Below are 142,492 nucleotides of genomic sequence, written 5' to 3'. Positions count from 1 at the left end.
TTACAGTCCTGTCTCTGAGAGCAAGCGGGACGGTTCGATTCCGTCTGTTACATCCGCAAAACTGGGACGCCTTCGGATGGTAGCCCCTCCAGAGAGTGCTTGCCCTTGCCTCGGTGGCCGGGAAGGCCATGTCCCCTTGAAACCGGGTAGGAGCTCTGCTAGAGCGAGGCTGCATTGCTCAAGGCCTCACTCATCGCGGGCCTTCGGGGCTGATGAGGGAGTCTGGACTCCACGGGGCGCTCTCTGGGCCCCTTTGAACTACAGTCGCCGTCTTGCCTGACTGCCAAAGCGCTCTGTCGTGACTTCCCCGGGGTTTCTTCTCAGGTGTCTGGGTTTCCACCTCGCGCGGCCCCACTTTTTATATCCTGAATTGAAAGAGAGGATTGTGCAAGACTAGCACAAGACACCAAGCAAAATCAGAGAAGGGGCTACAGGGGTAAATGTGACAACCAGGGAGGGACCATCTGTCATTGCATCTGTCTTGTGTAAACAATATCTCTTTGAAAGGCAGAGTGACAGTGACAGAGATGTGGAGAGAGAGAGAGAAAGGGAGAGGGAGAGATAGAGAGAGGGAGAGAGAGAGGGAGAGAGAGAGAGGGAGGGAGAGAGAGGGAGAGAGAGAGGGAGAGAGAGAGAGGGAGGGAGAGAGAGGGAGAGAGAGAGGGAGAGAGAGAGAGGGAGGGAGAGGGAGGGAGGAGAGGGAGGGAGAGAGAAAGAGGGAGAGAGAGAGAGAGAGGGAGAGAGAGAGAGAGGGAGGGAGAGAGAGAGGGAGAGAGACAGAGATTACATCCACTGGTTCACTCCCTAATGGCCACTACGGCCTGTGCTGAGTGAGGCTGAAACAAGGAAGTTGGAATTTCCATCCGGTCCATCCGCGTGTGTCTGGCAGGAGCTCAAGCACCTGGGCCACCTTCCACCACCTTCCCAGGCACGTTAGCAGGGGCTGCATCACAAGTGGAGTGGCTGGGACTTGAACCTGTGCTCATATGGGGGGGGGGGCATCGCAGGCTGCAGCCTAAACCACTGTGCCACAATGCTGGCTCCTTGAGTGACCGTATTGATGTGCTAGGGATATTAGTTGAATAAACTAGTCCTTCCTTGATACTCTAAAATGGTTTAGAGGGAAACCCACCGTCCTGATCCAGTGCTTGGGGAGCCTGTGTGATTGGGCCAGGCTCAGGCCTGTAGAAGCCTGCGTGACAGAGCCTGGACTCACTCCTGCACGGCCTGTGTGCCTCAGCCTGTGGTCTTTCCTCCGAGCCCCTGCCTGACCGAGCCTGGAGTCACCGCCCAGGACGCCGCAGGGCCGAGCCTGGACTCACTCCTGCAGTCCTACTCGACTGAGACTGATCTCATCACTACAGGACCCCGCATCACCGAGGACACCCTTCCAGGACCCGACCTGGCTCAGCCTGGTCTCTCACAGCGCCCTCCATAACTGAGCCTCACTCCACCCCTAAAGCCATAAAGAGACCCAGGTACAGGAAGGAGTCTACTGTGTTTCTTACAAATCCTATCAAACCTGTTAAAAATGCTTGCAACAAAGGGATATGGATAAATCGCTTACTGACAGACCGAAAACCAGATTCTAAATCAAGGCATCTTTTTGAAAGGAAGCCCACTCCAAGCTCAGTTCTCTCAACATTTTTTTTCTGTCTGACTTTTAAGAGGGGAAACTGTTTCCAGTTTAATTTGTGGGTGACCTCAATTTACAGGGGTTTGTGCCACCAGTGAACAGCTACACAAGGTCCCATAAATCCTAAGGCCTGGAAGAACGGGGAAGATGTTTGTATCAAATGCTGGAAACAGCTGGAGCTAAAACAGTTTTGTGCGTCCAGAACGGGCGCCAAGGGGCAGCAGAGGCCGGGATGCGAGGGGTGGCAGTGTCGCAGCCTCTCGGGCTCGGCGACCAGGGTGCCTCTGGCTTCACCCGGAGCTCCAGGACTGGCTGTTGTGTGGCAGCGATGGCCAACGGCCCAGCATAGCCACAGCACTTGGGGGAAATTTCTCAGGATTCGAAGCCGAATGTTTACCGAAGTTAAAACTTAACAAACATTCGCAAAACCTCATGAGATCAAACTGGAAGGTACCTGCCCTTTCCCGATGCAAACCCTGGCCCGCGGTGCTGGGCCGCACGGCACCTCCGTGAGGGCACAGGCAGGCCGCGGCGCGTCGCGATGACTCACAGCCGACCTGATGGTGTTTGTTCCTGCGCCTTGCAGGGAGGGCCAGTGTCCAGCTGCCTGCTCTCCAGTTCCCGGAGGTCGATTTTGGAGTGCAGGGGGAGTTGAGGGACGTTAACAGGCGGGCCAAGCGTGCGTTCTCCTGTGTGCTCTGGGCGCATTTTGATAGCTTGCCTCTCGTTCTTCGACTTCTTCGTTGCCCCACCATGAGCACTTGTGGTGTTTGTGTGAGTTCTGCATGTGTTTACACCTCACCTTTTCTGAAAGCCAGTGCACGGGGCAGTCGTGTCTCTGTATTTTTGCACAAGTGCAATCAAAAACAGTGGCTGCAGGCTGTTCCGGGTCCTAGTGGGAGGTCCCCGTATTGAAACGAATCAGGAATTTATTGTAAGCATAGCAGGAAGAGGATGAGATTTTCCGTCAGGAGTCTCGGAGTCCTGGCTCCGGCGCTTGGAAGGTGGTGATTTAATCACCGGAGTTGGTGTCTCCACCTTGGCTTCGGCCATGCTGCCGCCTCACTGCCGGGGCTTCAGCACCAAGAGCAGCGTGAGTCCGGCTTTTGTGAGCTTTGCTCACTGCAGAGTCCTTGGTGACTATGATCAGGCGTCTTTGGTCATTGATCAGAAGTTTATCGGTTGAATTTAATTCAGGCAATGACGTTCAACATTCCACAGCGGGTCTTAGCTTTTGCTTCTAAATTGCTCAGAACTGAATTGAACGGCCGTTATGGCCATTGTCAGTGTGTCAGCGTCTGGGAGCTAAATCAGTATGAACTCTGGCACGTGTGGCCTCTGTGCTTTCTCTGGTTTCTTATCTGGCGCAGCATGCATAGTGTCTGATTACTTTAAATGTGGCCAGAATATACACTTAAGGGGTAAATCAGTTTCATCCTCAAGCGGATATGGTACAACAGTAACCACTAGCAGGCAGCCACTTGGAAAATTCTGGAAATGGATGAATTAACAACTCCATTTTGACTTTAAAATACAGGATTACCAGATAGGCTTTGTCCACAATTAGAGACAACAAAGCTAAGGAGGGAAATTTCAGGTTTCTGAGGACAGGCTGTGGTGCCACAGCAGGGGAGCCACAGGCACCCTGCGTGGCGCTCTCACCGTGGCCTGTGCCTCTGCCTCCACGGGGTCTCCCTTGTGTGCCACACAGCAGGGGAGCAGGGCTCCTGCCGTCCCCTCCAGCATTAAACTCCGAAGTGTGAGATGCAGTGAGCAGCCTTCCTCTGAGACTCAGATCAGCAGGCCAGAGTGGGCTGCAGTCCGTGTGGTTGGCTCATCCTTACCTGCCATGCTGGGCCCCCAGAGGAGAAGACGCAGCAGCGAGGGGAAACCCAGAATTCCTGGAGATGGGTTATTTTGGAGAATCCTTCTTTCCATCCCCCAGCGTCAGGGTCAGGGAGTCAAGACCCCTGGAGAGGAACGTCTACCTGGGCTCTTCCACACCTGGCTGGCTCCCACCGTGGCCCCTGGGGAGAGGGGGTCCTCACGTGTGGTTCCAGCCCGAGCGCCAGGACCGCCCCAGGGCGGCAGAAGCCGCTTGCCTCCGGCAACGCAGTCTCCAAGGCCACATCCTGTCCCTCCTACTGTCCCCCGTAGGTGAATCATCACACACAACCCAGGGTCCCAGGGAGGGACGCGGACTCCACTCCCGATGCGAGAAGTATGGGGTGGCGAAGTGGCCAGAACTGGCGTTTACGGAGACGTCCTCCATGTCAGGCAAGATGCTGTTCTCGGAGAGAGAGTGGGAGGAGGAGAGGGAGGGGGGAGAGGGAGGAGGGAGGGGGAGGGAAGGGAGGAGGGGCAGGGGGCGGAAGAGGAGGCAAGTTCTCCGTCTTCAAAGAGCTCCCAGCTTATCAGGGACAAAGGCAGATACTGCTCAAACATGCGTTAGCAATTAATACTTGGATTTTGCAAGAGGGAGAGCAGAGAAGCGGATGGAACAGTGTAGACTGGAAACGCTGCAGACCGCTCCGGACTTTGATCCGCGGTGACGGTGTTACGGCAGGTCACTGTGCGGAGGACGCTTATGTAACAGACGGAGCGAAGAAAATACATCTCTACACGGAAGTAATTACACAGCTTCGTACCTCCCACTGCAGAAAAATGAAGCCCAGATGAATCAAGAAGTTCAATGTCAGAGGCAAAGCTTTAAAACTGGCGGAAACAACATCGATGAAAACCATTCTGACCCTGGGGTTAGGAAGGATTTCTTAAGCAAGAGACTTTTAAAAACACTAATCACCAAAGACGTGATTGATGAAGTCCATTGCAGCGAGATTGAAAACATCTGGTTATCGCGATCGATCTGAGATACAGCAAACAGAGAGGATAATGCGTTTGAGAAGCCAACAGTGAAAAGGACACATCCATTATACATGCAGCTGAACGCAGCCCATTCCTACCTACTTGCCTCGCAAAACAAGCAAATAAATCAAGAAAAGACAAACCACTCACTAGAAAATAGTAAAAGAAACAAAAACCATTGCAGGGACAAGGAAAACACGAGTAAGCAATACGAACCCCAGGAGCTGCTGCCCTCGGTGGTGGCCTGGGCGTGTGAGGCTGACCGCTGCGAGGCAGCGTTTCGTCCTGACTCGGTTGGCAACAATTAGCCGGGCCAGCGGGGAGCGGGGGACTTGCTGGGAGGGAACAACCAGGCGCGGCGACTCTGGAAAGTCACGTGGGAGACACATCCCATCCCTGCCGGCCATCCTGACCCTCACACACTCGGCCTCCTGCAGTGAGCGGGTCCCAGAAAGGAGCCCGGACAGGCGGCATCTCCCCTATGAAAGCCGCAGAAGGGAGCCTGGGAGTCAGGTGGGAAACTCCCACCCTTGACCCTTCTCTGCATGTGAAAGTCCTCTTCAGGGGCCGGCGCTGTGGCGTAGCAGGTAAAGCCGCCGCCTGCATCCCCACATCCCATAAGGGTGCTGGTTCGAGTCTCGGCTGCTCTATTTCCAATCCAGCTCTCTGCTGTGGCCTGGGAAAGCAGTAGAAGATGGCCCAAGTCCTTGGGCCCTGCACCCACGTGGGAGACCTGGAAGAAGCTCCTGGCTCCAGATTGGCACAGCTCCAGCCATTGCGGCCATCTGGGGAGTGAACCAGCAGATGGAAGACCTCTCTCTCCCTCTGCCTCTCCTCTTCTCTCTGTGTAAATCTGACTTTCAAATAAAATAAATCTTAAAAAAAAAAAACAAAGTCCTCCTCTCTGCTGCTTTTCTTCTCTTTGGTGACAACGTTCTCTCGTTCTCTCTGGCTTCAGTTCCCGTCTCGCCCCAGCCTAGGACAGGCCCTAAGCGTCCCGGGGTTTGCGTGATGACAGGCAGGGCGCTGAGCCTCCGTCCTGGCCGTCTGGAGAACTTGTGTCTGCAGGTGGAGGTCGAGGGTCTGGGCGGGGGCCGCAGAGGCTTCCCTTAACCCCCAGGAAATGAGCTCACGTAGCGAAAGCCCAGAATCCAGACGTGGCCGCCGGAGAGCCCCGGATGTAGAGCCTCTTTCTGGTGCCCTCCCCGTGGCTCCTCAGCATTACTGGGCCTGCACGGGAGCTCCCTCCACAGCTAAAGACCCATTTATTCTGTTTGGTAAGACCCTGAAGCCTGACTCTGATCTCTTTTGAGCTTCGTCCATGCCCTGGACAGCGTCGTCGTCTGTCACAATCCGGTGTTTGGCTGACTTCCCTCTGTCCCAAATGCGAAAGGAGCCCCACATCTGAGCTCTGTCAGTAACACTGAGTGAGGAAGGCGGGGGCCCTCTGGGCAGGGGTCACTGGAGACAGGAATGGTGTGGGGCCTGAGGAAGGACGCCTACGCTCGGATGAGCTGCCAGCCACACCAGGGCCTGAACACGTGTTCACTGGCACCTGTTCCACACCAGGGAGCAGCAGGGCCCCCGTGGACGTCCCTGGTGGACTGGTCCCGGCATGGGGATCGTCCTCATGTGCCACAGTCAGAGGACGATCAGAGGTGCCCACGTCTTCATCACCCTGTAACACTCTTCCTTGTGAAGTAGACAGGCAGCAGGCACACTAACTCACCCGTGTGTGCACACTCATCCAGGCTACTCAAATACGGCTCCCAGCAGTGGCCAAGCACAGCACCTGAGAGGGGGTGTGAAGGTCACCAGGATCAATCCATCCATAAGCCATGATTAGACACCAGGATCAATCCATCCATAAGCCATGATTAGACACCAAGATCAATCCATCCATAAGCCATGATTAGACACCAAGATCAATCCATCCATAAGCCATGATTAGACACCAAGATCAGTCCATCCATAAGCCATGATTAGACACCAAGATCAATCCATCCATAAGCCATGATTAGACACCAGGATCAATCCATCCATAAGCCATGATTAGACACCAGGATCAATCCATCCATAAGCAATGATTAAACACCAAGATCAATCCATCCATAAGCAATGACTAGACACCAAGATCAATCCATCCATAAGCAATGATTAAACACCAAGATCAATCCATCCATAAGCAATGACTAGACACCAAGATAAATCAGTCCATGGTGGTGGCTAGGTGCCTAGATCAGTCGATCCATAAATAGTAACTGGACACCAAGATCAATCCATCCGTAAGCAATGATTAGACACCAAGATCGATCCATCCATAAGCCATGACTAGACACCAAGATAAATCAGTCCATGGTGGTGGCTAGGTGCCTAGATCAATTGATCCATAAATAGTAACTGGGCACCAAGATCCGTCTATCCACAAGACAATGACTGGGTTCCAGGATCAACCCAAGCATATGCCTACTGGAGTCCTACTTCCAGTAATCTGTGAGAGACCTGGCTTGTGTTAGTTGCATTTCTTTGCCTTCCTGCTTCGCAAAGGTAGGGGAGGGAATAAAAACAACCTTCTAGTCGGTCCCTAGTGGTCCCTGTCCCCGGATGGCCCAGCTTCTGCCATGGGCACAGGCTTGCTCCACTCCGGTGAGTTAGAGGTGTGCTACAATAAATTTTCCTACCTAAACTTGTTGGGCTCCAGGGTTTTAAGATCTTTTCCCACTTTATGAGTCTTAGTTCTTTTAAAAATATTTTAACATATTTACTATTTATTTGCAAGGCAGAGTGACAGAGAGAGAGAGGGACAGAGAAGAGAGATATTCCATCCTTTGGTTCACTCCCCAAACGCGTCCAATAGCTGAGGCGGGGCCAGACTGAAGACAAGAGCCAGGAACTCCATCCAGGCCTCCTACAAGGGTGGCAGAATCCAAGTACGTAGGCATCACCACTGCCTCCAAGGCACCTTAGCAGGAAGCCGGGTCCAAAACAGAAGTAACCAGGACTTGAACCAGGCACCCGACAGGGCATTGGGATGTCGCGAGTAGGGGCTTAACCTGCTGGCCCACAGCTCCAGCCCCGAGTTGGTCCTTAAAGGCGAGTTCGGGCAGGAATTCCCCTTCAGAGGCCATGCTATTCCCTCCTGTTCCAGAATTAACTTTCTAATTTTTCCTGAAAGTTTCCGTGGTTGATCCGTGAAGGACTCATGAACAAGTCTTGGCATATAATGCGGTTAACGTGTGCTTAAAGGAAACACAGGGGCCGAGCGTTTTCCCTGGAGGCTGCAGACCTTGGGGAAGTGCCAGGTTGCACCGAGCACCCATGGATGACCTCATCGCCCCTCGTTTCTGCCTGGGGAAGCATGAGCTGCGGCTGTGGGCGGGAGCCAGGCTGGAGAGATGCGGCTCTGTTCCCTGCTCCAGAGCAGAGCATAGGCAGTAAATGACGTGCAGCCTGTGACGTGCAGGGACTCAGCCTCCAGCGCTCCTTCTGCCCCGGAGGCCACCTGCACAGGCGAGCAAGGCCTGACGGGAGTGCAGCTGGGAAGAGCCAAGGTCAGCAGGCAGTTGGCGCCACCACTTCGGAGGACGGGCAGCCGAGGAGTAGCAGCCCACGGGAGGCAGGAGTGGCCATCGCCTTCGGTGGCATAAAGGGAACGCATCCGAGAGGATGCTGAGTGTGCGTGTGGCTCTGATGAGCACAGAGTCAGCGAGGGTGAGCACCTGCACACTCCAGAAACACACAAATGTGCCCTGTGTGCGCTTGCATTTTGGCTGAGCAGTGATGGCCCAGGGTCCATGCAGGGGGGTGGTTTTACTGCAGGGCATGCACGTCTCTGAGACCTGGGGCCCCGCTCCGTCCAGATGGAAGTAATGACCTTGTGGCTTGCTTCTCCATGTCGACAGAATCGGCCAAGGTGTGACATCTGAAGACATTGGAAACATGAAAGTCATTTGTGCCAATCCGAGTGTGCGGAACACAGCACATAAGACTCGGGATTGTGACATGCTGCTGCCATTGAAGGGAAAAGTGAGGCATTTTGTGTTTCTGACGTAGCAAGGCCCTGTCACCCACGGCTTCCTCCGTTCTCAGGCAGGTACTGAAGTTCCTGTCTTGACAGAGGGAGGAGGGAAAGCTGACCAACACAGGCGTCAGGTGCCCGCGCATCACTGGCCCAACTACAGGCGCCTCGGGTCCGCTTGGACACCTCTGCGTGAACGGCTGACCCAAGCCGAGGCCAGGCGACCTGTGGCTGCCAGCGGAAGGAGCAGGAGAGCACGCAGACAGGGCGACTCCTCTGCACCGCAGGCTTCCTGCTAGGGGCTGCGGCCCCATGATGGGCCTGGGGCAGCTCCTGGGAGCCCTTCTCTCCAAACAGCTGCAGCTCACTCTGCACTCCTGTGGTCTTCCCACATCCATCATCTCCCTCTGCAAAAGGACAGCTCCCGTCTGATGTGCTGACGGCCGGCCCGCAGGGAAGGGGTGAGTGCCTGCTCTCAGCAGCTCTGGGGCGGGAGGTGGCTAGGCTGACAGGGGGCAGATTCTGGGTTCAGGGCTGGGTCCATCCAGCTCTGCGCACACGGTGTTACCCTCACGGCCCCTCCTCTGGTCTCCCCAGGCCTGCTCCCTCTAGTCACCACTGGCAAGGAGCGTGGTGTTTCCACCAAACCCATCAGTTGTAATAGAAGAGTCATCTGTTTGGATGAATGTGTTGTGCTGCTGCTCTGTGGGGGGAGTGCGGGTGTGTGATCTCCGTCTCTCTCCTGCACACACACCTGAGCACCTGCTTCAGAGAGAAGAGCCCTTAGTGTACACGGAGCATTTCACCGAATCCTCGAGCCTGCACCCCCACTTCGCCAAGAACACGTCCCTGCACACCCACGCCGGTCAGTGTGGACACACAGCTCCCTTGGGTCGGGAGGGAGGACGCAGGTGGTTCAGCTGTGGTGTCTCTACAGAGACTACACCATCGTGGGCCAGATGGCTTAACATGACTTTTTAAAACTTGGCCAGGGTGTGGAGAGATGGGAAAAGGATCACACGCACACCTAAAAGCTTCTCCTGGTTCCTGCTGAGCCCTTGGGCGCGGGTTGCGGGGGTTGTACAGGTGTACCCTGCATTATCTTCTGCGGTGTGCACCCACATCCCTCACAACAGCCAAGTTAAGGAGTCAGTCGAAGGTTCATCACAGATGCGTGGACAGAGAAAACGTGGTGCTTACACAACAGCCTGAAAAAGGAGGGGGCTCCTGTCCTTTGTGACAAGGGAAGGGACTGGAGAACATTGTGCTGAGTGAACCAAGCTGGGCAGAGACAAACGCCTCACGGTGCCCCTTATGTTTGGACTCTGTGACCCTGTAGCCGGCTTCTTCCGGTACAGAACGTTGCTTTGTGACCTCGCCACACATACAATTACAAATCATCACTTCACCGTGAAATCAGACAGGGAGAAAGGAGGGTGGGGCCGAATACTGGGCTGTTTCAATGCCCTGAGGCCCCTGAAGGGAGGGGCCGCCTGGCTTGGGGAGGGGCCTGGGCTGCCCTGCAGGGGAGAGTCCCTGAGGCGAGCAGGTGGGGCAGGTGTGGGGCGGGTATGCGGCAGGTGTGGAGCTGGTGGACAGGGCAGAGGCAGGAGGGGGCAGGAGGACAAGGCAGAGAGGGGGCAGCTCCCTCCCTCTGCCATCGGTGGCTTTGGGGTTGCGCACTGTGAGAAGTCGGCAGCACACTTCCCGGGCACACCCAACGTCAGGGGCTCGGGCCCCGGCCCGTGTTCGTGCATCTCAGCCTGGGGCGACGAGCCACACACGCGTTGCAGGGTTTGCAGCATTTGTGTTAAGAATGAGTAGAAGCTCATTTCTCTTCTTCCGGAGACACATCTCTGAAAGCAAGTGTGGCCGCGGTAGGATGGGTGTGCTGGCGTCTCTCTGGCATGGTGACGTGCCACGGGCGGCCACCTCTTTTATCTGTCCGCTGTGGCAGGAAGCGCGGGGAGAATTATAGAGCAGCAGGCTCAGGACCTGACAGACTCCTCTTGCTTGGTGAAGCTCGGCAGATACTTACAAAGCGGCCCTCCATGCTGGGCTGCAGCTGGCTGTGGGCGACAAAGGAGAAGGAGAAGAGGGACCCCAGAGAGCCCACAGCCGCGGTCCAGCGGGGCAGGTGTGGGGCAGGTGTGGGGCAGGGGTGGTGGGGCCAAGTCAGAGGTCTCAGGATGACCTCATGGGCAGGGCAGCTGATGCATCACACCTGCGGTCTAGCCTAGTGCCACGGCCACGAGGGTGGAATTCCACCTGGATCCAAGCTGTCCCAGGGAGGAATTCCATACCCGCCACTGAGAGCTCAGAGCTGGGGCCCTGTGGAGACGTGGGTTGTTCTGGAAAGTTCCTTCCTCCATTGCGATATGACACGCACAGTCCTGCTCAGAACTCACGTTTTCCTAGGAAGGGCTCAGGCCGGACGGCAACCTCAGCCTGTCCTCCCCACCACCACCACCCCGCCCCGGTCTCAGTTCAAAGGACAACGGAACGGGCAGAGGACGGATTTGTTTCCCCAGAGCACAGCTGACACGACCGCACGTGTCCACTAAAGCACCTACAGCAGTAACCGCCCCCGAGGACGGCAGCACTCGCAGCCTCTGGTGCAGCACCACACGTTGTCGTAGAGACGGACGGTGGACGCCTCCGTGAACGAGGAGGTTCAGCGAGGGCTCTCTGACTTCATACCCCCCGGGCTTCAGACCACCGAGTCATCCCAGTGCCACGGCAATGCCTCACTGGTGGTCGTGGACGACACAGCCTGCGTCAAACCAGATGGCTCCGTGCTGGTCAGTATGCAGCGTCGTTCCTGCTCAGACACAGCGCTAGGATGCGTGGACGACTTGGAATTTCTCTCAAGGGAGACAGACATTGGCCAGTGGTGGCTTGGGGTGACGGAGTCCTTAGTCTGAAGGCCAGCTTCCAGCTCCAACAGGCCTTGTCATCTGTGTCATTCTAAGGGTGACACTCAAAGGACATGGTGCTGTTTTAATTATTGTTTAAAATTTAAGTAAAAGATTGAAAGGCGTAGACAGGTAGATGGATGATAGGGAGTTCCCATCTGCTGGTTCGCTCCCCAAATGTTCACTACAGCCAGGCTGGCTGGAGCAGGCAGACGCCAGGAGTTGATCATCCCATCAGATCTCGCACGTGGTCGGAAGGCGCTGCTGAGCCATCTGCTTTAGCCGTCGCTGCTGCTCCCAGGGCCCACACGGCGGAAATCTGGAGTCAGAGCCGGAGCTGGGAATTGAACCCAGGTTCTCCAGAGGGGACGTGGGTGCTTTACACGTGAGGCTAACGGCCCCTCCAGGCTGAGGTGTTCCGATAGAGACGTTTGTGTGCCCTGTAGCCCTGGCTGTGCCATTTCCTCTTTCTTCTTCCCTTGCAATGGGAAAGGCGACTCTGTTGACCTTTGGTTGCCTTTTCTGAAAGCCGCGCCGACTCGGAGCCTTGCAGCCACGCTCGGCTCGTCCCGGCACTTTCTGCTCCAGGCCAGCTTGCACCTCACAACGTTCCCCACTGATCTTGATTTTGTAACCTAGTTTTGTGTACGGTAAAGCAGGTATTTCTCAAAGCCTTCAGAGAGGTTTGTAACGAGAGCGGGCATCCGGGGGTGCCGTGTGGTCGTCGCCCGTGACCACGGCAAGGCTGGAGCTCCTGCCGCGTCTTCACAGTCCACTCCTGGGACAACGCGGCCTGCAAAAGGCACAGCTTCACCCCTGGGGAACACCGATCCAAAGCCAGGAGCCAGGAGCTTCCTCTGGGTCTCCCACGCGGGTGCAGGGGCCCAAGGACTTGGGCCATCTTCTACTGCTTTCCCAGGCCACAGCAGAGAGCTGGACCGGAAGTGGAGCAGCCAGGACTCGAACCAGTGCCCATATGGGATGCCGGCACTGCAGGTGGCGGCTTTACTTGCTTTACTACAGTGACGGCCCCCAGTTATATTTTTTGGAGAAGATTTGGGGTCCTGATCATCATTTCTCACCATCTTTCTGTAAATTTCTATTCATATACTGCAGAAATCAAGATGCTATAAATATTTTGATTGAAATTCAGTTGTTTGGGGGAATATTTATTATAAAAAATTGTAAAATCTCACCAAAGGACATGTATATGCCACCGTCTAACTGGTCAGAACCAGGGATGTAATTGTGCTCCTGGTTAAACTGAAGTTTGGTCTGACTTTGTGCCATCCCTTGTGTAACTTTCAACCTGTGAAGGTATTTACACGACAAGAACTCGGGCTTGACTGCTTTTAGCTGTGCAGATGCAGAGTCCGTGTGCACCTGCCTGTCGTCATCATCAGCATCACCTCTATCAGCTTCACCCATCAGTCTCTATCAGCCTAGTTTCTCTGTTTTGTTGGTCATCTATCTGTCATCCTCTACATATGTGTCTACCATTATGTATGTATGTATGTACATATGTATGCATGTATGTACCTACAAGTTACGTGTGTGTACACATCTATGCATGTACATATCCATGCATGCACGTATGTATCTACCAGTTCTGTGCATGTATACATGTATGCACATATGTGTGCATGTATGTACCTACAAGTTATGTGTGTATGCACACATCTATGCATGTACCTATCTATGCATGTACGTATGTATCTACCAGTTCTGTGTATGTATATATCCATGTACACATGTATACATGTATGTATGCAATACACATGTATGTGTGTACACATCTATCTACCAGTTCTGCATGTATGTATGCATGTACGTACACATGTATGCATGTACGTATGTGTCTACCAGTTCTGTATGTACCTACCTGTCTGTCTGTCACTGGACCCTGCCAGTGATGCTTTGCTGCCGCCCCATTGCGTGTCCCTGGATACACGTGGCAGAAGCCATAAAGGCGCTGGCTGGACACAGCTCTCGGGGGTTCTCGGGCAGCTCCCCACACTGCATCTCCGCCCCTGGCATCCTTCTCTTCCCTCGGTTCCGCCAGCCGTCGGTGCACGCGTGGCTCTCGCGGGACGCGTGCTGCTGTGGGGCAGCCCTGGTGGGACAGGTTGCCAGGCAACTCCAGACCACCACATTCTTTGGCAGGTGTCTGTGTGTGGCCACCTGCTCTGCACTTCTCTCTCTCCACGCTGCTGTCTCTCATCAGTGTTCATTTCTGCCACCTGGGTCGGGGGACAGCTGATGGCAAACCAAATCCCCTAGTCCACCCAAGGGCGGAGCTGTTTCTCACAGGGGCATCCAAGCCCTAGAATTCTCTGGAAGCATCCTAACGTGGCTTTGATGTGGGGGGGGGGGGCTGGTGAAAATATGCTGTACTGTGCACGTGGAGTGAGGACAGGGCGGTCACTGCTTTCTGGAGGCTGACGGCTTCCTGCCGTCTGGGGAGTGAAGCAGCAGGTGGAAGCCCTCTTTCTCTGTCTCTCCTTCTCTCTTTTTGTAACTCTACCTTTCAAATAAAGAAATCTCAAAAACAATAAGTTGACTTCAGTACAAAAAACTTGAAATTGTGCAGTTTTTCATAATACACGTTTTCCATGAAATATTTGAGACTGCTCACATGCCTGGATTTCAAGGTTTTTTGGCACCGAAATCAACTTCATCCCGTTTTCTGGCACTCTGACTCTCAGTCATCTACAGTTGCCTTTTTTTATTTGTCCACACTGTTTATCGGTCTTGCCTTGGACTCAGTCCTCAGGACTCAGTTGCTGATTTAGAAGGTGTATCGCTTTAATCCTGCAAATACTGGGAGAGCACTCCAGGCCTGTAAAAATTTCCCGATCAGCCGCCCACACCGACCCTATGTGCTGACGAGCACTTAGCTTCAGCTCTCTCTGCGCTGGTGCTGGAGTTGTGTGGTCACAGCAGGGAACTTTTGTTTTGACTTCATATTCATGTGAAAAAAATCACTGCTAATAATACCAGGAGCCCGGGGCCAGGGTGTCGGGCTGGTGTCGCAACGGCCACCCTGTCTCTCCAGCTCGCTTATCTCTGAGCCCGCGGCTGCACTGGCTCCACGCTTGTCCGTGTTCTCAGGAAGTGCTTTCTGGAACAACGAATACCTCTGCGCCCCATGATCAAAAAATTCCTGCATTCCATGCCATGTTTAATTCTGGCTGCACTCGGGGAGAAAAACAAAAGGAGCCTTTGTTGGTCAGGCCCGTAAACTGGAAGCTGAGTTGGGAATTAAGAGAAGAGCCACTGGGCAGCTCCTTTTTCTCTTAGGAATACTGATCGCCAGCTCTCCCTTCAGTGGAATCTCTAAGAATACAATGATCATCATTTCAAGGAAGGATAACTTTGCGTCCTTACATCCTTCCTGGGAACTCTTAAAATTTCTACCTATTTGAAAGGCAGAGAGAGACAGAGAGGGAGACAGAGAGAGAGAGAAAGAAACAGAGACAGAGAGGGGGAGAGAGGGAGACAGAGAGACAGAGACAGAGAGGGGGAGAGAGGGAGGGAGGGAGACAGAGAGAGAGAGAGACAGAGACAGAGAGGGGGAGAGAGGGAGACAGAGAGAGAGAGAGACAGAGACAGAGAGGGGGAGAGAGGGAGACAGAGAGAGAGAGAGAGAAAGAAACAGAGACAGAGAAGGGGAGAGAGGGAGACAGAGACAGAGAGAGGGAGGGAGGGAGAGAGAGAAAGAAACAGAGACAGAGACAGAGAGGGGGAGAGAGGGAGACAGAGACAGAGACAGAGAGGGGGAGAGAGGGAGGGAGGAAGGGAAGATCTCCCACTCACTGGCTCACTCCCCAGAAGCCTGCCACAGCCCAGACAGGAGCCAGGAGCTTTATCCTGGCGCCTTCATGGTGGCAGGGACCCAGGTGTTCGTGGCATCACCTGCTGCCTTCCAGGGTGTGCGTTGGCAGGAGGCTGCATCAGAAGTGGAGTTGGATTCTACGACAGGGCCTCCAATCTGGGCTGTGGGCGCCCTGAGCAGCGTCCCCACCACTGCTCCCTGATGTGCTTGGTCTCCTGTGTTGGTCCTGAAAGGGGAGCTCTTGGCCTCATTTTCCAAGGTAGGAATGGAGCCTCGGGGCCAGCGGGTGACTCCCGGCCAGTGGAGGAGAGGAGCGAGGCAGCCCCAGAGTCCACTGTGCACGAGCCCAGGGTGCCCAGGGTCCACTGTGCACGAGCCCAGGGTGGCTCTGATTGTCCTGCAGCCGAGAGATCATTTTTCTGCGATGACACGAAATGGATGCAAAATAAACAAAGATGCAAAACCCCTCCACCCCTGGGTCCAGCGGCAGTCATGTTTTGCCCGTGAATATTGAGCAATGCTACATGACTTCACCCCGCACTGGAGATAAACCACGGCTTCTTACAACAAAACCGGTCACGGCTCGCAGCAGAGCCTGTCGTCAGCGCCTGGCATCCGCTGCCTCTCGACGTGCTCACCGGCATGACTGATGGCGTGCTTCTCCCTAAGGAGGCTGGGCAGGAGGAGAAGTTAATGACAGGAGGTTTTCCTCCTGCCCCGAGCTCAGCGTGCACAGACAGAGCCCTGCCTGCATTCCCGCAGCGTGCGATGGTGATAAGACGCCTCCCTTCTGCCAGCGCCCAGCAACGCCGCTAATTAAAGCCACATTGCGTGTTATCAGAAAAGATGGATTTTTCTAGGAAGAATTACCCTTTGGCATTTATGATGAGCATGAAGAAGAGATAATATGATTACAGACAGAACTTTATCTCAATTTAGGACGGCAAATATTTAGGATTAGGGGAAACATTTGGGACTGTTGTCTTCGTTTTGTTTAGGCTGGCCCTGGCTGGGAAACATTTGCTCCGCTTCCTGGGTATCCGTGATTTAACAGGCTGTGGTCCAAAGTTTAAAGAACGCATCTCAGTACTTCACCCTTTGGTGCTTAAAACAAAACAATATAAAATAAACAATAAATGGATTAATCGCAAGTTTACAAAGCTATCAAATACAGAATAAAAAAAAAGTCCACAGAGTCGTACTGGCTTCCTGGAGACCACTGAAGTTTTCAGGGAGACCGGCAGGCGTCTGAGCTGCGCGGCGTGGAGTGTCAGAGGGCAGCCCTCCGGCGCCAGTGCAGACTGTAACGGGGAGAGCCACCCACGAGGACCCCCGCCAAGCCCCAGCCAGCGACGGCGTTCTCGACACCTCATCACGTCCTGTGGCTCCCCCTGAAGGCTCACCCTAGACGTCACTACTGCACAAAGCCAGCGATGGCACCAGGGGTGCCCCAGCACCGGGACGTCCTCCTGTACCCCAAGTGTACCTTGGACTTCCCCCGTTACCTGTGCCAGCGGCCACCCACGTTTTCCCTTTTCCACACCAAGTGTCTCCCGGGAACTCTGTACTCAGGGCTTAATTTTCCAAATCACCACACTTGGGATCAGGCGTGAAAGCCAGGGGCATGTACAGATAAGCACCTTATCCTTGGTGGTCTGCTACGGACGCTCATGACGAAGCCGCCCAAGCTCAGAGCAGACGCGTAGGCGGCACTCTTCTGGGTGTGCCCATTTCTGAGATGGCAAAGCGCACCACTGAGGCCTCTCTCCTGTGCACTGGGGCTTTGGCTCCTTCCCCTCTGCGTGGGTCTGGTCGAGCTGAGAGGCCCACGCACGGATGTGAGCACTGCCTTGTTTGTTTCTGTTCTTCCTTCCGGCCACTTAAAAAGGTTAAAACATCTGACTTTAGAATCCTTTGCGTTATCTCCGTGGTCCGTTACTCTGCCTTCCACGTGCTGGTGTGGACGCTGGGAGATGAATGTCCCCCAGCCCTGTACTTTCTGGTCATAGCAGAAAGACGAGCACTCCCGGGAGGTTCCACTGAAGAGCGTGTGCCGCTTGTTCTCTCGTGTGTAGAAGCTGAAAAGTAGTCCATTCGAACTTCAGACGGTGCTTACCAGAGCCTGGGAGGAGAGCATGGAGGGAGGTTAGGTGGTGGCTACCCAACCGGAGCGACGCCGAAGCCCAGTGCAGTGACCGTCGTCCACACTTGTGTATTGTTTTTTCCTGCTATATAGAGACTATAAAGAGACTGGAAGAGAGGAAGGAATTGGTGGCCCCCAAAGGGAAAGAAAAGGCAGGAAATGGGGCGCAGAGTTGCCTGGTTTGATCACTGTTGCACGTGCGCTGACCACTGCTTCGTACCCTGTAACAATGCGCCAGCATTGCACATTAGTTATCATTCTGAAAATGCAATGCCACTGACACAGACCACTTTTTTTAGGTTTGCCCAGCACTGGGTCCTTATATTTTAACCCTCCGTGTCTGTTGACCAAACACCTGCAGATTGCTCGCAGATCACTCGGATGTGGGAATGCAGAGGTGCCTACAACTGCCAGGACTGGACCAGGCTGAAGACAGGAGCCAGGAACGTCAGCTGGGTGTCCCCTGTGAGAGACAGGGACTTAAATACTTTGGCCATTGTCTTCTCTCCCAGGTGCATTAGCAGGAAGCCGGGTCAGATGTGGAGATGGGACTCCACCCCACACACCTGGATGCAGAATATGGGTATGTCAACTGGCACCTTAACCCACTGTGCCACAACCCCTAACCTTATTATTTTTAAATTTTTATATTGCTTGTATTTAGTTTAAAGGTCAAAAAACAGCAAGACAGAGAGACAGAGAACGAGACAGAAACAAACAGACATATAGATAAGGAGCTCCTATCTGCTGGTTCACTCCCCAGACGCCTGCAATGGCTGGGGCTGAGCCAGGCTAAAACCAGGAGCCAGGAGCTTGATCTGGGTCTCCCGAGTGGGTGGCGAGGACCCTACAGCTTGAACCACCCGCTGCCTGCAAGGGTGCCCACGGGCAGGAAGGCAGCATCGGGTGGAGGCAGGACTGGAACCCAGGCACTGCAGGGTAGGCTGCCAGCGTCTCAGGTGGCACCCCCGCCACTGCGCCAGCTGCTGCCCCACGTGCCCTGCTCTGGGCTGCTTGAGCCACCTCTGGGATGGCTCTTTTCTTCTTTCTGGTCTTCCTTCCTGGTCTCTAAGAATTGTTGCTTTCCACTGACCCTGCACAATTCTCGGTCATGAACGCTTTTCCTTTCACCTCACTGCACACTTGTTAGCTTTAACATCCAAGGAGACGGGGCTGGCCCTGTGGCGGAGCGGAGAAAGCCACCGCCCGTGATGCCAGCGTCCCACACGGACACCAGTTCGAGTCCCGGCTGCTTCATTTCTGAGCCAGCTCCCTGCTGATGTGCCTGAGAGAGCAGCAGAGGAGGTCCAAGTGCTCGCGCCCCTGCTGCCCACATGGGAGACCTGGGAGAAGCTCCTGGCTCTTGGCTTCAGCCTGGCCAGCCCTGGCCATTGCGGCCATCTTGGGAGAGAACCAGCGGATGGAGAGCTCTCTCTCTAACTCTGACTTTCAAATAAACAAATAGGTACGTCTTCAGAAGAGACAGTGATCCAGTTGATGGATGATTTTCCCCTTTACACCTCCCCTTTGTGTCCCAGTCTCTGAATCTCACGTCCGTCTGCGCTCTCTGTCTTCTGGCCCCGTGAGTATGTCCGCCTGCCTTCCAGGCACTGATTCCAGGCTTCTCTTGTCCGCCATCGCGCACATCCTTCACCACCGCATGGGGCGTTCAGCTTCAACCACTGCTCTGTCCACCTCAGCGGTTGTGTGTGGTCCTATCCTGGTCTCCCTGGCAATGGTGCAGCCCCCTCTGGCTTCTCAGCGCATTGCTCGTCAGACACCTGGATAATGATTTTACTTCTCGGGCGCCATGATTCTACCACCTGAAGATCCCGGCTCCTGCTGGCGTATTTTCTGACGCTGGCTCGTGCTCCCCTGGGCTGCATTTGCTGGGACGCCACACAGTGCGGTAGGAGGAAGAAACCTTCCACGGAACCAGAATGAAGTACAGGCTGACCCTGCAGGACCCTGGGGTGTCCCTGCCCACTGTGTGCCGTGTTGGGTCCACGCCTAAGGCAGGCATTTTCTGGACCAGGAAGCTAACGCCTGTTTGGATCCCAACCAGGAAGCCCGTGATTCAGAGTCCTGACGGAAAGGTGGTGTTTACCCTGAAAGCGCAGAGTAAGACAGATGGACACGTCAGCTTTGCTCAGAGAGGCCTGGTGCAAGCAGGACACATGCCTCTGCCCTGCCCTTTGACCCCCGAGTCTCCTCCAGGGGCAGCAGTTTCCCAGTCCTCTCCCTGTTCTCCTGCATCGCAACAGCAAGGCTCTGCTTCCGCACTCGGGGTCAGTCCTTTCAGGAATGACTGACCTGGTCCAGAATGGCTCCTGCGGCACACACGGCTTTTGTTCCAACCTGGTTCTCAACCCCTCACATCCAGAGAGGAGGTTTACCCTGCTGTGCCCCCGTGCCCACTCCTCAGCTAGGAGTAGTTTGCAATCTGACATCTTCTCAGAAGAAAACTTTAACTGAGGGAAAGGAGCAGTGTCCGCCCTGGCCGTAGCTCCCAGGCACCTGCTCTGCGCCAGCAATGCGTGCAGAGCGGCCGTCCACAGCAGCACCTCAAGTCTGCCCGTGCCCTTCCTGCTGTGGCTTCCAGGTCAGAGCTCCGGCTTTGTGGGTCTTTTCTGCTCTTGTTAGTGGCTGTGCCCCAAGGACAATGGCTGAGCTCGTGAGTGGATGCAGTGCTGTGGACAGAGGTTAGGCAGACGCCTGCACTGCTGGCATCCCACGTGAGTGCCGTGTGAGTCCCGGCTGCTCCACTTCTGATCCAGCTCTCTGCTAATGTGCCAGGGAAAGCAGTGGAGGATGGCCCGAGTGCTTGGGTCCCCGGCACCCACATGGGAGACCCCGGCGAAGCTTCTGGATCCTGGCTCCAGCCTGACCCAGCCCTGGCCATTGCAGTGATTTGGGGAGCGAACCAACAGATGGGAGATTCTTTTTCTCCCTCCCTCTCTCTCTCCCCACTATCTCTGTAATTCTGCCTTTCAAATAATAATAAAATAAATCTTTAAAGTACATTTAATATTGAGAACTGTAACTCCCTTGGTTCTCAAATAATCATTTTATTTTTCACATTGTGTCTTAAATTCCATTATTTGGAATTACTTATATATTTCATAATAAAACTTCATATTTTTGAATTTAGTATTTTGACTTTTTGGATACTAATTTAAAAATAGACTTGAGCGATTGTCTGTTATTACGCCAGTTCCACCCTGTTCTGGTTGATCTAGCTTCATATTACACCTTGAAATCAGGCAACGTGACACCTGTCGACTTTGATTCTATTTTTTCCTTTGGATTAGTTACGCAATGTTTGACTGGGTCACTGGTCACTTATTCATGAATGTGTCATGTTTTTCACATGATCTATGGCTTCTTAGGGCTAAATATCTTCTATTTCTAAACCTTAGACACGTGCACTCTCATTAACTCTAAATACCTGGTGTGAGGTCAGCCTGCGCTGAGTGCCAAGGGCGGTGGGGGTTGGGTGCCATGTTCTGCCACCGGATTGCCCATTGACAGTCAGCAATGATCCCAGCGGCCAGTCACAGCCCGAGAGGCAGAGGGGACACGTGGTTAAGTGCAGTGTGGGATCGCAGATGGGGCCTTGGGATAGAAAAGGGGCAGTTGGTAAAAACCAGAATAAACGACGGACTTTAGTTAATAATAATGAAATAAAATCAGTGTTGCTTTACTGCTTGTGCCACACGCTGCGTACGTGTGAGCTGTGAACGCTAGAGAAAACCAGACTGCGGCAGCTCAAGAGCCTCCTCTACTGTCTTTGAAGTGTGTCTTAGAGTCGGAAGCTGTTCTCAGAGATGAAGTCCATGAAAAGGCGGTGCTGCTGGGGGTCGGTGTAGCTTGCAACACCGGCATCCTTTATCCAGGTGCAGGTTTGCGTCTCATCTGCTCTGCCTCCAACCCAGCTTCCTGCTAATGTGCGTCCCGGGAAGGTCCTGGCTTCTGGCTGTGGGCTGCCATAGCCTGGGCTTTTGTGGCCATTTAGGGGGTGGATTAGCAAATGGAAGCGCTCTCTCTCTCTCTCTCTCTCTCTCTGTTGCAAAAAACTTCACCCTTTTTTTTAAGATTTATTTATTAACTTGAATGTCAGAGTTACACAGAGAGAGAAGGAGAGGCAGAGAGAGAGAGAGAGAGAGAGAGGTCTTCCATCCGCTGGTTCACTCCCCAGATGGCTGCAACAGCCCAAGCTATGCAGATCTGAAGCCAGAAACCAGAAGATTCTTCCTGGTCTCCCACATGGGTGCAGGGGCCCAAGCACCTGGGCCATCCTCCACTGCCTTCCCAGGCCATAGCAGAGAGCCGGATTGGAAGTGGAGCAGCCGGGACTCGAACAAGCACCCATATGGGATGCCAGCACTGCAGATGGCGGCTTTACCCGCTATGCCACAGCGCCGGCCCCCAAAAACTACATCCTGTAAGGGGGGCAGGGTTAAAGGAAGTGAACAGCGTGGTTGAGTGCGGGGCAGCCTCGGTGCCTAGGATTTTTTGAGCTAAGGCAGCGGGTGAGGTGGAGGCGCTGGTGAAGAGGAGACCGTGGCAGGCAGAACAGCGGACACCAGGCAGTCCTCGGAGCCACTGGAGGCAGCAGCACATTTTCTCATAATGTCCATCTGGAAAGACTTCTGAGTTAAAGAATCACAACTCCCTCTGTCACAGATGGGTAGTCCACGGGCTTCCGGGTGCGTCTAGATTTAACCGGGGGAGGCATCGCCACGCTGGTTTCCATTGTGCCGCACGGCTCTGCATTCCCGCCGGCTGTGAGTAGGGCTCCAGTGCCTCCATACGTCAATCAACATTGGTTGGTTTCCTTTTTGTAAAAACAAAAAATGCTGTGGTCATCCTAGTGGGTGTGGAAAGGTGTTTCACTGTGATTTGATCGAGTTTCCCTGATGACCAGCGATGCCGGCTTCCCCTGTGCCTCGTGCACACTGTTCCTATTTTTTTGGTAAATGTCAATTCAGACATGCTCCCCACTTGTATTTGGGTTTTTTTTTTTGTTTGTTTGTTTGTTTTTTGTTTTTTATTTTATTTTTTTTTTTTTGACAGGCAGAGTGGACAGTGAGAGAGAGAGAGACAGAGAGAGAAAGGTCTTCCTTTGCCGTTGGTTCACCCTCCAATGGCCGCCGCTGCAGCCGGCGCACCGCGCTGATCCTGGCAGGAGCCAGGAGCCAGGTGCTTTTCCTGGTCTCCCATGGGGTGCAGGGCCCAAGCACCTGGGCCATCCTCCACTGCACTCCCTGGCCATAGCAGAGAGCTGGCCTGGAAGAGGGGCAACCGGGACAGAATCCGGCGCCCCAACCGGGACTAGAACCCGGTGTGCCGGCGCCGCAAGGTGGAGGATTAGCCTATTGAGCCACGGCGCCGGCTATATTTGGGTTGTTTTAAAAACAAGATTGAGTTGTTAGAAAAATCCTTTATATATTCTGGGTCCTAGATTCTTATCAGTTGTATGTTTTATAATTAAATTGTCCCACTCAGTGGATAGCCTTTTCCCTTGATTAATGGTGATATTTGAAGCAAAAAAGTTTTCAATTTTGATGAAGTTAATTTCCTTGAAAGATTTATTCATTCATTTGAAAGGGAGAGCCAAACACACACAGAGAGAGAGAGAGAGAGAGAGAGAGAATGGCTGCAACAGCTGGAGCTGGGCCAATCTGAAGCCAGGAGCCAGGAGCCTCCTCTGGATCTTCCACATGGGTGCAGGGACTCAAATACTTGTGTCATCTTCCACTGCTTTCCCAGGTGCATTAGCAGGAAGCTGGATTGGAAGTGGAGCAGCCAGGACTCGAACTGGCGTCCATATGGGATGCCAGCACCGAAAGTGGTGGCTTCACCCGCTACGCCACAGCATAGGCCCCAGTCCAATTTATTTATTTATGTTTTGTTAATGCACTTCATGTTATGTCTAAGAAGCTGTTGATTAATCTACAGTCACTGAGACTTATATCCCTTTTCTTCCCAAAGTCTAGCGTGGACAGTTAAGGGTTTGACTGTTTTCTGAGTTGATGCTTGTATACGGTGTGAGTTAGGACACAAACTGATTCTTCACAGTCAGTGTCCAGCACGATTTACTGTCAAGGTTACCCTTTCCCTTGGCACCCGAGTTGGGCTCTCTATCCCATGCCACTGACCTATTTGTCATCCTGGAGCCAGGACGACCCTGCCCTGGGTATTTTAGCTTTGTAGATGGTTTGAAGTCGAGGGGGCACAGTGCTCAGTTCTGCTCTGCTTGTCAACGCTCACATCCAGGGTGCCTTGTATTTCAGGATGACCTTTGCAATCCGCGCTTCCATCTCTGCCAATATCGCATTTCAGATCTCGGTATGGATTATTTTAAGTCTGTAGACCAATTTGGGGAAACTGAGACCTCTTTTTTAATTTGAAAGGCAGATGATGACGGTGATGATGATGATATATACAGATACAGACAGAAGCAAAGACACAGAGAGGGAAACACAGAGAGAGACAGAGAACTCCTCTCCTCAAAAGGCTGCTAGAGCTGGGATGGGGCGAGGCTGATGGCAGGAGCCAGGAGCCCACTCCAGGCCTCACAGGGGAGGCAGAAATCTAATTACTGATCTGTCACCACTGCCTCCCAGGGTCTGCCTGATCAGGCAGCTGGGATCAGGCGCTGGATCCAGGTAGCAAACCAGACGATCTGAGGTGGGACAGCGACATCCTAACCAACACGTTAACCTCCAGGTCAAGTACCCGCCATAGAATCGAGGTCTTAGTAGTAGTAGTCTCCGAGCCCACGGGCAGACTGACCGCACTAAGTCTTCTTGGTTTATTTCAACAATGCTTTGTTTGGACTTTTCAGTGACTAAGTCTTGTATTTCTTTGGTTAAACTGTTCTATAAATATTTGATTCTTTTTATGTTATTTAAAATAATTTTTCTCTTAATTTTACTTGTAGATTGTTCATTGCTAATACTTGGAAAGAATTTATTTTGTTTGTTCTTATATCCTACAACTTTGTTTGATTTGCTTATTAACTTTATTACTCTGTGTGTGGATTTTTAAGGGCTTTCTGTAGAAAAGCTTGTGTCACTTGCAGACAGTGCTATTTTTCCTTTGACTAACCTGGGTTATCTGGATTCCTTCTGTTTCCTTTTCCTCCTAAATGCCCCTGCTAAACTCCAGTGCACTGTGGGATAGAACACGAAGGTGGCGGCTGGAAGGTTAGACGCTTACCTGAACCTGCGGGGCTGGAGGTTCTGGGCTTCGCACAGATGCCCCTGTTAGGCTGAGGAAGTTCCTGCCTATCCCAGGCCGAGTGTTTCATTTTATTTTTTTAATCACGAAAGGCTGTCGAATACTAAAGTATCCTTTCTACATCTCCCGAGATGATCACGTGGGGCATTTTTTACACTTTATTTTGTCAAGACCGTGCATTGCATTGGTAGATTTTTGGGTATTGGACCAACCTTGCATTCTTGGAATAAATCCCACTTGTTGCGGTGTTAATCCTTTTCATAAGTTGCTGGATTTGGTCTGCACATTATCAGGAAAAGACGGGACGGGGATTTGGGTGGGGAAATAATCTGGAAGGGTAAAGGAGGAAGGAACCAGAGCAGGTGAGGGGCTCCTCTTGCCCTTCTCCTCTTCCTCCTCCTCTCCTTCCTCCTCCGCCCTCCTCCCCCTCCTCCTCCCCCCCTCCTCCCACTCCTCCTCCCACTCCTCCTCTTTCTTCTCCTCCTCCCTCTCCTCCTCTCCCTCCCCTTCCTCTTCCTCCTCCTCCCCCTCTTCTTTGAAGAGTTAGAGATACAGAGGGACACACAAGCACACACACACACACACATACAGAGATCTTCTATTTGCTGGTTCACTCCCCAGATGGTCTCAACAGCCAGTGCTGGGCCAAGATGAAGTAAGGATACAGGAGCTTCCCCCAGGTCTCCCATGACAGTGGCAGGAGTCTAAATGTTTGGGGCATCTTGAGCTGCTTTTCCCAGGCCATCAGCAGAGAGTTGGATCAGAAGTGAGGCAGCCGGGACTCGAACTGGTGCCCCTGTGGGATGCTGGCCACAGGCAGCAGCTTTACCTGCGACTCCTTGATGCCGGCCCAAAGAGGCACTTAGTGTCCTGATGCTGCCAACACCTGGGAAGTCAGGGACAGGAGGAGCTTCTGACTGGGGTGCAGCTCTGAGAAAGCCCTGGCCTGGCTCAGGGGAAGTTCTGCAAGCACACAGTGCCTGTCGAGGGGGCGGGCGGCAGGCCGCAGCGGCCAGTGAGTGCCTGCGCCTGTGTGCAGCCGGCTCCAGCCGGGCGCTGACCCTGCACATGGACGGCTCTCTGTACCAGCACACAGGTTCCTTGGAAGACCCGAGTGCTGCGAATCCACAGCTCCCAGGGATGGAGGAGGCGGGGAGGTGAGCAGCCGTGGTGACCCCGAGACTCCCCACGAGGGCGCCTGCAGGCAGCGGGGCCCATCCTCGGGTGTGTTCGGGGACCCTCCACTGGCTAAGCACGGAGGCCTTGGGGCTGGTCTGCGGCTCCAGCCCAGTTTCCAGCTTTCTCTCGAGTCTGGCCAAGGCAGGATCTCCTTGCTCATCAAGAACCTCTTTATGAGTCTCCCGCTTTGGGTGCTGGCGGGTGTGACTGTTGCCCTTATTATCTTGTAAAGAAGCTAATCCCCCAGCCGCAGTGAGGTTGCTTCGGGCTCACTTTCTGGCACGTTGAAGGGCTTGCAGAGTCCCTGTGCCACCTTGCACAGACTCCGCGTTCCTGCCTGTCACAGGGAAAGGCTTGGGGGAAAACGCAGTAGCAGCACTGGCCACACCCCTGCCCTGGCCACACCCCTGCCCTGGGCAACCTGCATGAGTCACAGGGTAAAGGCCCGGCCGGCAGCCAGGCGCTTGGGTGCCCTGAGCTCTAGGACTCTGCCTAGAGTGGGGCCACTAAGTTGGGCTCTACCCCAACACCTCAATACCCCGTCCAAGCCGTTCGTGGGAAACACAGAGGGAGCTGAACAGAAGCTGCGTCCAGGGCCCAGCGGGCATGCGTTTCCCGGCACGAGGGCCCTCAGCCAGCCCCCCTGTGCCGTGCGCCTGCGCTGCTCCTCCCCACTCCACCGCGGCTTGTCTGTAGTCTCCCACGTATGATCATGCACCATGGAAGGGGGTCTGGGGCCTCTCGAACACACACTAGCAAGGACTCAGCTCAGACGTGGAGACGTGGTTCCCCACTACCACTGGTGTTGGAGCTCCTTCTGTCCGTCGCCTCAAAGCCGGAGAGACTAAGACCGCACCGGCTCCTCAAGTACGCTGGGCCCTGCTACTCAGTCTCACTTCTTTTCTGTCTCAGAAAAGCTCAAAAGTATTCATCGCCTCATTCACTGGAACACTGCAGATGTTGGCTGGAAGCACCCTTAGCGGCCAGGCTCCCAGCCTGATGCCGGGCAGACCACAGTGACAGGACAGAAGCAAACGTAGCCACAGGAGCCTCCCAAGTGCCCCAACCGCCCCACCCCGCTCCTGTCAGTGTGACGTCATGCGTATTCATCTGTGATGATTGGCTTTAGATGAACCTAAATGAGAATGGTGGCCCCAGAACCTCTGTCTCGCCACCCCTCGGACATGGGGCCACCCAGAGCAGGGGCAGATCTGGGTGTCTACGGTGTCGTCTCCGGAATGAGATGGGCAGAGAGCAACCTCCCGGCTCCCTGCTGCCAGCTCAGCTCCCTGCTCACGCGCCTAGGAGGCGGCTGAGGATTGGCCGAAGGCTGACCAGGATGGAGCTGTGGGCCCATGGCTCAGCCTGGTCTAGGCCTGGCTACTCTGGGCATTTGGGTGTTAAGTTTTTCATAATATCCAGTAATTTAAAATTCCTGTAACTCTACAGCAAACACAAGAAGTCTAGATTGAGTCTTTTTTTTTTTTTTTTTTTGGACAGGCAGAGTTAGTGAGAGAGAGAGAGAGAGAGAGAAAGGTCTTCCTTTTCCGTTGGTTCACCCCCCAATGCCTGCTTCGGCCAGTGCACTGCGCCAATCCGAAGCCAGGAGCCAGGTGCTTCTCCTGGTCTCCCACGGGGTGCAGGGCCCAAGCACCTGGGCCATCCTCCACTGCACTCCCTGGCCACAGCAGAGAGCTGGACTGGAAGAGGGGCAACCGGGACAGAATCCAGCGCCCCAACCGGGACTAGAACCCAGGGTGTCAGCGCCACAGGCAGGGGATTAGCCAAGTGAGCTGCGGCGCCAGCTAGACTGAGTCTTTTATGCCCCTTCTCCCATAGGAAAGGGGGTGCATTCAAGTCTGAACCCCAAGATTCACTCATGGAGGTTTATCGAACCCTGACTCCTGGCAGGAGGACCCAGAGTGCAAGTGTGTAGCTCAGCTTTCATTTTTCTTACACAGTAAATAGAGCATAAAGGAGGCGGAGTCCGGAACATGCAAATCCAACCAGAACAAAGCAAAACAGACCTTCTGGAGAGTCCCTAGGGCATCCCAAAGCGGCACAGGGAGAAAGTGGACGAGAAACCAGAAGGGCCATGAGGACTGGGGTCCCCGGCAGGCTGGGGAGGCAGGAGTGCACCCAGGGAGTGGGCAGTGGCCTCCCCTGTGCCGAGTGTGGCCTCCACAGGGGCAGCCCTGGAAGAGGACGCAGGTGCACCTGCAGCTGCCTTCATCACACGGGGAGACGTCACTGCCCTGAGAGGCTCTGCTGCAGCCCCTGGCACGCCGTGCAGACCCTGCACAAGGGCCCCCGGGCTGTCCTGCCCAGCCCCGTGGTCAGCCAGCTCTCCAGTGCCCTGAGCCTGAGCCCAGCACCAGAGAAGAGCATCCCAGGGAGCCAGGGCCTGCTGAAGACTTGGCCCACTACCGCCCTCCACCTGTGTCCCCCACGGCCACCAGGTCGGCTGCCACAGACAGCAGCTGTGAATTCGATCTTCCCAGACTGCCAGACACAAGGGCCGTGGTGGCTCCGGGCCAGGGTGAATTCTCCACTTAGTTATAACCAAGCAAGAGAGAAAAAATCATTAAGTGAGTGAGAAGGCAGGTTAGAAGGGAATATTGTTCTTGGCTGTGCCTCAGGTCTTGTTCCTGTGCCCACTGGAACTGGGAACTGGGGACTAGGGGAGCCCTGGCGGCAGCGCGAGGCACTCCTGTCCCGGAGCAGCTGCCAGGGAGGCGCCGCCTCTTCCCGGCTCGCAGCCCGGGGAGAGCTGTCTTCCGTGATCGGGGGATGGTGACCGTGTTAGAACCGTGTTGTGTGGTCTCAAACCTGGGAGGGAGAGGATTCGATGGGGGAACCCTCCTCAGCGACAAGGAGGCGGTGACCAGCTCCCCCAGGAGGGTGGCAGGGCGGCCCCGTGTATGCTCTGTCCCCTCGTTCTCGGGGACTAAGCTTGACAGTTTGACAGAGCTCCCTGCCTGCCGTTTCGACCACAGTCCTCGCTCCGCTGTGTAGTGCAGGTTTGTCTGAAGTCTCAAGTTATTTTGCGTGTTTGCTTCTTGATTTGCTTCTCCAAGCTTTTTTTTTTTTCTTTTTCTGCTTAATTAAAACAAGTCCCCGTTGGTGTCTCATGGTCCCTGGGGTGACACAGACTTGCTTGAGGGGGGATGGCACACAGCAAGGTAAGCTAATAAGTTCAAATAGAAGAGCTCTCAGGTGGACCAGAGGAGGGGGAGGGGGAGGGGAGGGGGAGGACTGGACGCCAGGCAGGTGGAGGAAGGCAGGTGGTTGTTGCACAGCACGGGGCAGGGAGCCGGCAGCTGCTGCTTCATCCCTGGGCTCCTCAAGGGGCCCGGTGAGGGGCGGAAGCTCTTACACACTGACGGGTTGAGGGGCGCACGTGTGGCCCACGTGCGAGCTCCTGGCGGCCTGCTTGGTCCACAGTGCTGGTGGCCTCCTGCGATTCGTCAGCGAGCCTGCGATGCCTGGGAATTTTAGTGATGGCAGAGTGGGCGCCACTTTGGGTCAGGTGGAGCTGACTCAGGGATTGGGGTTCCTGGAAAAACCCTCAAGACAAGACAGGGCGCCAGAAGGCCATTTGTGCAGGAGATCAACGGCCTGAGGAGTCTTGTGATGAGGGACCCGCAGGGCTGGCTGTTCCGCTCACTTGGTCCAGGCGGGAGAAGGGAGAGGCTGGGAGACCGTGGGAGACCAGCGCCTGCAGCGAAGGCAGAGTGCAGGGGTGTGGCTTCCATTTCACGGGCCACTGCTGATCCACTCAACCTTCGGCCCCTCTCCCAAGAAGCTGGGGTGGGGCTGAGGGTCCCCAGCCTCCGGTCCTGGCTTGCTCCCCCAAAGTTAGGCAGGTGCCAGTAGCCGTGTCGTCTCGTTGGCACCCAGAAGGGAGTGGAGAGGGCAGTCACAGCTCCCAGGGTGACGCAGCTCAAACAGCAACAAGACTTTGGTCAGAAATCTACAAGGGTGTGGAGCAGCGGAGGAGACGTGGAAGGCCGAGGGGTCCAGCAACGACCCGCATGGGGCTCAGCCACCGTGTTGCGTGGCACAGGGTGTAGGACACGTGCTCTGCCCTGGGCTGAGGTAGGACCTCGTCTTCCTGGGCCGTTGGTCTGCGGAAGCCCGTGTCAATGCAGTAGAATGAGCGACAAGAGGTGGGACTTCCCTCCGCAGGACACAGGTTAGAGCCCTGAGTGAAGACGTTTTTGCCAAGGGGGGCAACTGTCCGGTGACAGCTGCCGCGGTCTTGAGAGATGCAGTCCCCTGCCCTCGTGACCGGTGCCCAGGGCAGTGGGTGGAGGCCACACGATGACCAGTGCCCGGGAGAGGAAACCCAGTGCCCAGGCTGCCGGGGGCTGCGTCGACCCACAGACGCGGCGCGCGGGGCGCTGGCAGTGAAGGCTCACTGCCGCGTGGGCTTGTTGTGAATCCGTGAGACGACCTCCACTCCAGCCTGAAGCACACACATCACACAACAGGGCCTCGGAGAGCTGGTGGGAGACGGAGTTGAACAGCAGGCTCATCATGGCGCAGAGCGTCTTCAAACCCACGCGCAGGATTTTCACAACATGCATTTTTCAGGAGTGTTTTGAAGGCCTCTCCTATGTACAATTTCCAAACGCTTTACATACTAACTTTATCATTGGCTTTGTTTTGCACACGCTTTTTTGAAATGTCCTTATAGGGTATGTTTTCCATTAAGGTTTTAGACGTTTGAAATTTAGCGTATCAGTGGCATTTGTTTCAGTCAATTTCATACAGTGAATATTTTAATGAGCTGGTAACTTTTTATGCATCTGTAATATTCTGTTCTTTTAATTTACAAATTTTTAAAACTGATGTAACTAAACCAGGTTTTCTGCTCCCATGCATAGCACTGGCGTGAATGAGCACCACATGAGGGGCTTCGCTTTTATGGAATTTACAGCTGAAGTAACCACAGGAGAGGGCTTTGCTATAAAGCGTTAGCCGGAGCGGAGCGGGAGGGCTGGCGTGCGGGGCTGCTGCGGACGGACGGAGGTGAGCCCGCGCGGAGGCTCCCGGGGCTTGGGAGGGACTGTGCCATCACAGGGGGGGACTGTGCCGTCACGGGGGGTCTGTGCCGTCACGGGGGGGTCTGTGCCGTCACAGGGGGGTCTGTGCCGTCACGGGGGGGTCTGTGCCCTCACAGGGGGGTCTGTGCTGTCACAGGGGGTCTGTGCTGTCACAGGGGGGTCTGTGCCATCACAGGGGGTCTGTGCCATCACAGGGGGGTCTGTGCCATCACAGGGGGGACTGTGCCATCACAGGGGGGTCTGTGCCATCACAGGGGGTCTGTGCCATCACAGGGGGGTCTGTGCTGTCATGGGGGGTCTGTGCTGTCACAGGGGGGTCTGTGCCGTCACAGGGGGGACTGTGCCGTCACAGGGGGGACTGTGCCATCACAGGGGGGTCTGTGCCGTCACAGGGGGGACTGTGCCGTCACAGGGGGGTCTGTGCTGTCACAGGGGGACTGTGCTGTCACAGGGGGGTCTGTGCTGTCACAGGGGGGTCTGTGCCGTCACAGGGGGGTCTGTGCTGTCACAGGGGGTCTGTGCTACAGGGGGGTCTGTGCCGTCACAGGGGGATCTGTGCCGTCACAGGGCCGCCAGTTCCATGACAACTTCAGTGACATGGCGCTTCTTGATTTAGTGGCTACATGAACTTCCTGAGCCTCGTTTCTCTCTGCGTTTGCTCCCGTCCTGTCATACCTGGATGTGTCTGAAGCGTTGCATACTTCAGAGCCTTCTCTGTCGACGAGTTGGTGACAGCAGAGCAGCCGTCAGCTAGACTCCTTCTCGGTGTCTGACCTTAGGTGTGTGCCTGACCGAGGACGGGCTGATTCGTGTTGTTAAAGCGCTGGACAATATGCGTACCAAACGGCAGTTAGTGCGGAGATTCCCCCAGAAATAACAGCTACAGCGTGGATGTCTTTAAATAAATTACGTGACCAACTTCCAAGGGAGCCATCAAGGAGACACTGATATTAAAGCGTCATGGGATTTAGGGAAAGTTCCTGCACGTCTGAGCGCGAGGCTGCCAGGAGCCGGCAGCAGTGAAGCCCTGCAGACACTCGACCGAGCACCCGAGGGTTGAACCCACAGGCAGAACAATTACAGGGGCAGCCAGAGACTAAGGAGTGTAAAGGAAGTGATACAGAAACATTAAGATGATTCCAAGGCTTGAATTTCAACTACGTAAGCTCCGTCCCACTGCCAGTGGAAGATCAGCAGAGTGGCGGAGGGACCTCCCAGAGCGGCGGCTGTCAGCAGTCGCCACGTTTTACCGTGACCTGAGTCCCTCCGAGTTTGACCTCAGGCCTGTGGGTGTCTGAAACCCTGCTCCCTCAGCAGGAGCCGCCACTCCTCCCACTTCCCGAGGCGCCGGCAGACGCCTGGTGTGCAGACAGCGCCCTGCGCCGGGGCCCCATTCCGGAGCAGGACGAGCATCCCGGCGCCTCTTCCATAAGGGCCCGGGGCCCACTCAGGAGGGCTCCACCCCGGGGCTATCCGCCTCCCCAGAGCCCCCCTCACAACACATCTAGCGGACTGGGTGGTAACCCAGGTGTTTGGAGGAACACAGACATTCCCTGTGTAGCAGGCCCCATGCATTTCACGATATCCGTTAGTGAACAGTAGTCGACAAAGAGAAGAGTGGGAAGGGGGCAGAGGGAGGAGGAAGAGGGAGGGGAGGGAGATGTCGCACCATTGGTCCCACAAAGCAGGAGGAAGCGTCACCCGGGACTTCTGTCATAGAATGTTCCATGAGCAGTCCTCAGAAAGTCCCGGGACACGGGTATTACGGAAAAACTGGCATAGATTTCAGAGCTCTTCCTTCGGCACAAAATCAATTATCTTTTAATTCCATTTTCCGTTAACTTTCTGAACTAACTTCCTAGTGCGATGCCGTAAAACAACGCGGAACCCCAGGCTTCATCCCGCCCCCCGTTTCTTCCCTGGCGGGGCCTGAGGCCGCACTCACGCGCACGGCCAGGATCACCCGGCCAGTCCCACTCTGAGAACGTGTCTCCCGTGGCACCAGCAGCTTCGCTGCCCAGTTGCTCCACCACAAGGCAACACTACCCAGCTTCTATATTCCTATGCACAGAGACAAACACCAGCGCTTTCTAGGTAACACCTACATATTTGTGTAAATTTTGTTTAAAATTCCTGCTTTATGTTGGGGAGGTGGGGAGGAGTATGAATCTCTGGAAATTGCTCTCTTGGGCCAAATTGTTAGTTGAGTGTCTTTATCAATCTATGAGGATTCTTGTTAAAAACGGCAGAAAATGTCTTCGTGAGCACTTCTGGAGCAGCAGAGTAAGAATATCCAGCCGGCGCCGCGGCTCACTAGGCTAATCCTCCGCCTTGCAGCGCTGGCACACCGGGTTCTAGTCCCGGTCGGGGCGCCGGATTCTGTCCCGGTTGCCCCTCTTCCAGGCCAGCTCTCTGCTGTGGCCGGGGAGGGCAGTGGAGGATGGCCAAGTGCTTGGGCCCTGCACCCCATGGGAGACCAGGAGGAAGCACCTGGCTCCTGGCTTTGGATCGGCGCCGGCCGTAGCGGCCATTTGGGGGGTGAACCAACAGAAGGAAGACCTTTCTCTCTGTCTCTCTCTCTCTCTGTCTAACTCTGCCTATCAAATAAAACAAGAGTATGCAAAAACTCATCCATCCTTTAAATAACAGGAACAGTGGTAAAAATCTTGTCACATTCAGGAGCAGACATTCAGCGTCCCCGTGAGCACTGTCGTGTCCCAGATTGGACCCCAGCCCCGCTCCTGGCTGCAGCTTCCTGCTGATGCAGACCCCAGGGACCGCTGACGGCTCCAGCAGCTGGGTTCCCGCCACCTGCGCGGTGGGTCTGGGGTGCCTTCCTGGCCTCTGTGTTCATCCCGGGGTCGACACCAGACACGATGGGCATGTGGGCAGTGAGCAAGCAGGTGGGCGCCCCATCTACCTGCCTGTCTTCCTGTCAAATAAGTAGTGTGCAGGTGGGGACAATGCAGACGTTCACCCCTGTGAGAATTCAGCAATGCTTGTCATCACCCAGAGTGTGTGCACAGGACAGTGACCTCTCAGCAAGAACCCAGGCCCTCCTGGGTTGTAACTGCTCCGGCCCCGGGCCCTGCCAGGACAGCTCCCGAGAGCACTGGAGGCCCCCCTCCCCCCCCCCCGCAGGGAAACAAGCAGCTGGGCTGCAGCCCCCTGCCCGTCTCGAGAGAACTGCCCGCTTCTGAGCTTCTGGATCCTCCTGAGCCTCAGCCGGAGGACCAGTCGGTGTTTGAGCCGGCTCAGTCCGCTCTGGGAACGGCCTCTAGCAGTACAGGCAGGGCCTTGTTCAGCGCTGCGCCGGCCTCAGGAGGCACTGACAGGGCAGCAGGAACCTGGGGAGACAGGAGCACCGGGGGCTCGGCACAGCCTGAACGCTGTCCCGGGGTGGGGGGAGAGCACGGTGTACATGCTGGCGTGTGTTCCAGTGTGTGTGCAGGTGTGTGTGCAGGCGTGTGTGCAGGCGTGTGCCAGTGTGTGTGCAGGCGTGTGTGCAAGTGTGTACAGGTGTGTGTACAGGCATCTGTTCAGGTGTGTGTACGGGCATGTGTGCCGGTGTGTGTGTGCGGGTGTGTGTGTGCAGGCATGTGTGCCGGTGTGTGTGCAGGCGTGTGTGGGGGCATGTGTGCAGGTGTGTGTGTAGGCGTGTGTGCAGGTGTGTACAGGCATGTGTGCAGGTGTGTGTGCAGGCGTGTGTGCAGGTGTGTGTGCAGGCATCTGTGCAGGTGTGTGTGCGGGCATGTGTGCCGGTGTGTGTGCAGGTGTGTGTGTGCAGGCATGTGTGCAGGTGTGTGTGTGCAGGCGTGTGTGCAGGTATGTGTGCGGGCATCTGCGCAGGTGTGTGTGTGGGCATGTGTGCTGGTGTGTGTGCAGGTGTGTGTGTGCAGGTGTGTGTGCAGGCACCTGTGCAGGTGTGTGTGCAGGCGTGTGTGCATGTGTATACATGGGGTGTGTGCAAGCGTGTGTGCAGGTGTGTGCAGGCATGTGTGCAGGTGTGTGTGCAGGTGTCTGTGCAGGTGTGTACAGGTGTGTGTACAGGTGTGTGTGCAGGTGTGCAGGTGTGTGTGGGCATGTGTGCCGGTGTGTGTGCAGGTGTGTGCAGGTGTGTATAGGCGTGTGTGCAGGCGTGTGTGCATGTATATACATGGGGTGTGTGCAGGTGTGTGTGCGGGTAGCGTGTTTGCACACTGAGGAAGGCACCGCAGCCTGCACAGTCTTGGCTCGGGCAGAGTTCCAGGCTCTGGGCATCCAGGCGGGGCCGTGGAGGGCTGCCCGCCGGGTGGCAGGGGACCTGTGGCACTGCCTTCCCACACACAGGCTCCTGGGCCTTCCTGGTTCACAGGGAGCCTCTCTGATGGAGCTCACTGAGCAGACTGCTGGAGCCACCGTGACAAGGACACCAGCCCCACAGAGCGAGCTCAGGAACCCCACAGGACAAGGCACACACCCCATCACAACTCCTGAAACGTCCAGTTTGCAAAAATACATGCACAACACAAAGAAGCAGGGGACTGGGGCGAAGACCCAGGAGAAAACGCTCTCACACACGGGGCTTCCTGACCAAAGACGGTCTGGGTCACCTCCTGTAGACCGCTTGAAAGGGCGGCAGGAAGCCGCGGACCGGCAGCCCAGGGGAAGCGTGAGGACAGCACCGTGCCAGGCAGAGGTTCGGGAGAAAACCAAACACAGATCCTGGGTTTGGAAAGGACCGTGCGTGAAGAGGGCCATCCACCTGAGGCGCTCAGAGGCTCATGGGAGCTGGCAGAAAAGAAAATATCTCACTTGAAAATGAGTGAGACCATCTAATCCGGAACAGAAAGAAAGAAAGAATCAAAATGAGCAGCAGTGGGAAGGGCTGGTGCCGAGCACGGGGCCCCTCGTTGGGTGACAGAGTGCTGTGGAGTGAGATGGGGGTGAGGCAGCTTCTTGTTGGTGTGACAATGTTGTGGAGTTGACGGGAGAGAGACGGCTCCTTGTTGGGTGACAGAGTGCTGTGGAGTGAGATGGGGGCATGGTTGCACGGTCCTGTGGCTGTGTCCAAGATCCCAAGTCTACTTCTTTGGAAGGTGAGTTTCAATCTACGTGAATTATATGAAGGATCTTTAAAAATGTCATGGTGAAATGCATGTTATGAAAAAAATCCCACCTTGATCTCAGAATATTTCTGCACTAAAACAAACTTATTTTCCAAATCCGTTTTTCATCAATGTTTTGAAGCACTCTCATACTTAGTAAAATGATTTCTTGGAAAATGATTTTGTAGAAATTGACCAGGAAGAAGAATTTTGTGTATCCACATGCCACAGGCTCAGCACACAGCTGGGGAGGCGGCAGGTCCACGGAGAGCTGTGGTCCTTGTGGCAGTGACCACATCCTGGGTGACATCTCTGCTTCCCTAGGCCCTTCCTGTTGCCACTCACGCACTCATCTCCCAAAGGGTTGGTAGGCTGAGCCTGGATCACTGGCCAGCCGCAGCCCCGGGGTGTTTTTTTTTTTTTTTTTATCACCGATGTGGCAAACCCAGTCTTCCTTCCCTCAGGAAACATGAACAACGCCAGCGCACAGCCTTCCAGAACCAAACAGTGGACAGGGACAGGCACAGTAGCGTCAGCTACTCCACGTCACTGCCCTTCTGGGTGGTAACCCCAGCTCCAGGCTCCCTGCTCTCCAGTGGCCATGGTTGGACTGAGTGATTGCAAAGAGCAGACAGAAGACAGGGTCCTGCATGACCCCAAAACTGCAGCTCGGGAAACCGAGTCCCTGGTTTAAAGTTCCTGAACTGAAGCAGTCTGGGTTATAGTGTCAGAAAGAAGTGCAGGATACCACCTCCCTCACTCATGTACACACGTTCACACCTCTCTCTCTCACAGTACACACAGTCACACCTCTCTCACGGTACACACAGTCACACCTCTCTCTCTCACGGTACACAGTCACACCTCTCTCTCTCACAGTATACACAGTCACACCTCTCTCAGTACACACAGTCACACCTCTCTCTCACAGTACACACAGTCACACCTCTCTCTTTCACAGTACACATAGTCACACCTCTCTCTCTCATGGTACACAGTCACACCTCTCTCTCTCACGGTACACAGTAACACCTCTCTCAGTACACACAGTCACACCTCTCTCTCTCACAGTACACAGTCACACCTCTCTCTCTCATGGTACACAGTCACACCTCTCTCTCTCACAGTACACACAGTCACACCTCTCTCTCTCACAGTACACACAGTCACTCCTCTCTCTCTCACAGTACACACAGTCACACCTCTCTCTCTCACAGTACACACAGTCACTCCTCTCTCTCTCACAGTACACACAGTCACACCTCTCTCTCTCAGGACACAGTCACACCTCTCTCTCTCAGGACACAGTCACACCTCTCTCTCTCAGGACACAGTCACACCTCTCTCTCTCATAGTACACACAGTCACACCTCTTTCTCTCAGTACACACAGTCACACCTCTCTCTCCCTCAGTACACGCTGTCACACCTCTCTCTCACAGTACACACAGTCACACCTCTCTCTCTCACTGTACACAGTCACACCTCTCTCTCTCATGGTACACAGTCACACCTCTCTCTCTCACAGTATACACAGTCACACCTCTCTCACAGTACACACATTCACACCTCTCTCTCACAGTACACACAGTCACACCTCTCTCTCTCATGGTACACAGTCATACCCCTCTCTCTCACAGTACATACAGTCACACCTCTCTCTCAGAGTACACACAGTCACACCTCTCTCTCTCACAGTACACACAGTTACACCTCTCTCACAGTACACACAGTCACACCTCTCTCTCTCACTGTACACAGTCACACCTCTCTCTCACAGTACACACAGTCACACCTCTCTCTCAGAGTACACACAGTCACACCTCTCTCTCACAGTACACACAGTCACACCTCTCTCAGTACACACAGTCACACCTCTCACGGTACACACAGTCACACCTCTCTCACAGTATACACAGTCACACCTCTCTCTCCCTCAGTACACGCTGTCACACCTCTCTCTCTCTCAGCACACACAGTCACACCTCTCTCACGGTACACACAGTCACACCTCTCTCACACAGCACACACATCCACACCTCTCTCACAGTCACACAGTCACTGTGGAGCTGAATTTCCTGGAAATAGAGTTTGACGCCCTCTCCAGTCCCTGTCATGTAAGGTGACTGAGTCGGCTTACACACTTAACAAGGAGGCAGAGCAGGCCGCCTACCACCGCCTAAGGCTGAGCTTTGGATATTAATGTGGGTGTTGAATGTGCCCTAAAGGACCATGTATTAGAGGCTTGGTCCTCAGAGCAGTGTACTGAGAGATAATGAAACCTTTAGGCAGTGGCTCTAGAGAGAGGCCCTCAGGCTGGCGTGGGTGGAAGAAGCCATCCTCCTAAGAAGCTTGCTATACAGGCGTGGGCGGGGCCTGGCCGCTGCCCCTGGTGCCTGCACTGCCTGTTCTCCACCACTGCCATCCCCGGGCCTCACCAGATGCCAGCCTAATGGAGACTCCACTTCATGGACTTGAACCTCCAACACTTGAGCTAATCAGAGCGTTGCTCTTTAGAAGTTTGTGACCCCAGGTGTTTCAGTGTAGTGTCAAAAAGCTGACTAGTACAGATATTGTGGTCCTTTTGTTCCTTTAGCCACATAGTTCTTTCCTTTTATTAAAAATAATTAGTTTATTTGAAAGGCAGAATGACACAGAGTGAGAAAGAGAGATCTTCTATCTGCGGCTTCACTCCCCAAATGGCCCCGCTGTTTGGGACTGGGCCAGGCTGATGCCAGGAGCTAAGAACTCCATCTGGGTCTCTCACGTGAGTGACAGAGGCCCAAGCCTTGAGCCCACTTCCTCTGCTTTCTCAGGTGCATTATCAGGGAGCTGACTCAGAAGCCAAGCAGCCAGGACTCCAGTCTGTGCCCCAGTATGGGGTGCTGGTGTCACAGGTGAGGCCTGAGTTGCTGCCCCACAGCACCTGCCCCAGGACGTCCCAGTCCTCACGTGCATGTCTACCTGGCCCGGAGCTGATTCTAGGAGCTAGAGTTCACATTTAACCTAGTGGACGGCCACCGGGAATGTCCCTGACCAACCTGCTGCTACCGCTGCCCACGGGTGCTTCCGCGTTTTACTGCCGAGGGGGCAGGGCCTGCATAATTCGTTTTCTTTTTTTTTTTTTCTAATATAAAGAGAACAGATTTATTGTATCTCACTGCCACATATCATAGAAAACATATATTTGTCTTTTTGAGGCTGGCTTATTTCGTTAAGTGTGATGGTTTCCAGTTACATCTGTTTTGTTGCAAAAGACAAGATTTCATTCTTTTTTATGGCTGAGTAGTATTCTATCATGCACACACCACATTCTCTTTATCCAGTCATCAGTTGATGGGCATCTGGGTTGATTCTACATCTTAAGTATTTTGAATTGTGCTCCAGTAAACAAGGGGTACAGATCACTCTGTCATGTGCTGATTTCATTTCATTTGGGTAAATTCCCCCGGATGGGATGGTGGGTCATGTGGTCGGTCTATCTTCAGATTTCCGAGGTGTCTCCATGCTGTCCTCCACGGTGTCTGCACCAGCTTATATTCCCACCCACAGTGGCTTAGGGTACCTGCTCCCCACACCCTCGCCAGCATTTGTTGTTTTTGATTGAACAATCCATCGCAACCAACAGCACAAGACCCGTGGCAGGAAAATCCCTCCCAAACCCTTCTTGAGAGGCGAATCCAGAGCTTTAAGCGCAGAGAGAGCAGGGGAATCATTTTGATGCACCAACAGCGCATGCGTGGTTTCAAGTCAGAAATTGAATTTTCAAGTTTGTCCTGGGTAAAGGACCTCTGGGGCTTGCTGTTTCCCATCAGAAGCTCGCCAATGAGGCCGGACGGTTAGTTCTAGATTTATCCTACTGTCTACAACATACAGGAGTATGTTGTATGAAATAAAGGTAGGGTGGCGTCCTTGATCCGACTAAGACAACGAGGCCGTCTCTTCCCAGGCTCCGCGGCACCAGTTCTGCACGGCGTCAAACCCTCTGCCTGCGGCAGGAGCCTTGATTGGCGCCAGCCAGCACAATCTGTGTTTGAATAGATTTCCTGGCTCACATGATAAACTTTGTGGATTTCTGCATACACAGTTTGGGGAAAGCAAGCACTAATTAAATGACTTGACCCAAAAATTCAGGCAGGCTCCCATGGAAATGGTCCTTCCTCGCCAAAAAGCCGCCGACCGTGCTGCGGCCTCTCAGCCCGACAGCATCTCACCTGGGGTGGACACAGGCCACCCTGGAGAGCTCGTACCCCACGGACGCCTTCCAGCCCATTGCCGACTCTGGGGTTTGTTGGCAAACGCCGTGCCCTACAGTCATCATAGATCCTCGGGGGCAGAGTGAAACACACACGCTTGCTTTACCAACAACTGTGTTTATGTTCGTGTTCTCCTCCTCGTGTCACATAGAGGAAAACCAAGTTCCAGAGCTGTTTAACGTTTTGCAGACACAACTCATGAAAGTCTATAGGCACGGGAGTACAGAGGTATAGGTCTGAATGTGTAGAAAGGAATTTTTTTCAGAGATTTACTTAGTTATTTGAAAGACAGAATGAGAGAGAGAGAGAGAGAGAAAGAGAGAGAGAGAGAAAGAGAGGATCTTCCATGCACTGGTTCATTCCCCAAGTGGCTCCAACAGCCAGGTCTGGATGAGAGCAAAGCCAGGAGTCAGGAACTCCATCCTGGTCTCCCACATGGGTGGCAAGGACCCGAGTACTTGGGCCGTCATCTACTGGCTTCCCAGGTGCATTTAACATAAGCAGGATCAGAAGTGGAGCAGCCGTGGGGCCAGCGCTATGGCCTGGTAGGTTAAGCCTCTGCTTGTGGCACCAGCATCCTATATGGGCGCTGGTTCGAGTCCCGGCCGCTCTTCTTCCAGCTCTCTCTTTATTGCCCGGGAAAGCAGCGGGAGATGGCCCAAGTGCTTGGGCCCCTGGACCCACGTTGGAGAAATTCTTGGCTCCTGGCTTCAGATTGGCTCAGCTGTGGCCATTGTGGCCATCTGGGGAGTGAGCCTTTCTCTCTGTCTATCCCTCTTCTGTCTGTAACTCTGCCTCCCAAATAAATAAATGCAATCTTAAAGAAGAAGTGGAGCAGCCGGGACTCTGATATGGGATGCCGGTGTCATAGTGGCAGATTAACCTGTTGCACCGTGATGCCCGTCCTTACACGGTGTCCTAGGGGGGATTTTCATTTTTGTTATTGTGTCTCTGAACACAGGAGGGGCACACAGGCCACCAGGAACCCAAGGGTGTGTTAATGTCACCACATCTTGCTAGGGTTTAAGTAGCATCAGGAATGATCTGTTGTTGTAACTAATGCATACAAAATGTAACAAAATTAACACCGATTTGAGATACAATGTTGTTAGTGAGACTAAGCATTTCCAAATAGTTTAAGGTTGTTTGCTGACTTGATATCTTCTTCCAGGTTGTCTAAAGACACATTCAAACTTTGCACATTTCAGTTTCAACTGTGTAACCCCGAGTATTCTATCTGTTGTGTTTGATATAAACACTTCTATATAATTGTTCTGTTACGCATTTCAGTCCATTTAAAAATTAGTTTATTTAATTTCATTTTATTGGAAAAGCACAGAGATACATACAGAGGCAGACAGGGAGAGAGATCTTACATCCACTGGTTCACTCTTCAAATGCCTGCACAGCCAGGGCTGGGCCAGGCCGAAGTCAGAAGCCGGGAACTCCAGCAAGCCTCCCACGTGGGTGTCCGGGACGCAGCTGCTGCAGCCACCACCTGCTGCTGCGCAGGGCACACGCTCGCAGGAAGCTACACTGGAAGCAGAGGAGCTGAGCGCTGAACGAGGCTCCAGCGTGGGCTGTGTGTGTCCCAGGCAGCGAGTCCAGCTGCTGTGCCGAGCGCCCAGCCCTTGTCTGTTTTTACACTGAATAGTTAAGCAGTAAATGCTCAAAGGTGAATTGTAAAAGTGGAATTTTTACTTTATTATTTAAACTTTACTTGAGAGAGACGTAGGGAGGGAGGGAGAGAGAGGGAAATTGTATCTGCTGGTTCTCTCCCAGGAGCCTGCAGAAGCCAGGCCTGGGCCTCCCTGAGCCCTGGCTCCATCCCCACGACCTCCTAGGATCTGAGTACCCAGGAGCTGGAGTCAGGAGTCAGAGCGGGAATTGGATCCACATAATCTGAGGTTGTATCCTTAACATTTCAAAGCATAACTTTTTACAAGTACGAGTTAAAAAATCCTGTATGTGGCCGGCGCTGCGGCTCACTAGGCTAAACCTCTGCCTGCGGCGCCAGCACACCGGGTTCTAATCCTGGTCGGGGCACCGGGGTTTGTCCTGGTTGCCCCTCTTCCAGGCCAGCTCTCTGCTGTGGCCCAGGAGTGCAGTGGAGGATGGCCCAAGTGCTTGGGCCCTGCACCTGCATGGGAGACCAGGAGAAGCACCTGGCTCCTGGCTTCAGATCAACATGGTGCGCCGGCCGCGGCAGCCATTGGAGGGTGAACCAACAGCAAAAAGGAAGACCTTTCTCTCTGTCTCCCTCTCTCACTATCCACTCTGCCTGTCAAAACAAAAACAAACAAACAAACAAAAAAAAACCTGTATGTTACTGGAAAGATCACCTTATTTTTCAAAAGGTTTATTTATTTATTTGAAAGTCAGAGTTACACAGAGAGAGGAGACACAGAGTGAGAGAGGTCTTCCATCCGATGGTTCACTCCCCAATTGGCTGCAACAGCCAGAGCTGCGCCAATCTGAAGCCAGGAGCCAGGAGCTTCTTCCTGGTCTCCCATGTGGGTGCAGGGGCCCAAGGACTTGGGACATCTACCACTGCTTTCCCAGGCCATAGCAGAGAGCTGGATTAGAAGTGGAGCAGCCGGGTCTCGAACCGGTGCCTATATGGGATGCTGGCACTTCAGGCTGGGCATTAACCCACTGCACCACAGCACCGGCCCCAAGAGCACCTTATTAATTCTATGCAAATTCAGGGAGCTGAACAGACTCTGCGACCCCTCCATGCCGGCAGCCAGAGGTGGTGCTGAGGTGGCCTCGCCTGGAGCAGGAACGCTCTGTGTTGCCGACCTGTCCGAGGACGTCCCAGGAGCCGGCGTCCAGCGTGCCTCACAACTTTGTCACCTTCAGCCAGAGAACATACTGCTCCCTTGAGTGTACAGTGCATGGTACAAATGTGCTTTGTTTTGGCTAAAAGAAATATTTCAATGCATGTATTATGCACAAGTGACAGGAATTTTAAAAGTTTGACAGTGGGTTAAGCTGTTACAAAGAGCATAATTGTGGAGGAAAACTATCAAGCTATTACCAAATGAATTATGTTCATACAGAAAAGGAACTTTATTTTTCACTTTTTGAAAAATATTTTATTTATTTATTTACTTGAAAGGCACAGTTACAGAGAGAGAGACGGCGACAGAGAGGAGAGGGAGTGAGCTTCCATCTGCTGGTTCACTCCCCAGATGACCACATGGCCAGGGTTGGGCCAGGGCGAAGCAAGGAGCCAGGAGCCAGGAGCTTCTTCCAGGTCTGCCACGTGGGTTCAGGGGCCCAAACACTTTGGCCGTCCTCTGCTGCTTTCCCGGGTGCATTGGCAGGGAGCTGGATGGGAAGAGGAGCAGCCAGCACACAAACCAGTGCCCACGTTACAGGCGACAGCTTTACCGGCTGTACCACAGGCCTGCCCCACTGTCGTCCTCTTCAGTGTATTTGTAAGTTTTAAATTGATGAATGACGTCTATATTTATGATACACAACATAATGTTTTGAAATAAGATACGCTGTGGAACAGCTAGATTGAAATAATTGGCATCACATAGCCACACACACTTAGCGCTTTGTGGTGAGAACCATTTAACATCTACTCTTAGTGGTGTTCAGGAATACAGTGTGTTATTAGCTCCAGTCCCTCCCTGAACGGCAGAGCTCCTGATCCAACCGAAATCCGGTGCCTGGGACAGCACCTGCCCCAGACCCCTGGCGTGGGAGCACCATTTACTCTCCACTTCCCGGAGTCTCACCTTTTAAATATTTATTCATTCATTTGGTTATTTTCATTTTATTAGAAAGACAGAGAGAGAGACAGAGGGAGGTCTTACAGCCACCGATTCACTCCCCCAAGTTCCCGCAACAGCCAAGCCAGGGCCAGGTCGAAGTAGGGAGCCCAGAACTCTGGGTCTCCCAGGTGAGTCCCAGGCACTGGCGTAGGTGAGCCGTGGCCTGCTGCCTCCCGGGGGTGCGTGGGCAGGAAGCTGGGCTGGAAGTGGAGGAGCTACCACACAAACCAGGACTCTACCACGGTGTGCTGGCATCCCAAGTGGATGCTTAACCACTGCCCTGAGTTCCACTCTTCCACCTCCCACAGGTGGAGACTTAACGCTCCATCTGTCTGTCCAAGCCTGGCGTATTTCACACCACATAATATGCTCTGGGTTCCTTCTTGCCGTAGTCTGTTGCGTCCCACTGTGTGCATACACCACACCCATGCATTGGTCAGAAAGGAGCTTTTTCCATGGTGGTCTTAAAACAAGCCTCCTATCTACCGTGTTTTCAAAAGTTTCACAGACAATTTGCAAAACTGTGTCGTGGCATACTGGGTAAAGCGGCCATTTGCGGTGCCAGCATCCCATGTGGGTGCTGGCTCGTGTCCTGCTGCTCCACTTCTAGTCTAGCTCCCTTTTAATGTGCCTGGGAAAGCAGTGGAAGACGGCCCAAGTGCTTGGGTGTCTGCACCCTCCTGGGAGACCTGGAGGAAGCTCCTGGCTCCAGGCTTCCGCCTGCCCCAGCCCTGTTGCAGCATTTGAGTAGTGAATCAGTGGATGCAAGACCTCTCTCTCCCCTGTCAGTAACTCTGCCTTTCAAGGAAATAAATAAAATCCTTGTAGAGACAACTGAATACCGATCTTTAGGCAAGGCTGGCCTCCTTTGGGTTAGCAGTTCTCCCCACCACAGTGACGCTGCAGGGGTGCCCAGGATGACCCGGGACCCGAGGCCGTCTGTGCGGTGGTGTTGGGTGGTGAGGGTCGAGAAGGATGCTTGGTATAGCCACAGATGAAGTAGTAATCCATCTCTCCAGTGAGATTTCTGGAAAACATTTAATGAGGGGTTCCAGCTGTACCCTGGCCACAGCCTCACTGGTCTCCACAATAGGTTGGTTTTTTAGTCATTTAAGAGCCGTCTGCTCTTGACTTCCACGGCTTCAGCCCTGGGGCACTATTAGCATCTAAGGATGACTTAAGTGTCAGTCACAGGTCCTCCTCCCTTGCCCCACCCCTCTGTCCTGGGCCCTGTGGCCCCCCGGGGCTGAGCTTGTGCAAACGAGCTGCAGTCTGTCTCCTGCTCCCTGAGGCTCTGGATGGAGCCCCGGCCGGGCTGCTTCCTGTGCCCTTGGCTCCCATGGGCTTCCTGCCCCCCCCCGGGGGTGGCTCAGCGGCACAGCCCCCTCGGGAGGTCAGCTTCCTGTTCATCAGATCCCCCCCACAGCTTTCCCCAAGAGCCCTGCAATCCCAGTGACCTCATCGGGCCGCCTGGGTTATGCCGACTCGACATTTTGCAGGATGAGTGGGGGAACCCAGAAATAAGGAGACACTCGTTCCAGCCGAGGGAACGTCAACCCGCGACCCGGAGGGGGCTCCCCGGGTGCACGTGGGGGACCCACGCTTGCTGCTTGCGCCAGCAGTGGAGAGGACCAGCCCCGTGAGGGCTCCCTGCTTCCTGCCTCGTGAGTCACCACAGACTCAGTGGCTCGGAACGTCGGCACCTGGGTGTTTCTCCGAGCCGCGGGCTGGAGTCTGACGTGCGTCCCACCAAGTTCATCGGGGTCACAGGGCTGCACTGCCTTCCAGAGAGCTGCAGGGAGGATCTGTACGCTTGCCATCGCCAGCTTCTGGGGCCCAGCCCCGAGCCTCCCTGTGTGGTCCTCCCTCCACCTGGGAGGCCAGCAGCGGCCCCTCCTGGGCCCTCCGTCTGAAGGCACGGCTGCTCGGAGCACAGCTGGCAAAGTTTCCCGCTCCTGCTGGCTCCTTGGAGGGGATTGGGCCCAGCTGCACAATGCATAGCCGCGCTAAACCTCAGGGTCCCTCCTGCTGGCAGATCCAGCATCCTGGGCCCCTTGCGGATGACAGGCAGTGTTCTGCCAGCTGCAGTAGTCTAACCTTGTATCCTTTTCCTCACCGAATTTTGTTACAGTTTCGAATGGAAGCCAATGGTAGCCTGAACTGATTTGATGTGGAAAGTTGTATAAAATGAGTGTAGTCTTGATTTGAGCACACAGCTGACGCCTTCGCTTGTGTTCTTGGGCTGCACCTGCTGCCTCTCCATTCGCCTGCTGGTGACTGATGACCACAGTTTCGGTGGACCCTGGGGCACGCAGAAGAGGGCAGCTTGAAGAGACAGACACAGTGACGGACATGCTGGCCCACAGAGCAGCCTGGGTCACGGCGGCGGTGCGTTGACGGCTGAGGACCGCCGGTGTCACGGCGTGCATTCTGCACCCAGAGTCACATGGGACAGCCCCAAGACAGGGAGGCTCTGTGCTGTGGGTGGAGTTTGGGACAAGACCGGCACCTGGATTGTCGAAAGGAGAGACTGGCAGGTCTGTCCTGACTTTGGGACTCCAGGCCGAGAGGAAGAGAAGACGGCCACTTGCACAGGGACTGGACCAGGTCCTCGGGAGGGGCCAAACGCAGGGGGGCCGCGGTGAATTCCAAATCCGGCCGTCTGGGGGCAATGAGCCTCCCGAGCGCCCTTCTTCTGCCTCCAGACCCAAGCCCTCCACACTCACGGCCGAGAGACCGCAGAAGGCCAGGCGTGGTGGCACTGGTGTTTGCACACATCCTCACACTCATTTTCCCCGTCCCGCGCCCGTGCCCCAGTGGTGGCTCCTACTTACCATGGTTCATTTGTGCACCCGAGTCCCCCTGGAAGGGAGTGTCTTGAGGATCGTGGTCGCACCTAATCCGTCTTGGGCTCCTAAGGTCAACTTCAAGGACAAATGACATAAACACAAAGTCTGGTGACCTAAGAGGATAGTTTTCAGTTCGCTTTTTGCTCTGGTTTCTAGCTGGCAACACAGGAGCCTGGAGCATTGTCACTGATGGAATGTCCTGTTTGTTCCTAAGTTTTGGGCTGTTTGCATGTCTGTGTCTGTGCCTGGAGACGGACCCAGCCCTGGCTCACGGGTTTGTCTGAAGTGGCTTGGGTTTTATGATTGAAATGTGCAGAATTGTGAGCTGCTGGCAGTCCCAATAAAGCTCATTGTCCGCTTCTCTAATTCACATGTTCTTTAGTTTGGTACATGCCGTCTCTCAGTTCTTGGGATTTTTTTAGAAGCTCAGCACTTGGGGTGGTCTGTTCTCTTGTTTGCAGGCGTTCCTCTGGGATAGTACGGGACAGAAACATGCAGAAACAGCAGTACAGAGTGGATGAGAGTTAGGAAACGTAGAAGCCTCTGGGCCTGTGAAGATTGAGAACATTCTGTCTTCCTACCCCTCGGGTCAAGAGGGCATCTGCCACGACGTCTGTGCAGGCACCCGGAAGGCAAAATGGACGGACGGCTGGGAAAAGTGAGAAGTACGCATGCGTGCATGAGACGGAGCCAGTTCAATACCGCCGTTTCCACAGATTCAACCTCTGCCTGACTCGCGTCCGAGGGAAAGCAAACGCAAGCCTGTAAGATCATTCCTCGGGGCTCACTTGGTTAATCTTCCACCTGCGGTGCCGGCATCCCGTATGGGCACCGGTTCTGTCCTGGCTGCTCCTCTTCCAGGCCAGCTCTCTGCTGTGGCCCGGGAGTGCAGTGGAGGATGGCCCAAGTGCTTGGGCCCTGCACCCCATGGGAGACCAGGAGAAGCACCTGGCTCCTGGCTTCAGATCAGCACAGCGCCAGCCGCAGCGGCCATTTGGGGGATGAACTAACAGAAGGAAGACCTTTCTCTGTCTCTCTCTCTCACTAACTCTGCCTGTCAAACAAATTTTTAAAAAAAATGGCCGGTGCCGTGGCTCACTAGGCTAATACTCCGCCTGCAGCACCGGCACCCCGGGTTCTAGTCCCAGTCAGGGCGTCAGATTCTGTCCCGTTTGCTCCTCTTCCAGTCCAGCTCTCTGCTGTGGCTGGGGAGGGCAGTGGAAAATGGCCCAGGTGCTTGGGCCCTGTAACCATATGGGAGACCAGGAAGAAGCACCTGGCTCCTGGCTTCGGATCAGCACAGCGCACCGGCCGTGGCAGCCATTTGGGGGGTGAACCAACGGAAGGAAGACCTTTCTCTCTGTCTGTCTCTCTCTCTCACTGTATAACTCTGCCTGTCAGGAAAAAAAAGATCATTTCTCTCAGAGCCTCAGTGCCTTCTCCCAAACTATAATCGCTATGAAACCGAACTCAGAATCTCTAGCCGGGCACTGGAGAAGTCAGGGTGAGGGGCTGATCCCCCTGGCTGGGGACGTCCCATAAAGCTGCAATACAAAGACAGCGTGGCATGGTGAAGGAAGAGACAACGGGTGGTAGATGAGACGGAGGGCCCAGACACAGGCCCCTCTGTCACCTGCCTTTGACGTCAGAGCAAAGGCAGCAGCGTGCAGAAAAGGTGGTCTTTGCAGCCAATGTGTCGCAACACCTGGACACCCGGGGGCAAAAAATAAACCTAGACGCGATCTCACACCCTCCACTAGTCTAAAAGATTCGCAGACCTACTGTAAAGCTATAAAACTTCTGCAGAAAGAAAACCCCAGGTGCCCTGGAAACCACGCAGAAGGCCAGACTCGTCAAAGGAGCTGGCAAGGTGGCCCAGCGGGTTAAAGCCCTGGCCTGAAGCGCCGGCATCCCATATGGGCGCCGGTTCTAATCCCAGCTCCTCATCTTCTGATCCAGCTCTCTACTGTGACCTAGGAAAGCAGTAGATGGCCCAAGTACTTGGGCCCCTGCACCCACGTGGGAGACCCGGAAGAAGCTCCTGGCTTCTGGCTTTGGATCGGCACAGCTCCAGCTGTTGTAGCCATTTGGGAGTGAACCAGCAGATGGAAGACCTCTCCCTCTCTCTGTAACTCTACCTCTCAAATAAATAAAAATAAAATCTTTAAATAAAAGGGTGCAGCCATTTTGGAGGGCACCATGTAGTTTCTTTTTTTTTAAGATTTATTTATTTTGAAAGTCAAAGTTATACAGAGGGAAAAGGAGAGGCAGAGAGAGAGAGAGATAATGAGAGAAAGAGAGAGAGAGGTCTTCCATCTGCTGGTTCACTCCCCAGTTGGCTGCAACAGCCAGAGCTGTGCCGATCCGAAGCCAGGAGCCAGGAACTTCTTCTAGGTCTCCCACGCGGGTGCAGGGGCCCAAACCATTGGGCCGTCTTCTACTGCTTTCCCAGGCCACAGCAGAGAGCTGGATCAGAAGTGGAGCAGCCGGGACTCAACTGGCACCCATGTAGGATGCCAGCGCTGCAGGCGGCGGCTTTACCTGCTACACCACAGCGTGGGCTCCAGCACCGTGTGGTTTCTTACAAAACACTCACACTGTAGGATCTGGCAACCTGCTCCTTCCTATTTACCCAGAAGAGTAGAAAACCCTGCCCACACCCAGCCTGCACACAGTGTCCCATGGCGGCGGTGTCCATCTGCCAGGGCTTGGAAGCCAACAGGGTCCTCACGGGCGAGTGGGTGCATCTCGAGTGGAGCAGCTGGACTCTGAAAGCTCACTCAGACTGGAAGGGCCTGAGCTGCCTGGCCAGGAGGGGCATGGCGGAAGCCTACGTGAGAGGCCAGGCCAGAGGGCCACGTCCGGCGTGAGTCCAGCTACGGCTGACCCGGCAAAGGCAAGCAGGGGCCGGGGCAGAGCGTGGGGCTACAATGGGGTGAAAATGGGGCAGGCGGTGCGTGGCCTGTGGCTGTGATCCAGGGCCCGCTGACATCTCCTCCGGGTCTCCCACGCGGGTGCAGGGGCCCAAGCACTTGGGCCATCGTCCACTGCCTTCCCAGGCCACAGCAGAGAGCTGGATCGGAAGTGGAGCAGCCGGGACTCAAACCGGCACCCAACATCTTTTCAAACCCGAGTCTTTGAAGCCAGAGTGTGGTGTGCGCCTTCGTCAGGCGCATCGTTCACTTCCTCAGCAAGGGCCGTCCCCATCTAGAGGCTCCTTCCTGACTGCGCGGCCCCTCGCCTGGCCTCTGTTAGAGAGGAGGGGCTCTTGCTGGCTTGGTGATCTGTGCCGTGTGTCCAGGTCTCCAACTCCCGCAGCTCCAAGTCTGCGACACAAGTGCTGAAGGAAGGAACCCCAAGGAACTCCCTTCTGTGTGGCTTCCCGGGACCCGAGCCCCTGGCCGGTCCATCGCCTTCTCTCCATGTTCCAGAGCTGACTTAGGTTGGCTTAAATCTCTGAGGATTTCCATTGGAATTAGTGATGGAGGTGGGAAAAGGCACGCCTACCTCATCTTTCCAGAAGTGAAAAGCTGATGTGTGTACTCTCAACTTAGGATTTTTAAAAAATCCTGGCGTACTAAGCATCATGGAATCTGGGGGCAGGTTAGGGCATGTGTGTGCAACTATGTGTGCGTGTGTGCGCGTGTGAAGGATGCTGTGTGGCTGTGGGAGGGGCGGGTGTTTCAGATGGGATGGGCACAGGTGGGAGGGTTTTCAGGGAGCCTTGTGGGGGAGGGGCTCTGAGTTGGAGTGTGTTCACGGTGGGTGCACACATGAGGGCTGCAGTGTGTGCACGTGTGCGCACACAAGGCCAGGAGTGAGAGACCACACAGGGCTGTGTGTGAGGATGGTAGGCTCAGGGGCAGGGGCTGACAACAGGAGTGCCAGAGACCGTGTGTCCCTATGCACGGGTGCACCTGCGGGCAGTGACAGCTGTGAGCCTCACAGCAGTGCCCAGGAGGAGGAGGGACAGAGACACAGAGGAGGAGACAAGAGAGCATGAGAGGGCCAGGAAGGGGGGGGGAGGGAGAGAGGGAGAGAGTGGGGGGGGAGAGAGGGATAGAGAGTGGGGGGAGAGTGGGGGATGTCGTCTGAGATGGTGACCTGGGCGTGTCCCTCTTGTGTCCCAAGGAGGACAGGATGCCCGTGTGATGTGGGCACTCAGCACACGTGAGAGTGAGGATCTTACTTCCATGGGGGTGGGGTTGGGAGACAGGCTGTGTGTCGGGGTGACCTTTCGCAGAGCCAGGGTTTGCACACACATGGGAGACAGGCTGTGTGTCGGGGTGACCTTTCGCAGAGCCAGGGTTTGCACACACATGGGAGACAGGCTGTGTGTTGGGGGTGACCTTTCGCAGAGCCAGGGTTTGCACACACATGGCAGACAGGCTGTGTGTCGGGGGTGACCTTTCGCAGAGCCAGGGTTTGCACACACACACACGTCCACAGCGCACAAGGGTTTGGAGGTACTCCCACTGTGCCTCGCTCATTGAGCTTGTGGGGCAGCTGGGGGTCAGCTGAGCCCCTCCCACCTTGCAGAGATGCGTGTGGCACTGGGAGCAGCCGTGGTGGCCGTGTTCACAGGCGGTCTCCTGGCTCCGCCTGTCCCACCGTGGCTGCGTTTGCTTACGTTTGGAAGGAGTCATCTCGGACACACACAAGCAGCACTCCCAGCCCTTCTGTGGAAACAGGCTCTGCATCAGTCGACGTGTATAATTGCGATGGTTACAGAAGAAAGACAAAACAGAAACGCAGCGCAGACTCTGCCTCAGAACCGTGTTGTTCTTCCAGGTCTGCGTGGCTGGAGAGGACGCCCAGGGACTGGGTTTTCCGCACCATTTGCTCTGGAGTAGGGAGCTGCGCCTGAGACAGAAACCAGACGGGGCTGCGGCCTGGGAGACTTGGCTGAGAGCCTCACCTGAGTCCCGGGGCCGAACCGCCCGCTGCATGTCCCCCTCAGGGACAGACACACTGCCCGGCTCCCCTGGGAGAGGCTGCCTTCCTGGCTGCCATGGGAAAAGCAGCGTCTGCCGGTTCTCTCAAGTCCCACCCCACTCCCGCACTCGCAAACACAAGACTGCAGGCGGCGCGCCCCTGGCCAGGGCACTTCTGAGAGCTGGGCCGGCCACGGTGCCTGGTGGCCCCTCCGCCCCGCCACCTCCTTCCTTGGCGTTGTGCCGGCTTCTCCCCCAGAGGTTCCCAGACAGCTCTCCAGCCTCGGGCTGCACTCGCTCTGCGCCTCTCTGCACAGCCCGGCTCTGGGCTCTCCCCTGGAGGGTGTCCCCGTGCGCAGCCCTCAGCCCACCCCGTGGCTTCCACTGCAGCCCCACCTGGGGCTCTGGCTTTGCCTCCGCAGCACCACACTGAGACCACATCGCCCAATTCCTTCTCCGCAGGAGGAGCACCTGGGAGGTCCACGATGACCACATTGCCACCCGGGCACCCCATGGGCCGCACATGCCTGGGAGGAAGAGGCAGGCCCAGAACGCTCTGCAGGGCCCTGCCCTAGGCCAGCCCTTCCCCTGCTCCCTGCGGACTTGCTTGCATCCTCCATGTGGACACTTAGGAACCTGCTGTCTGACCCAGCTGAGTCCCGGTGCACTCTCCCCCACACGGCACTGCAGGACAGGGAGTGTGGCCACGGTGGGAGACGTGCTGTCATTGGCATGAGGATGGAGAAGGGACAGAGCCCCTGGCCTGGTGTGGCTGGAAGCCGGGGTGCGGGCAGCTATCCTACAGTCCCCAGGGGGCTGAGGCTGAGAAGCCCCACTCCAGGAAAGCAGAAGAGCAAAGGCGGGTCTTACGCAGGTCTTACTCCCTTGAGGGGAGGGACCAGGAACGGGTAGAGGGAGGGTGAGGTAGAGGAGCGAGGGAGGGGTGGGGAGGGCTGGGAGTGAGCTCATGGCAGCCAGCAGCACTCCCAGTGGGGCAGATGGCAAGCACGCTTCCCAGGGCATGGCTGCCCACGCCGAGGCTTTCACAGCCCTGGAGCTGGTCCTGCCGAGAGCTGCCTCTGCTCTGTGGGGTCCACGGCCATGCGCCATGGGCTGTGGGCTGTGGGTCCTGGGCTGTGGGCTGTGGGCTGTGGGTCCTGGGCCATGGGCTGTGGGCTGTGGGTCCTGGGCTGTGGGCTGTGGGCCCTGGGCTGTGGGTCCTGGGCCATGGGCTGTGGGCCGTGAGCCATGGGCTATGGGCTGTGAGCTGTGAGCTGTGGGCTGTGGGCCACGGCCTATGGGCTGTGGGCCATGGGCTGTGGGCTGTGGGCCATGGGCTGTGGGCTGTGGGCTGTGGGCCATGAGCCATGGGCTGTGGGCTGTGGGCCGTAAACCGTGGGTCATGAACCGTGGGCCGTGGGCTGTGGGCTGTGGGCCATGAGCCATGGGCTGTGGGCTGTGGGCCATCAACCGTGGGCCGTGGCCTGTGGGCCGTGGGATGTGAGCCATGGGCTGTGGGCCATGAGCCGTGGGCCGTGGGCCGTGAGTGGCCACGTGTCTCCAGGCCTCCGGCACAGCCTCCTTTGTTTCCATCTTCCCGCCTGCTTCCTTCTGGATGGAAATTCCAAACAGGAGATTCTCCACTCTGCTGCTCTGAAAGGAGAACATCTGTTGACACACGTCCCATTTCCCCGGATCTGTAAGGAGTGCTTTAACCTCAGGGGGAAGATGTGAGGGCTGGACTCTGGCGAGGTTTGCATGTCAGCTGGGTGGGGACCGGGCCATCTGCCAGCACCACCTGAGGTTGTTCCCAGGCCCGGGGACACGGTGTGCGCTGCAGCGTTGGGGCCACAGTGCAGAGCAGTCCTCGCGCGGACACTTTCCTAGCAAAGTGAAAGGCCCGGGGGGCAGCAGCTGTCACACAGGCATGGAAAAGCTGTTTTCCCAGAAGTGGAGAGTGAACAGGAGCTGCCTAGGGAAGAATCGGTGTGCTTCAAATGTTCCCCTGTCGGCCATCTTCAGGCAGATGCCTGTTCATGTCCTCTGCCCATGTTTAATTGGATTATTTGTTCTTTTCATTGTTGTTATTGTGTTGCTGTTGGATTGTGAGGCTTTCCTTATATGTTCTGGATGTTCATTACTTACAAGACAAATAGCCAGGGCCACTGTTGTACAGAGCATGTTAAGCCACTGCTTGCGCCATCAGCATCCCATATGGGCACCGGTCTGAGTCCCGGCTGCCCCACTTCTGCTCCAGCTCCCTGCTATGGCCCGGGAAAGCAGCAGAAGATGGCCCAAGTATTTGGGCCCCCTGCAGCCATGTGGGAGACCCAGAAGAAGCTCCTGGCCTGGCCTGGCCTTGTGGTCATTTGGGAGTGAACCAGCAGATGAAATCTCTCTCTCTCTCCGTCTGTCCTCTCTCTGTAGCTGCCTTTCAAATAAAATAAATAAATATTCTTTTAAAAAACGTCAGACAACCCACAAGTGTCTTCTCATTCTGTGGTTGCCTGATCACTGTTAACGGTGCCCTTGCGGAGCAGGAGTTCTTGCAGCTTGATGCCGTCCCCCTTGTCTGTGACTGTGGGCTGTGACTGTGGGCTGTGGCTGTGGGCTGTGGCTGTGGGCTATGGGTTGTGGCTGTGGGCTGTGGGCTTTGACTGTGGGCTGTGGCTGTGGGCTGTGGCCGTGGGCTGTGACTGTAGGCTGTGACTTTGGGCTGTGACTGTGGGCTGTGACTGTGGGCTGTGACTGTGGGCTGTGACTGTGAGCTGTGGCCGTGGGCTGTGGCCATGGGCTGTGACCGTGGGCTGTGGCCGTGGGCTGTGACCGTGGGCTGTGACCGTGGGCTGTGACTGTGGGCTGTGGCTGTGGGCTGTGACTGTAGGCTGTGACTTTGGGCTGTGACTGTAGGCTGTGACTTTGGGCTGTGGCTGTAGGCTGTGACTGTGGGCTGTGGCTGTGGGCTGTGGCTGTGGGCTGTGACTGTGGGCTGTGACTGTAGGCTGTAACTGTGGGCTGTGACTGTGGGATGTGACTGTGGGCTGTGACTGTCACATACCATGCAGCCATTGCCAAGACCAGAGTTCTGAAGCACTTCCCCCGCATTTTCCTCCAGAAAAACACAGATGGGTCCATTGCATGCTGTGCACGTGCACGTCCACTTTCCCTGGCGCACTGGTTGAGGAGATGGCTGTACCGTGCAGCCTCATCACTCTGCAGAAGGTCCCCTGACTGTGCCTGCGTGGAGTCGTTTGCAGTCCCTGTATTGATACTGGGGCCTTCCTTCTCAGGATTGTTTTTGCTGTTAAAGGTCTTGTAGGTTCCATAGGAATTTTGGAATTGTTTTCTTTATTTCTGTTAAAAAAAAAAAGGCCATTGGAGTTTTAACCAAAAGTGCGCTGCGTCTGCTCCAAAGAAATGCAGATTAACACCACCTGGGACACTGTCACCACCTGAGACACTGTCATGACCTGAGACGCTGTCACCTGAGACGCTGTCACCACCTGAGACACTGTCACCTGAGACACTGCCACCTGAGACACTGTCACCACCTGAGACACTGTCACCTGAGACACTGTCACCTGAGACACAGTCACCTGAGACCCTGTCACCACCTGAGACACTGTCACCACCTGAGATACTGTCACCACCTGAGACATTGTCACCATCTGAGACCCTGTCACCACCTGAGACACTGTCACCTGAGACACTGTCACCACCTGGGACACTGTCACCTGAGACGCTGTCACCTGAGACACAGTCACCTGAGACACTGCCACCTGAGACACTGTCACCACCTGAGACACTGTCACCACCTGAGACACTGCCACCTGAGACACTGTCACCTGAGACACAGTCACCTGAGACGCTGTCACCTGAGACACTGTCACCTGAGACACTGTCACCTGACACACTGTCACCTGACACACTGTCACCACCTGAGACATTGTCACCATCTGAGACCCTGTCACCACCTGAGACACTGTCACCACCTGGGACACTGTCACCTGAGACGCTGTCACCTGAGACACAGTCACCTGAGACACTGTCACCTGAGACACTGTCACCTGACACACTGCCACCTGAGACACTGCCACCACCTGAGACACTGTCACCTGAGACACTGTCACCTGACACACTGTCACCTGAGACACTGCCACCTGAGACACTGTCACCTGACACACTGCCACCTGAGACACTGCCACCACCTGAGACACTGTCACCTGACACACTGTCACCTGAGACACTGCCACCTGAGACACTGTCACCACCTGAGACACTGCCACCACCTGAGACACTGTCACCTGACACACTGTCACCTGAGACACTGCCACCTGAGACACTGTCACCACCTGAGACACTGTCACCACCTGAGACACAGTCACCTGAGACACTGTCACCTGACACACTGTCACCACCTGAGACACTGTCACCTGACACACTGTCACCTGACACACTGTCACCACCTGAGACACTGCCACCTGAGACACTGTCACCTGACACACTGTCACCTGACACACTGTCACCACCTGAGACACTGTCACCACCTGAGACACTGTCACCTGACACTGTCACCACCTGAGACACTGCCACCTGAGACCCTGCCCTGGCTCTGCTAGGACAGCTATTACATACACCAGAAGATAGAATGGTGAGGATGCCGAACTGGAATCCAGTATGGACACTTCTGGTGGGATGTAAAATGGTACAACTGTTACGGAAAACAGCTCCGCGATTCCTCAAGAAATTAAAAATAGAACTACTACATGATCCAGAAATCACAGTCGTGGTTTCATCCGAGATGATTGAAATCAGGATTTTTGAAGAGATATTTGCCCTCCCATGTTCACAATATTATTCACAACAGCCGAGACGTGGAACCCTCCCAAGTCTGCATGGGTGGGTGAGTGGATGGGGAAAGTGTGGCTGTGCCTGTACACACGTGGAGTATCACGGAGCCTTACAAAGAGGGAATTCTGCCCCCGTGGCAGCATGAATGAGTCTGGAGGACGTCATGCTAGGCGGAAGAAGCCAATCACGGAGCGGAGAAAGTTGCACCAACATGAGTCTCTAAAACAGCCCGACTCACAGCCATCAGACTCATGGCGCGAGAGGAGCGGCAGCCAGGACAGAGCGGTGGCCAGGAGAGAGCGGAGACCAGGACAGAGCCGTGGCCAGGATAAAGCCGTGGCCAGGACAGAGAAGTGGCCAGGACAGAGCAGTGACCAGGACAGAGCCGTGGCCAGGAGAGAGCAGTGGCCAGGAGAGAGCAGTGACCAGGACAGAGAAGTGGCCAGGAGAGAGCTGTGGCCAGGACAGAGCGGTGGCCAGGAGAGAGAGGTGGCCAGGAGAGAGCTGTGACCAGGACAGACCAGGAGAGAGCGGTGGCCAGGAGAGAGCAGAGACCAGGACAGAGCGGAGACCAGGACAGAGCTGTGACCAGGACAGAGCCATGACCAGGACAGAGCCATGGCCAGGACAGAGCAGTGGCCAGGAGAGAGCAGTGGCCAGGAGAGAGCAGTGGCCAGGACAGAGAAGTGGCCAGGACAGAGCAGTGGCCAGGACAGAGCAGTGACCAGGACAGAGCTGTGACCAGGAGAGAGCCATGGCCAGGAGAGAGCAGTGGCCAGGAGAGAGCAGTGTCACAGGCCACGTTTTTTTAACGAGGAGACTCCATCTCAGCACAGTCTAGTAACTTCCCTGGGTTGGTTTAAGGGACTCCCCCAAAGTGCAGATGTTGGAGACTTAACCCCCAGGCTGATGGTGCACTGATGCAGGGCCCTGGGGAGGCGAGTACGAGCAGACAATGTCACGAGTGGGAGGCCGTGGTGTCCCAGCGGCCGCCCTGTTCTGATGCAGCGGGTGGCTCTCACCAGTGGCCAGCACTGTGGTGGAATGAGAAGGCCATGCCAAGATGGCTGCTGGCAAGCCAGCGCAGTTACTCAGGAATGGCTTTGAAACCCACCTGGCAGCGGATACTGCCTGGCAAGAGGCTGTGATTGGATGGTTTTGGAAACCACATGGCAACAGAGCCTGCCTGGCAACAGGCTGTGATTGGTTAGGGCATAGACCGCCCCTTGACCAGATTGGCTGCCTTGGCTATAAGCTGCTGTACCAACTGAAATAAATGAGTCTGCGGGCTGCTCACCTCTGGCCTGCTTTCACCCGACTCCTGGGGTCTGTGTGGTGACTCCGTGCCTCTTGCCCCCACCACACTCCTCCTCTCAGAACGAATCCAGAACAACACAGCACCAAGCCTCGGATTCTCAGCCCCCAAGTAAACGCCCCTTCTTTATAAATGACCGGGCCCACGTGTTTGGTTATAGCAGCAGGAAGCAGGCTAAGCCGTTCAGCAAGGTGACAGTGCTGGTCACGGACACACCTGGGTCAGCCCAGGCCCACACCACGCTCCTCCCGCTGTGCCCAGGCCCCTGCTGCCGACTCCTCGGCAGATCTCGGTTAAAGCCAGGTGGACTCAGAAGCACTGCCCAGTAGCAGACCGTCTGTGTGCATCTTCGGAGGAAAAATGCTGAGCCAGCGGGGACAGAACACGCGGTGCTCAAGGCAGATGGGTTCCCTTGCCGTGGGAGTGTGGCTTTGCCACAGGGCACCCCAGGGACATCCAAGGCACCCACAGCCAGCCCAGCGCAGGAGGGAAATCCATCCACTGTCTCTGGCCATAAGGGAAGCCTCAGGGGCTATTCCGCGGCAACACCAGCGAGGCTGAGGTCGTCACCAGCCACCTCCTCCTGAGTCCAGCGCCCCCAACACTGTCATCAAACCCAAGAAGCCAACAGCCGCAGCTCTGTGGTCACGTTGTGCTCCATCTACACACCTGACTCATCCCATGCGCTAAGAACGCCCCAGCGGAGGGGCCGGGAATCAGTAGACCTTGAAGCAGCCTGCAGAGGGACGGGGCCTCGGGACTGCCCGGTGGGTGCTTTCTGAAGGTGACCAGAGACCTCATCCGGGCCATAGCACAGAGAGCAGGCTTTCGCAGAGGGCTTGGGAGTCCCCGCCAACCTGCAGTCTCTATTCCAGAGAGGACTTTCTTCCCATAAAGACATCGGCTCTTCCGGAGCAGCGCGGACTATTGGTTGAAACCGCTCTTCGGAAGGAGTCTGCGGCAGATCCTGACCCAGGTTCTCTGCAGTCCAGGACCAAGCTGGGAGGGCGGGGCCTCCCAGACAGAGGGCGGGCCTCCCCCAGACGGAGGGCAGGGCTTCCCCAGACGGAGGGCGGGGCTTCCCCGGTCGGCCCATGCAGGGAGGCGTGGCCAGGGCAGGCGCCCTGAGGCCACTGCGGAAGCCAGGGCCCAGCGGGCCTCCAGGACAGCGTGGACATCGTGTAACACCACATTTCCTGACACTGCTTTGGAAAGCTGTGTGGAAACCTGTGTCACTTTGGAAGTTTGGAATTTTGTAGTTCTTTTTTTTCAAGTGAAAATGGAATGCATTTTTTTGGGGGGGGAAATATTTTCTGTCCACATTCTCTTAGGATTTTTCTCCCCTGCACCTTGGGAAGGAGAAAGGCTGAAGCTGTGGCAGGCTCTCCGAATCGGGAGGACGTTCCCATCGTCAGGACAGTGAATGATCGTGGGTCCATGGGCCTTGTTAGGGGGCACAGTGGGTGCTACTCTGCTTATGTTCTGACCGCAGAGTGTTAGTCCCTCTCTCAGAAGTGAGAAAACACAGCAGGGGGCGTAAATAATCCGTGTTCAAGATGAAATCAGCACGGGTAGCTCAGGCCCTGCCCAACGGTGCCGCCTGGACACGCAGAGGACAATGGAGGCGGGCGTGAGCCTGTGTGGCCGGGCAGGGCTGCCTCTGTCAGGCAGGTGCGTGAGGGCCGGCACCAGTCACGGGCATGGACGTGGACATGGACACAGATATACACATATATGTACATGCACATATACATATACACGTACACAGGTGCGTGAGGGCCGGCACCAGTCAGGGGCATGGACGTGGACATGGACACAGATATACACATATATGTACATGCACATATACATATACATGTACACAGGTGCCTGAGGGCTGGCGCCAGTCAGGGGCATGGACGTGAACACAGACACGGTTATACACATATGTGTACATGCACATATACACATACACATACACAGGTGCGTGAGGGCCGGCACCAGTCACTGGGCATGGACGTGGACACGGACACGGATATACACATACATGCACATATACATATACACGTACAAATGCATGCACACACATATACACACACATACACACATATACACATACACACATATGCACATACACACATATACACACATACATACGTAGACACATACATCACATACATACACACATATACACATACATACATACATATATACACACATACATATACACGCATACATACATACACACATACATACATACACACATATACACATACACACATATGCACATACACACACATATACACACATACATACGTAGACACATACATCACATACATACACACATATACACATACATACATACATATATACACACATACATATACACACATACATACATACACACATACATACATACACGCATACATACATACACACATACATACACAAGCATTCTAAAACCTTTAAATAGCATATAGAATTTACATCAATTCGAATACCACGTAGAATTTACATCCTGACCCTCTGTTTCCCTGATGTGGGTCCTCTCCAAACTCTCGCCCAGTGACACTTCCCAGTGCACACAGAGGAGGACTGCGTCACCCTGGGTGAGTGGCCTGTATTTAGTGGATCCCCGCCGGTCTGCTTCCCAGCACCCCGTCTTCTCCCAGCGGGCTGTGAGCACAGTGGCCAGCGTGGATGGCCAGGATGGAGCTGGGCCTGCGCCCAGCAACGTGGACTCCCAGTGACCACGGCTGAGCTGCCTGTGGCCATCAGCGAGTCCCCAGTCTGCCAGCAGCAAAGACCAACTCCGAGTCCCCCGTGAGCACCCTGGTGGCTGACTGAACACACTGGACCCTCTCTCTCATGGTGTCTTGTTCTTGACTCACTGGACACAGTGGACAGAGGTGTCCTCCCTATGCGTGATGCCGTCCACGCACTTCGCAGAACGCCCGCCCACGGTCACGGCAGCCCACTCGGCTGCCGGGTCGAGAGGCTCACTCACAGCACAGGAAGTGCGGCAGTGGCCCCGCTCACGGATCCGTGTCTCACCACGCCCCGACCGTCCTAAAGGGGCCGCTGGGACGGTGCCTCGGCCTTGGAAGACTCAGTCACAACCCACGCGGCGCGGGATCGGGGCTCCGCAGGGTCCTCCCTCTGCCAGGGCTCATGGATCCAGGGGTCCAGGTGTGGCAGTGGGGTGCAGCACTCGCCACCGCCCCACGTGGTCTGTGGGCACAACTTGTGCTTCCATTCCTGTGCGTTTCTCCTCTGCTGCCGTCATTCCCGGCAGGCGTGATGCTCCCACCAGGAGCCACAGCAGTGGCGGCACTGCCCGGAAGTGAGGACGGCAATGGCGTCACTGCCCGGAAGTGAGGACGGCAATGGTGTCACTGCCCGGAGTGAGGACGGCAATGGCGGCACTGCCCGGAAGTGAGGACGGCAATGGTGTCACTGCCCGGGAGTGAGGATGGCAATGGCGGCACTGCCCGGAAGTGAGGACGGCAATGGCGGCACTGCCCCGGAAGTGAGGATGGCAATGGCGTCACTGCCCGGAAGTGAGGACGGCAATGGCGGCACTGCCCGGAAGTGAGGACGGCAATGGTGGCACTGCCCCGGAAGTGAGGACGGCAATGGCGGCACTGCCCGGAAGTGGGGACGGCAATGGCGGCACTGCCCGGAAGTGAGGACGGCAATGCCGTCACTGCCCCGGAAGTGAGGACGGCAGTGGTGTCACTGCCCCGGAAGTGAGGACGGCAATGGCGTCACTGCCCCGGAAGTGGGGATGGCACCCAAGCACTGCACTCCTCCAACCCTAAGTCAACAGGCAAAGGAGGCAAGGACTCCCAGTGCTGACCCGGAGACTGGCCTGGCTACCCCGGGGAAGGCACCGCCGCCACGATGGCCATCAGGGAGAGCAGTCTCTCAGCCTCCTCAGGCCCTGACCACAACCCAAGCTAAGCAGGGCTGCAAAGGACGCAGGCCATGCATGTGGGGAGCCGCAGCCAGCCTGGGTGCTTGCCAAGGGCGAAGGAGCACAGACTTAGTAGTGGAGGAAGGTCACTGTGGACGGCAGCCACAGCGCACGGCCAGCGACAGAAAACAGAGGCTGTGGTTGTCACCCCCCCATTTGTTCTGTCGTATGTTGTATATATGTATATTTTTTCATGCATATTCATTGATTATATTAACCTAATGTATTTAAAAGATTTATGTATTTATTTATTTGAAAGGTATAACAAAACGGGGGGGGAGAGAGAGAGAGAGAGAGAGAGTCCACCCCCCCCCCCAGATTCTCACAATGGCAGGGGCTGGACCAGCTGAAGTCAGGAGCCAAGAGGTCCATCTGGGTCGCCCATGCAGGCCACAAGGACTCAGGACTGCAGTCCCCACCTGCCGCTGCCCAGGCACGTGAGCAGGAAGCCGGATCAGAAGCGGAGTAGCCGGGATTGACCAGGCAGTCCCGTGTGGGACGCGGCCCAGAGCGGGGCGCGGGGAGGACAGGCTGCGCATGGGGCCGAGAGTCTCCTGGGCACAGAGGCAGTGCTTGGAGCTCGGTCACGGCCGACATTTCACTGGGATGACCCCCATAGACCTGTGCACTTGACGAGACTGTGTGACGGCGATACTGAAATTGCGGCCTGCGGAAGTTTGCGTCGGTAAGGTTGTGCTCACCTGCACCATGGGAGGTCACCACAGTCTGACTCGGCGCCTCGGACAGGTCAGCACAGGCGTGCTCCGGCCTGACGGGGAGGAGAGCAGAGAGCATGCTGGGACGTGCGTGGTGCTCACAGACGGGGCCTTGGCAGGGAGCCTTCCTGTGAGGCCCACATCTGCTCCCATCTCCCAGGGGCCGCCTGCGCGAGGTCTGGCCGCCCGAGTCGCAATCTCAGCTGGAAACTGAGACGCGTGTTCACGGGGAGAGGAGAGTAAATACACGGAGTAGAGTAACCGCCGCAGGCCGCAGCTCAATTGTGTGGTTGGGAGTTACTGGCTGCTCCCCGTGTGATGCTGGGAAAACTGGAGATTCACACGCAGAGGAGGAAGCTGGACTCCATCTCACACGGCCACCGGCTCTGCACGGATCAAAGGCCCAACACAGCACAAACCTCCAGAGAGAACCGAGGGGCACCGCTTCACGACTGGGCTTCAGCGACTTCTTTGATGTCACGAAAAAGCAGAGACAACAAAAGAGAAAAGTGTTAGACGAGACTCCACCAAAACGCAAACCTTGCGTGCATCAGAGACCTGCTGTCAGAGTGAGGAAGCAGCTCAGAGCGCGAGGAGACGTTCCCCAGCCACGCCAAACGGCAAACACGGCATTCACGTCGGACTAGATGAAGGCCCCGCGCACCATGACTGAAACGTCAGGCCGGATGAAAACAACGGGCAGCAGCTGCCCACGGACACCCTCGGGAGCAGACACCGGAGTGGTGAAGGCACACCTCTGCGTGGTAGGATGTTCACCACCGCTCAGCGGTAGGAAGATGCGGATCAGAACCAGGACGGCCAAGCACCGAGCACCTGCTGGGCTGGCTCTGCTCTGAGAACAGAAAGCCCCAAGCGGGGAAGTTGGAAGCCTTGTCTCTGTTCCTGGGAGTGTGAAATGGTGCCGCCCCGTAGGAAGCCGTGTTCTGTACCCTCAAAACATTCAATAGAATCACCCTGCCACCCAGCACTCCCACTTCTGGGAACACGCGGAAGAATGGGGGGGTGGTTTCTAAGAGGTGTTGGCACACTGGTGCCCCTGGCCACATCACTCACATAGCCCAGGGGTGGAAGGCACCCACGCTTGAGTGAACAGTGACATTGACTGCAGCTCGGCCACCGAGACTGACGGTCACACAGGGTGAACGCCGAGGGGCGCCACTCAGAGCAGGCAAGCTCCTGGAGACAGGAAGTGGAAGGGCGGGGCCGGGGCCAGGGTGGGCGTGGGGAGCGCGTGTGGAACCAGCCCTGCATATCTGTGGGGCGTGAAAGTGTGGAGGCAGAGGGGTGATGGCTGCAACCGTCACTGGACCACCCCCTGCAGAAGGGTTGCAGCGGGTGTTCCACGCTTTGTAATGTTACCATCGTGACGGGTTTAACAAGTTACCTGGCCCCGAGGAGAGTGACGGGGGAGCCGAGTTGGCATCAGTGGGGAATCCCGCAAGACTGATTCCTGTAGTGGAGAAACAGCCACTCAGACCCATGGGCGCCGGCAGCTCTGTCTGCTGGGGACAAGCGGGCACTGGAGGCACAGGCCCCTCACAAGCCCCCTGATGAGTCCTCGCTGTTTCAGTGTTGCCTGACAGCAGAAGGATGGCCTGGGAGGGGCTGCCACAGCCTGTCCCAGGCGCTGGCCCAGGAACCCACTCCCATGACCCCACCCCGGTGCCCCAGGCTCCCCCTGCGCTGACATTCCACACCCAGGAGGCCAGAGTTCCTGCCCTGGATTCTCGGGACACAAGGCAGCAGCGTGTGCTCCTCGGGAGGGAGCAGGACCCACGTCGCTTACGACGGGAGCCCTGGCTCATCTGCAGAGGCCCCTGGTTTGCTTCTCCCAGGCAGCCTCGAGAGGCCGCGGGCTTTCTGCTGTGCCTGCTCTCCTCCCTGCTCCCTCCAGGGCTTCCGTCCCCTCTTGAGGCTGGGGGAGGGTGACACACAGAGCCACAGAGGGTGAGTGAGGGCTGTGGGGGGGAGAGGACACGAGCAGGGCCTTGCTCGCAGGGAGCCCTGGTGCCTTGCGGGGTGTCCAGCCACCAGGGCCACCAACACAAGAGGCCGACGTCTGGCGCTGACCCCTGTGTTCTGTTATTAGGGTATCAAAGTCATTTGCAGTGGGAAGTGGGATATGTGTACTAAAAGGAAGACTTTCTCAAACCAATGAAATTTAGTAGAGTTTATTATAACAACAAAAAACAAAACAATGATCCCTGAATCAGGCGGCTCCCCAACCAGAGCAGACTTTGAGAACTGCAACCAACGATGCAGTCAGACGGCACTTACGGAAACGCCAGACATGAGAGACAACTCCAGAGACTGCAGTGAGTGGATCCACTGCCAAGGTGGCCCTGGCTTAGCTGGCTATGGGGCCTTCTGCCACCAACCAGATTCTGCTCCCGGGACTCAGCTTCTGTCGGTCTGGTCTGCGGGGCCCAGGGCAGGTGCCCGGTCCAGATCCGTGGCCTCCCACAAATTTCATTTACAGTGTCTAATGTCTGGAACGAACGAACCACTCACATCAGCGTCACCCAATGCGTCATTCACCACACAGAGCAAGAATTAATAGAGAGAAAAAAAAATTTTTTTGAAGAATACAAAATGAGGACTAGAAAAGGAAGAAGCCACGGCGCGAGGATTCAGACAATGGCAGCCCAGCCTTGGAGAAGGCAGGGCAAGGCGCCAGTCCGTGAGCCCCGGGCTCGCCGTGGGAGCTTGAATCAGGCGGTCCGACGCGTCTGGAGAGCGGGATTCTCCTCCGTGTAAACCAAGACAGCTGCGCCTCTGCCCCTCCCGGCGAGGCTCTGCACGGAGAGGAAGTTTACAGTTTCCTTCCAAGAGTGGTAAGCTTCCACCAGATGCATTGTCATCTAATTGCAGGATGCCGTGGGCAGGGCCGCACGCCGGCAGGCTCGGCTCGAAGCAGCGTTCCCGGTAACACGCAGCAGCGTGGGAAACCCTGCGTCGTCTGGCAGCTGTTCACCGAACTTCAATTTGAGGCTCAACAGAGTCTTAAACATCACTGTGAGTACAAGCAAGTGGTGCCGCACTCGGGCCACATCTGTTTGTGATTTCTCTAACGTGGCCCATAATTCAGGGGGCGCCAGATGGTCCCACAGAGCCTCAGACATCTACGGCCATGGGCACCCCCGTGTCCTCTGGTATCATTCGCGTGTGAGCCCCACGGAGCGGGGCCGGCCGCGGAAGCCTGACCCGCTCAGATCCGCCTGGCGGATTTGGCCAAGGGGAATGCAGAATCCCCACTGAAGTTTGGATTTCGCAGGAACAAGTCATTCTTAGTATAAGGACGCCCCACGCGGTGCTGGGGGCGTGCTTACACCATTTTTTTTATAGTCTTGATCAGAAATTGAGATTGAACTGACTGTCCTGTGTCATCTCTGACCACGCTCCCGTCTGAGATGGCCCAGCCCAGACCAGAGGTGTCGCCAGGCAGAGTCTGCGTGAACGCCCAGGAACGTGCGCGGTGATCACGTCACCAGCAGGGCTGCTCGCCGCCCCCGGGGCCGGGCGGTGCGGGCACAGCTTCTCTTCTGTGTGTGGTGTGTGGCGTGCACACACGGGCATTGCAACTTGAAGAGCGCCACACAGGCAGTGAGCCCTGGAGCTGCCTGGCTGTGCTGAGATCCAGCTGCCCACGGCGGGGACCCCTTGCTTGGGCACTGCCTGGATTGCCTTGTGTCCACCCCCCGGACAGGAGCCAGAGTGGTTCCAGCACAGGTCTTGGTGACCACACAGCAGGATTTGTTAAGAGTGAGGCCATCGCCCCTCGGGCTCACAAGGGAATAAGCTGCTTGCTGTGAGCAGTGCACACAAACACGCGTGAGTCCAGCACGTGGGCGGTGAGGATGATTCCAGCCTGTGCACCGTGCACGCGAAGGCGCCAGCTTTCTCCATCTCCCCAGGGAAGCGGGCGGGTGCCCAGCGGGGGACGTGTTCTCTCCACGCACAGGCCCGCGCGGTCTCAGCCCTGTGCCCTTTGTGGGAAGACTCCCATGCTGCAGCCTGCCTGGTGGAGGCGCACGTGCAGGTGGAACAGGTGCACCCGGAGCGGCACAGCACATGGCCCTCGGGGCTCGGTCCTGCCATCAGAACTCAGCCCTCTCGGGCCCGGGCTGCACGGGCTCGTCCTCCACCCCTCACTGGGCTGTGGTGGGGCCGGACTTCGGTCCCAGGTCTTAGAACGAGGCCTGATGCTTGGAAGAGCTTTTGACAGGCGTACTGCCCCTGGGCAGGACTCTGGCTGCAGCAGCGGGGCCAGGCACCCGTGTGGCTTCTCGCCAACCTGAATTCTCTATCGTCTGGATACAGAGCCATGCAGGTCACTGGTGCTGCGAGGGCCTCCTGGTTACACAGTCTCGGGCAGGGCCCAGACCACACCGATTTTAGAAATTCTGCAGGCATTTCCAGCATCCAGCAGGACCGAGACACACGGGACCAGAAAACATTTCTGTCTGGGTACAAGACGGCCACGGTCGCTTCACGCATTCTGCACCCACACGAGAGGCCCGGCACATGCACGCTCTCACTGGCACCGGCCCTGGTCGCAGGCCCACGGCCAACATTATTGTAACTGAAGACCACGTGGGCCGTGCCTAGAGCTAGTCCTCCGACAGCCCCCAGCCATTGCAGAGGCATGGCCTAGGGGAGGCACGACTCTCAGGACCTGCCCCATCAGATCTGGCTTGGTCCCCCCTTTGTGGATGAGTGCCTACTTGTAGACTTGGGGTCTTCACTGGGCAGATCTGTGGGCATCCCTTGGTCTACCAAGTCCTTTTCCTGTCGCCAGAGCGGCACGGCCCGGGGCCTCTGCTCCAGGGCAAACTGTGCTGGAGACACGGCTCACTTTCCCCCTGTAGAAGAGAAAACACTTCGTCACCCACTGCTAGGCTCACGGATGAGGCCACTGTAACAAAAGACAAACGAGACAAAGCACACAGATGTGTGACTCGCCTGACACGGTTCTCTGCACGGGAGATGAAGATCCGGCAAGAGGGGTGCCAGGCCCGAGGCGCAGTGACAGGCAGGGAGAGGTCTGGTCGGATAAGGAGCCTGGGAGGGGGCCCTGCAGGGCTCGCGGTTCCGATCCTTCTCCCCGGTCCTGGGTCTTCAGAGCCCCATGCGCGTTTCCCCTGGGCCCCGGGGCGTGGCCTGGCGCGCGGGGCTAGGGGAAGGTGGACATGACCTTCCCGCTTCAGCGTGGCCCAGGAGCCACGCTGGGAGGTAGCCCACCCAGACCCCAGCCCCACTCATGGGTTACTTTCACCTCTGCTGGGGCCCCGAGGCCACCGGTCTCGAAGATGTGGTTGGGGCCAGGAAGGCCAGGGTGACAGCCACCCCAAACCCCACTGGCTCCACAGCGGGAGGTCAGTGCAGCCGACAGACTGGGCAGCTTTCGGCAAAGGGCTGATGGTCGGGGGCAGGGACTCCTCTCCTGGGTTCAGGCGGCACAGGCCCGGCTGAGGGCAGATGGCGCTTCCGGAGGGCGGGTCCCATCATAACTGGGACCAGGGACCTCACGGGGTGTTTCCCCCAGCGGTCACCATCAGCATCCCACACCCTGGTACAAGCTTCAAGAATGTGAGACAGACCCCTCTACGCAGGCCCAACAGAGACGACACTAACAAGGGCTTACCAAACCACGCCGCTTCCGCCAAAAGCCCTCTGAGAAACAAACTCAGTTGCCTGTTTTTAGACCCTCTCACCATTCCGCCGTCCAGATCATCAATTAGAAAGAGCTTTTCCCAACCACGCCGTGTGCTGCTGCTTGCCCCCTGGGAGTGGGAGGCAGGGGAGGAGGCGGGGGTTGGAGGCTGAGTCCCTGATGTGTGGCAGCGGAGAGAGCCCCAGGCCCGGGACGAGGTTCCCAGCCTCACCCCAAGACCCCATGGGCTGTGGATCCTGCTGAGTTAGCGCCGCACGTTTGGCTGTACTTTAAAAGGCCCGCACACAGCTCCCCTACCCGTACGACACACCGAGTACCAGGTTCTCGAGTTAGGATCTCGAGCCCTACCTCAGTTTCTGAGACGAGGAAATCAGTCAACGCCACTCAGGTTGGCTCCAGTATTTCCTCCCAGATCCTCCCGTGAGCCCGAAGCTGCTCACATGCCTTGCGTCACCCCAAGTGAGACGCTGGGAGCCGTGCCATGGTGCTTGTGAGCCAGGGCAGGGGCCCTCATTGCCCAGACATCTGTGAACAGTCCAGAACGTCTGCAGGGCCCTGGTCTCCCACCAGTAAGCAGGTACAGTGGGATCGTTCAACTCCCTCTGTCTCGAGATGAGGTTGTTTGCCCCCTAGGCACCGGGCTGGCTGTGAGGGTGTTCTTCTGTCCTGGGTGTGGGGTGGCACACCAGCCTCGGCTTGCTCGGGCCATGATGATCTTCTACGTGGAGGGCGGGGCTAGTGTGAGAGGAGCCACACCGGTGACCTCTGGCCTCCTGGGCCACGGACATGGCAGCTGTGGGTCCTTGTCCAGTCCTAGACACCCTCTCCCTGGCTCTCAGCTGCCCAGGGCAGAGGGCTGGCTTCACGGCCGGGTTGCTGGGCAGGGTCTTCTTGCTGTGTTCTTCAGGAACAGTCCTTCAGCTCTCTCACTACTCTTGCAGGTTGGCAAGTCCGTTCCAGCACAGCTGCTGCCCCTGGGCCTCCCCGTGGCTGGGCTGGGCTCCCTGGTCCTCCATGCACGGCTGTCCAGGAAGCCGGCTCTGGGGAGTGGGCGGCACACCGAGGGGGCTGGGAGAGCCTGGAGCCCGGAGCTTCTCGGCCTTGCTCTGCACAGTCCCCAGGACAGGGGGCCCGGGCCAGGTGGGCGCCAAGCTCCAGGCTTGGCTCCTGGAAGCTGCAGGCCCCACTCAGCGGGTGCCGCTCCCTGGAGTAGAAAGCAATGTCATAGTGTGCCCGTTTGCTGCGAGGGGCCTCACAGATCTGTGGAAAGGCCTCCAGTTGTGCAGCTGGCACTCCCCACGCGGACTCTTACCCGGTGTGACGCTGGGTTCCCGGGGGACACGCCAGCCGTGGCTTCTGCCCTCTGTTTATTTCCATGGTGCTCTTGAAATAAAAAACCGGCACTTAATGACTGTACTGATGGCTGCCCCACAGGGTCTGCTCACTCACCCAGGGCACCCGCAGGTCGGGGCCTCTGCACACCTGCAGGTCGGGCCTCTGCACACCTGCAGGTCAGGGCCTCACACACCCGCAGGTCGGGGCCTCTGCACACCCACAGGTCGGGGCCTCTGCACACCCGCAGGTCAGGGCCTCGCACACCCGCAGGTCAGGGCCTCTGCACACCTGCAGGTCGGGGCCTCTGCACACCTGCAGGTCGGGGCCTCTGCACACCCGCAGGTCGGGGCCTCGCACACCTGCAGGTTGGGGTCGCCGTCTGCTCACTCAGGGCACACCCGCAGGTCGGGGCCTCACACACCTGCAGGTCAGGGCCTCGCACACCTGCAGGTCGGGGCCTCTGCACACCCGCAGGTTGGGGCCTCACACACCCGCAGGTCGGGGCCGCCCCCGCTCTTCCGTGGCTTCGCTCTGCTTCCGCTCTTCCTTGGGGGATGCTTCTCCAGACAGAGCAGGTCAGGGGCCGGGGCCTGGGGGGAGTCGGGGGCAGGACATCCCAGATCTTTTTCCCTAGGACTTCAAGGAGCTTTTTAAAGGAACACCTTTGTTGCAGTGGTGGTGTTAACGTGTCTTCCAAAACCACCGATGGTTTTCCATGTTTTCAAGTAAATTGACCCATATGCTGTCATTCAGCTCTGCTTACGTGAGCTTTAATATGCACTTATGAAAATGCCAAGTACATTCTTAAACCGCTAAATAAGCACCACACCTCACAAATCTAACATGAGTTTCTTAAAGCTCACCACTCACACATTGCACAATCAGGTGTCCTGGTGTCTGGTTCAAGTCCAGGTGCCTCCCTCCCCACCACCCCCCCGTGAGCTTGCTGAAGGGCTCTGACCGCTGCGCTGCTAGCAGAAGGCCCTGTGCCCTGCGCCCTGGTCAAGGTCTTCCTCGCAGTGTTACCCAGTCCTTCGCTTCCTCCCGCATCCTGTTGCCTGAAGTTGTATTTCCAAGGTCAGGGTCATGTCCTGGGGGCCGGCAGTGTGGCACAGCCTGCAGCACAGGCATCCCATGTGGGTGCCAGTTCAAGCCCTGGCTGCTCCACTTCCAATCCAGCTCCCTGCTAATGCACCTTGGAAGGCAGCAGAAGACGGCCCAAGTCCCTGGGCCCCTGCACCCACGTGGGAGGCCTGGAAGAAGCCCCAGGCTCCTGGCTTTGGCCTGGCTCAGACCTAGTTGTTGCAGCCATCTGGGGAGGGAACCAGTTTACAGAAGATCTCTCTGTCTTTCCTCCTCTTTCTCTCTAACTCTGCCTTTCAAGCAAATAAATCAATATGTTTAAACACAGGTTATGAGCTGGCTGATTTGTTCCCTTGGGTCTGTGGCAGGACGACCTCCTGGCTCCATCTTCCCCTCTGCACCGGCCAGCTGGATTCCCCTCCATGACATTGACCCTGGGCTGCAGGAGTGAGGTTGACCCTACCCTGGACTCGTGGACTTTGCTGGTCCTGGCGACCTCATTCAGTGTCCATGTGCTACCCTCCCTGTCTGTCACCGGGATTCTTGGATTTTCATACTCATCACTGTTTCTGTCGCTCAGATTATCCCATTTTGAGCACAGTCGTCCCTGCAAGCCGATTCCTTTGTTCTCTGCCCTTGCAGGCCGGACAGCTGCCTGGTTTTCCTCCAACCAAATAATAAAATTAAATTAAAAAGTCTTGGGGCCTGCACGGTGGCGTAACAGGTAAAGCCGCCACCTGCAGCACCAGCCTCCCATCCAGGCGCCAGTTTGAGTCCCAGCTGCTCTGCTTCCAATCCAGCTCCCTGCTGCAGGCCTGGGAAGGCAGGAGAAGATGACCCAACGCCGCGGGCCCCTGCACCCACGTGGGAGACCTGGGAGAAGCTCCTGGCTCCTGGCTTTGGGTCTGCCCAGCCCTGGCTGTTGCAGCCAACTGGGGAAGTGAACCACTGGATGGAAGACTCTCTCTCTCTCTCTCTCCCCCTCTCTCTCTCTGTCTCTGTCTCTCTCCTCTCTCCCTCTCTTGCCCTTTCTCTTCCTCTAACTCTGCCTTTCTAACAAATCTTTGGGAATAGACATTCACCTTAGAGGCCCCAGGGTCGTGCCGTGTCTTTCCTTCTGAGTTTCTGGAAACGGTCGCCGTTGCTGTCGTGGCCGTGCACTAAGTAGTCAGAGCTTCTTCCCGCCATCCTTGCTAACCAGCGTCCTCTCAGCTTGCTGCTGACTTTGAACAGCTTTTTTATTAATTAATGTTATTTTTATTCAAGAACAGAGAGGTCAGAAGAGACTAAGAGAGACAGAGACAGACAGAAATCTACCTTGGCTGATTCACTCCCCAAACCCCACAGGGGTTGGGCCTGGGCCAGGCTGACGCCAGGAGCCAGGAACTCAGTCTGGGCCTTCCCCGTGCCTGCAGGGCCCCACTCCTGAGTCATCACCCGCTGCCTTCCAGGGATGTGGGCAACCCGAGCGCTGTCTTAACAGCGAGGCTGAAGGCCGCCCCAGCACCTTCTTGTGTTTGTCTGCGTTTACCATCGTCCGCGTGGGACTCGTGTTCCCGTGTGTGGCACGGCTCCGTGGGACTCTGTGGGACTGCTTGCTGGCTTGCTTGCTTTCTCACTGTTGAAATTGCTGGGTTCTTTGTATGCCCTCGGTATGGCTCCCTCACCAGGCGTATGGCCTCCGGCTGCTTTCTCCCTGTCTGTCCCGTCTGTCTAAGCCTCTCAGAAGCCCTTTAGACTCAGAGGGAAATCACGTGAAGTCCTCGTGGAGCCACACCAGGCCCCCCAGGCGTTGGCGCTGTGGCGGCCTGCACACTTGTCACAAGTCACACACCAACGTTAGACGCGGCTGATTCAACTCCTCCTGTATTCCGGTTTGCTCTGTGTTCCGGTTACGCACTCGCCGTCCCAGACCTTAGCCAAGCCCTCACCTCGCGCTTCGCTGCATCCTTAGCCTCTCCTGGCTCCCACGTGCCCAGACTTGGCTTGGTTTTGGCCATCTCGACAGCTCTGAGGGGCTCAGCAGACTGCTCCCCCACCGGGCTTTCTCTGCGGCCGGACTGGGTGTGGGATTTCCGTCCCCTCAAGGGCGCTGGCGCAGTCCTGCCCACGACTGCCTGGAGCTGGTGCAGCCTCACAGGTAGGGGCAGAGGCCGCCCTGGGACGCTGACTCTGGTCACCAAAATCCTTCCGCTCCCCGGGGTTGGGCTGATGTCCCCGGCTCAAGCCCCAACCCTGTGGTCACGTGACAGAGCCAGGGGACCCTGCCAGGAGTTGCTGCATGGGCATCAAGTCAGGCGCTGCCCAGGACCCCAGCAGCACCAACCAAGACACACCTGTCGCTCAGGATTGAAGGCTTTGGGAGAGTCCCCCCAGGACCACGGGTGGAGGCCAGCCAGGTGCTTTATCAAACAGGTGCATCCTGTCACTGTACCCGATTGCGACTGACCCAGCACAGGGGGCCGCACGACCACTTGCTTTTCTGCTGTGTGGGGTCCTTACCTTTCCTGCTACCCTTGTTTATTTATTTATTTGCTCATTTGTTTACATGCATGGGGGCTCATGGGTGTTTATTTTATACTTTGGCTTATAATCCGATGCTATTTTGTTTACTCTGTGGTCAGATTCTTTCAGTCTGGGCCTCTGGGAGACCTTTCTGAGGCTCCTGGGTCCCTCTGGCACACACATCCTCATCGCTGTGGAATTGTTTTTGGAGGGAGGGAAACTCTCCTAGGAACACAAGGTGCTCCGGGCTGCTCCTGGGTGCTTCCTGTACTCCCTTGATGCCGTCTGTCAGACAAAAGTGATAGCAAAGGGGCTTGGGGGCCTGGGTATGCTCGTGGCTGTGGGCGTGTCCTTGTCCTAGTTCCTGCAGCCGATGGGGCGTGGCTACCGCCAGCATCCGTGCGTGGACGCCTACATGCGCACTAAGCTAAACGTGAACTCACGCTGACATATCCAGGTCTGGTCCATGGACACTTCCCAGCCCCTGCCCCTGCCCACCTGTACGCCACACTGCAGGGCTGAGGAGCCAGGCCCCCTCATCACCTGTCGTCGTCCACCCACTCGACTGTCCACCTCCGGTTGTGCGCAGAGGCCCGGCGCTGCAGTGCCAGGGTTCCGTGCCCAGCTCCAGCTCCTCACTCCAGCTTCCTGCTACTGTGCGCCCGGAGGCAGACCTGCTGCTGGCTCAGGGGGCCACATCGCTGCCCCCCAGGCGGGAGGTCTGAATCGAGGTCCTTGCTCCGGGCTCAGCCCCCACCCCCATCTCCAAGCTGTGGGCACTTGGGGAGTAAAACATGAGACTTCTCTCATCCTGTCTGTCCGTGTGTCTGCGTCTCTTTGTGTCTGCTTCTCAAATAAACTGAAAAACTTTTTAAAAAGACAATATAAAATTTAAAAATCCATAAACTTTTCAATGGTTCAAGAGTAATTTTTTAATTAGTTGGTGTTTGGAAAATTCTGGTTCGTGTGTGGGCGGTCTCAGAGTTGTGTCTGCTGGCTGAGACCGAGTAAGACATGGCTTTGTGGACGGTGTTTACACTCCTCCCCGAGCACTCGAATCCCACACGGATCCCAGGGGGAAACCCGGCTCGCTGGGGGAACACAAGAACTCCCAAGTCTAAGTTGAAATTGGTTTTGGGGGTCAAGGTTGTGGAGAGAAAGAGGAAACCGCCCCACAGCGGTTCGGGGCTGAGCTCCTGTGCCCCGTGTCGGGGACCACCCAGCAGATCCCACCCGACTGCCCCGGTTGGACCACTCCCGTCTTGTGGTCAGCATGGGACATCTCCCGAGCCTCGCGTCCCTCGGCTTCCAAAGTAACGGCACTGGGCCCCGGGGTGCATCAGCTGCTTCCTGGTTGTGTCCCCGTTTCCCACCCGGGCTCTGCCGGGCTCTTGAATGATCACCAGCTACCCAGAGAGCCGCCATGAGCTTGAGCTCGGGCATCGTCTGGAGCAGCCGCAGAGCCACAGGGAGTGAACGGCAGCGTGGCCCCGGGGTTCCGGGCCTGCCCTTCCTGGGAGGTGTGAGCGAGGGGACGGAGGACGCAGTCTGCAAGAGATCTGGGCGCCACGGGGACCCGTGCAGCACAGCCCGGAGCCGGGGTGGACTCTGAGTAGGTCCTGGTGACGTGGCGCCTCGCGGTCTTGTGCAACGCAGCCCCTTGCCTGCAGGAAGATGAGAGGAAGCTACTGCAATGCACACAAGCGCTTTCTCCTCTTGATTTTCTTCTAGCCCAGTCCTAGGCAGACTTTGCTTAACTAAAAGATTTCTGTTGGTTTGTTTAAGATGTTCCTGTTTAATAGTGTCTTCCCCAAGATAAACAACAATAAACAAAAAAATAACAAAAACACTATTGTCAGTTTTCTTGCACACAATACAGGCAGCAGCCACACATCATTTAATGACGGGAATAAGTCCAGATTAGCAGGCAAGGTGGGGGCGCCATAAGGAAATTGATCATTTTTCCAAAGGACACAATAGATATTTTTTTTTTTTTTTGACAGGCAGAGTGGACAGTGAGAGAGAGAGGCAGAGAGAAAGGTCTTCCTTTGCCGTTGGTTCACCCTCCAATGGCCACCGCGGCCGGCGCACCGCGCTGATCCGATGGCAGGAGATAGGTACTTATCCTGGTCTCCCATGGGGTGCAGGGCCCAAGCACTTGGGCCATCCTCCACTGCACTCCCGGGCCACAGCAGAGAGCTGGCCTGGAAGAGGGGCAACCGGGACAGAATCCGGTGCCCCGACCGGGACTAGAACCCAGTGTGCCGGCGCCGCAGGCGGAGGATTAGCCTAGTGAGCCACGGCACCGGCCACAAAAAAGATTTAACTAATTTATTTATTTGAGAGGCAGAGTTACAGACACACAAACACACACACACACACACATACACAGAAAGGTCCTCCATCTGCTGGTTCACCCCCTAAGTGGCCACACAGCCACTGGTTTACTCCCCAGTGGCAGAGCTGGGCCGATCTGAAGCCAGGAGCCAGGAGCGTCCTCCAGGTCTCCCATGTGGTTGTCGGGACCCAAGCACTCGGGCCATCTTCTGCTGCTGTCCCAGGCCATTAGCAGGGAGCTGGAGGGGAAGTGGAGCAGCTGGGACTTGAACCGGCACCCACATGAGATACCGGCACTGCAGGTAGAAGCTTAACCCACTACACCACAGCGCTGGCCCACAATAGAGATTCTTAAATGCGCCACATAAACCGCAGCCTATTGACCCTTTTTCTGTGGTAAGTGGTGATGCAGACTGCTAAGAAGAGCCATAGGAACCTGTGAAGCAAACCGTGGAGCACCTTCCCGGCACAGCTGGGTTTTAGCAGGGTGGGGACGTTTGGCTCCGCACCAGGCTGGTCCTTGGGGAGCAGCCTGTGCTGCCGAGTGCGGGGACTCACGCCTCCTGTCCAGCTGTGTCTGGGCGCCTGTTTTTATCTTTTTTGCCACCCGGGATCCAGTGCACAGTGGACACCTAGAAATCCTTGGAAGATGCGTCCTGAGCCTCTCTTGCAGACTCTGGGCTTGTCGCCTGTGGATTTGGTGTCTTGCTCACTTCCCCGAGAAGGGAGCGGGCGCGGCTCCAGGCTGTGTTGGCGGCCTCATGCACAGCTCCCAGCACCTGCATGCAGTAAGGACGGGTGTGGGCCTCCTAGGTGGTGATTTGCTTTGTCAGGCTGCTAATTCACTGACGAGGCCTGAAGATCAAGTGACTGCGCGAATACTGCACGGAGTCCGTGCCATCAGAAACGGCGTCAGCACCTCTCATGCCGGGGGTGCCAGGTGCTTACACCTCTGAGTGCGTGAAAGTTAACTTTGTGATCATTGAATTGCTACCTGTTCTGCCTTTTTGGAAAATATTAGGACTCACTTCCACCCAGGGGAAAATTCTACAAACGTTTGGCACATGCGTGCTAACAGTCAGTCTTTATGGATGAATGATGGAATGAACCGCACACCCAGGGTCCGCTCACTGTCGTCATGCTCACCGGTGTGGAGAGGACGCCTGGTTGTTTCCAGCCGGGGTAGGCAGGGCACTGCCACGGACTTGGAGAGTTCCCACGCGGGGGGACCTGGGCTGGTTGTCCGGGTGTTGCAGCCTGTGGTGGGTTTGGCATCTGGAAGCAATGATGCGGTTGTGGGGAGATGGGGAGCTGTGAACTGGAGGCGCAGCTGTGCACCCGAGAGGGGACACCCAGAGCCAGGGAGCACTCGGCGGACGGGCGCGGAGCACCCGGGACAAAGGTGTGCGGGATGACAGTGACCCCGGGGACACAAGTCACACTGGGAGAGGAGAGGAAGCAACGGCGGCCACAGCCACGGCCGGCGTGGAACCGAAATGCTTTCCAGTACCCGGTCAACAAGAACGATGTGACGTCTTCCTGTGGAACCCGCTGTGTTTAGCAGGGTGACACGGACACAGAGCAGGGCAGCAAGGCACAGAAATTCACAACCAGGGGAGAAAACCAGGGCCGCCCTGGTCCCCTGAGGAATGCTGCCCCCACCGCCCAGTCTGGGGGGGTTCTCAGACCACTGAGGAGTGCTGCCCCCACTGCCCAGTCTGGGGGGTCTCTCAGACCACTGAGGAGTGCTGCCCCCACCCCCAGTCTGGGGGGGCTCTTAGACCACTGAGGAGTGCTGCCCCCACCCCCAGTCTGGGGGGGCTATCAGACCACTGAGGAGTGCTGCCCCCACCTCCAGTCTGGGGGGGCTATCAGACCACTGAGGAGTGCTGCCCCCACCCCCAGTCTGGGGGGGTTCTCAGACCACTGAGGAGTGCTGCCCCCACCTCCAGTCTGGGGGGGTTCTCAGACCACTGAGGAGTGCTGCCCCCACCCCCAGTCTGGGGGGGCTCTCAGACCACTGAGGAGTGCTGCCCCCACCCCCAGTCTGGGGGGGCTATCAGACCACTGAGGAGTGCTGCCCCCACTGCCCAGTCTGGGGGGGGCTATCAGACCACTGAGGAGTGCTGCCCCCACCACCCAGTCTGGGGGGCTCTCAGACCACTGAGGAGTGCTGCCCCCACCGCCCAGTCTGGGGGGATTTCTCAGACCACTAAGATCACAGCGCCAGGCAAAGGCACCGTATTCTTCTCTACGCTCGGATTCTGACGGCTCTTCTCACACTCTACATCACCAGTTTCCAAGAGAAAAACATTAAGTAGTCCGTCTGGTTGGATGCACTCTTAGCTATGGTTTACATAGAGTGTTTAAGAACATATAGCTTAGCCTTTGGGGACAATGATCAGTTTCTTCATGGTGCCTCCGCCCCACCTGCCAGCCCTTCGCTGAGGACGAAACAGGTTCTCTTCACAACCGGAGAGAGGAGAGCCACTGGGCCCGGAACCTCCCGCGGACTCCGGGACGTGGGCGGTGCTGTTTGCACCTGGGCCTGGGAGAGGCCATCGGTGTTCAGGGAAAAGCTGTTAACGGGCAAACGTAAGAACTGCATTGCTTGCCACTGGCATGCCCTGGCTCCAAGTCTCACAGGCCACAGGCCTATTACTGCTGTCCACAGAGACTCAAGGGCCCCCTGAGGCCTCTGTCCAGCTGCTGGCCCACAGAGCACCTCCACCCAGTCGTCTTCAACAGATGTGCACGGGAGGCTTCCTGGGGGCTGAGTGGCGTGTGTGTGTGTGTATGTGTGTGTGTTTCAAGATTTATTTATTTGAAAGTCAGAGTTACATAGAGAGAGAAGGAGAGGCAGAGAGAGAGAGGTCTTACATCCACTGGTTCACTCCCCAGTTGGCCACAATGGCCGGAGCTGAGCCGATCCAAAGCCAGGAGCCAGGAGCTTCTTCTGGGTCTCCCACGTGGGTGCAGGGCCCCAAGGACTTGGGCCATCTTCCACTGCTTTCCCAGGCCATAGCAGAGAGCTGGATCAGAAGTGGAGCATCTGGGACTTGAACAGGCGCCCATACGGGATGCTGGCATTGCAGGCAGCGGCTTTACCTGCTATGCCACAGCACCGGCCCCGGTACTGAGTTTTGTTAGTGGAAGCTGAGATGGGCTGGAGAACATCAAAGTTGGGACTCCATGGGAAAATCACCCTCATTTCTCTCACGCGTACCCTTCCCCAAGCTCAACCTGAGGACGAGGTGACTTCGGGGTCCTGCGTAGTTTCTCATTCTCCTTCCTGGGCTGCTCTGCCCCAGGGCTCACGGCGGGGGGTGGGGGGGCAGGGTCCTGGTTCCTCTGCTCAGGCTGCAATCCTGTCATGGAGGCGTCCCCGTTAGAATGCACTCTTCACACTTTGGTGACTTGGAAAAAGCCACGCTTGGTATGCAACATGTTAAAGAGGAAGACGTGCCTTTAAATAAAACTCTCCAAAGACAGCCATCTATTTGCAAGTTTATTGTTCTGCACAATTCTATTGCAATCCTCAGTGTAGGAGGCGAGGGATCAGGGTTCCAGCTGCCACAGAAGAGCTGGTCACCTCTGTCCCACGGCCAGCATGGGCCCCAGTACCAGCACGCGGTCCTCGCTCTGCGATGCCGTCAGACGTCTGCACAGCTCTCGGGAGGGTCAGCATCTGGCTCCGGGCGAGAGGACCAGGCCGCCTCCCCGGGCCTTCGATTTGACCTCCCTCTTGCACTGATTGCTTTGCATTATCTCGTCAGCTCTTCAATGTGTTTGGACAGATTTCTAAAAATACCATTCCTGCCATTCCTCAGTGGGAGGGTTTCTAAGAACCGTGCAGGCATCCACTACTAGAAGACACATTCCCATTTTAGAAGTAATATTTATTGAATGTCTGCTATGATCCAGACAACAAAAACAAACAACCAAAACCCAGATGGAGTTGTTATGATTTGAAGAGGATTCGGGTCTCCAAGCTCATGTCGATGTTTAAACCTCAAAGTCTCATGTTAACGGTTAATGGATTAATGGATTCCTGTTAATGGTTGATGGATTCAGGGTGGAAACGTGACCTAACCCAGGCATCTGGGAGACCAGCCCAGTGGGCGGTTTCGCAGCACTGGGGCCTTGTCCTGGGAAGGTAGCTCTCGTGAGAAGGCTGGCCTCACAGCCCGAGTGCTTTCCGGCTCTGCCTCGTGGCTTGCACTGAGTTGTCAGCCATGATCCCTGGGGTCTCTAGATGCCTGAACCAACGGCTGCCTCAGCGTGGTCTGCGCACGTCCAAACCGCCAAGCTGAGAGCTCCCCGCTTCCTGCCTAAGCAGCTCCTCCCGGGCACGTTAGTTAAAGCTGACAACACAGGTCCGAGCCGCATGGCCCTTGCTTCCTGCGGGAAAGGCAGAAGTACCGCCAGAGGTGCGTGCAGGCTGGAGGTGGTGCCGGCTGGAGGTGGGACTTCCAGCACGGTGGGACTTTGCCCGTGCTGGTCAAGATGAGCAGAGACCGTCTGAGCCGTTTGGAGACTGACAAAGAGTTCTCATCAGTTTGACAGGCGTTTCTTTCAGCAGAGGCTAAAGGTGGGAACCTGTTACGATATGGGATGCTCCGACAGAAAGCCTGAGATAGCGGGGCCCCCACTGGCACGGGCAGGAGCTGTCCCAGGAGGCTCGGCAGCTCCCTGGTATGGAAGGCTCCTTCCAGCTGGCTTTGGTAGGCCATGAACATTTGGGGGTCCCCTTCCCACAGTTCTCTGCTGGAGAAAGCCTCGTGGGGGTGGAGGGGCAGCCGGCGCCCTTGCACACTTCTGTAGCTCCTCACTACAGACCAGATCCGAGCAGGAAGCCGGCAGAGTGAGACCCCGTCCTGCCCCACTCGCGGCTGCACGAGAGCTGCTCCTGTGAGGAGGCCTAGACTTAGGGCCTTTCCTGGGTAGGCTCTGCAGCAGCTAAAACCTGGCGGATCTCGTCCTCTGCTGCTGTGGGCCTTGGGCCATCTACACTGGCGGTGGCGGCCACAGGGCGATGGCATCGTCTGTCTCCGACACAGTGCCTGCTCTGTCAGCAGAAGTCCAGGAGAGGCAGGCAGAGAGAAATGAGCGCCCCGTTTCCCCAAGCCACTGTTCTGCTGGGGCCTGCCTTCGTGTGGGTCACGGCACGGAGAAACCAGCCAGCGGCCAGTGAAGACCAGCGGTCGGATCAACTGGAAGCTGAACGAGGAAACCAGGGAAAGACGGCGTCCAGTATCAGGGTTTGACAAGAGCCCCCCCCCCCCCCAGTCCGGGTGCTGTAGACTCAGTTCCCAGGTGTGTATGTTAATGCTGTTGGAGGTGGGATCTCGGGGCAGTGAACAGGATTGGATGAGGGAATCAGAGCTTCTGATAACGGCATCAGTGACTGCAGGAAGAGGAACAGTGAGCCACGCTAGTGCACCGCTGTCTCATCATGGGTGCCCTGCACCCTGTCACCGTGCAGCAAGAAGGGCCTTGCCAGGTGCTGCTGCTGCCCTCCCGAGCGTCGCAGCCCCAGAACCATGAGGGAAACAGCCTTGTGTTCTTTACGCACCCCTGGGCTGTGGGATGCAGTTACAGCAACAGGCGGTGGAGAAGACCCCTCCGTAGACACAGGACCCCCTGCCCAGGGCAGCGTGTGCGTGCGTGCCCACAGCTGCGCCCTCCCGGGAGCACAGGAGAGGGAGCGCAGGATTGCAAGTCACGGGGTGAACGTGGGTCACACGGAATCCCTGAACCTCACAGGGGCCCCCGTGTAATGACGTCAGGAGAGTGGAAGGGCAGCCGGAGCGGCGGCCGAGCCCGGAGTCGGCTCGGGGCTGAGTTCCCAGGGAGGCGGCAAGGAGGCCCGGGACGAAACCTATGGCAGACGCCAGCGAGCCCGACCCCCCAACCCCCACCACATGCTCGTCAAACCTGGTAGCACTGACGTCACTGCGGGTTACCCAACGCATCGCCCGGGGGTTCAACAAATGACGGCAGGGCCTGCGGAGGAAAGCCGGGAAAAGCAGCCTGAACGCCAGCAGAGCCAGCGTCAGATCCCGCGTCTGATGGGCAGCGGATTTCGGGGGTTCCTTCCGGGGAATGGGGTGGGGAAGGGGGGGCTCGCACACAGCGCCCAGGGAGGAGCCGCTGGAAACAACGCCAGCCCCTGGGGAAGCCCGAGAGCAGCCATGAAAACAGCCGTGGTGGGCTCTCAGTGGCCTGCAAAGGTGAGAAAGGAGCCCGTGCTCTCAAACTGAAACACAGGAAGAACTGAACACACACACACGCACGCACACACACATGCACGCACACACACATTACACACACCCACGCACACACGCGCGCACACACACACTGAAATGGAATATTCAAGAACAGTAGACTACTGGAATAGAGAGAAGATAGAGCAAGGAAATATGTGGAGAGGGAGTGACCAAGAACTTTGCAAGTTTGCTGATGGCTGATGGCTACCAAATTACATATGGAAAAGTTCAAGTTCAATACCTAGGTATAGCACATCCCTAAACAGAAGTGTTCGGGGCTGAGCCCCTGTTCTAGGCCCCAACAGAGCAAACCAAAGTACTTTGTAGATATTGGCGCCCACATTCCAAGGTTTACACGGACAAGGAGAAGACCCCGCACAGCCAGGACAGCCTGGAGGAGCCGGAGTCACGGGACTGACGTTACCCAGCAAGACTCAGGAGGTGGTCACCAGGGCCGACGCAGCAGCGACGACCCCTGGGTGGGAAACGGACCTCCCCTGCAGCTGGGACACAGGCAGGATCGGCAGGGGCCCAGCTCCTGCGCAGGGACAGAACTCTCTCCTGTCCCGAGTGCGCGGCCGAGTTCCCGGGAGCCTGCGGCACGTGCGGACGCAGCGCGTCTTCACGGTGCTGCAGGTCTCAGCCTCCCCATGCCCTCTCACCTGTTCCACACCCACGGTGCCCGTGGCCTTTGTCCACCTCCGCAGGCGTGGCTGCCTCGCTGCCTTCTGCCTGCCCCTGGCCTGCTCTTCCTCCGCTGGGCCCAGTCAGAGCCGCTGTTCTTTGCTGCTTTGTCTCTGAGTGGAACTGAGATTCCCTCCCGCGAGCTTTCCTGCAGTGTCGCGAGTGGATCAGTCTTCCCGTGTCTTGAGTGCCTTGAGTCATGACATGTCATTTACTGTCATATCCTTGAAGTGTTGACGGGCACAGGAGACAGCAGAAATGACCGACTCGCGGCGACAACCGTGTGCTGGAAACACGGGGAGGAGTCGGTAAGTGCTTTGTGCCGTGGGGATGAGGCAGGCCACTTAGGAAACATCTATTAGATATTTATTCTGTGCCAGGCACAGAGCCAGGAAGACATCAGGTGTGATCCGTCCCTCGTGGGGCATGGTGGGAGGTGAGTCAGACATCACCTCCTTCGACAGACACCCCGTGAGCGCCCGGGGTTAGGGACGCTGCCCCGGAGTCGGGAGATCACAAGCCTCCTCACACCAGAGGTGAGACTTACGGTGGCCCTGCTGTGCTTGGAGGAGTTTCAGGGAGGGCCCTTTCCCCATTGTTTGGTTTGTTTGTTTAGATTCAGAATGAATGGAGACAGGGTTTGGGATGGCCTTGGAGAACAATGAGAGATGTGGCTGGCCCTCGTCCAGGCCAGACCGGCGCGGGGTTGGGCCAGCGTCCAGTGGCCTGCAAGTGTTAGAATGGGAGGACATGTGGCCGTGGGAGGCAGGAAGCCCGAGCCTGACCGTGAGCCATCGGCCGACTGCGGTCTGGGGGCCCAGGCGCGCCATGGTGAAGCAGAATCAGCTCTTATTAGACGGACAAACATGAAACACTTGTCCTGAGTAATCGGCGTCTAGAATCACCTTGGCCAAGCACACTATAAAGTCACCTTGAACATGAACACGGAAGTGAGCACCTTCAGGAAAAACCACTGACGTCCACGTCTGGGTGGACGCTTGCCCGCGATCATTGGAAGGCGTCGCCCGAAGGAAGAGCGAACGCCAGGGCAGTGAGACTTCGTCTCGAGGACATGCTGGTCTTCATGACGTCCTGTTGCTGCTCATGGAAGATAACGGCTCTGCCCCGTCAGGGCCAGTGCCTGTACCAGCAGGTGGCCGTCATCGCCACCCAGGGAACGGGATGTTCTATTCTGCTTGCTTCAGGTAGCGTCTCTACATCAGTGCGTGGAGCAGATACAGGAGGAGGGCGTCTAACCCAAGGCCAGCAGCTTGTTCACATCGCAGGGACAAGGTGCTGTCGGGTGGACGATGACCCTGCAGCTCAGTGCCGTCCCCGGGACACAAGGCCGCAGCCCTTCCAGACCGCTCCGTCCCCTGCACCCACAGCCACGTCCCTACGAGTCACGGTTGATGTAAAAGTGTGATTACAAAAAAACAGTGGAGGTGCAAAACCGTCTAACATGAGATCCTGAGAGAAGGGGTCTGTGCTGGCACAGGTGCTGGTGAATCATAAACTCAATTTTTGGATGAGATTTCATGTACATCTCTCATGGTTATTTCTTCTGAATGCCTACGAGTGTGAGGCCCAGGGACCCGAGAACAGACCTGCTCCTCAAGCCTTCCTCACCTTTGCTGTGAGGAGCCTTGGCTTGGGGGGCCTGGATTTGCTGATCTTGTTGTCTCGTGCATTGGATCAGGTACGTGGGCCAATGCCACCCCTGTGGGAGACCCGGATGGAGCTCCAGGCTCCTGACTTCAGTTAGGCCCAGCCCTGGCTGTTGCAGCCATTTGGAGAGCAAATCCCCACATGGAAGGTATCTTTAACTGTCTCTCTGTCTCTCTCTCTCTCTGTCTCTCTCTCTCTCTCTCTCTCTCTCTGATGCTTTGCCTTTAAAATAAATAGAAACTTTATGTAAATAAATAAATCTTTAGAAATGGGAGTTGGGGCTGGCTCTGTGGTGCAGTGACTTAAAGCCCCAGCCAGCTGTGCTGGCATCTCGTATGAGCGCCGGTTCGGGTCCCGGCTGCTCCTCTTCCGATCCAGCTCTCTGCTCTGGCCTGGGAAAGCAGTGGAAGGTGGCCCAAGTCCTAGGGCCCTGCACCCACGAGGGAGACCCGGAAGAAGCTCCTGGCTCCTGGCTTCGGATCAGCTCAGCTCTGGCTGTTGTAGTCATTTGGAGAGCGAACCAGCAGAATGGAAAAAGTTTTCTCTCTGGCTCTACCTCTCTCTGTAATTCTGTCTTTCAAATAAATATAAATAATTCTTTAAAAAAAAGAAATGGTAGCTTTATGGTATTTGTAACTTTTATTTGTCAGTTTTAGGCAAACTCAAACTGCCTGTGGTCGGCCGTGTCCAGGCTTTCGCCCTGGTGGGTGCTCTCTGGAAGCTGCGCCCACTTCAGGGTCATTCTGCGTAGCTCAGATTCATCACTGAGCACCAGTAGAGATGCCGTGTGCATTCCCTCACCTCCATTCTGTTCCAGGTTTTTCAAGGGGCACCCAAGTAGCTATGTGGCAGGGTTACCGCACACTGGCGCCAGGCTTGTCTGAGTCGGGTGAGGCACAGCTGTCCCTCACACTCAGGTCCCATGACACCGACCACGGGCAGCAAGGGACCACAGCAGCCTAGGTGTCACAGCGAACCGGCCCCCTGGGGTTCACAAAGCTGCCGGGGGGTGGGTGGCAGCCCAGTGGCACGAGCCACCCTCCCGGCACAGATCCGGGTCCCTGAAGTGCAGCGGCCCCAGCTCTGTGCTCCAAGGTCCAGGGCCGGGCTGACGCAGGTGGGGGTGGGGAGGGCCACCCTGCCGGCTCCCACTCATCTCAGGGTGCTGCTCTCCCAGAAAACTCTGCTGTCGTTCTTGGGGACTTGAGGCCAGAAGGAAGGGGGGGCCCGGTCGGTACAAGGTCCCGGGAGTCTGCCCGGCACCAAGCTTTCCGTGGTCCACACAAACCAGTAGCGTCACGGGTCCGTTCTGAGTCAGCAGGATTTTAAGGTTCTAAAACTTCTCACTCCGAGTAGGCCGCTTGTTAGTGTGCCTGGCCCTGGGACCCGTGCTCCCCCACTCCGTGTCCTGTCATTCTTCCTCTGTGACTGTTACGTGCCACCTTCACTGTTACATGGCTACACTGTTTCCTTTAGAATAAGAAGAAGAGAGAGGAGGAGGAGGAGGAGGAGGAGGAAGGGGAGGGAGAAGGGGGAGGGGCCAGCATTGGGGCACAGCGGGTGAGACACCACCTGCAACGCTGGCACCCTGTACTGCCCATACTGGCACTGGCTTGAGTCCTGGCTGCTCCAATTCCTATCCGGCTTCCTGCTAATGCACTTGGGAAAGCAGCAGAAGAAGGCCCAAGCACTTGGGCCCCTGCACCCACGTGGGAGACCCGGATGAGGCTCCCAGCTCTTGGCTTTGGCCCGGCCCAACCCTGGGCATTGTGACCATTTGGGAAGTGAACCAGCAGATGGAAGATCTCTCTCTCTCTCTGTAACTCTGTCTTTCAAATAAATAAATAAGTCTAAAAAAGTCTGTTAATCTTGGAGTGATGTCCAAATGGAGAAAACTAGGAACAAATCCCAAAAGTGACCGTCAGTCCTCACAGAGCAACCCCCGCCCAGAGGGCCAGCAGCCAGTGCCCTGCCAGAGCGTGGGAGCCCCCGGCCCTGTGAGATTCCCTAACCACCACCTCTTCTGGTCTGAGAGCCATCTCAGTAGTTCAGGTTTCTTGTTTTTAAAGTGCATTTCCGTTGAGTAATGCAGAGTGCCTTATTTGTGTCATGTCTGTGAGTCTCATCTCAATTATCCCACATCAAGGAGTTCTCCTCGCTTTTACGAGTGGGTGCTCCCCCATTGCACAACCACAGTGTGTTCTGCCTTCTGTAAATGTCTGTGTGCCCCTGGCTTCAGTCCAGCGCTGGGCTCTTACCAACACCACTTCAGGTCACATAGTTTTTACGTGTTTCTTGACGCAAATGCGCACGTGTTTCTCTTGGGAAACTCGCCTCCTGGAAGTGGAATTGTGGGTCTCCAGAAATGTGGACACTGACATCTAATTCCTTTCCACAGGTGCCCCACAGATAATTAAGACTAATTAAGACTCTTCCCCAGGTCAGTCTTCCCAGTGAAAACCAGCGTGTGTGTCCTCGATGATCACTTGCCACTTACAATTTATCCTGGGTCACGGTCATGGTCGTCTTAACTCTCTGCACTGCCGAGGCCACAAAGAAGCTTGACCCGGGGGGTGGGGGGGGGTGGGACTTTCCATCCTGCGTGCTGGGAGCCAGCAGCAGGACAGGGTGAGGATTCCGAGCACGAGTGCCTTTGGTCACTGCCCTCTCTTCCTGTCCCTTGTGTCTGTGTGAAGTCACAGTGAGCGCGTCGTGTGGACAGAAAACGTTTTCTCTGTACGACTTTGCTCCCTGGGCGCCCCCAAGGCCCTCCTGGTCAGAAACTCATGGGAATGCATGAACGCGCCCTGCAGTTTCACCCCGACTCGCTCTTCCTGTCCAGCGCTGTGACGCGACACGGTGCGGACGCCTCACACGTGGCTGGGTGGGCTTCCTGGTGGTGGTTTTCCCTCACCTGGCCACTCTTCCTTCTCCACTGTGGGAAAGGCGACTCCGACCTTTTGTCCAGATTTGTTTCTTCTCTCTGCATGCTTTTTGGTTATGTGGTTATGTCTACTATGGAAAATTAATAAAATAATTTTTTTAAAAGTGGTTTCAGGACGTATTCAGTTAAGACCAGTTGAAATGTGGTTTCAATGCTGAGAAAATCTTTTACTATAAGGACAATTTAATTCTATTTAAAGCCAAGTGAACTTTAGATTTTATTTTCATGTCAACATTAGATATGGCAAAGAAACAATTTATGTTGCAAAGACAGCTATTTAGAAAGGTTGGATTTGTGTTGTTTCCTTTTGGTGGCACATTACTTGGCTTCTGCGAGAACTGTCTGTCTCTCTGATTAACGATAGCACTGGAGGGTGACTGTTGGAACCAAAGCTGAGCATCAGGTTCGGCAATAACGAGGAGCCACGTGAAATCTCACTGCCTGGGCTGGGCTTCAGCTCTGATCTGCAGGGGGCCTGGCAATCAGCCTTCCCATCTCTGCGGCAGCAAAGGCCGCACGAACTCAGCCTCCGTGAGTTTACGTCGGAGCCTCGAGGCTGCAGGGCGAACCCCACCCGGGACTGAGCAGAGACTCACCCTGGACAGCGTCCTGGAGGCCAACAGAAGCAGGCACTAGCAGCGAAGTGAGAATTTCGTCGAATCGGCCTGAGACTGGAGGGGGCTGAAAGAGTTAGAGAGACTCAGGCTCCTGGCCGGGATTCGGAATGGCAGAGCTCAGGGCTCCCGGCCGGGCCTCGGAATGGCAGAGCTCAGGACAACGGCTGGAGGAGACCCCCCCACCCCGAGTGCGGCAGCGCAGTTGGGTAACTGCTCCGAGAGGCAAGCAGTCCCCATGGCCAGGACCACCCAGGCGAGAAGCCTCGGCCACGCCTGCGCTCACAGGGGCCGAAGGGCAACAGAGACCTCCAGCCCCCGCTCCACCCCGTCTCACCCGCAGGGAGGGGCACAAAAGTAAGGAACGCCCTGACGTCCAGAGCGCAGGGACACGGCTGTGGCCTCAGGAGTCCAGATGCTGAGAGCAAGAGAAAGAACCGGGGATAAGAAGGCCGTGCACGAGGGAGGACAAGACAGTCCCCGACGCACAGAGCGTGGACGTGTGCACAAACACTGCTACCAGGACCTGAGAACAGGTAGGCTAAGCACCTGGGACGGTGTCGTCCTCACACCTGTGACGGTGTCCCTCACACCTGGGATGGTGTCGTCCTCACACCTGTGACGGTGTCCCTCACACCTGTGACGGTGTCCCTCACACCTGTGATGGTGTTGCCTTCACACCTGGGACGGTGTCCCTCACACCTGTGATAGTGTCCCTCACACCTGTGACGTTATCATCCCTCACACCTGTGACGGTGTCCCTCACACCTGGGATGGTGTCGCCCTCACACCTGTGATAGTGTCCTTCACACCTGTGACGTTATCATCCCTCACACCTGTGACGGTGTCCCTCACACCTGGGACGGTGTTGCCTTCACACCTGGGACGGTGTCGCCCTCACACCTGTGATGGTGTCGTCCCTCACACCTGTGACGTTGTCATCCCTCACACCTGGGACAGTGTCGTCCTCACACCTGTGACGGTGTCGTCCTCACACCTGTGACATTGTCATCCCTCACACCTGGGACGGTGTCATCCCTCACACCTGTGATGGTGTCGTCCTCACACCTGTGACATTGTCATCCCTCACACCTGGGACGGTGTCATCCCTCACACCTGTGATGGTGTCGTCCTCACACCTGTGACATTGTCATCCCTCACACCTGTGATGGTGTCGTCCCTCACGCCTGGGACGGTGTTGCCCTCACACCTGGTTCGGTGTTGTCTATCTGAGCAGCGCCATGAGCAGCAGATTCGGCAGAGCAGCCACCCAACACCAGCCGGACCCACGTTCTTCCTGGCTGGCAGGGCACCGGCCCTCCACCCTCCACAGAGCTTGTCCACGTGTGGAACACAGACGTCACACAACACAAGTTCTCAGGTGCCCTGGAACTTACCTGGGGAAAAGTAACAGGCAGGGAACTGGAACAAATCCCGTCTTGGGGGATTTCACGGCACAGTTCCAAGTAACACCTGGGCCAAAGAAGAGGAGCTAGGAGAAGTAAAAATCTTTAGTACTAAAAGGAAGAGAGAGACGCACTTTGTTCAGATTGATAGAATTCAGTGATAGCAACACTTAGAGCAAAGCCCTCGAGCCTTGAGTGTGTATATTGGGCGAGGCGTGCTTTCGAAAAGAAGACCTGTGACCGATGGTCAAAGTGGCATCATTAGAAACGAGACCGAAAATCGCACTTTCAGCCCGAAGCAGCAGCAGTAAGCTGGGACAGAACCCGGGGCGATGGCGCAAGCAGTCAGCTGAGGATATCGGCAAAACCATCTCCGACTGCCTGGAAAGATCTATAAAATCGATGTATCTACCGCCAGACTAGCCACGACAACAGAGAAAGATTACGAATATTAGAAGTGAAAGGGAGGTCACCAGTGCTCCTGTAGGCACCAGTGCCTGATAAAGAAACACCATAGACAATTGTTGCCCACGGATTTGATACCTGGGATGAAAAGAGCTAACCTTTAAAGATACAAATACAAAACTCACATAAGGAAATCAATATTCTGGTTAGGTCTGTATCTATTAAGTGAGCTGAATGAATAACAACCTGTCGGCAAAGTCAAGCCCCAAGCTGCCCGTTCTTACTTCTAACTTTGACCAAACACTTGAGGAAGGAATTCTGCCGACACTCTGTAGTGTCTGCCCCGACCGAGGGGTGGGAGGGAGACGGCCTAACTCAGTCCCTGGAACATCATCATCACGGCAACAGAACCAGAAGAGACACAGCTACAGGTTGATGTCATCCTTAAAAATACAGCTTGAATCCATCAAATTACAAAAAGAATTATACACCATGACTAAATGATATGTATTCCAGATCTGCAAGTTTGGCTGCACTTAAAACACTAATTGCTATAATTCACGATGTATCAACAAACTAAAGAAAAAATCACCACTGAGTTCTAGTCCCGGTTGCCCCTCTTCCAGGCCAGCTCTCTGCCGTGTCCCGGGAGTGCAGTGGAGGATGGCCCAAGTGCTTGGGCCCTGCACCCCATGGGAGACCAGGAGAAGCACCTGGCTCCTGCCTTTGGATCAGCACAGTGCACCGGCTGTGGCAGCCAGTTGGGGGATGAACTAACAGAAGGAAGACCTTTCTCTCTGTCTCTCTCTCTCACTGTCTAACTCTGCCAAATAAATAAATAAAATAAAATAAAAATTAAAAAAAGAAAAAAATCACACAAACAGATCATTTGAGGAATTAAAAGCGTTTGACAAAGAGCAGCTCCCATTCATGATATTTTATAGCAGCTGTCAGCAAACTAGAGCTAGAGGAAGACTTCCCCAACTCAGCAAGGAACATCTATAAAAACCCTACACCTAGGGCGTTGGTTTGAGTCCCGGCTGCCTCACTTCTGATCCAGCTCTCTGCTGTGGCCTGGGAAAGCAGCAGAAGATGGCCCAAGGACCCTGCACCTGCGTAGGAGACCTGGAGGAAGCTGCTAGTTCCTGGTTTTGGATTAGCCCAGCTCCGGCCATTGTGGCCATTTGGGGAGTGAACCTGCAGATGGAAGACTCTCTCTCTCTCTCTCTCTCTCTCTCTCTCTCTGCCTCTGCTTCTCTGTAACTCTGCCTTTCAAATAAATAAATACATCTTTAAAAAAAATCCTACAACTAGCATGATATTCTGTTGTAAGATGCTAGTCATTTGTCCCTGAAGATAAGAGCTGTATCTCTTTAAGACAAGGATGTCCCACCGCACACTCCCTTTCGGAGTTGTACGGGAGGTACCACAGTGAAGGAAAGCCAGAGGGGCAAATAAGAAGCGCAGAGACTGGGAGGAGAGGAGCAGGACTCTCCACAGACGGCTCGACTATGCACAGTGCACAAAAGGATGAGCAACAATTATTCTGTAGTTACTAAGCAATGACGGTGAATATCCAGAACACGAGGCGTCAGAAATGTGTAAGCGGAACTGAACTTAAAACAGAATACCAGGTGGTCTTCTACCCTGAGGGCTGGGACTCTCACATGCCATGTGAGTGTCTGGCTTGGATTTCCAGCTCCAGCTTCCTGCTACTGCAGTAGTAGCCCAAGAAACTGCGTTCATGCTACCCTTGTGGGAGACCCAGATGACGTCCCCAGCTCCCAGCTCCAGCCCAGCCCCAGCCCAGCCTCAGCCCAGCCCCAGCCCAGCCCCAGCCCCAGCCCAGCCCCAGCCCAGCCCCAGCCCCAGCCCCAGCCCCAGCCCAGCCCAGCCCCAGCCCAGCCCAGCCCAGCCCCAGCCCAGCCCCAGTCCAGCCCCAGCCCAGCCCAGCCCAGCCCCAGTCCAGCCCCAGCCCAGCCCCAGCCCAGCCCAGCCCAATCCCAGCCCAGCCCCAGCCCAGCCCCAGCCCCAGCCCAGCCCCAGCCCCAGCCCCAGCCCCAGCCCCAGCCCCAGCCCAGCCCAGCCCCAGCCCAGCCCAGCCCAGCCCCAGCCCAGCCCCAGTCCAGCCCCAGCCCAGCCCCAGCCCAGCCCAGCCCCAGCCCAGCCCCTGCCGTTGTGGGCCTTTGGGAAGTAAACCAGTGGATGGGAGTGCTTGCCTGTTCTCTCTCACTCTCCATCCCTCTCAAATAAATAGATAAATAAATCTATTCACAACAGCACGGAACAATGAAATACTTAAGAGCAAAGCTACCAAAATATTTGCAGGCACAGTGCACAGCAAGCTACAAACTTATGAGAAAAGAAACCAGAGAAGGCTTGAGTAAATGGAGGGACAGTCTGTGTTCCTGTGTGGGAACTCGGTGTGGCTGAGATGACAATCCCCACCCCCCCCCCCACTGATCTGTAAATTCGATGTATTTTGAACTAAAATTCTATTTTGTAGACATTGACAAGCTGATTTTAAACTTTAAATGAAAAGTCACAGATCTCAGACTACCCAGCCCCACACGAAGCTGATGGCTCCCGCCTTCCTATCACGTCGTGCTAGGAAGCCTGCTGCCCAGTGCCAGTGAAGCAGCGGGCAGTCACCAGAGCAGAGTGGAAAACTCGGGACAGGCAAGGTCAGCGATCTCTGACAGGGGCAGGCGGGGCCGGGACGACTGGCAATCCTCACGCAGGAGACAGGACCCCAGACCCGACTCCACGCCTTTGACCCAAGGCAACTCAAGACTGATGTGCAAGTGAGCGTGAACTGCGAGACAGTCAGACCTCTTGAAGAAATCCCAGGGGGGCGTCCAGGGGCCTTGGGCACGGCAGTGGGTTTTAACAGAACACCAGAATACAATCTGAATTAAGATAAAAATGTCGGACTTTATTAAAATTAAAACTTCGGCTCTAAAAAAAGATGGTGTTAGTAGAATGAAAGTGAGCATCAGAAAGAGGGAAAAGCTATTTCCAACACATACATTGGGTACAAAATTGTGTCCAAAATGTAGCAGAGCCCCTAAAACCCAAAGACACTGAACAAACAAACGCACGGATCTGAGCTGACTCCTTACCAACAGAGACGCCTGCGGGCACAGCCCCACGTGACCCTCTGGGGACTGCGTTATTAAACAAAACAAAACACAAGCCAGCAAACAAAACCACCCACTGACACTAGCACTTGTGGGCGAGGCTGAGAACAGTAAGAACTGTGGTCCCTGCCGGTGGGGGCGGTGCAGACGGCCTCTCCCTCAGCGTGCGTGCGTGCGAGCGTGCGAGCCGGCTCACTCCCTCTGCGCTTCCTTCCTGCGCCAGCCTGGCCTGCAGTCTTTCTCGGCTGCTATGGCTGCTCAGTTCCGTTCAAGGACCGTAGTAAAGTCCGGTGAATCCAGCTTGACAGGAAAGGGACGCTATTGTGGGCCTGCCTGGAAGCCGGTGCTGACGTGAGCACCCCGGGCGGCTTCCGTTCAGACACGGGTACGGCCTGAGACCACATGACCCGCGTGGGAATCCCAGCCCTTCGGGGCTGTGTCTGACCTCGCCGAGTCTCCCTGAGGGCTGACGTCACAGGGGACCAGGGCGCTTGCTGTGGCCACCGCGGCGGCATCCTCACACCCCTGCCTCTCCCCCACTCACCCCTCACGGCCAGGAGCCGGACGGTGCTGGCCCGAAGACCAGGGAATGGCCCCTGCTCCGATGACCATGCAAGCACCTCCTGATCGGGAGGCCGTGAAGTTTCACGGAGCCATGGCTGCACGGTCAGACACAGCAGCCGTTTGCTCTCTGTGACGCTGATCGGCCATGTGCGGAAATGCGTGTGAGGAGCTCATGGCCCTCAGGGCGCCTGAGGCTTTCTGGGGACTGACAGCGCGAATGACAGACGTCCAGGACTGACAGCACAGAATGACAGGCGTCCAGGACTGACAGCGTGAATGACAGGCGTCCAGGACTGACAGCGCAGAATGACAGGCGTCCAGAGAGTGTGACTTCCGCAGCTCAGCAGAGCAAACCGCAGGGCGGCAGCGGCTCCTGGAGGGCCTGTGGCGCCTGGGAAGGCCGACCTTGGCCTTGGAACCCGGCGCGAGGCGTGTGGTCTTCCCAAGTCTGCTGTGCTGGCCCGATCTCCCCGGCTGTGGGGCCGCGGGTGCAGCTGGGCCGGGCTTCCCCAAGGGGCCACACCAACCGAGACTCGGAATTCTTGGGCCATTTGGACCCTCAAGGGCTTCACGTTTCCTTGGGGGGAGTGGAGATCCTGTCTGCCGCTTCCCTTTCCCAGAAGTCTCTCTTGCGTAGCCACAGGTGCTCCCCCCCCCGCCCCCACTTCCTGCCCAGGGGCCTGAACGCAGGATGCGTTTGCGCTCCGTCTTCTCCTGGCCTCGCAGGCCGGCTCGGCAGCGTCGGGTTAGGTGCTCGTCCAAGCCTCTTCCTGCTCAGCCTCCCGCCTCCTGTTCTCCCGACACAGGCGCCGGCTCAGGATCAGCCGGGGCCCGGCTCCGCTCGGCCCTGCCTCCTGGCTGTGTCCTTCCCTGGCCACCTTTAGCCAGGGCGTAGCCTAAAGCTGGGTGCTTTGCAGTAGCTGTTGGTGAAGACCACAGAGGTCAATGCTCGTGATGACACGGCCGAGAGGTAGCCGAGCCCTCGTGCCCACAGAAACGCGCACCCTGCCCTCAGCTCCCCGCCAGCGAGCCCCCGCTCCCACGGGCGGCCCTGCGGGGCAGAAGGTGAGTGGCTGGCTCCATTTCCCAGCCCAGAAGTGTCCTCCACTCGCCCTCCCCGACTCAGCTTGGTAGGCCAGATTCTGCGATGGCCAAGTTCAAGTTCTCCATGGACTGCGGGATTTCTGCAAGGCCAGCGGCAGAAACCACAAGGCGCTCAGGAGTTCACCGCAGGGAGGCTGAGGTGGGTGGGCCCCAGGCTGCTCCAGTCCCCGGCTCGCTCCGGGGACGCCCGGCCTCTCGTGCGTGCTCAGCTGAGCCCTGGCTGGCAGCGGGAGGACTGCTTTGCAGCCACGGAACTGAGTGAGGAGGTCAGGCAAGGCACTTCCTGCGAGTGTGTGCTGCCATTACTGGTGTTTGGCCAAGACTCGCAGGCAAGCAGAGCCGTGGGCAGGGCACCTCCAGGGGAGCTCTCCTGGGGCCTGGGTAGACGCGCATGGCCTTGGCACAGGGCATCCCGGGACACTGGGAAGGGAGGAGAGCTTATGTGGCTTCCCCGGATCAGTCCTGAGTCAGCAGTAAGACGGAAACGGAGGAAGCTGTCAGTTAATAACCAAGCCCTGGCCTCTTGGGACCCATTGCTCCTGGGGCAGCTGCAGAGAGAGCGGCGTGAGTCCTCCGCGTCTGCGTGTGTCCCGGGCTGCCTGCTGCAGACTGCGGGTCCGCGGCCTGCGGGTCCACAGGCTCTGGCCAGTGTCCACTCGTGTGTCCATTCTCTAACATGTTTACACGCCAGCGTAGACGGGGTGGGGGGGGAGAGGGAGAGAGAGAGAGGGAGGGGGGAAGGGGAGAGAGGGAGAGATGGGGGGAGAGAGGCAGAGAGAGGGAGAGGGAGGGGAGGGAGGAGAGAGAGGGAGAGAGGAGGAGAGGGATGGGGAAGGAGTAGGAGCCAAAGGAGCATTTTCCTAGAGGTCACCGGAAACACCTTCAGGTACCAACTCGTCCCGAATGGCTCTCACAAGCCCGCTGCCAAGCCCCAATGGGTCTTGCACGGTGCCTTGCACAGTGCCTTGCACGGTGTCTTGCACGGTGCCTTGCACGGGCGCCTAAATCTCGCCTTCATCTAAGAAAGAGCCTATGCCGGCGTGCAGGCTGGGTGGGAGCAGCAGGCACCTGGCCGCGATGCAGATGCGATTGGAAGCAGAAAGAAAACCGCGTGGACTTCCCGTCTCCCTGCACAGCCCTTGCCTGTGCACGTGAAACGCTGCGGCCTTGGGCTCTGGGCCGCCCCCGGGAACAGCTTTGCCCAGGAAGAGAAGCGATGTCCTTGTTCCACTCACAGAGGAAGCCCCCGAGCTCCGGGCCACGTGGCAGCGGTTCAGCTTCCAAATATAGCGCCTGTTATTATTCACACATGGCGCGGCCCAGGGCCACCAGCACATGGGGTTTCTTGTGAGACAGGAGATGTTGCCCAAGGCTTCTGAACTGGTTTTGCTGTGACACAGTTAAGGGGGGGGGCGGGACCTGGGAATAATCAAGTCCTTGCAAAACGCTTTGGTCGATTTTCAGTCGATTGTTAAATGTTTCCTTCTTTGTGCTACAAGAATTGCGAAAGGAATGCCAGTGGGAGTTTAGTTTTCAATAAAGTCTTCCTTTTCAGAATTTGTATTATTTATTTACTTTTTTAAAAAAGATGAGTTTATTTGAAAGGCATAGTTACAGAGAGAGACAGAAAGAGAGAGAGGAGAGAGAAGTCTTCCTTCCTCTGGTTCACTCCCCGAATGGCAGCAACAGCCAGGGCTGGGCCAGGCTGAAGCCAGGAGCCAGGAGCTGCTTCCGGGCCTCCCACGGGGGCACACAAGCACTGGGCCACCCTGCACCGCTGTCCCCGGCCGTCAGCAGGGAGCTGGATCGGAAGTGGAGCAGCCGGGACTCCGGTGTGCGGTGCAGCTGTGGCTTGACCGGCTACACCGAGACTCTGGGTCCCTTCAGTAGACGCCTTCCAGTCACGAAGTCAAGTGCTGTCTCACTCATTTTCATATTGACTTGGTAGCTTCAAGATCCACTATTGGCTGACACTGGCAGTCAAGATCTATTGCTTTCCCTTTAACACTCACAACACCTGAAATACAACACACCGCACCCTTGAGGGGGACTAAGTGCCGCTGCTCTCTGGGGCTTTGTCCTGGGGGAGAGGTGACCGCACCCAGCAGAGAGCAGGAAACAGGTGCCATCCTCACCCACGACACAGCCACGGTTGCGGCGTGTGGAGGCCAACATGTGCTCTTCCTTTCCACGCCCTCACTAGGCCGTAAGGATCAGGCATTGCAGCCAGAGAAGCCACCGGGAGACTGGAGCAGCTCAGAGCCCCCTGGGAAACGCTGGGTGGAGTCTTGCCCGGGAGACCTGGCCAGTGGCCGAGGGCCGTGCACTGAGACCGTGTCGGGCCCCCGGGGAGCCGTGTGCACAGGGAGGAAGAGGGTTGGAGGGTCAGTCGGCGGGCAGGATATGTGACTGGAAGAGTTTTGTCTCAAAACATCTGGGCTGAGCCAGATACCGGCTCAAAAAGGAGTTACTCAAGACCGAGAATTCTGCCTGAAAGCTGCTGGAAGAGAGAACGCTACCTTTTCTCATCACTGTGTTTTGAATCCGTGACTTCCTTTATCCCCTTTACTGTTGAATAGCCCCTCTCTCCCGGCTGCTCCCCCGAACGGGACTTCTAGGCAGGAGGAGCAAACACAAACTAGGGGGAGAGGGCAGGTGGGTTCTACTTGTTCATTTGCGGAAAAGAGGAATTAGGAGCGCTGAATACATATTTAGTTACAGGCGTTAGAGTTCAAAAATCTTGACTTTGTGATGTGTTTGTTTTCCACTTCACAGTCGGGGAAAACTGAAGGTGGAGATAAGATTGTCCTGACTTCGCTGTGGAAGTCAGGGAGCTGGAAACCGTGGCGGTGACCGCCAAAGCTGGTCGGCGGCATCATAGCCTAGCACAGTCTGCAAACCCGGGCAAGGTTCCGCCCCGCCCGACGGCCTTTCTCTTGGAGACCAGGATGCCATGTGGTCAGCAGCCCCCGCCCCCACCCCGTCACGCCAACTGGCTACAGCCAGCAAGGCCCTGGACGGCGGCTCAGCCCTGAGGAAGACTTCAGACCCCCTGATGATCTTACTTCCTGGCTCCCTGACGTTAAGTCACGGAGGCCACCACTAGAGGAGCGCACACAGGAGCGAGAGAAGGGGGAGGGGCCGCCCCTCTCTCAGACACCCCTCCTCTTCTGATCCAGCTCTCTGCTGTGGCCGGGGAAAGCAGCGGAGGATGGCCCAAGTGCTTGGGCCCCTGCACCCACGTAGGAGACCCTGAGGGGGCTCCTGGCTTCGGATCGGCCCCGTTGCGGCCATTTGGGGAGTGAACCAGCAGCTGGAAGATCTCTCTCTGTCTCCCCCTCTCTGTCTGTAACTCTGCCTCTCCAATAAACACACACGCACACAGTCTGAGTTCCACCCTGCCTTCCTCACCCATCCTCAGGCTCCGAAGACAAAAGAAAAGGAAATGGCTGAGTGATCAGGAAGTTGGGTTTCAAGTTTCATCCAGGTACATTTCCTGGGGAAAAGGAAAAAAAAGCAACACCGGATTTATTCTGTGAAAGATCCTCGCAGTGTCGGCCATCTGAACATGCAGCAAAATGGATGTTAACGGGCCCGTCCGTGCGGGAAGGCGTCAGGCTGTGTGTGCCAGGTGGCACGAGGCGGGCACCCCGTGGGTGCCTCCCCCGCTGGGCTCGCTGGACTCCCAGGACGAACGCCAGCCGGCTGACCCCAGGCTGACCTGCTAGGGATGCCAAAGAGAAGCAGACCACACGGCTGCCCCACCCCTCCGGCCGCCCCAGGGATCAGGCTAAGGGCGATTGCCGTCCAGGCTGAACGGCCGACATTCCGTGCTGCTGAACCATTTAACAGCACGGGTGGCGGCGTGATTGACGATAAAGCCTTGCACCTATTTCAGGTGCACATTGTGATGGGTTTGGACATGCCGTCACCGTGATAAAGTGTACAGCGTCGTCGGGCGCTGTGTGCCTGCGTTTCCCGCAGTACGATGGCACCTTCCTCCTGTGTTAAGGTGCACGGTGCAGGGGTGACACGGTGCAGGGGTGACACGGTGCAGGGGTGAACCTGGGGACAATGCCGAGCTACCCAAGTTCCCTCTGCTGAGGCAGAGTCAGGAAACAGGGCGTTCCCAGGGGGAGCTCGTGCAGGGCCCACCGGCGGTGCTGTCGGTAGCGCTGTGCAGACAGATGCCCGTGCACTCACACTGGCAGGATGGGGCACCCTGGGAGGACCCCAACGAGCGACCCAGCGGAGGAGCCACGCTGAGCGCTGGGCCGGTGCCCCCATGTGGGTGTTTATTCACGAACACGGACGAGGACCGCTCGGCAGCACTTCTCCCGGCAAGCGTCTCTTTAACAGGAATGAGTCCAGTAGGGTGTGCAAGGGACCAGGACTGGCCAGCCCTGGAACACACGGCCCTCAGTCCTGATGAGACTGAGCGCCCGTGCGGGAGGTTGCCTGGGCTCAGGCCCCCTGCTCCACGCTTTGCTCTGGCCTCACTGTCGTCCGCACGGCCTGAGAGCAGCACGTTGACTTCGGTGTGGAGACCAGTGCCCGGGCAAGGCTCCAGGGGCACAGATGCACAGACGGCCTGGCCGCCCAGCAGCGCCACCGGAGCCCTCGACTTTCTAACGTAAGACGGTCCCATGCGCCACGGGGCCACCCTGGCTCTGGGTTGTTCCTTGGTGCTTGCCTGAGCTCGGGTGTCCTGAATTCTCTCTGGAGACCTCGGGCTGCAGTGGGGAGCCACTCCCCGACCTGGCTTGTTCCAGTGAAAACAGAACAAAAGAGGAAGTGAGCCGTGTGGGTGTCTGTCCTCAAGCCTGCTGGTGAAGTCTCTGCAGACTGCCCTGAAGACGAGCGAAGTCGAGGCGAATCGGACGCGTGGGTGATGAAGAGAAGCCGGCCGCTCCGTGCTCCCGCACGGTTAGCATCAGCCGCCTCCTCAGGCCCAGGCCTCGACATCGGGACCGGCCTGCGAGGCCCGACCCTGTTTCCTCTGTGCTGTGAGTTCAGCCTCTTTCCCAAAGTCGACTCTAGAAGTCCTTTGCTTCCCTTAAACTACAAAGTAGTGATTTTTTTTCATTAGCCTTTGATGCTTGCATCCAAACAGGAGAATTTCTGAAAATGAGGGGTACAGTCTGGCCCCACCAGAAACGGCCTTGGAAACGCTTGTCCTGGGGCAGCTGGTGAGGCCCCTGGAGTGAGCCTGAGCTCAGCGGCCCCCGTGCAGTGCCTGGAAGGTGGCTGCGGCTCCGTCTTCCGGGCGAGGCCAAAGCAGCTTCAGTGGCCACGTCTTGCCTTCTTCTAAGCTGAACTTGGAGCGCTTTGTTTTAATGTAACCTTAGTTAGCCACATAAGGCCTCTTCAAGTTTAATTTTTTTTTCCCTTTGTATCTGTTTCCTCCCGTGGTCCAGCAAAGGCGTCAGATGCATCTGAGAACCTTCTCTGCCAAGGACAGCCTGCGGCGACACAGGCGCTTTGCCTGGTGTGTCTCGCACCTGCTCGATGTCCTAGCTGGCATGGAGTACGTGCAGCACAGGCCGGTTTCTACAGTTTGTCCCATTTGCTGCCGGCATCTTTGCCCGACTGTCACAGCCTTGGGTTTTGTCTCCAGCTCAAGACCAAGCAGGCAGACTTCTCTACTTGTTTGGTTTACTCGTGTTTCTTCTTTCCTCCAGGAAATGTAGACGGAACCTCTATTTTCCGTTAGGTGTTATGGATGGATGGCTACGTCTGACTCTCTGATCCCTATCGCAAGGCATAGGAGTTGACATTTGTGAGGCACGCTAAATCATAATCTGCGTGATGTGGCCCCTAAGTACTTACTTTATTCTTCCTAATAACCAGAGAGAGAAATGAACTGTGACCACCCCGGTGCAGCTGATGAGACTGAGGGCCGTTGTCTCCAGCCTTCCCAGAGCCAGGGTGGAGAGGCTCACCCAGAGTCCTCCTGAGTTCTAGGAGGCGCCAGGCAGCCAGACGCAAAACAATGCCCCCTCCAAAGGAGGGGAAGATAAACAGGACATCAAAAGGGAAGGATTGTCGGAATTCCTTGTTATCTTTCCATCCAAATCACCCAGACTGGTCTGGGGGAAGGGGTGGGAGGGGAGAAGAATCTGTAGGGCCCGGCTCCCTCCCCGGCCTGATGGGATGGCAGATAAAGGTGATGTAGGGACTGTGCACTCCCTCCTGGTGGCTGCCAGTTTGTCCAGGTTCTGTCTGCGCAGATGGCTGGCTGTGTGTGGGATCATGGGTCCCTCTGGGCTCAGCAGAGCCCCGGGGGGCTGGACTTCAAGCCTCCTCTCGCCTGGGCTCCCAGAGGCCCCTTCCTCAGGCGCGGTGGAATGCAGGACGAGCACTTCTGCCTGATTCCTAGCTCGGAGCCCCCAGCAGGAAACTGGAAGTAGTAAGAGCTTCCAGCACGTCCCATCGATGCGTAGATGCCAAGTTATTCACCCTCGGATCAAGGGGCAGCAGCAAACCAGGGACTCGTCAGGTCTCGTTTTCGGTTTGCCTTTTGTTGTCCTAAGCAGATTAAACTTACGATGTTTTTTTTTTTTTTTTTTTTTTTTTTTTTTTTTTTTGACAGGCAGAGTGGACAGTGAGAGAGAGAGAGAGAGAGAGACAGAGAGAAAGGTCTTCCTTTTGCCGTTGGTTCACCCTCCAATGGCCCTGCGGCCAGTGCGCTGCGGCCGGTGCACCGCGCTGATCCGATGGCAGGAGCCAGGTGCTTCTCCTGGTCTCCCATGGAGTGCAGGGCCCAAGTACTTGGGCCATCCTCCACTGCACTCCCTGGCCACAGCAGAGAGCTGGCCTGGAAGAGGGGCAACCGGGACAGAATCCGGCGCCCCGACCGGGACTAGAACCCGGTGTGCCGGTGCCACAAGGCGGAGGATTAGCCTAGTGAGACGCGGTGCCGGCCACAATGTTTTCATCACAGCTACAGTCACCCCTCAGTGTCTCCGGGAGCCAGCTCCAGGGTCCCCTCCAGAAACCAAAGTCTGTGCACACTCGAGTCCCTGGCAGGACGTGGAACATCCCCGGCACACCTCCTGTACACGCCAGCTCACCTCTCGGTGAGTTAGAGCGGCTGGTGCCGGGTGAAGTCCATGTTGCTAGCTGTTCCGGGAATAGCAGCGAGACAAAACGTCTGTACGCTGGGCCATCTTCTACTGCTACCCCAGGGCAAACAAGCAGTTGTTAGTCTAAGATGTTTGTCTGCAGTCGGTTGAATCGGCGGGTGCGGAACCTGCAGGCCAGGCTGTGTTCCTGAGAACACGGGTGCCCCGCCCAGATCACGAGCGTTTTCCGCACAGACGGCACCAGAGAGACCCTGGGCACACGCGTGGGAGTCGTTCTGCAGGTCGTGTCCTAGGCAGGGCTGGTGCGCGGGGTTGCTGTGCGGTGACAAGCGGGTCTCGGTGTCGTGCGGCCAGAGTAACGGGAAAGTGAGCCTTCAGGGCTGAGTGCCGCTGAACTCACTGAAGTCCTTATCCCTGGTCTTGTCCCCAGCCCGCCTTCCCCCAGCCCCGATGCACACAAGCTTGCTCTTGTGGTCCTGACCGATGCCCTCCAAACGTGATCCATTAGGGCAGACCTTGCCGGGCTCAGCATCGCAACAGCAAACTCCCACCCCGCTCTGAGTGCTGGGAGCACTCGGCTCACTCCGTCTTGAGTGACCCCTTCCTGCTTCTGTGTCACGGGAGGAAGCACTCCTCTCCCGGCCCGCACGGGTGCCTCACTCCGGGGACCCACACGGATGACCCCAGAGGCTGTGTGATCGACTCTCCTTGTGTCACCTGTGTAGGGGGACCTCGCCCTCCTAGCAGAAGGCAGGGGCCCCGGAAGACGGCTAAGTGCGCCTCTCCCCGGGCAGCTGAGGAGCAGGTGTGCCTGCTGGCGAGCTGAGAGGTCACCTGTTCTGCACACGCACGCACGCTCACTGCTCCTCAGCACGTGACGAGTGAGCGCGCTCAGTCACACTCGGCGACAGCTCCCAGACACCCAGCAGCTTCAACGCGGCCTCCTCTTTCTAGGATCCCGGGCGCCATTCTGCCGGGATTCTGCATGCAGTGCATCACTGTTGATTGGTGCACTGACGAAAGGGCTTGGGCCTCACCTTCCCGGGAGACGTCCGTGTGTTCCCTGCACCGCCTCCCACGTTACGGATCCTCCAGGACAGGAACCACCCTCCCCTTTTCTGAGCTCAGTGTCAACGACTCCCCGTGTCTCTCTCCAGCCCCTTCAAACTGTTCGGGACAGGACTGGAGGGCTCATTGCCGGTCCCCCATTCATCCCGCTCACCCAAGGGTCCACCTCGCTGGCCGGGGCACTAGCCGGGGCCCTGACCCCATCCAGGCCCGGTTCCTGTCCCGATCATTCCTGCTGGCTTCCGTCTCTTGGTCTGAGGAGTGTGCGCTGAAGTCATGCTGTGCTGTGGCGCACACGACGGCTCTGCCTCACCATCCGCCCCTCCCCCGAGACGTGCCTACATAGCCCCTGCGCACCTGTCAAGACTCAGCGCACACACTGGGGCCGGCACTGTGGCGCAGCGGGTTAACGCCCTGACCTGAAGCACCGGCATCCCATATGGACGCCGGTTCTAGTCCTGGCTGCTCCTCTTCCGATCCAGCTCTCTGCTGTGGCCTGGGAAAGCAGTGGAGGATGGCCCAAGTCCTTAGGCCCCTGCACCTGTGTGGGAGACCAGGAAAAAGCTCCTGGCTCCTGGCTTTGGATTGGCGCAGCTCCGGCCTTTGCGGCCATCTGGGAGTGAACCAGCGGATGGAAGATGTCTGTCTCTGTCTCTACCTCTCTCTGTAACTCTGTCTTTCAAATAAATAAAATAAATCCTAAAAGAGAGAGAGAGAGAGAGAGAGAGAGAGAGAGAGAGAGAGAGAGAAGAGCCACGAATGAAATGGAGAAAACAGGAAGCAAGAAGGCGTTAGCCCCCCACGAGGGGCGTTTCCTGCTCGCAATCCGCGGCCGCTTCCTGCCACGGCGGTCACGGCGTGTTGCACGTCTTCTCTGAAGGACGTGGGGGTGGGTAAGGACGAGCAGGGTGGCTGCCGTAACCCTGCACAGGCACGGCGCGTGCACACAGGGCACAGCCGTCTCAGTCCCGAGCACGGAGTCCTGGTGGGATTCTTTGTCCACAAGCAGAGCAGATGGAAGGCGTGGGGAGCGCTGGGGTGCGGCAGCCGCTGTTTGACTCACGCTGGCTGGCCGAGGGCTGTCGGTGTCCGAGCTGACTTGGCGCACTCATCTGAGGGGAGGCGCTCAGGCTCCTGGGGAGATGACAAAAGGCAAGTGCAAAGGCCCTGAGGCAGGACTGTGAGGGAGCTGGCGGACTGCGGCAGAGAGGGGTGCAGGCACCGTGAGCCTGCAGGAGACGTCGGGGTGCAGCCGGGGCCCTGGGCCAGCCGGGCTCCACAGGACTCTCACGCTAAGAACGCGTGGTAAGCAGCTCACGTGTGTCCCTCCGCTCTGCAGCGCCAGCAGGCTGTCTCAGGTCTCGCCTCGGCGTGACGCAGCAACACGGGTCCTTTGGACGCTCAGTTCCCTTGGGTCGTCCAGGTGGCTCCTCGGTTCCCAGGCCCAGTGGAGGGTGTGAAAAATCCAAGCTTTCTTTAATCGGAAAGAATGTCATGCAAGCACTGATTTTCCATGCAAATTCACCAAGACGGATTTGACATTTAATCCTCAAAACCACAATAATCCAACACAGTTCGTTTCATTTTTTCCACAGAAACCATACAAAATTGCACACCAATCCTCCTCGTCCAAGGCAACATGCTTTGTAATAAACTCGAGGAGTTTGGGAAGAATCAAGAAATGTTTACGAGAAGGTAAGAGGACAGCGGGCTGCAGTCGGCCCTCCCGGAGCTGTTTGGTGGTGGCTTGGTGTGTGGGTGCGCGGGTGGCTCAGGTCTTTCGGGAACCGTTTCTTCCAAATGAGAGGTGGCTGGGGAGGTGGGATTGCAGAAAGCCACAGAGGCTACTGCCAAGTTACCTGACCTTGACCTGAACAGGAAGAAAACAACAGAACCAAGAGCTCCTGTAGACAGGGGGCGCTGGCGGCACGGACAGCTTGGGAAGTGTCTAGAACCCACAGTGTTGGGCAAAGTCTTAGTGTGCGAGGAGTCCCTCCCTGGATCCCAAGATGGACGGACGGGCTCCATCCTCTTCAGGGGAGAATCCTTCAGTACCAGGACCGATCGTGGCCTTTTGGGGAAAGATCCGAGACCACCACACCCACGCCACCACCTCCAGCATGATGCTGGGCACCTGGCTGTCCTAAGTCTCAGGTCACACACACACACATGCACACACACAGTCACACGCACACACACAGTTACACGCACAGACATGCACACATGCACACAGTCACATGCATACACACACGGACACACAGTCACATACACAGTCACGCACACACACAGTTACACGCACAGACATGCACACATGCACACAGTCACATGCATATACACACAGACACACAGTCACATACACAGTCACGCACACACACAGTTACACACACAGACATGCACACACACACAGAGTCACATGCATACACACACGGACACACAGTCACACACACAGTTACACACACACTCACAGTTACACGCACAGACATGCACACACAATCACATGAATACACACACATGGACACACAGTCACACACACACAGTCATGCACACACACAGTTACACACACAGACATGCACACACACACAGTCACATGCACACACACACATGGACACACAGTCACACACACACAGTCATGCACACACAGTCACATGCATACACACACGGACACACAGTCACGCACACACACAGTTACACACACCGCCGCTCCTTGGATGCTGTGTGTCCGCTGCTCCTGTGTGCCAGAGGCTTGGCCTCCCGTGTGGCGGTGTTGAGGTGGTAGAACCCCTGCAAAGCGGGTCCTAGTGGAGGTGGTCGGATCCTGGCTGACCAGGGAGGGGTGAACACAGGTCTCACAGGGCAGTGAGTGCCCCTGAGGTCGGGCTGTTATAAGAGTGGCCCGGGCCCCTGCCAGTCTCGTGCTTCCGACCTCCCCACGTGCTCCTGCCACATGCCACCCGCATGTCGCCATCGGTCGGGGTCTGTCCAGAGGACAGAGATGGGGTCTTACCGTGGACTCGCAGCCTCCAGGACGGAGTGAAACAAACCTCTGCCGTGTCGCCAGTGCCAGACTTTCTGTTGCAGCAGCAGAGAGACTAAGACCCTGCGCACACATCAGCGCCAACAACGTCCCTGTCCGTGCACAGTGGACAGCCAGTGCAGGCCGACAGAGTCCCAGCAGGGGCGGGCGGCGGCCGGGTGGCGCCTGCACCCTCACGGGTGTCCCGGGGTCCGAAGCAGGGTGTGGCATCTTCCTGGGTCGCAATCACCCTTCGAGATGGTGCGTCTTGGCTCTGGTGGGCCTTGCCCTTTGTCACTGTGGCTTTTATGAGCTAAGAGGCCAGCGACACTGAACTTCCCCCAATACCCGCCGAGCGAGAGAGCCATGAGCGGAAACACAGGGCAGATCCCTGCACATCCGTGCTGAGGACGATTTGGGTGGTGACAGCGCCAACCTTGCACGTATGCGACTGCGCGGTGCGTCAGCAGGTGAGTGGCTGAGCGGGGTCAGGAGAGGTGTCCCGCTGGTGGTCAGAGACAGAGGCCACTGCCTCTGACCTAATGGACCGGACTCCCCTCTGTCTGGCCAGGAGCATCTCGTCACCCCTGAGAGGTGGGTTGGTTTCTCCCAGCTCCTCCGGCCCGTGGAGGCGAGGCTTTGCTGCCTCCAGCCAGAGATGGAGGCCCTGGGCGGGGGTGAGGACTAAGCCAGCTGGACTTGGGCAGCAGGTTCCGATGTCCCTTACCCTCGGTCTTCTGGGATGCCCGGCAGAAGCCAGGAGTGTGAAGGAGGCTTGTTTCAGGACTTGTGTTGGAATTGACATGGGAAAGCAAAGACAGCGAGGGGTGAACAGACTGGGGCTGGATGGTTTGAATAATTCCAGAGGGATTAGGGCTGCCAAGGTGGCCCCTTTGTCCTGGTGCCTGGTCCTGGGCTGAGTCAGGGCAGGGGAAACGCTGGCTTGGACGGGGGCCAGCAGGTGCACATGAGCGGTGAGTGCAGACCTGCTTGTCCGCAGGAGAGGTGGCCGTGTTGACGGACAGGCCCTCTGACGAATGGTTGCCAAGTAGACACAGAGTCTAAGAAGAGAACGGAGAGGGGTGGGGCGACGGGGGGGAGGTGTGCACGAGGCCGTGTTGCCGTGGAGCTCGGCAGACCTGCCAGGAGCATCGGTCAGGGAGCCGAATGCCCCGTGCTGCCCAGCAGGCTCCAGCGCTCACCGGGAGGTGGGGACAGCAGCTGTTGCAGCCTCAGGACTCGGATGTCCCACGTCCCCCAGCTTCACGGTTGCTCCTCCTTCTCTGTCTCCATCCACCACACATCGGCCAAAGTGTCCTGACAACAGCCAGCAGACAACATCTAGGAGACTTTGAACGATTTATTCAAGTGAAGAGCTGACCCCTCAACATGCTCACGGCTCTCTTTGGACAAGCTGAGCACATGCTGGCTTCATGGGCGTTTTGATCTAAGTTACAACGTGCACCGAGCCATGGTGCCACTGAGGTCACACAGAGGGAAGCAAAGACAGGTGCAGAAGGTGCCGGCATAGTCAGGATGTGCTGGGCCTGATGTGGGTAACAAATGTACTCATTTTTGATCCTGATTCTTGTCTCCTGCAGAGATAGAAAGATTAAGCAGACTGGCATCCTGTGCAAACAGGAACAGAAGTTATTTAGCAGTGATGAGATAAATACACTTTCACACGCCAGGGTGGGATGCCAAAAACACAGTGGAATACCCACCGTGAGTGGGCCACAGAGTTGCCCATAAACCAGAGAGAAGTGAAAAACCAAAAATAGTACCTATACTTGGGAGGGTCTGCCCAAGAGCAGGACAGCTCCAGAGAGTGGGAGACGAGCCGCGCACCTGACAGCGGAAGTCCAAGTGCATCCCGTGGTGGGAAAGGGCTCTCTCCCACCTTCCTCCACTGTTTTTAAAGATTTTCTCTATTTATTTGAGAGGTAGAGTTACAGACAGTGAGAAGGAGAGACAGAGAGAGGTCTTCCATCCGCTGGTTCACTCCCCAACTGGCCGTAATGGCTGGAGCTGTGCCGATCCGAAGCCAGGAGCCAGGAGCTTCTTCCTGGTCTCCCACACGGGTGCAGGGGCCCAAGTACTTGGGCCATCCTCCACTGCTTTCCCAGGCCATAGAAGAGAACTGGATTGGAAGAGGAACAGCAAGGACTAGAACTGGAGCCCACGTGGGATGCCGGTGCCACAGGCGGAGGATTAACCAAGTGAGCCACGGAGCCAGCCGCCCTCTGCTTTTTTTAAAAGAAGGAATTAGATATGTAAATAACGTGGGGTCTGAACATGCACGCTGGTCCTGAATGCCCAGACGCATCTGGGAAGGTGCATGTAGCGAACCAGCAGCTAAGATGACAGCCTCGTGTTGCAGGATGCAAGGGTTGCAGACCACCTAAGCTGTCAGGAACCGGTTGCACCATATCAGTCCCAGAGGTGAACATCCCAGGGTGTGCCTGGGCCATGCAGTGGCATCAGAGTCCCTGGGGGTGCTGCAGGCCGGGTGTCCCTGCTGTGCCCAGAGCTGGACACTCGCCCCTCCTCCTGCTGCTGCTCACCCCTACACCCACGCCCGCCCTCCCCCTGCACACGGATGAGGACTGCCAGAGCTGTCAATGAACATTTATGTCTGATGCTTCTTCCGGGGAAGGCTGGACGAGAGAGGGGGGCTCCGGCCCATTTCAGACGAACACCCACCACGAGTGGGTATCACAACCTGTCTTCTCGCTTGCCCTTAGAAACAGCAGTGACTGCCAGTCCGTTTCACTCCCTGGCTTGTGAGCTGTTGAATCCCAGTATTTTCTGTACCATGGGCAGCAGGCACCTGTCTGTGCTCAGTGCCCACCGGGAAAACCCTCCACTGGGATGGCCCTCCGAGCTGTGGCTTTTCTTGTCTCCTCCTGGTCCCGCTGAGTCTTGGTCTGTGTCTGGGGACCTGGCAGGTGCCCGCTGAAGCACTGTGACATTTTGGTAACTGGGGCACGAGTGTCACAGACCCCGAGGCAGGAAGTCCCTGAGCCTGGCTCTGGTTCCTTCGGAACAGCGAGCACGCAGCGCCCAGGGCTGGCACCCGGAGCTGCAGGTCTCGCCCTGGCCCCGCCTCCCGTGAAACCCTCGGCAACTCCCCACCGGCTCCGGCTTCTCCGTGTGGGCTACACGGCCCCAGCATGACTTCCTCGGTCAGGACAGCTGTCCAAGTATTACAAAAAATAAATAAAACTATTTGGGGTTTCCTGCTGCCCTGGCTAGCCTCCCATCAGTCCAAAAACATTGTCTGAGTGGACAAGGTGGAGGTCGCAGCGTCAGGCCTTTGTGTTGAACGGACTCTGTGCAGGGCAAGTGCAGAGCCCGGCGGGGCCCCTGCTGCTGTGAGTCCTCGTCCAGGGACTCCTGCTGAGCTGTGGCCGTTACCTCTCAGTGACCTCGTCAGCGGTTGGCTAATGAAGCCTTCCCGGCCAGAGCCACGGTGAGTTTACGTTCCTCCACTTCCACTTGCGCCGCGTGACCGTGAGGTTCAGAGCCGAAGCTGAGTCGGATTGCTTGTGTCCTTGTTGTGCTAGGAAAAAAAAACACACACACACACAAACCTTTGAAGACAGCGCGGTCTCGTTTTCTCATTTCACAAATGAGACAGAAACTCCGGGAAGGCTAGGAGCCTGGCAGCATCACGTGCAGGCTTGTTGATGCTTTACAACCTGAACGTGAGCCATGTCTTCCATCTCCCTACGGAGCCCCCACGAAAATAAGGAGTCGCCCCGTTTCATGTGCACACCTAGGGCAGAGTGCGTGTGGACGCTCGCGGGAGATCACAAATATTCCTCAGAGAGCCTTCCCCAGCGCCGGGGCAACGCTGAGCTGGGCAGTTCACAGGTAGGTGCCCCGGCGTCTTCGGCTGGGAAGCGGCACTCCAGGCCACAGCAGTTATCTGATTTCCCAGACTGGCAAAGGCGCCGAGCGGCCCGGCTGTGCGTGCTGCCACCCTCGGCCCTCTGGGGCGTGCGGGCTTCCATCCAGCCACACAGGGACTGAGCCCGCCTCCTCGGACGGGAGGGGAAGGCACCCGGCCAGGGCCAGTCCTTGCCTTCTGTTTTCTTTGTCTTAGTGGATCGGTTTGTACAAGAATTAGAGAGTCTGTGTCGACCTTGACAGCTCAATCCCGGCTTGCGTTTCCATGGTGAAATGTGGACCCCAGGGAAAGCTGTTGAGACTGAAACTCACGCTGCCAAGCGGAGGGAGACCGCCGCCCTGTGACGGGAGCGCCGAGAGCGAAGCGTGGGCCCACGTGCCAGGCTGCCTCGGTCACTTCTCAGTGCCCGAGGGCCTCCGCGCGCCCACCGATGAGCTGCTTCTTTGGGATACCGAGCAGCCTGCTCCCTGGCGTGCGTTTGTCCCCGCACCCGGGTGTGAAAGAAGCCGAAGCGAGCACTTACCTGTCTGTTAGTCAGCTTTGCAGTGCGGCCACCAGCCCCCGAGCAACGAGCTCCCACTGCAGCCCAGGGCCACTTCCAGTCGCCCACAGCCTCTCCTGCTGCGGGGCCATGTCTGCCCCCCCGGGCTCGAAGGGCAAAACCCACCCCAAGGTCATTGCATCCAGAGGCAGGGCCTTTGGCAGGGGATGAAGTCCTGAGGGCTGCACCTGGAGAAGCAGAGTCCTTATCTGAGACCCCAGGGGGCTGCGCTGGCCCCTGACCACAGTGTCGGACACGGCCAGGAGGTCCGTCTGTGGCCCGGACCACAGTCTGCCACTGGGTGTGGTCTCCACCCCCATCTGCCGCAGCTGTGGGAACCCGTGATTTTGTTTACAAACCGCAGAGCCTGTAATGCAGCAGTGGAGCAGCCACGCCCGTCCCGTCACGATGGGCCACGTGTGTGATAGTGGTTCTGTAGGACCACCGTGGAGGTGGGACCTTCCTGTCCCTGGGACACCACACACAGGGCCACGTTCCTGTCACCTGGGACAGCACACACAGGGCCACGTTCCTGTCCCTGGGACAGCGCACACAGGGCCACGTTCCTGTCCCTGGGACAGCGCACACAGGGCCACGTTCCTGTCCCTGGGACAGCGCACACAGGGCCATGTTCCTGTCCCTGGGACAGCACACCCAGGGCCACTTTCCTGTCACCTGGGACGGCGCACACAGGGCCACATTCCTGTCCCTGGGACAGCACACACAGGGCCACGTTCCTGTCCCTGGGACAGCGCACACAGGGCCACGTTCCTGTCCCTGGGACAGCGCACACAGGGCCACGTTCCTGTCCCTGGGACAGCGCACACAGGGCCACGTTCCTGTCCCTGGGACAGCGCACACAGGGCCACGTTCCTGTCCCTGGACAGCACACACAGGGCCATGTTCCTGTCCCTGGGACAGCGCACACAGGGCCACGTTCCTGTCCCTGGGACAGCGCACACAGGGCCACGTTCCTGTCCCTGGGACAGCGCACACAGGGCCACGTTCCTGTCACCTGGGACAGCGCACACAGGGCCACGTTCCTGTCCCTGGGACAGCGCACACAGGGCCACGTTCCTGTCCCTGGGACAGCGCACACAGGGCCACGTTCCTGTCCCTGGGACAGTGCACACAGGGCCATGTTCCTGTCCCTGGGACAGCGGACACAGGGCCACGTTCCTGTCACTGGGACAGCGCACACAGGGCCACGTTCCTGTCCCTGGACAGCACACACAGGGCCACGTTCCTGTCCCTGGGACAGTGCACACAGGGCCATGTTCCTGTCCCTGGGACAGCGGACACAGGGCCACGTTCCTGTCCCTGGGACACCACACACAGGGCCATATTCCTGTCCCTGGGACAGCGCACACAGGGCCACGTTCCTGTCCCTGGGACAGCGCACACAGGGCCACGTTCCTGTCCCTGGGACAGCGTACACAGGGCCACGTTCCTGTCCCTGGGACACCACACACAGGGCCATATTCCTGTCCCTGGGATGCCACACACAGGGCCACATTCCTGTCACCTGGGACAGCGGACACAGGACCACGTTCCTGTCCCTGGGACAGCACACGCAGGGCCACGTTCCTGTCCCTGGGACACCACACACAGGGCCATGTTCCTGTGCCTGGGACAGTGCACACAGGGCCACGTTCCTGACCCTGGGACAGCACACACAGGGCCACGTTCCTGTCGCAGGGAAGGTGCAGCCGTCCTGACATCGTACGCAAGGCCTTCCTCCCGGGGCTCTGGTGCGGCTGCTGTGAGCAAACCTGCTGCGTTGCCAGCCCCATGGAGACAGAGCACCTGCGAGACGGAGACACTCACAAGGCAGCACCACACGCAGTGAGCAAGGCTGTCCTCAGTTGATGTATTCACGTATTTCTATTTTTTTTTTAAAGATTTATTTAGTTATTTATCTGAAAGGCAGAGTTATAGAGAGGCAGAGGCAGATAGAGAGAGAGAGAGAGAGAGAGAGGTCTTCCTCCATCCACTGGTTCACTCCCCAGATGGCCTCAACGGCTAGAGCTGCGCCAATCCGAAGCCAGGAGCCAGAGCATCCTCAGGGTCTCCCACGTGGGTGCAGGGGCCCAAGCACCTGGGCCATCCTCCACTGCTTTCCCAGGCCACAGCAGAGAGCTGGATCGGAGGTGGAGCAGCTGGGACTCGAACCAGCGCCCGTATGGGATGCCGGCACTGCAGGCAGCAGCTTTACCTGCTACGCCACAGCGCCGGCCCCCACTCTATTTCTTATCATTATTTTCAAGTGCACACATACTTATTAAAAAGATAGTTAACTGCAAAACAGCCTCGGGCAGATCCCCAGGCGGGGTCCAGGAGAAGGTGCTGTCGTCACTGGAGACGGTGGCTGGCTCCACGCGTGTTCCTGCCCCGGGGCCGTCTCCAGTGGGAGGAGCCTCAGACTTGGAAGACAGCGATAGCAATGACACTGAACCTGTGCAGACCCAGCCAACGTGTGTGCTTGTCTCGGCTCTCCTGAGACAAGCGCAGATTCTGAGAGAGATAAAGGAACCAACAGAGAAAGAGAGAGAAAACTCGCGCCTCTGGTCCACGTCCACGCCCCACACGCTGGCAGCAGTCAGGACTGTGCTGGCATCGGAGCCAGGGGCCAGGAACTCGATCCAGGTCTCCCACGTGGACAGCACTGCTTGTAACCTCCAGAGGTCTGCGCCGGACAGGAAGCCGGCACCAGGATAAACACAAAATGCGCCGGACAGGAAGCTGGCACCAGGAGCTGAGCCAGAAATCGGCGCAGGCTCTCTAACAGGGGGCCTGGCATCCCAGCCACCTCCTGGTAGCCAGGCCAACAGCCTACCCTTCGTCTAAGTTTTTAAGAAAAATAGTTAATAAGTAAAAACAAAGAGATAAGAACAGCAGAAAAAGCTTATGATACAAAGAAAACATCTCGTATGTGCCCGTGTTTCAAGTGTTCTTACAACGGTGAAATGCTTGTATAGTCAAGTGATAAAGTGAGCAGGTTACAGACACGGGGTGACTTGCAGTTGAAGGAAGGCTGTTTGGAGAAGTGGAGCAGAAGCTGCGGGCAGTGTATCTGCCAGGTCTCCAGCAGGGGCACCTACGCATGCCCTCTCCACCCAGCCCTGCGAGCTGCACCCAGCACCGGTGCAAGTCCTCCACTTCTGCCTCTCGCACCATCCCTTTAACGGCGCCTGCTCTATGTGTAGATGTTGAAGTACTATATTATGTACTGTACTATATTATGATGACTGATAGAAAATTGGTGAGTTGGGGCCGGCGCTGTGGCATAGCAGGCAAAGCTGCCGCCTGCAACGCTGACATCCCATAAGGCTGCTGGTTTGAGTCCCGGCTGCTCCACTTCTGATCCAGCTCCCTGCGAATGCTCCTGGGAGAGCAGCGGAAGGCTGCCCGAGTGCTTGGGCCCCTGCACCTGGGTGCTGGGCTTGACCAAAACCCGGCGTCTCTGGAATGCTCAGCTCTCTGTCTTGTTTTCTAGACTCATCTCAAATAGTAAGAAACATCTGTGCAATATGGAACTAGTAACCAAGTTTCCAAGAATTTTCCTCCCATCGACCGCAAACTCCAGTGTTAAATTCTTGGCATGTTGTTGCAAGTAGTTTACAGGCAAATTCTGACAACAACAACAACAAAAGCAGTGATCAAATGGATCCCACAATGGGATCCTAACCTTCCTCTGAGGCTGGTGCTGTGGCTCCCTTGGTTAATCCTCTGCCTACGGCGCCAGCATCCCATATGTGCACTGGATTCTAGCCTGCCTGCTCCTCTTCCAGTCCAGCTCTCTGCTGTGGCCCGGGAGGGCAGTGGAGGATGGCCCAAGTGCTTGGGCCCTGCACCTGCATGGGAGACCAGGAGAAGCACCTGGCTCCTGGCTTCGGATCAGCATAGTTCTGGCCGTAGTGGCCATTTGGGGGGTGAACCAACAGAAGGAAGACCTTTCTCTCTGTCTCTCTCTCACACTCTCACACTAACTCTGCCTGTCAAATAAACAAAAATAAAAAGGAAAAAAAGAAATGCCTCCTCAAGGGCACGGGGAGCTGCCCCTGCTGTTTGCTCCAGCACATGTCGTCCCTGTAGTTCTGCGTTTGTGTCTGAGAGACCCTTGCGAGCGCTGCCGTGATGCGATGTCCCCTGGAGATGTTCCATGCGTGCTCTGAGGTCACTGCTCGCCGCGTTGGCTCCATGCTTTCCTTTGGGTAAGACAGTGAGGAGCTGAGCCACAATCTCTCCCTTCCGTCGTGGCCGTGGCCGATCTCGCGTCCAGTAACCGCAGCAGGGTTGCAGGGTGACGGATACATTCATTGTTCCTTCTTCGTCTATTTTAAATATTTTCTGTTGTAGCTGTGCTGTGCATGAATTTTAACATAAACCACCTCCGATATTTTTGGAAACACACAAGCCATTTGTATGTGGTGCAGTGGGTTAAACTGCCTCTGGGACACTCATACCCACATCTGAGTGTCTGTTAGTCTTCACTTCTCTGCTTCGGATCCAGCCTCCTGCGGACGCACACCTGGGAGGCAGCAGGCGATGGCTTAAACGCGGGCCCCTGACACCCCCGTATCTGACTTGGCTAAAACCTCTGGCTCTTGCCTCCAGTCCAGCCCAGCCCTTGGCTGTTGCAGACATCTGGGCAGCAAACCGGCAATGGAAGATACATTCTCCATCTCTGTCTTTCTCGCCACCTTTGAAATAAATAAATCAGTCTTTAAAAATAAATAAAGGCTGAGGGCAGCTCTTCCCATCTGGAGTTTGGGGTTGCCAGTGGGGAAGAGGACTTCAGGGCCTTGACGTCTTTTCCCCGAAGCTGGGGCCTCCCGGGGTTCACTCTTCCTGTCTTCCTGGCTCAGCACCTGCGTGTTCCGGCCAGAACCACGAAGAACCAGGAGTATGAGCGCTAAAACCCGTAAGAAAAGTGAGACAAGCGTGCTCAGGTTACGAACGGGTGCAGGCTGAGGCGTGGGAAACTCACTCCCTTCCACACGGGCAGTGCGATCCTGACGCGGACGCTGTTCGGCCCAAGCGTTCGCTTCCAGGGACACCAACGTGTTAAAAAGGCAGAAAACAGAACAATTCAGCCACTGGCATCCTAAGATGTTTATCTCGTTACAATATTCGCATGGATAGAGCTGCCTGCTGCAATGCCTGCTCAACCCTCGCTCACTCAGGAGGAAAGACGCAAGACGGAGAGGCGTGGTGGGGAGTTGGGTAAAAGCAGGACTTCAAGGGCAGACATCAGGATCATCAGATGACCCAGAGTGAGTGTGGCTGCCTGTTGGATGGGCACGGGGTCTTCCCGCTGGCCACAAGACCACCCCAAGGGGCGCTGTACACGGGGCAGCAGCCAGGAGAAGACAGCTCTTGAGCCGCACCCCCAGGGTCCTCTCACGGTGCAGGTGATCGCGTGGGCGCCGCAGTGGCCAGCAGCACCCTTTGTCACGCCTCCCTGGACTCAGGTCCTTCTTAGAATATCACATTCCGGGGCCAGCGCTGTGGTGCAGTGGGCTAAGCCTCCACCTGCGGCACCAGCATCCCATACAGGCACTGGTTCACATCCCGGCTGCTCCTCTTCTGATCCAGCTCTCTGCCGATGGCCTGGGAAAGTAGTGGAAGATGGCCTGAGTGCTTGGGCTCTGGAAGAAGCTCCTGGCTCCTGGCTTTGGATTGGCTCAGCTCCAGCCATTGCAGCCATTTGGGGAGTGAACCAGTGGGTGGAAGACCTCTCTCTCTGTCTCTGCCTCTCTCTGTCTGTAACGCTACCTCTCAAATAAATAAAAAGAAAAGAATCTCGCATTTGACAAAAGATGAGACGGAAGTTCAGCCTGGTGAAGGGATTCGCTCAGTGGCAGACACGGCGGCGGGGGCGGCCATTTTTTCACCAGGACTCGGGCACGGTCCTGTGAGTGCTGCTCATGTCCTTCAGAGAGAATTGTTTCAGACGTGGGAAACAGAAGCCCTAACAGCCGCTGCTAGACGCCGGTACTACTCCCATTGTATACATGGGAGGCCGAAGCCCGGAGAACAGGTCGCAGAGGCAGCAAAGGGAAAAGCAGTGGGCGCGTGCGCTCGGAGCCGGGCGCGGGGCAGGCCCGCAGCGTCCCCTGCACCCACCGCCTCCTCGGACGGGCACATTGCCTGTTCCCAAACGCGTCCGTGTACGTGACCACCGAGCTCCTCCCATCAGGGGAGAAACAGCAACAGCACTGCCAGAATTTCAGTGGGCATTCCAGTGCTTATCCTGACTCACGTCTACAGATTTGCATTAATCTTTGGTCCGGAAATGCATAAGGCTCTTCCGAAGGCAAACATTCTGTCATTTCTGAAAAACACAAAGTATTCATTCCTGAAAGTCCCTTTGAGCCCACTGGATTAAAAGAGGAAAGGCAGGAAGCAACTGGAGAAAGGATGGAAGGAGGGAGGGAGGGAGGGGAAGGGCGAAGGGTCTTAAAACAGAAGACAAGGGGCCCAACACTGTGGTGTAGCAGGAAAAGCAGCCACCTGCAGTGCCAGCATCCCATGTGGGCACTGGTTCGAGTCCCGGCTGCTCCACTCCAATCCAGCTCTCTGCTGTGGCCTGGGAAAGCCGTAGAAGATGGCCCAAGTCCTTAGGCCCCTGCACCCATGTGGGAGACTGGGAAGAAGCTCCTGGCTTCAGATCAGTGCAGCTCCAGCCATCGGGGCCGTCTGGGGAGTGAACCAGTAGATGGAGGACCTCTCTCTCTCTCTCTCTCTCTCTGTAACTCTGCCTTTCAAGTAAATAAATACTTTAAAAAAGACACAGTCAGTGACTCAATTTGATCATTCCCAGCACTTTCCAGGAGACCAGCAGTTAATAAGCCTTTGTCATGGGATTCAGAAACCCAGCGTAAATGGGAAGTCTGCTTGGTGCTTTGTGAGTGGAGAAACTGAGTCACAAGACAGTCACATGTGACCCTGGGCCCAGCCCACGGAGGAGACACTTCCCACGGGGCCTGGAACCCTGAAACAACAAGACCACGCATCTTCACTCTGATTCCAGCGTGGTGCTGGGCTGAGCCGGGTACGGCCGAGTCCGTGTTGGGCTCTGTGCCATCGGCTGTTTGTTATCTGCGGTGCGTCTGTTGTTAGTGTAATAGACCACGGCAAGTCCAGTTCCATAGCACGTTAGCTTGCCCACTGCCTAGAAACTGCAGGGCTCACGTGGCCAAGCCAAGTCCCGCGCTGCTGCGCGTTGGAGCTGAGCGTGCGAGCGAGGGGCCTCCAGGTCTCCCGGACCTTCTTGCTTCAGCGAACGTTCATTGCTTTCCTGCTTGCGCCAGGCGTTGGGCTTCCAGCTGCAGGCAGAGCTGTCTTTGTTCCACGGAAACCCACGGAGCTGGCGATAGGTTCAGGGTGTGATGTAGTCTTCAGGAATCTATACCTCACGCCAGGCGCTGTACAAATCATCTGCTATAAGACTCTGTGTTTAATTCTGCAAAGAGTTCCCTAAGAAACCGGACATTTCAGTGGCTGTGTTCCATTCTCATTGGCCTGGCACTGTGTGCCAGTCCTCTGGCCTTGGCGTCCTGCTGGGCAAAGTCGGCCTGGGCTCCTGTGGGCACCTGGTCAGTTATCTTCCTGTCTCTTCCTTCTTTCTCCTCGGTCAAGACAAATGTTGCAACATTTGGTTCCTGTGCGCTTCGCCAAGGAGTGTCTGGAATTCTGATGCAGTGCTTGATGGACTCGGGTCAGCCTGGAATCCCCTACCAGGCTGCGTGGGAGCAGAGGCCGAGGGCACAGCTCCGCTCAGATCCCAGCACGGTCCCCGCCACCTTGAGACAAGCATCCTGTCCCCTACCACCTCCTTCTCCGTAACGCTGGGGAGAAGTCGGGAAATCTCATGGATGGAGCCTTGTTCCCTTGCAGTTGGCACAAACTCAGTACCAGGGAAGTGTGGTGGCCGAGCAGCCCCAGCCTCCTTATCCTTGTTCCCCTGGAATCTGTTACTCAGTTCCAACTTGGGGTCAAGGCCAGAGCGGAGAGAACCCTCTCAGAACTCTCTTGACCCCTGAAGTGTGAGGCCTTTGACTGCACGGACACTGGGATAAAATGACATCATCAAGCTCACTAACTTCTAGCATTTCATTCCCTTCTAAATCTAGACAAAAGAAAACAAAGGCCTAGCAACGCCCGTGAACTTTGCCACAATTAAACTCCCAGCTGTTTCCCGTCTCCATGGCGACGCTGTGTGTGTTGTGATTGAAGCCATCCTGTGTCTTCAGACCCACAGCACAAGAACATTTCGCGGCTCTGCACCCTGTGCAGTGCAGGGAGTCAGGACGGGGCGCTGGCCGATGCGGGCTCGGTCCCCGGGTGTCCTGCAGTGTGACCCCCAGAGACCAGATTCCCCGGATGCCCCATTCACGGGAAAGCCGCCTAAATCCAAGCTGTCTTACCTGGAACAGCAGAAGAAAGGATGAAAACCATAAAGCCATACAGTCACGTTGGTTTTGTGTGGACTCAGCTTCGCGCCTGGAAGGCTACGTGGACTCTCACAGGACACTGGACCGGGGCTGCACGCCAGAGCGTTCTGGGGGCTGAACTTGGAGCCCCAGTGTTTGCTTGGCTTTTGTCTGCACTGCGGCATTTTGCATGTCCGTGTCTCAGAAAGGACACCAGTCCACGAGTCGCCGAGTGCATGTAGGCGAGGACTACAGGAGGTTGTTAGATGAATAGAAATCAAGTTGGCAGTCTGGCACTGTGGCGCAGTGCATAAAGCCCTGGCCTGTAGCGCCAGCATCCCATATAGGCACCAGTTCTAGTCCCGGCTGCTCCTCTTCTGATCCAGCTCTCTGCTGTGGCCTGGGAAAGCAGTGGAGGATGGCCCAAGTCCTTGGGCCCCTGCATCCGCGTGGGAGACCCGGAGGAGGCTCCTGGCTCCTGGCTTCGGATTGGCCCAGTTCCGGCTGTTGCAGCCATCTGGGGAGTGAACCAGCAGATGGAAGACCTCTCTCTCTGCCTCTCTGTTTCTCTGTCTTTCAAATAAATAAAATAAATCTTTTAAAAAAAAGTTGATAGGGCCGGCGCCGCGGCTCACTAGGCTAATCCTCCGCCTTGCGGCGCTGGCACACCGGGTTCTAGTGCCGGTCGGGGCGCCGGATTCTGTCCCGGTTGCTCCTCTTCCAGGCCAGCTCTCTGCTGTGGCCCGGGAGTGCAGTGGAGGATGGCCCAGGTGCTTGGGCCCTGCACCCCATGGGAGACCAGGAGAAGCACCTGGCTCCTGACTCCTGCCATCGGATCAGCGTGGTGCGCCGGCCGCAGCGCGCCAGCCGCGGTGGCCATTGGAGGGTGAACCAACGGCAAAGGAAGACCTTTCTCTCTGTCTCTCTCTCTCACTGTCCACTCTGCCTGTCAAAAAAAAAAAAATAAAAAAATTAAAAAAAATTAAAAAAAAGTTGGTAGGTACCAGATTAATTTTGCCTGTTAATTTAATAAGTGTCCTGGCAGGAATGAATTGGTGAGTTTACTTTGATGCAAGAAATTTGCAATTCCCTACCTATGACAGAGCTTCAAAAAATTTCTGGAAAATGTTTCTGACGAAGAAAATAATGACACATGGGTTTCAAATGTTTTTTTGCACCAAAATAAAATAATCTTTCGAGTCCATTTTTCCATGAAAATGTTGACGTCCCCTGGTGCAGATGGGACTTGCAGCATGTTTATGGAGGCGCTGACCCAGCACCGCACGGCTGCTCTCGGTGCCCGGCGGCAGTGCGGGGGAGCCCCGACCCCCGCTGGTGGGGTCGTGGGGATCAGAGGTCTGGCTCTGCAGCCCAGGCTCCCCCACTCCAGTTTGAGGACAAAAACACATGAGCAGGGTCAAGGGAAAGCTGAAGACTGGATTTTTCTGTTTGACCTCGGCCCAGCGCTTCCAGGGCCAGCAGGAAACAGAGAGAGATAAGTTTCCTAGAAACTTCTGATTAGCTGCTAAATGACGACTGAGGGCCAAAGCTCCGAGCCAGGCACTTGCAGCTCGTGGGAAAACAGCAAAGCAGCTCCCAGCACGCGGAGGCTAAAACACTCGGGGGCCATCTGCCTGCTGCGGCCGGCTTTGCCTCGGGAGGGGGGCACGAGGCGCATGGCGGAAAGCACGCCTCCTTCCGGGACGGAGCCCTTTGGGTGGTCCCGAGTGGAGCTCTGCACTCTGGACACGCTTCAGTCTCTGCCCCCAGGCCGTGTCCATCACCCCCATCTCCTGGCCACTGCAGGTGGACAACGGCGCCCCCACGTCCTCAGACCTGCCCTGAGGACCTCGCTCCCACTCATGGGGGAAGGTTAGGGCTGACATCACCTGGGGCTCCGTTCGCCGGGACACCTTCAGGGGGAGTGGATTCTCCACCCTTGCCGAGGTGCCGCATCGAGGGCCCCCAGCACCCCTGGCCCAGGCAGTTGCTGACGGGTGGCATCAGCCCCTCTGCTGCTGTCTCCGCGCTGTCTTCCGGAATTCTGAGAATTGTTGCAGGTGCCTCGTGTTCTGGGGCCACACCCTGGAAGGGCTAATCGTGCCGCTCTGTGGGAGGCTCCCACTGCACCCCTCTGGTACCTTCCAGCCGTGGCAGGGCTCCTGCAGAGCTCACAGCAGACGCTGTGGGCCGAGAGATGCCGGGATGGCCGGGGCGGAACAGTCCTGTCTGGCAAAGCCACAAGGTGGGAAGACTCACCAGCCAGGGGAAGTTGGCCGTGTCGGGAGCAGCTGCCTAGGAAACGCGTGAGTTTCAAGTTCCCAGTTAATTCTGATCACAAATTTGGAGAGAAAGTGGAGCTATCTGCCCCCTGCCTCCTTCCAGGTTCTGTATCTGTGGGTCAGGGCAGTGCCCGAAGGCAGGCCTGGGACTTGTCCAGAAACGTGCCTGGCGCTGGGCTGTCGCACAGTCACGTGTGGAGCAAGGGACAGTCAACAGCACACCTGCAACCTTGTGACCCCCCCACCCCCACCCCGGGGTCACAGGGATCCTTGAGTCTTGGGCTTGAAAAGAAACAAGTAACCATGGACGCCACCCACTGCAGACATTCTGAAGTGGTCTCTTCTCTGATTTCCACGAGACACCACTGTCACCTTGTAGCCACAGAGCAGGCGGTCCTTGGGTCCCTGCACCCGCATGAGAGACCCAGAAGAAGCTCCTGGCTCCTGGCTTTGGATCGGCACAGCTGCAGCCATTGCAGCCACTGGGGAGTGAACCAGCGGATGGAAGATTCTCTCTCTGCCTCTCCCTCTCACTATCTGTAACTCTCTCTCTTAAATAAATAAATAAAATCTTTTTAAAAACAAGATTCTATGCTTCAAACCTTACATCGATGCACTTGTGTTCAGTGTCTTAACAGCGCCTGCTGGCTGCATGCTGCCGTCCACTAGCACGAGTGGTCAGCACACAGGATCGAGGTCACGGCGCTTAACATCATCACACCGCTCTCCAAACGCACCCCTTATTTACAGCAAATCGCTGGTCTGGGCAGGGGCCAGGGGTTCATGTCTGCACCATTGTGTTCAAAAATGTCTGTCACAGCATTGTCCGCAAGCAGCCTGGAGCATGTTCGAGGGCTTTTGTTTCTTTGATGTCCAGAACTGGAGCTGGAAGAATGCTGAGTCATGAGTGCCTGAGGATGGTTTAGAACAATTATGGAAGTTGTCAGGACCGAAACTCACAAACAGACCTTTTAATTCAGCAGCACGATCTTGTTTCCTGTTTCTGTTTTGCAGCTCTCTGTGCTTGGGAATTATAAATTCACAGTCCTCGCCACGCGCCCGCATTGCACAACCAGGCCCCTCGCCCCGGCCGCTCGCTCAGCGGTGGGAGGGACTCCTTGCTCTGACATCCATCCGGGAACAAGAGGAGCCCCTGCCGGCCCCGCCCCCCTGGGGTCTACCTCAGGGACACCAGTGGGTGGACATTCCAGCCTGTGGGGAGGGGTAGGGAAAAATCTAGAGGCATCACAGGAGCCAGGTTTGTCACTCTAGACAGGTCGGAGTCTGATTAAATCCTTTTTTTTTTTTTTTTTGACGGGCAGAGTGGACAGTGAGAGAGAGAGACAGAGAGAAAGGTCTTCCTTTTGCCATTGGTTCACCCTCCAATGGCCACCTCGGCCGGCGCACTGCAGCCGGCACATCGCGCCGATCCAAAGCCAGGAGCCAGGTGCTTCTCCTGGTCTCCCATGGGGTGCAGGGCCCAAGCACCTGGGCCATCCTCCACTGTACTCCCTGGCCACAGCAGGGAGCTGGCCTGGAAGAGGGGCAACCGGGACAGAATCCGGCGCCCCAACCGGGACTAGAACCCGGTGTGCCAGCGCCGCAAGACGGAGGATTAGCCTAGTGAGCTGGGGCGCCAGCCTTGATTAAATCCTAAGGTTTGTGAACAACCTTGGCTGGGGAGGAGGGACCACACCTGGTGCCGGGGTCCAGGGACCTCACACTCGTCCTCGCCCAGGGGCGCTGGCAGTGAGCCCCTCCCACAGAGGGCGTCTCAGGCACTGGCCAGTCTCGTCCCAGGAAGCCCCCGACCAGAGACACCACGAGTTAGCCCCCACCTCCGGCGTTCCTGGCCCTCCCGGGCAGCTGACCCCAGGCAGCTTCCTCCCGGCGCTCTCCTTGAAGGGCAGCCCTGCTGGGTTCTCACCCTCAGTCTGGGGTCCGCAGATCCACCCCCAAGCCAGCAGCTGAAGGGATTTACATACTTTGTGAAGCCGACCCTTCTTCCATGCGGCCGCCGGGGGCCTCCCAACTGTACCCTGGGGCTGGGACCCCAGACGCAGCCACCTGCCTCCACCGGGCGCCGCCTCCCCTCTGTGTGGCCTCCTTGCTTCTGCTGGGTTGCCACAAGAATGAGAGGTCCGGGCGCTCGCCGTGGGCATGCTGGAGATCGGCTGCTTTGTAAAGAGGCCTTTGCAGTCTGAGCACAACTCCCACGTGGCTGCGAACGGGGCAAGAGGTGGGGTCGTGGAAGGCGGAAAAGCAGGGGCAAGCTGAGGATTCCGACCTGCAGCCCCGTGCGCTGGGACACGCAGCTCTGCACCCCCGAGCACGCGTTCCCACGTGCGAGTAGGGGAGGCGGCCCCAGCGCCGGCTGCAGGGCTGTTGCGGTGCCCTGGTCCCCGCAGCCCCGGCGGGCGTGGGCCTCAGCGCACTGTCCCGTTCCTTCCAGAAACGCCATGATGAGCAGGAGACGTCCTGGAGCCACAGCAAGTCCAGGGGAGAAAACGCACGAGTCGGTGGTTCTGGATTCTTTAGGACGAACTTCCTGCGTCCTGGCTTTGACAGAAAACCAGAGGTGTTTGTGTTCTTCTGTCACTTTGGGCCCAAGATTCGGTCCCAGCCGTGGACGTGGGAAGGAGACTGGGCTGGGCCAGGGCGGGCCGGCTGACGAGCTCCTGGCTCTGCACCCTCGGTCGCCCGGACGTGGCCTCCCAGCCGTGGCACACGGGTGCATTGCCAGTGTGAATGTTTTTTCTCTGAGGACCTTGGGCACCACGCCTGGAGAGTATTGTGGTCCAGGCGTTCACCTGTCACTAATGCAACACACACGTGTGCACGCGTGTGAAGGGAGCATTCGTGTGCAGGCACATGTGTGTTTGCAACCACAGCCAGAAGTTGCGCTGCCACTCTCACCTGTTCGTCTTGACACTCGGAGTCTGATGCCATCAGCTACGTCACGTCACGTGAGCTGGACCAAGTCCATTTCACTAAAATGACACGAGCGGAGCAGAGCCTGAGGGAGGAAAGCCAATTTAAATTTTTATTATTATTATTTATTTGACAGGCAGAGTTAGACAGTGAGAGAGAGACAAAGGTCTTCCTTCCATTGGTTCACCCCCCAACGCTACGGCCAGAGCTACGCCGATCTGAAGCCAGGAGCCAGGTGCTTCCTCCTGGTCTCCCAAGCACCTGGGCCATCCTCCACTGCCCTCCCGGGCCACCGCAGAGAGCTGGACTGGAAGAGGAGCAACCGGGGCTAGAACCCGGTGCCCAAATGGGATGCCGGCGCCACAGGCAGAGGATTAACCAAGTGAGCCACAGCGCCGGCCCCAGGAAAGCCAATTTAGACGGAAGCTCCCTGCCTTGCCTCACAGTCACGTTGGATGCGATTATTAGCACCCGATGTTACTAGCAAGGCATTTCTGGGGCCGCACGGCTGTGGGATTCCAGTTGCCCGAGAAGACCCCCGGAGGGCCATGACTGGTGGACACCACCTGAGCTGTCAGGAGCCTGAGGCCAGGGGCCAAGGTCGAGGGGATGCTGGCCTCGCCTTGCTCTCGCAGACCCAGGCTTCCACACTCAAGGGAGCTGACAGCCCGGGGAGACGTTGAGGAAGCGCACTCGAGGAAACGGGGCCCCTTGTCTGGTTCCTCCCAAGCCAAGATGTCAATCAAAAGGCTAAAAATAGGACAAGCGCGGAGTCAGCATGCCAGGGATTCTGGGAACTCTGTCACTTCCCAGAGTTACTGGAAGTTTGAGGTCTGACTGCCGGAAAAGAACTCTAGGAAGACCCAGTTGAAAAGGGTCAGAGCCCAGCTCTCCAGAGTGCTCAGTGATGGATTTCACACGTCTTTCTAGAATGTTCTTTCCCTCATTCTCTCCCTGAAGAGGTTTTCTTTGTGCTGTGAAATCTGGTCCGTGAGGCGCTCCCTGCACTGCCAGTGCACCGCTCCTCACGCTGTGTCCAGCGTGCTGGGCTTACAGCTCCTCCCAGAGCTCCGCACTTCCGTTTCCTGGCCACGGCTCAGCTTCAGCCCCTGCCCAGGCACAGCGTCCGCCAAGGCCTGTCTGAGATGGGTGCCAGCTGCACCCACAGGGACAGGCGCTCCTTGGGCAGATACAGAGCGTGTGCTGACTGAGCCGTGCTAACTGGGGATTGGCATAGGCTCAAAGCTCAACCGTCTACAGGCCGATCGCCCTGAGCAAAGGCGGTGGTCGGGGCACGGGGTTGATGGCAGGCGGGCTCAGCAGCGTCCACTGTGACGGGCATCTCTGTGTTCTCCCTGCTGAGGGCTCAGGCCGTGACCAGAGGCTTCAGGTCCTTCCAGGGGAGCTGAGGGCGCTGAGAGGCCCCGCCCACGCTTGCCTTCAGTTCCCACGATGGAGGCGCAAATCCCAGCTTCGAAAGCTGCTGCAGAGGGAATTTTCAGATGGTCTTTTCCGAGCCCTTCTGTGCCTTCTCGGTGACAAGGCCTCTCCTCTCCATTCCTGACCTCCCTCTGTGTGTGTGTGTGTGTGTGTGTGCCACGTGGTAACTCCCCTCTGTGTGTGTGTGTGCACCACGTGGAGGCGCCTGGACCAGGCGTGTGAGAGCACTGCACGCAGTCTACAAGCAGGCTCTGTCTTGTCAGGATGCTGTGATGAGCCTGGTGTCCCCTGGGAGAGCCAGAACAGAGCGTCTGCTGCACCTGCTTGAGCCGGGCGCCCAAAGTGGACACCAAGGGGAGTGCAGCCAGCTCGCACCTCGCCTGAAAGCCACGCGTCAGGTGCGTCTCTTCCCTTCCACGGAAAATAATGTCCTACAAATTACAGGGGCTTCCAGCCACTCACTGCCCCAGCAGCTGGACGCAGGCTGTACCTCAAGGCCCCAGGACCAAGCCAAGTGTTTGATGAGCCGCACATAAAAACCACTCTTAAATATCGTACACTCCTTTAGCAATGATGATTAAATATCATTCGAGTTTAATTTAATCTTTTGGGGAAAAAATAGCCCCGGATATCCACTGGTGTCTGGGTCAGGCCAAAGGTCTCCAAAGCCCCTGAGAGAAGACGGGAAGGAAGAGTCAGAGGAGCTCCCTGGAGGGCGGCGCCCCTGCTGGTGAGCCCAGCCCAGCCCGGCTGGCGTCCCACGTGCCACGGCTGACAGCGCCGTCACCCCCGCTGTGTTGTGCAGAAATGCCTTTGCTGACCGGTCTGGCGCACTCCTGTCCCCGAGGCTGACCTCGCTCAGTCCTTTTCCTTAAACAGAATAGTGACTCTGTGCTTGTTTGTGAGCGACGCGCTCCCCCTTCCGTGGCCAGCTCGGTTCTGCTCAAAGGGACGCGCGCTGCCGCTCATGGGCTCAGCCGGGCAGACGGCGACGCTCGGCCTTCTCTCTCCCTGCATTTCCGGGTTGGTTCTGAAGCCGCCATCTGCACACAGGTACGCGGTCATGCAGAGATGCACACACACCCAGGCCCGCAGACAGGCACGGATGCACACACACGCATGGGCACATGGGGACACACAGGCCCACAGTCATGCACAGATGCACACACAGACACACACAGGCCCATAGCCAGGCATGGATGCACACACACGCATGGGCACACAGACACACACAGGCCCACAGTCATGCACAGATGCACACATTCACAGGTACACACGCAGGAAATACACGCATAAGTCCTCGCAGGCACACGCTGTCATGTGGGTGTCTCCTGCTGTTATTTACTTAGTTGGCCACATTTTCCCGAGTGGAGTGTGCACGAGTGCATGTGACAAGTGTGGATGAGTGTGCAACGTGGTTCCTCAATGGAGAAAAATGCCCTCAGACTGTCCGTCTTCCTTCTCCTCTCCCTCGCTGTCTCATGTCCCGCTGCACGCATGCTCAGCCTTGCTCTTCAGTACACACTGCCGTGCGTTCCACAGCCTCGCACCGTTACACTGCGTGTGACGCTACCCAGGGCAGGTGTTCGGGCAGCTTTGGCAGTCCTGACGGCCCCGGGGAGGCGGTTCAGGCCCCGTCTCTAGTCACAGCTGCAGAGCCGCAGGGCTGAGCCAGGCGCACGCAGCCAGCACACGGCTGCTGTAGAATTCGAGCCACAGCGTCCTCATATTCTCCACACTAAAGCCTGGTGTTTCCACAAGGTTTTCCCCTCCCTGTGTCTTCTCTGATGGCCCACCTGCACATCTCCTCCTCTCACCGTACTGCACCCCAGTGACTGCTCAGTGTTGTCTTTGGTATTGCAGTCTGTCTTCACTGGGGTCTTACATGTTCATTCATTCACTTACAAGTTTTTTTTTTTTAAGTTTATTTTACATTTTTAAAAATTTATTTATTTGAGAGGTAGAATTACAGACAGAGAGATGCAGAAAGAGAGAGAGAGAGAGAGGTCTTCCAACCATTGGTGCACTTCCCAGATGACTGTAACGGCCGCAGCTGCACCTATCTGAAGCCAGGAGCCAGGAGCTTCCTCTGGGTCTCCCACGCACGCGCAGGGGCCCGAGGACATGGGCCATCTTCTGCTGCTTTCCCAGCCACAGCAGAGAGCGGGGTCAGAAGTGGAGCAGCCAGGACACAAACTGGCACCCATGTGGGATGCCGGCACTGCAGATAGAGACTTAGGCTACGACGCCACAGCACCAGTCCCTATTTACTGAGTTTTTATTCATGTAGTTTTTGTTTCAAAAGCTTTATTTTATTTAAAAATCTGCCACTGTCTTGTTCTGTAATTTCAGATTATATTTATTATAGGTCCTCTCTCTCTCTCTCTCTCTCCATCTTGCACACACACACACACACACAGTTTCCATTGGATGGTTCCTACAATATCCTCTCCCTGAGGTTCTGCCCCCCACACTGCGGTGTCGGGGTCCTTCCTGCGGGTACATTGCTGGGGTGACGGGCAGCTCCTTGGGGACGTGGCGGGGGAGTCCCACTGCTCCTTCACGGCCGGGCAGTCTTCATATCCTGATGAGGGGCGAGGCCGTGCTTGCTCACCGTCCGTTGTTTGGAGCCCTGTGCCCTTGGTGCCGTTGGCCTGGGTCTTCAGCCTCCCGGGACCCATTCCCAACTTTTCACTTCCCGGGACTGCAAACCAGCATGAGGCTTCTCACGTCCCTTTGGCCTTCCGGTGAGAGCGTTGCGGCACCGTGTCAACTGATGGGAAATCGGGCGGGCTGGCCCGGGGCTGGTGTCCCCAGAGGCCACAGAGGCCCCCGAGGAGCCACGGAGACCCGGCAGCACCGGGCGGCACGGGCTCACCTCCTGGCCTCACCTCTTATTCTCTGTCAAACTTCAGAACTGGCTTCTGCGGGCGGCAGGCTTGGGGAGGCGTCACCGTCTGCGGCTCTTCTCTGTTCTCGGCAATGGGGGGTCAGCCTCATCCCTCTAGACCGCACGGGAGCTCCAACTCCCAGGTGCACAATGCACCTCACTCCTTGCGCGGTCACCAAGCTGTGAGATTTTTCCATATTCAAAGTACTTGGGAACAGTGGATGTGACCCCGTCATATTTTTTCTCATGTTATCTCCCCCTTATTTGTAAAGGTGACTTTTATTTTAAAATATTGATAGTGTCCGTTTTCGCAGAGTTTCAGGCTTAGAAAAAAATTGGCGCAGGGAGTTCGGAGTTCCCCAAGCCGTGTGCCTGCGCGGTTTCTGTTCATGGCATTTTGCCGTAGTGTATCAGGATTCTCCAGGAAGCAAACCCCAGGGGCTGGGGGCCTGGCACGGTGGTCAGGACACCACCTCGGACACCCACACCACCTTCCACGGCTCCTGGGCTCCGGTCCTGATTCTGATTCCAGCCTCCTGGGAACGTGCGCCCTGGGGAGCAGTGGGCAACCTCAAGTTCTTGAGGTCCCGCCATGCACTCCAGAGATGTGGGCTGAGTTCCAGGCTCCTGGCTCTGGCTTGGCCCAGCACTGGCTATTGCAGACGTTTGAGGAGTCAGCCGGCTAATAGAAAATCTCAGCCTTTCAAATAAATAATAATAAAATAAATATTAAAAATAACAGAATGGGGGCTGGCACTGTGGTGTAACAAGCCACTACCTGCAGCCCATATGGGCGCCAGGTCAAGTCCTGGCTTGAACTTCTGGTCCAGCTCTCTGCTGTGGCCTGGGAAGGCAGTGGAAGATGGGCCAAGTACTTGAGCCCCTGCACCAACATGGGAGACCCGGATGAAGCTCCTGGTTCCTCCTGGCTTCAGCCTGGTGCAGCCCCAGCTGTTGTGGCCATCTGGGGAATGAACCAGAAGATGGAAAATCTTTCTATCTCTCTCCCTCTCTTGCTCTCTGTTACTCTGCCTTTCAAATAAATTAAATAAAACAAACAGAGCCAATAGAGTGAATATTTAAATACAGATAGATTTATGGTAAGGAATTGGCTCTCAAAGAGTCTGAGAATTGCAAGATACAGGTGGCAAACTGGAGACCTAGGAATCCACCTTTTTGGATTTTGAACACAATTGCACTGAACCTAATCAATTTGGGGAGAACTGATACCTTGTTGTTAGAGTTTTCTTATTTATCAACATCGGCTATCTTCATTTATTTAGGTTTTCCTAGATTTCTGTTGTCAAAGCTTTGCAGTGTCTTCCTACAGATACTGCAATGTTTTCTTAGATTTGTATTTGACTGTTTCTTTTTCGTTGTGCTGTTTCATACTATTTTTTTTCAAATTTTGAGTTCCAGTTGTCCTCAAAAGCAAAAGTGGCTTTGCACGCTGACCTTGCACCCTACGGTCTTACCACAGCCCTGGAGCCCCACATTCGTTGTGGGCGCTTCGTGGTTTCCTGCACGCATGAGCTGGTGTCACTTCTTCCTGCCATGTTGTAAGCCTTTTGTTCACTTCCGTGGTGCTGTTGTGCTGGGATTTCCGATGTTGGACAGGAGTGGACATCCCGTCCCCCTCGTCTTAGGAGGGAAGCTCCTGACCCTCCCCGCCGAGCGTGAGGGCAGCTGCAGGTTCCTACGGACGTCTCTGCCAAGTCGAGGGAGTCCACCTGTGCCGCCGCTTTCTGAGTTCTCTCCATGGTCGGGTATTTGATTCTTGGCAAATGTCTTCTCTATATGTATTGACCTGATGATGACATGATTTTTATTTTTAATCTGCTCATGTGCTGTGTTACATTAATTTCTAAAGTTGAAAGAAACTTTTCATAGTTGGGATAAATTTCACTTGATTGTCGTATAGAAATCTTTGGATTCAGTTTGTTAATACTTTGCTGTGGGTTTTTATATCAGCAGTTAGGGAAATTATTGGTCTTTCTTTTCCTGTTGTGTGCCCACCTGTTTTTTTAAGATTTTATTTATTTATTTGAGAGGTAGAGTTACAGACAGTGAGAGGGAGAGACAGAGAGAAAGGTCTTCCTTCCACAGGTTCACTCCCCAGGTGGCTGCAAAGGCCAGAGCTGTGCCAATCGGAAGCCTGGAGCCAGGTGCTTCTTCCCCGTCTCCCACATGGATGCAGGGGCTCAAGCATACTTGAGCCAACTTCTGCTTTCTCAGGCCACAACAGAGAGCTGGATTGGAAGAGGAGCAGCCGGGACTAGAACCGGCACCCATATGGGATGCCGGCACTGCAGGCGGAGGATTAACCTACTGCGCAATGGCACCGGTCCCTACCAGTTGTTTTTTTAAGATTTTTATTTATTTAGTTTAGAGGTAGAGTTATAGAAAGGCAGAGGCAGAGAGAGAGAGAGAGAGAGAGAGAGAGAGGTCTTCCATCCGTTGGTTCACTCCCCAGATGGCTGCAACAGCCAGAGCTGCACCCATCCAAATCCAGGAGCCAGGAGCTTCTTCCAGGGCTCCCACATGGATGCAGGGGCCCAAGGCCTTGGGCCATCTTCTACTGCTGTCCCAGGCCATAGCAGAGAGCTGGATCAGAAAAGGGGCAGCCAGGACCCGAACCGGTGCCCATATGGGATGCTGGCACCACAGGCAGAGGATTAACCTACTGAGCCACAGTGCTAGCCCCGCCTGCCTGGTTTTGATGTTAGGCTAATGCAGCCTCATTTGATAAATTATGGAATATATTGTTCTCATATTTTTGAACAAGTTATAGAATACTGGCATAATTTCCTGGCCCGTGTTCCCTGTGAGATTCAGGATAATCTGTGCTTGGTGGTTGTTGAACAAGTTAGTGCACAGGTGTCAGATCCAGCCGCCTGCTGGTGCTGTGCACTTCAACTTTCTCCTGATCTCTTGCGTTGGAAGTGTTTACTATAATCCTGGAGCAGTCTACCCCTCCTCGTGGCTCTCAGTTTTCAGCTAAAGCACTTGCAAGCTATGTTGTTAGGTGCGTGAATCAGGGGCTACAAAAAGCATGTGGAAATGGAGCTAAGATGATGCTGTCCGAGGCCATCTCGCAGCGAGGACCGTGCGCCTTCCGGAGCAGTCACCGTTTGGTGGTTACGCGGCACTATTCTGTATCCTGCACGATTTTCCCTGCTTGGAGAGCTTTTTCCGAGAATGGAATGTGCATATTCAGGGCTCACTTGGTTGATGTTAGCATGGCTGATCCTTCTCCATTTACTACACTTTCACGGGTGACATAGAATTGGCCCCTTTATTGAATCTACTCTGAAATCACTATCTTTTGCGGATAGCTTTAGATCATTGACATTTAAACTAATGAGAAATGATACAGTTGGATTGACACCAGTTAAGCAAATTAGTTACATTTGCAACTGCTTTCTGTTGGTTGTTGTCTTTGGTTTTATCTTCCATTCTCTTGTCGTCCTTGGTTTTATCTGATCATTTTCCATTATTCCAATATCTACAGTCTCTGAGCGCAGTTATCATAATTTTATTTTATATTTTTATAATTGTACTTTAATTTTTAAAATCCCTTATTTTAGTGATTGCCCTAGCATTTGAAAGAGATGTTTGCAAGCAATTTAAATCCACTCTCAAATAAACCATGGGGCTGCCCCGGGTAGCACAGACAGCGACCGTGCAGACGCGTTGCCGTAGAACAGGACTCTGGTCTCCCTCTCCGGCTTTCACGACCCCGCTCTCGGCGCCCTCGCTCAGCAGTGAGCTGTAATGACCCAGCCCGTGGCCGCTCCTATCACCCCGACAAAACTCTTCTCCGTTGACTGCAAGTCCGGAGCAGGAAGACCCGGCTCTGCTGGATCGCGGCTTCCCTGGGCCGCCCCCTTCTTCCCAGGCTTCGACTGCATCGCTGTGTTCTCTCCGAGCATCTGCGGGGCGCGGCCACTGTGACCAAGCCTTCCCTCTTCCTTCAAAGGAAGGCTTCGTCTCTTCACTTCTGATGAATAATTCAGGATTCTTGGCTTGTATCTTTCCTTTTGTAATTTTTTTAAAGATTTTGTTTGAGAGGCAGCGTTAGAGAGAGAGAGAGAGAGAGAGGTCTTCCATCTGCTGGTTCACTCCCCAATTGGCTGCAATGGCCAGAGCTGCGCTGATCCATAGCCAGGAGCCAGGAGCTTCTTCCAGGTCTCCCAGGTGGGTGCAGGGGCCCAAGGACTTGGGCCGTCTTCTACTGCTTTCCCAGGCCAAAGCAGAGAGCTGGATCGGAAGTGGAGCAGCCGGGACTCGAACCAGCGCTCATATGGGATGCTGGCGCCAAAGGCGGAGGCTTAGCCCACCGCGCCACATTGCTAGCTCCTCCTTTCAGCACTTTGAGTACCTCACTGTGCTCACGCACAGACGGCTTCTAGAAAGAATCCTACGGCCATGCACAGCCTTGCCTCCACGGGGTGGGAGCGTTCAAGGTCCGCTCGGCTCTGCCTGCACTCTGAACGCCAGGTGCCTGGATGCGGCTTTTCTGGTCTTTTCCTGCATGGTGTCCTCTGGGGCGCCTAGATCTGCAGTGTGGTGCCTGTCATTAGTTCTGGAAGGTTCCGGTCATTTTGCTTTCCCGAGTCTCGGCTCCTCTCCTCCTCCCGTGTTCCCGTGTTCCCGCTGTGTGTATGTTGCACTCCTGTTCTGTGTTTCCTTCATGCTTGCTTCGCGTTTCAGGCGGGAGTGCCGGGCCACACCTTTGAGCTCCCTCACCCTCTCCGGGCTGTGTCCAGTCCGCAGACTGGCCATGAGCAGCATTCCTACGTCCTCTGTTCCCGTTGTTCTGTTCTCTAGCGTTTATTTTTTATTCTTTCTTGGGGCTCCCACTTCTCTACTGACTTTGACCATGTGTTGTAAGTCGTTGACCGTTTTCCACTCGGATTCTCAGCACGTTAATCAGAGTCATGTTAAATTACCAGACTAATAATTCCCTGCCCCCTGCCCCATCTGAGTCTGGTTCCGATGAGAGCTTTATGTCTCCAGGCTTTGGAAACTGTTCTTTTTTGGCTTGTTTTTGTCATCCCTGCTTGGTGTGGTTCTTGTTGCTGCTCGGTTTCTTTGCGTGTCTTTGAACTTTCTCCCTGAAAGCCAGAGAGGTGCATCAGGTGGAAAGAAGGGCAGTGCCCAGAGCTTTGGTGAGTGATGTGCGCCCATGCGGCTTCCCGTAAGGGTGGCTGAGTGCCCGCCGCGGCTGGAGGTGTCCGTGGCCATCACAGCCCCCGTGGATGGAGGTGTCCGTGGCCATCACAGCCCTGTGGCTGGAGGTGTCCGTGGCCATCACAGCCCCCGCAGCTGGAGGTGTCTGTGGCCATCACAGCCCTGTGGCTGGAGGTGTCCGTGGCCATCACAGCCCCTGTGGCTGGAGGTGTCCGTGGCCATCACAGCCCTGTGGCTGGAGGTGTCCGTGGCCATCATAGCCCCCGCAGCTGGAGGTGTCTGTGGCCATCACAGCCCCCGCAGCTGGAGGTGTCCGTGGCCATCACAGCCCTGTGGCTGGAGGTGTCCGTGGCCATCACAGCCCCTGTGGCTGGAGGTGTCCGTGGCCATCACAGCCCTGTGGCTGGAGGTGTCCGTGGCCATCACAGCCCCTGTGGCTGGAGGTGTCCGTGGCCATCACAGCCCTGTGGCTGGAGGTGTCCGTGGCCATCACAGCCCTGTGGCTGGAGGTGTCCGTGGCCATCATAGCCCCCATGGCTGGAGGTGTCCGTGGCCATCACAGCCCCCGCGGCTGGAGGTGTCCGTGGCCATCACAGCCCCCGTGGCTGGAGGTGTCCGTGGCTATCAAGGCCCTGGCGTCCTCCTGGTTGCTGTCCCTCGTCTCTGGTTTCCCTGAGAGTCTTCCTCCTGTGGGATCTGAGCCTGCCTGCAGACCCTTGGTCCCACGTGGGAGACACAAAGGACTCTCCTGGCTCCTGGCTCCTGGCTCCTGGCCCCTGGCTTCAGATCAGCGCAGCTCTGGCCGTTGCGGCCATCTGGAGAGTGATCCAGCAGATAGAAGACCTCTCTCTCTGCCTCTCCTTCTCTCTGTGTGTAACTCTGACTCTCAAATAAATAATCTTAAAAAAAATAAAAAAATTTCCATCAATAGACTTCCGTGACATAGAACTCGTGTCAGTGGGCTTGCTCAAGGTATTGAGGTCAACTCGTTTGCATTTTCAGCTGTTGTAAGGAATTGTTGGTGAACAGTGCGGTGAAACACTCCGAACCCACCCCAATGTGCTTGTGGAGTTATTGGAGCAACCACGCAGCTCCTCTGGGCTCTAATTCAGACGATCACACAGCCAGCTGGTCCTTTGCACTGAGCAGTCTGAAGAGAGAGGGCGTGGAGATGCTTTATCCTCTGCAAATAACTCGGGTCCCCCCATTGCAGCAACTTAGCCAGGCGCCATGGACAGGCACGGGAGCAAGGCGGGTTCACACTGCTACGCCCGCTGCACTAGGCCCCTTCCTCCCCACACCCCAGCCAGGCAAAGGCACCCACAGGCATGCGCGTGGGGTCTCGGCTCTCTGGAACAGCGACAGCCTCCACAGCTGTAGGATGCTGTGTGGTGTGGAGTGAACGCCCACGTGCACTTAGGGAGTTGGCCCTGGTGTTCTGCTGTCCTCTCCGTCCAGCCCTGGGCTCACTTAGGACTTAGGGGAATTACTCATAATTGCAAAACTGAAACTTCATACCCTTGGGTAATGCCCTGTTTCCTGTGTCCCCAGACTGTGCCTGGCTCATCTCACTTTGTGTCATTCCTTCCATGTTCATCCACATAATCGCCTATGGCAAGATAGCCCTCTTTCAAAACAAGTTTGTTTATTTATTTATTTATTTATTTATTTATAGGAAAATGGAGGAAGAGAGGCAGGCAGAAATCTACTGTCTGCTAGTTCATCCCCACAAAACCTGCGATGGCCAAGGATGGGCCAGTCTGAAGCCGGGAGCCGGCTCCATCCAGGCCGCCCATAGGAGTGTCAGGGAGTCAGCAACTCCAGGGTGCGCACTGGCAGGATGCTGGAAGGGGAATGTGTCCAGGACATGAACTGTCCGCGTGCTGTCAACCGCCGTACCCAGCACCCCCACATCTTCTTTTTAAGGCTGAATAATGGTGAGCTAGGAGCACACACCACACTGTCTGCATTCTCCCCTCTGTGAAGGGCTGTTGTGCACACGCAGGAGCCGGAGCCCCTTCCAAGTCGTCACTTCCACTCTTCGCTACACTCAGTGTGGGAATGCGGGAGCACATGGCGCTCCCCTCTGAGATGTTCCGTGGAACTTCTGGACGGTTTTCCCACCGAGGCTGCACACTGTACACCCCAGTGATGGTGCACAAGTGTTCCGGTTTCTCCACGTCCCTGTCAGCACTTTTTGTTGCTTTCTGTTAATAGCTGTTTGAACGGGAGTGAGGGGAGAGCTCACCGTGGTTTGATTTGCATTTCCCTGACGGGTCACCATGTGAAGCAGTTCCCACGCTCCTGCTGGCCAACCGTACGTCTTCTTTGGAGAAATGTCTAATCATGTTCTACACCCACTTTTAACTGGGTCATTTGATTTGTGCTGTTAAATTATACGATTTTCTTTCATATGTGGATATTAATTCCTGAACAGAGATGTGGTTTGCAAATGTTTTCTTCCAGTCCAAGTGTTGCCCTTCTTTGTTGATTGTTTCCTTTGCTATAGAAATGTTCACTCTGGTGTGGTCCTAGGTGTCTATTTTTGCTTTTGGTTTTAAATCCAAATGATCATGACCAACATCTTGGAACTTTTCTTGTTTTATATATATTTTTTTTGGACAGGCAGAGTTAGACAGTGAGAGAGAGAGAGACAGAGAGAAAGGTCTTCCTTCCATTGGTTCACCCCCTAAATGGCCACTACGGCCAGCGCACTGCGCTGATCCAAAGCCAGGAGCCAGGTGCTTCCTCTTGGTCTCCCATGTGTGTGCAGGGCCCAAGGACTTGGACTATCCTCCACTGCCCTCCCAGGCCACAGCAGAGAGCTGGACTGGAAGAGGAGCAACCGGGACAGAATCTGGAGCCCCGACTGGGACTAGAACCCGGGGTGCCAGCACCGCAGGCAGAGGATTAGCCTAGTGAGCCGCGGCACCGGCTTGTTGTATAGTTTTAAGTCTTTTTTAAAGTCTGTTGCGGGCAAGGCCTTGGCTGAGTGCTCCATGAACCGGGAACTGGGCTGTTCAAGGCAGAGACGTTTTGCATCCTGACCTGCTGTGTCAGATTAAAAGGGCAGAGAATGGGTCGGTGTGGTACAGTGGACAAAACCAGCAGCAGGAAATGCATGCGCCACATCCACATGAAGACGCAAAGGTTGGCCGTTCACAGACTCCTGGTCACAAACGGGGCAGGAGACAGGGACTTCGCACTGAACACTGTTGCCCCTGTGGTCCCAGCTTGGGGTAGAGCATGAGCCACATGAGCCACACCAGCGCGAGCACAGGCAGGCACGGCAGTGACCTTGTGCAGGAGAGCACTCAGAGCAATCGCATGGCAGAGCCTGCCACATCTACATGACCACGTCCACAGTATGACCACGTCTACAGGATGACCACATCTACAACATGACTGCATCTATGATGTGACCACATTGTCTGCAATGTGATGTCTACACTATGACCACATCTACAACATGACCACATCTATGACATGACCACATCTACAATGTGACGTCTATAGTACAACCATGTCTACAACATGACCACATCTCCAGCATGACTACGTCTACAGTGTGACCACGTCTACATGACCTTGTCTACTGTGTGACCACATCTACAGCATGACCACATCTATAACATGTCCATGTCTACAGCATGACCACATCTACAATGTAACCATGACTACAATGTGACAGCATCTACAACATGACCGCATTTATAGTGTGACCACATCTACAGTATGATCGTGTCTACAGTGTGACCAGCGGTGTCACCTGTTGCAAGTAATCAAATAGCACCTGACACAGGCCCAGGGGTTGGTGCATTCTCAGGTTTCCTTTAACTTCATGCTTTTCTTTCTTTAGTGAAGGAAATTATAAGGAGTATAATTATAATTTAGGAAATTATAACGAGTAACACATTTCCCCAGCATGCAGGACTATGGATGGCTTCCACAAAAGGAGAAAAGAAACAATTGATTTAAAAAAATTTTTTAAAAACCAGCACACAAAGCCTGTCCTCATTTTTTGTTTATTTCCTATAAAAAGCTGAAACAACTGCACCACAACAGAATTACTTGATGATGGCCCAGCTTGGCGCACAAACGTTTCTACCCCCTCCTTCCAACCAACCCTGCCAAACAATGAAAAAAGTCAAATACACAAGGAAGAAGACACAAGGCACTCGCGTCGCCGCGTTACACTTTGCTATCACAGGAACCACCTGGGCGGCTGGGTGCCCTTTCTCCGCGTGACGCTGCATTGGGAAGCTCTCCTGCACGCGCGCACAGACTGAGAAGTGGTCGGGCGGAAAGCCTCGCTCGCTCGGCAGGTCCGAGCCCTTGGCTGAGGCCAGGTGACGGACAGCTGCGATTCCCACGCTGGCCTCTGCTTCATCTGCTGGAAGGCTGAGCCCGCGGGTCGGGGGTGACTGAGCCCGTGCTGAGCTTGAATCCTCAGTGCCGACACGAAGCGTGCGCTGGGTGACCCGCGGGACAAAGCACTGCTTCTGAAGACAGGCTTTTTCCTCTCCCCAGCACAAAACCAGGACTCACGACCTGACGGTGCCCCTGTGGCCATCCGGGTTCTCAGGGCAGATGCCAAGGAGGCGCTGATCTGTCGGGAGCTGTGAAGGGACCTGGTGGGTGCAGGTGCGGAGGACACGGGATCGAGGTTATTAGAGCTGAATCGGAGAGGCCAGGCAAGGGTGCGGGGGACCGTTCTCCGAGAGTCGCTCGTGGGCCCTCATCTCCGGAGCCCGGGCAGTGTGGCCGCCTTCGCAGAGAGAGCAGCCCCGGAGAGAGGCCCGCCCTCCTCAAAGCCAAGGGCAGGTTCATGACTGCCAGGGCAGAAAACCATGTGTCCTCCAGGGCAAGGCCCGACTAGCGTCTAGATCATTGCAAATACGGGGGTGTAGACGTGTTGTGTGCGCTGCTTCTACAGGGGCTGTACCTCCACACGTGGGACCTGCAGCTGTGGTGTAGACGTGCTGTGTGTGCTGCTTCTACAGGGGCTGTATCTGCACACGTGGGACCTGCGGCTGTGGTGTAGACGTGTTATGTGTGCTGCTTCTACAGGGGTTGTATCTGCACATGTGGGACCTGCGGCCGTGGTGTAGACGTGTTGTGTGTGCTCTTCCACACAGACTGTACCTCCACACATGGACTTATAGGGAACCAGGAAAATAGTGGCGCTCACAGCCCAGGGGCAGCAGGACACCCCAGGCAGCCCTTGCAGGTCACAGGCTGCCAGGAAGCCTCCTCCAGGAGCAGCCGGGGGGCAGTGCCGTGCCAAGGCATGATGGGACGGTGCTGCATCCCCGTTCTATGGGGAGACCCCAGGGACAGGTATCCAGATCGCAGCAAATCGCGTCTCCCAAAAAGCACGCTGCTCGCCAGTCTCCCCAGGGAGGCCGTCTGGGTCGCTCAGCTGCTTCTCCTGGGCCGTGGCATTTGCAGGCTGAGCAGTGAGGCTGTGGCCCACGGGCGAGCACCGGGGATCTGTAGGGCAGGTCTGAGAGTTGCCCTACAGCTCGGGGAACCGGCAGCCGGGTGCCCGGCCTCCTGGACGGATTTCGTAGGTTTCGCTCTTGTTTGGCTTCCGTGCGAGGGCGTTTGTGGGCTCTGTGGTTTGCAGCACCACTTCTAGCCACAGGGTTATTTTTTCAAGCAAAAGTGCGTGTGGGTGTGACCACCTACCGCCAAGGAGCAGCGCCTCTGTGGCGTGGGCCGTCCCAGCCCTGGCCAGCCCTGCCTCTGCTCAGGACACAGACACAGAGCGTGGGAAGCACAGCAGGGCGCAGGGCGCGCGGTCACTCAGGGCGCCGCTTGCTAGCACTGGCCATGCCCACGGGGGCTACAACGCCCTGACGGTCTGTGCTGTACAGATGCCTGGGATACTCGGGGGCTCCGAGCAGAGGCCGGGGCCACCCCCAGCTGCCAGGCAGGGAGCGCCTCGGAACGCCCAGGCCTCTCTGGGGAAGCAGCTCTGATCCGGCTCCAGGGCCCACAACTCTCCTGCTTCCGGGCCGGGCTCGTGCCCCGGCTCTTCCTCTGCCCTCCCCCTCCTCACGTGACCAGGGGCGTCATTTACCCAGATACAAGTTGTCACGGAAGCACGAAGACCGGCAGCGAGGGCTTTAGGTGTTGATACCGAAGGCCTTGCTTCGGGTCGGATTTCGAAGGCTGAGCGGACGCGGCCGGGCGGGGAGAAGCCGAGGCCCGGGCAGCAGTGAGCCGGTGCCCTCCCCGGCTGGCGGACGTGACAGCCACTTCCCCACAGGTGGTGCAACCCCCGACTCAGAGAGACAACCCAGGTTCAGTGGCCGCACGCAGCAACCTGCCCCTGAGCCCCAGGGGAGGCAGGGCCCAGCCGGACTCGGCCAACAGAGGCGGGAGGGGACACGGGGGTGGGACCAGCCCACGGCCGTGTTGATTACTGTAATGTCTGGACCACAGTTTCTCTCTCACTGGCGTATGTCTCTAAGCGGCGTCTTGTTTCCCGGTGTGTGCTCCCTGCTGCCGAGTGCCGCGTCTCACCCGGCCTTCTCCTGCACCTGCCCCCCTCTCCTAGAGCCAGCCGTGGTGATGGGGTGACCGTCACGCACTGTCGTCACTGCTTCCTTTACTTTTCAGTGAAGCTGGGGCGGCCCATCCCGAGTGGTCCCGCAGTGCCCCCCCCCCCCCCACCGTCAGCGGAGAGAGGGGGGAGAGGATTTCCAACGTTCTCAACACAGGGAATGCTGTGTGTGACCACGCCGCCCTGCTGGGGCCACGACAGCAGGTGTCCAGCGCCGGAGCAGCACCTGCACCTCAGAGACATCTACGGTCACCACGTGCCGCTTGCGTCGGACCCACCGTTATGCAAGTCCGGGGTTTTTGAAACATATTCCCTCATTTCCAGTGTCTTCCAATCTGAGCTGCTATTTCTAAACAGTGGGTATGGACTGCAGTCTATTTCTGCAGTATTAATCGTGGGTAACTATCCTTCTCACCAGTGCTGGGGCACAGCAGGTTAACACCCAGCCTGTAAGGCCAGCATCCCCTATGGGCACTGGTTCGAGACCTGGCTGCTCCACTTCCTATCCAGCTCTCTGCTATGGCCTGGGAAAGCCGTAGAAGATGGCCCAAGTGCTTGGGCCCCTGCACCCATGTGGGAGACCCAGAAGAAGCTCCTGGCTTCAGATTGGCACAGCTCCGACCATTTCAGCCAACTGGGGAGTGAACCAGCAGATGGAAGACCTCTTTCTCTCTCTCTCTTTCTCTCTCTCTCTGCCTCTCCTCTCTCTGTGTAACTCTGACTTTTGAATAAATAAATAAATCTTTAAAAAATTATCATTCTCAGCATCTGACTATAATTTTAAAGCTGTTTTTAAATTTACTTTCCTCCAGCTTTACGGAGGTACAATGGACAAATAAGCATTATGTGTAACTTAACGAGACATGCTCAGTTATGAGAGCCCGAAGTTTTCGGGGACGGAGGCAGCAGCAGGGCACGTTGAGGTGGGGGAGAGATGGCAGTGAGGACACTCAGCCTGGAGATGGCCTCTGAGTCACTGGGCAGATCAAAGACCGACTCAGGAAACCGCAGGCTCCCTGGAAAACAAGCGCCACTTCCCTCCCCTCCGGGGTTGTCTGGGGTTGTCCCGCACCGGAGCTGAACACTTTGAAGTTCACGGCCGGATGGCATCCCAGGCCAAGGGGCTCGGCTGCGGGCAGGAGGAGAGACGTGGGGGAAGGGAAGTCCCTCTGCCCTCTGCAGTGTGATGTGCAGGGACGGGCAGGTCCCGGGTGCAACCCGCGGCTCCCACGCAAGAACCCTGGGAGCAGATGCGGGTGGAAGCCTGCTGGGAAAGACGCTGGAGGCCGCCTGGGGAGGGGTGGCTGCCAGGAGGCAGGAGGTGGGAGCTGGTGGTAGAATTTTCCAGCACAGATCAGGCCCACTCAGGTTCCTTTCAGTTCCTTTCAGTGCTGGCCCCTCAGGCCGGGCGCCCACTCCCTTGGTCCTGCCGAGGCCCGCGGGGACGGTGGGCAGCTTCAGTTCCGCTCAGTGTGCCAGGGTTTTCCGTGCCTGTGTGCTCAGCATCAACGCGGAGAAGCGGCCGCCGTGTGCTTCCACGCATTTGGGGACATAAATCCTGCCGTGCCTGCGGGGTCTCTGTCCGTGCAGGGAGGCTGCGCAGGCCTCCAGGCTTCTGCTGTCAGGGCCACGTGGCCTGGGGTGTTGTCTTATTTACGGCCGGGAAGCAAGGTCAGGCCCAGGGAGCGAGTGCACGCGAGGCCAATCCAGGGTAGCGCAGGCTGCCTGCGCCCTCTGCGCCTCCTGGAACACCAGGGTCCGGAAACTGCCAGAGGGCACCGGGTAACTGTGTTCTTACTGCGTTTGCCATCATTGTTTTAATTGTGCCTGCTACGCGGTGCGTATTCCATACAAGTATCCAACGCACAGCGATGAAATCAGGCTGAGCGATTGGATTGTTAAATAGAGGGAACTGAAATTGAAATCCGCTAAACCACCTGCCGTGAAGCACCCGGGGGTGCTGGGGGCTCGGCACCCATGGAGCTCTGGGAGCGGCTCGTCTTCGTTGTCCCAGATGTCTGCTTCAGGCCCCCGAGCCAGCGGAGCCACGGCCTCGCCAGGGTCATTAGCAGAGCAGGGACAAGAGGTTTAGTTGGAGAAGCAAGTAAATATTTGCTTTCTCTCCTCCACTGGATCTGAGAGATTGGTTGGAATTGCCCGTCTAATGGGTTTTTTGGCGAGGTTTGTAAACGCTCTGGGTTTGAGGCCGGCAACGGCGGGGAAGATTTATTTTTCTTGCCTGCAGTGACTGTGCACTGCGGAGAGACTAGCGGGGCACGTCTTCAGAGGCTGTGTTTGCTTACAGGGGGCACGGAGCCCAACCACTGGAGGAAATGGAGGAGGGCAGACTGGCGGGCGAGGCGGCCCGGGGCTGCCCGGGGCTGCCTGGTCTCCGGGGCGCTGGACCCCTCCTGGCCCCTCCAGCACCGCCGGGAGGCACTGGCCTGCACCCCTGCCCTCAGCCCAGACCCCACTCTTGGTCCAGTGAGGGCACTGGCCAGGTGACTTCTGAGGCCATCTCTGGAGACCGTATTGTGCAACACGCAGGGGAAAACCGTGCTCTCGTTCAAGCGATGGTTCCAACACTACTTATCTTTTTAAAATGTTGTGTTTTTTAGAATTTTAACAGATGTGTAGAAGTCATACGGGTTTATGGGGTGCTGTGTGATGTCCTGGCGGGGTACTATCCAATCAGGGTAAACACATTTATCTGGAAACA

Source organism: Oryctolagus cuniculus, chromosome 16 (genome assembly GCF_051225735.1).
Source record: "Oryctolagus cuniculus isolate XC-2025 breed Fujian yellow rabbit chromosome 16, ASM5122573v1, whole genome shotgun sequence".
Taxonomy (NCBI): Eukaryota; Metazoa; Chordata; class Mammalia; order Lagomorpha; family Leporidae; genus Oryctolagus; species Oryctolagus cuniculus.
This window is presented reverse-complemented; position numbering follows the sequence as displayed.